This window comes from Calidris pugnax, unplaced genomic scaffold (assembly GCF_001431845.1).
Source record: "Calidris pugnax isolate Ruff unplaced genomic scaffold, ASM143184v1 scaffold25, whole genome shotgun sequence".
Taxonomy (NCBI): domain Eukaryota; kingdom Metazoa; phylum Chordata; class Aves; order Charadriiformes; family Scolopacidae; genus Calidris; species Calidris pugnax.
This window is the reverse complement of record NW_015090805.1, coordinates 15,563,501-15,707,679: the sequence shown is the minus strand read 5'-3', so window position 1 is coordinate 15,707,679 and position 144,179 is coordinate 15,563,501. Positions and strand designations below refer to the sequence as shown.

Below are 144,179 nucleotides of genomic sequence, written 5' to 3'. Positions count from 1 at the left end.
TTCCCTGCAGAATTACACAGCACAGGCCACCTGCCTGGGGGTCAAATCAAGGAGAGCATCTCAGCAGGCTTTCTGCCTTGCAGCAAAGGTTGATCATGCCAGAAACTTCTTCAGAAGCCACCTTCCTCCCTGTAGCTGTTTTTGGCTTTTGTGTCATTTGAAGGCTGGATCCATGGTGTGTACTCAGTGGTCCCTTTAAGTCAACATTCGATCTTCAGCACCCATGCTTAAATGAAGCTCAAATGTGCGTAATTTTTTCCCCACATCTTCTCCATGACTTATCAGGACCTGCTCATGGATAATCCCGCGTTCTGCACAGTGATGGCAGGCTTGTCTTGCATCTGAAAAAATTTGCAGGACTAATCCTAGTGAGCTTACCCTTTGGGAGGGATTGGGGGGGGTCATTCCTGGAGTGTCTGTTGTATCAGCATCTTTTACCTACCCTTGCAGAGCTCTTGTCCAGGGGAGTGAGACCTGTTTCCATTTTTCTCCCTTATCTGAGGGGGTGCGACACTCAGAAGTTGGTTTTTCAGGAGCAGAAGGGAAAGTTCAGTATTTCTGGACAAAATTGCTTGATTTTGCACAGATCATAATAAAGTATTAATTGGCCAATAGAGGGAGAGGCTTATTTGGCTGGGAGGTGAAAGCTATGGGTAACCCCTGCCCCATGGACTACCTCGTGGGGAATATGTAGGCATGGGTAGGAGCAGACACTGGGCAGCAGGTTGTTTTTTCCTGAAGTGACATGCTTTGGCCTCTTCCCTGTAACAGCAGGCGAGATGTCTGCTGCTGTGTTGAACATCCTCACCTGCGGGTGGGCAATGCAAGTTCAGACCCATACAGCTCCTGTGAAAAATCCCATTACTGTGATAAAGCTTCCCTGGATGTAGCTGAAGGAGGGTGAACGAGGTGCTGTGTTGACATGGGCTGCAAGAACTGAACATCTTCCAGTATGTGCTGGTTTGGATACCTGGGCTATGCTGGCTGTGCAGCGTCTACCGGCCTGTGGCAACCACACACCTGGCCCTTGACGCCCACCTGCAGCTGACTTGAGTGGAGGGTGGGCATGCAGCTAACTCCCTCTGAGGGTCTGGGCCAACTGCTTGTTTATCCTTACTACTGCATCTATTTACTCTGGTAGTAAGTTGTTTATAACATTTCAAAAGGTTTTAAGGGATTATTTTCCTTCACATGCCTGTTGTTTTCCCCCAGTGCTTTGATAGGTGGAGGTAAACATGTTTTTGTCTGCAAGTGGCTTGAGGGAGAGAGTTGTTCTTACAATGTAGGAACAGAGACTGGTTTTAAAACAGTCTTCCATCAGGTGTGAACCAGTGTCTGCAGGAAGGAACCTGCTACATGGGGGAGAATCGCTCAAACCATAGACCTGTGATGTGCTAAACACAGTTCAAGCATTTGGTGTGCATGGAATCAAATATCGTTTTCATCTGTAGGATGCTTTACGTCGGCTGTATACCTGCACTGGGAGAAAAGGGAACTGAATTTGAAAAAAAAAAAAGGAAGAAACCCCTGAATTTTTCTGCTGTTGTACCAAACAGGGCTTCCTTCTCCTAGGGTTTACTCAGTGAGTGTTTTCTGCACTCAGTCATTTTCAAGACAGTGCCTAAAACTGTAACCCAGGGTGTCGGTATGTGGTCAAATCAAGGCGTGATCCCAGCAACCCGGTGTGATTGAACTGTGTTTTCCCACTGTGAATGAGGAAAGGGGAGAGGGATTTGAGTAAAATCCTTAGGTGGAGCGTGTAGTCAATGTCTCCGTGCGAAGGGAGGCAATTTATTTAGATGCTAAAATCTGAAACCTTATTTTCAGTTTTTAATTTAGGTAAAAGTAGGTTCTTAGCCTTAGTGTAATCACATCATCAAAATTACAGAGAACTTCACTAATAGTTCCTTTCCATAATTAAAACATTGATCTTCTGCTGTATACGGTTGGGAAAGGGAAGGATTTCAGCAGTGCCCAGTCTTTCTCTGACAGACAGTTCAATGTCAGGCAGCTGGAAGAGAAGTATAACCTTCAATTTAGATGCAAAAGTTTCCATTTAAATGCCGGTGTAGAGATTTCTGGCTCCCGTTGAGTGGCTGACTGGCCATCTCCAGGCAGGTGTGCGCTGAATTCCTCATCAGCCAGGAACCCTCTCCCCAGCCGGAGGCAGCAGGAGCAGCTTGGGGCTGCTCGGGGGCTTCGGAGCCCCAGAGAGCTGAAGAGCTGAACCAGGAGGTGTGGGACAAGTGCGAGAAGCTTCCAGCAGATGTCTCTGCCATGCAGCGTTGCTTCCCTGGGCCGCTTTCCCTCTTCTGACAGATACCTGCAGATTCATATAGAACATATGAACTTTTTGCAGTCGTTATCCAAATTCTTGTAAAGGCATAAGTCATGAAAACGGCGCCTCGTTTTTCACTATGGTTTATTTAATTGCCTTAACATGGCAATTTCACTGAACCCTCATAAAATCATTCCGAGGTTAACAATGAAATTACTATTTCCCCTTTCATGAGTATAGTTGCAGTGATAACAGTGTAACGTAACCCCCTAGATGTCCAGGAAAAACATTCTGGAAGAGAAATGAGATTTTCACAGGTCTCTCTCCCACTTCTCTACTTGAATTTCGGTTGGTCTGCGTGCTGATACAGCTTGCTGTGGTGTCAAAGCTAAAGCAGAGGCCTTTTACTGAAGAGGCAAAGCAGGTTTGGCACTTACTGGTATGGTAACTGGGGGTTTCTTTTCCTGCTTCACCCAAGTGCCATCTTGGGTAGGTGTTGCAGGGCCAATGGCTGAACAGCAATGGTGAGACTGGCTGAATTCTCCTCAGCCACCAGCAGCCTGAGTTAGTGGCGCTGAATCATGTCTTGGCTTGGATTCGTGCTGATGTCTGGACCACATCATCCACCTTCTGCTCAGCTGGGGTGTCCTGTGTGGAAGGAGACAGAATGATACTGCAGTAACTCCGGGGGTGACAGGAAAACTGATTGCTTGTACAACCATTTGGTGACAGCGAGGTGCCGCAAAGTGCCACCTACAGCACAAGGAGGATGATGTGGCTGGGAGTCTCATCATCTGCATGAATCATGATAGTGATAATGATAATGAACAAGAGACCCAACAGTCTCCCAGGAGGCCATTTTCTCATTCACGTTGTTGCTGTGTATATGAAATCCATGCAGATGTCAGTCAGCCTTGTCAATTTTATCTATTAGGAATGACAACAAAAGGATAAACAGACGAATGCACTCAAATATAGCTGCCTTAACAGTGAGCTCCCACGGCAAAGGAGAAGAGATTTTGCAATATGTGTGGACAGAGAAGTCCTGCTTTTCTGTTTGTGGGGTACTGAGGCTAAAATCTCAGAATATATCTTTTACGATTGTTTTTTTCCTGAAGGTATCACCTAGAATGCACCAGCGGGTTTGTACACTGGATAAGAACTTTTGAGCCTTTAAAGTGAATCTTTCCACTGACACACAAGACCTATTTCAGTTATCCCTTTTAAATAGTGTTATGGTACTCTAGGAGCAGCTATGCCATACCTATTTTCATAGAAGGGCTAGTCCCTGACCCAAATTATTTCTAATCCAAGTATACAGGAGAATAATAGGTAAGAGAATGTATTATTCCTCTTTACACAGTGTGAAGCAGAGGAACACAGAAATTCAGTGACTCAACAACTGAAGAATAACCAACAAGCCTGGAGGCCAAATATGGTTTGAAGCAAGATGTTTCAAACACCATACCAGAGAGCTCACAACAATATCAGCCTTCTTCCGTTCTTTTAAGGAAAGGAATCTGTATTGAGGAGGGTCAGCAAAAATCTGAGGGGAGAGAAGTGCCCTCATTTATAATTGCTTTTTGGGCAAAGTGGTAGTGGCATTTCCTAACGATCTTTATAGCACATATCTGTCCTGCAGGAACCAGAGTTGTCATTATTGTGTGAATATGCAGCATACTTCAGTTCTCATGGATATGTGGTTCAAATGTGACTAAGATGTGAGCAAGCTTATCTAGCTATCTCGGGTTTATTTCTGAGTGCGGTAAGTGAAACCAATAGCACTTGACAGCATATCCCACAATGCTTCTTATACACTCTTGTCTGTCTGAAAGAGGGAGGGAAGAAGAAAGATCGAGCTCCCTCAGCCTAAGTCAAGGTCCTTAGTGTTGCTTCGTACCTTCCCAGAACCTCTGGTCAATTGGCATCCACTTCACATTAGTCTTTGCCTGTGCCAAGGCTTGCAATGTACCTGGAGGGCTCTTAAACCTATTTCTGACAATATTGATGGAATCATTCCGACATTAGTCCGATTACTCTTACAAGACAAGCAAAGATGTTAGCCACAGTATGTCTTCTTTTCTCAGCATCACTCCTCCATGCACTGTCATGCGAGTAGCAAGTGTCTTGTTTAGCCTGGAGAGAAGTTTGTTGGAAGATACTGTAAAGTTAGAGCCATTCTAGAAGAAGCATGCGCTGCTAGGGAAAATGATCCATCCACAGAAGCAGAAATGAGTCTTTCTGTGCAATCACAATAAAATAAAAGTCCCATACCAGCTTTCTCTCTCTTTGCTGAGTGATTGTGCTGTGTGTAGGTCTGCTGGACTGCATCAATACCTTCTTGCAGCCAGTAATTTGTTGCCATGCTTTGGCTCAGTCCTGCTGCTCAGCTATGCAAGTGCATGCTTTTGCCTATTTGAAAAATCAGCCACTGCATATGCACACACCAGCACAGTAGTAGACTTCACAAGATATGTGAAATCTGCGTGCCAGCATATTTGTGGGCACTGAGCCCTTAAGCTTCAGAATATTTTTACCGAATACAAAATACTGATAAAAATGCAACAGTATGTTTATGTTGTGGTTCTAAGAAACATTTCTGACTATGTGCAAACAGTCTTATCGGCAGGACTGCTTTTTTTTTGTTGTTCTGTTCTTAGCACGTAGCACAAAGGGGGCTGGGGCTGTCGGCATGCTGAGGTGCTCCCGCAGTACCAATAATTACAATTAAACAACAGTGTGAGGGAGGGATTTTGCAGTCTCAGAAAGATGTAATAGAAATATATTAATTTCTGCTGAATTGTTGGGACAGAGAATGCATCTCTTCATATGTTCTGGAGAAGCCCCAAATGTTCCCATCTTAGTATAGTAGCTCTTTCCTTGCTGTCAGTCAGTCCCAACGTGAGCAGAGCTGACAGATGTCGATTCTTTCGTATTTTCCCTTTCGTAAGGACCTTGGCAGCTTTAGCTGCAGGAGCCACAAACCTATTCCTTTTTTTTTTTCCCCTTACCTGTTTACTCCCACTGCAGCTGTCCTCTCTCTCACAAGGAGACGTAGATTCAGTTCGTATCATGCAACATCAATACCATAGCCTCACTTTGCTGGAAAGGATCCAAGGCACAATACAAGGTGCTACCTGTCCTCCTCTGTCTGCCGTAAGCTATGGTAACCATCTTCCATGCTTCCATTTCAGAAACAGTTAGGTATGGCAGAAGAACTGTAGCATAGATACAGATAAATAACGATGTGCAACTCTACAAGAATATAGTTAGGCAACTGCTACACATTTACAATACCTGCAGTATTTGTATATCAGCAAAATAAAAGAAAAACAAATGTTAAGAAAGGTGTTTGCAATTTCAGTGGTAAATAGTCCGAATTGAAAGATGTGTGCCTGCATTCTTGTTGCTATTACATTCATTTAGAGCAAAACGATAGCTGTATATCACGCTGTCTGTGGACACAGTAATATGCAGCTTTTTGAAGTTGGATTCCACACTCTGGCTGAACATAGGGAAAATATGGCATGTCTGAATAGTTCCAAAGGATATGTGATTGCGAGCCAAATAGTGAAACCTCTTTGGTAATTTGATTTCGTACAGTATATCTCCCATAAAATAACATTGTGTTGTCTGTTACCTGCAGTCACTGAGGGCTAGTAATTCACTGCCATTCCATTTCTTCATTCTGATTTCTGTGTATGGGTAAGAACACTATGGATAAGCCTGTTTCCGTGTGACTGGTTTATATATTTCAGTTTTGAATCGCGTGGGCCTAAAATCTGATCAGGACAAGCAAAGCCTATTTATTTTTTTCTGGAAAGTTCATTAGCCAAAAAGCTTCACTAGCTTAAACTTGTCCCTGGTTCTCAGAAGAACTCTTCATTTTTTTTTAGTGCAGATTGATAGATTTTAGCCCAAACGCGTGATAAACACTTTGGAGCAGAGCTCTTCCTGTAAAAGGCAGTCCTAAGAAAAATGTGGTTTAGTTTGCAGCCTACGATAATCGTAATGAGATAATTCATGGAGGGTCTGTCAGGAAAATCAGTTTAGCATCTCCATGCCATTTTTAAGCAACATATATTATCTATCTTTTTTTCCTTCTCTTCTGACAGAAGCATGACACTTTATCTATCCTGCACTAAAGAACAGCAAAAGAAATGGAGAAGAAAAAAAAAACCACCAGTTTTCTTTTTAAACACAAACATTTTCAGTGACTTGGGGGAAGTGATTGTTGCTGGGAAACTGATCCGGCTCTCCCCCCCTGCTGCTGCTGATCTCCATCCAGCTGGGTGCTTTGCAACCTTCCTTGCACCCGTGCTGTGTGGTGCTGCTGGCTTTTCCAGCTCGTGGAGCATCAGGAGAGCCCTGCACACGAACACAGTGAACCACGTGGCTCCCCCTCTGCGGGGAACGGACAGTCTCATAATGCCATCCAGTACCATAGTCTTCCTGGCTCCTTTTCAGCAGTGAACCAAAAAGTCCATTGCAAACCGATCTATGCAACAATATTTAGAGCTAAACAAAATTGAGAAAGTCAGGACTGGGAAGAAAACTGTAAATGATGATGAAAGAAAAAGGCCGCATTTGTTGGATGGTGTTTTAACCAGCCAAACTGTCTGATTCAGCCTGCTCTCACCACCATTCTGCCTTTCCACATCTGTTTTCCAGCTCTTATTTTTTTAATATAGAATAAATGTTCTGGCTGCCATTACATTTAGGTTGTTCTATGTGACTATAACATTCTGCTTTTCTATCTGAGCAGGCTCTGTTCCATCTGAATGGCAAAATGGATAGGGGATTGCAGTAGTTAGAGAAGGAAATGCCATAGTAGACTGGAGTCCATCATCCTGTAAGAGTATGATATAATACCGTGACAGAGGCCATATCAGGTATTAAAGTGATATAACACAGAAGTGTTTTACGCTATCTGAAATTATAATGAGAGAGAGCAGCCCAGGAGTGGATTTCCTATTGGTGCAATAGCTGGGTTACTGTAGGAGCCAGAGGTAATTCCCAGACTATTACAGGGAACAGACCACTGGGTTAGTTCACACAATTAAGTCTTCTCCAGCAGCATCTCTGCTGGGGGACTGTAACATCCTGAGCGACGTGCTCTTGCCCCACCGGCAGCGTGCTGTGATCCCATCGGCTCTCAGTAGCCAAGTGGGAAAGGGCTGATGCAGTCCTTAGTGCTTGAAACGAGGTCTGGCAACGCCGAGGGGAGTTTTACCCGTGATTTTGGAGCAAACTGATGCCAGGCTCTGCGCAGCCCCGGAGGGAAGGACGGGGCTTGGTGCCACGGTAGGTGGCACTCTGTCCTCAGTCAGCCCAGCCTCTGTCCCCGCACCCTTGCAGGAGGCACTGGGCAGCTGGAGGTGGTATATTTTTGCTTAGCCTCTAAAGGCAACTCTGATGTCTTGCTGGGAGGATGAAAAATCCCATGGCATGTTTGCAGAAGAAGGGATATAAGCCTTTGGTATTCTGGCTGGACCCAAAATTAAATGGATCTGTTCTACCTAATTTATCCTGCATATAATTGATGCAGCTGTAACTGATGCCTTACTTCTCCCAGACTGAAGCAGGCTTTGAAACAGCCTTTTAAATTTACATTCCCTCCCTCCTCCCTCCAAATGTCAGGTAAAAAAGCATTTAACAGTGCTTGGTAAATTTGTACTGCACAGTAATGCAGTTGTGGAACCTGGCACTGTAGAAATATCCTCTTTCATAAGTATTGTCTGTAGATTTTTTCATCAGACTAAGAAACCATGGAATAGAAATGCTTTTAGATTCTTGTGCTGCTGGGGATATAATTGTGAGGCAAGGATTATCTTTAATGTAGTGCTTTAAACTCTCACAACATTTTTTTCTCTCAAAATAACTTGTAACAAAAATACATTGCACCAGGTGTCCTGGTTTCATTTCTGCATGCTCTCTTCTCAAAGGTTTCACATAGCTCAGAAATGGAAAGTCAAACTACACAGCATGCATTTGCTGCTGCTGGGCATATGCACAGGGGTAGACTAATAAAAATACCACATTTCTTCTCAATACTGTGTACATTTCCAGTGCTGAGTAAATACTAAACACAATGGCTGAAAGATCCTGTTACTAAGGCAACCAATTCTGATGTTATCTTTAAATATATATACTTACTCCCTATGCTACTCAAAATAAAAAGTTCTTGTCAAGATTTGATGAACTGAATTCTTGATGAGATCTGCCTTATAAAAGTCTAAATGTTGTGGGTGCCTCAGATTGGACTTTTGAGTTGACAATAAGAGTAAGAAGAGAAGCTGATGGAAACGATAATGATTTTCAAGTTGCAGAGTATTGGCCAACTTGTACAAAATAGGTGTTAGGACAAAACTTGTCTAAGTCCTGTGTATGTATGCCGTAAGTGCCTTCATGGAATTCATATATGTAAATATTTCATAGCACCTCCTTCTGAGACAGCTCTTTTTGCTTGTTGCTGTTAGTACTTATTTCTGTATACGTATTTTCAGTACTAGAACATGTCATATACTATAGCAAGTAAGCATGCATAACTCAGTGCTGCTCCAAAAAAACTGAAGGTTATAGTTGAGGCACTACTTACGCAGTAGTTCTCATCCAGCTGTCTTGGCTGTGACTGACTGGTTTTTGCCATAAATGTTTATTTTGAGGACCACTCAGCTGTACTTCATACCCAATGAAAAAAGAAGTTTGCAGCTTTTTACAATTCACCATGCTTCCAGTGAAGGTAATAACAAGGTCTATATTCAAGATTTTAGGAAGGTTTTTTGGTTGGGTTTTTTTTTTTTAAGAATATTTAAGTAACTCCAGCTTGGTGCCCTATCCCAGCACCTTGGGACACTAAATGAAATCGTCTCTGAAGATGTTATTCAGCCCCACATATTCAATAGCAATGAGTATCTCTTAAGAGCCTATTATCGGCAGGTATAAAAGGGGTCATAGAATAAGCTTGAGAAACAGTGAAATGGTATTAGGTGAGATTTCCTCCTCCAACTGAAGTCTCTACCCTGGTCCATCTCTCACAGCCATAAGTACTGAGGCAACTTGCAAGTACTTTTTCCATTTTCTCTGTTATGCCTAAAAATTTCTTGTCCAGAATTGGGGAAATTCACTTGTGGGCACAAAGGTCTCTCACTGAGCTTTTTTTTTTTTTTTTTCTTTTTCTACTTTTTTTTTTCTTTTTCTTTTAACACTGAGAGAAGTGTCTGCTGCTTTTCTCAGCTCATGTAATAAGGCCAGGAGGTCCTTATCCATGTCCCTTAGTTAGGTTGCTCTCTCTCCATGGCTAGAGTCCAAGTATTTTCAGCTCTTTTTGACATCTCAGAAGTGACACCATTCTGTTCCCATTTTTAGAAAATACCAGTGATACACTGAGGCTGAGAAAAATCCTTGCTCCTAAATAAGATGTTCTGGAAGAAACTTTTTTTGTCTCATTTCTTTCCCAGCCATTTCAGAGGTTTCCCTCGTGTGGTCATAAAGGCAGTGCTTATAATTAGGAAAGCTGTGCGTTCCAAGCATGATTGATACAGTCCTTTTGCCAATTATCCCCCAACAGGGATAATAGTATTTTATTATCCTTAAATCCAAAGGTTAAATGCGTTTTAACCAAAGTGCCCAAACCTAATGCTTAACTGTGATGTAAATGAGGTCTAGCCCGTACAGTCTTTTTCCTGGCTCACCAGCAGATGCTCGAGGAACGTACCCTCCCCTTGGAGGCCTCCATCCATCTGGAGTTCCCAAGCCCCCCTTAGGCTGCACTTTTCCCTTTTCATCAACAATAAGCCTTTTGCTCTCACAACCTGCAGGGAATGTGGATTACACACGCATGGAAATGGGATTTTTAGTAACAAGTGGCCAAATGTTCAGACATCTCCTCTAAAGACATTTGTGCTTCTAGTGAAAAAAAGAGCCTGATCCCAATAAGGAATCTATTTCTAAATTAATAATAATTTTAAAAACCCTTCAAGTCTGAGATACATTAAAATACAAGGTGACATTTGAATTTGTACTGTGGGTCAGACTCTGATGCTCTAAGGCACATTGAGTACTGCTTTACTTGCAAGTAGTTCCATTAATTTCAGTGACCCAGTTACGGAGTAAAACACCACTCAGCAAGCTAAAAGATGTTAAAAATCTGCCCACAGTATTTGATGATAATTTGATTTCTGCACTGCCTCCCAGACCCAGTCACACCGTTCTGCTTTCACCACAGTGCAGCATCTCTTTCATAGATGCTGACATCTCTAGACGGCTGTCAGCCTTTGTGATGAAGAATATTAGAATAACATTGTAGCTGTGTCAATAAAGCAGATATGCATCCATTCATGAGGAGTATATTTTTTCAGTGATTCTTGTAAAATTCCTTGGATTTTTTTCGTTTAAGTTTGATATTTGGGTTTCTGTGGCTATGGTAACTTCGTGCATTTGCATATTGTAGGCTGTGCAGCCACATAACTGCATTGGAGATAATTGATTTTCTCCCCGAAGTAATTTGGTGCTCTTCACTTCAGAGATCATCCTTTGGATTATCGACTCCTTATTATTAGTCATTTGCAAAATTATTGCTATGGCTATGAGGTTCACAGACCTGTCAGACTTTTGGCTTCTTTTCCTCAGGGTTTGCTTCCTGACCAGGAAGGTTTTAATCCTTTTGTACTTGTGTAAAAAAAAAACCAAAGCACAAAAAAGCTAGCTAGATCTGCTGGCACCTTCTCCCATAAGGCTGACATTTCAAATCAGTTCTTTATCAACACATGCCTCTTTCTTGCCTCTACGATAGCCTCAAAAAATGTTACACAGAGCTTGGTCAGTGATGATAACCTCTGCAGAGCACTGACCTACAGTGAGGAGTGTTTCTAGATGACTACAGTGTATTAGCAAATAAGTAGTTTGTGCTTGCACTTGACTACACTGTCACCCTTTTCAATGTTTCACAGCTGGACTAACACTTTGTGTATGATAGCTCCACCCTTGATTTTTCTGTTTCAAATGATTTTAAAACTTCAGCATAAAACCTCTCTCTAGGCTAAACGTCTGCAATAATAAACTGCCTGCCTGCAATTAATTGTATTATTTAGTCCAAAATTTTCAAAATTATCCAAATAGCCTTTGAAAATTCAGAGTGGACTGAGTGTGTGAACCTCTTTGGTTTGGGTTGGACGTTCTTTTAATGACAAAAAGTGAAATTCATGTTTTAGAAAAATGTCACCAAATGTTTTGATACCAAAGCACAGTGGTTGCTTATGTAGATTTTCAAAGCATTTAGGACTTCACAGAAGTGGTAGTGATACTCTAAATATAAGGAAATGTTTGAGTTTCAGATACTGCTATTTCTCTGTTTAGACTCTATTTTCATAGCAAGACAGTGGCATTTATTAGGCTCTGTAGTGCTTCCATGAGCACCTGTGGTTCCCTGCTTGCATCTTTGATAATGTCTGGCTTGCAGTTAAGATAATCATTAACTAGGAAGGACCTCGGTTTAGATGTGCAGTTGTATCTGAACTAGGCTTAGGGGTGAAAATGATGGAGCTGTCACAGCAGCATCCATGTCTGTAGCGTGGTAGCTTCTACATTGTGTGTTCTTTTGGTTGTAAATCAAGCTCCGTGAGCTTCCTGCCAAGTTCATAATCTTGTGGGAAAAAGAATGCAGACTGGGACCCAAAAATGTATATACAGTTTTACTGACGTCCCAGTCATGGTTTCCATAGTGCTGGGGAAAGACTGATGTGGAGGCATTTTGGGACAAAACATGGGATAACAAAAAGAGCTGTGACTGCTGATAACATTTCTTTCCTTGTATAGTGTTAATTTCAGCAGTATTCATATACATGTACATGCATGTGCCTGTACACAATAGTGTTAATTTCAGCAGTATTCATATACATGTACATGCATGTGCCTGTACACAAACCTCTCATTTTCCCCTGAATTGATAGTTTTCTGTTTATTAGGAGCCCTTGTCTGCCCATGAGGGGCTCAGGAATGGAGGGGCTCCATTCACTGGAGAGGGATTCTGAGTTTCATTACTCTTAGCCTAGCCCTGACAGATGAGTCTCTAATCTCAGCCACGTATTTCTCTGGTAAGGTAGGTTCCACAATCTTCTCCGTAAACTTGTTCTGTTGCCTAACATTTCCAATAGTTATAACATTTGCCTAATATTAAACCTAAATTCCCCCATGCTGCATCTTAAACCCATTACTTCTTGTTCTGTCCTTGTTCTCTAATGAGAATAATTGGTCTATGTCCTCTCCATAACAGCCCTTTGCATATTTGCAGACAGTAATGCTTCCCCTCAGTCCTCTTTCCTCCAGACCGAGCAGGCCCTGCTCTCATAACCTTTTCTCAGAGGTCTTATTTACTAACTCTTTAATCATTTTTGTTGCTCTCATCTGAACTCTCTCCAATTTCTCTGTCTGTTTTAAAATGCGGTGCCCCAAAATGAATGCTGTTCTCCGAGCGAGGCCTAGCCGATGCTAAGTAGAGCAGAATAATTATCTTGCTTGTTTAACATGAGGTATTCCTTAGCGTGGCTCTCGCCTCGTCTGCCAGAGCTTGGTCCTCTGACCTCTCCATCCATTTGTTATCCTTTATAACCCCAGAGAAAACAGGAGGTTTCTAACGCAACGTTTTTTAGGGCAAAGACAAGTAAATTAAGTTCCAATGAATAATTATCCCCTTTTCCAAAGGAGAGACACTCCCCTCCCCATCTATGTACAACATGGAGGAGCACCCAGCAGCCGAGCTGTCAGGGCTTGAGCAGGCCCAGGAGGCTGAGGTCCCTCACCCCGCCGCAGAGCTGCTCCTTGCCACATGCCCTCCACAAGGCTGGAGCACCTCTCCTGTGAGGACAGGCTGAGAGATGGGTTGTTCAGCCTGGACAAGAGAAGGCTCTGGGGAGACTTTATAACCGTCTTCCAGTACTTGAAGGGGGCCTACAGGAGGGATGGGGAGGGACTCTATCAGGGAGTGTAGCGTCAGGACAAGGGGTAGTGATTTTAAACTAGAAGAGGGTAGATTGAGATTAGATATCAGTAAGAAATTTTTGACTCTGAGGGTGGTGAGACACTGGGACAGGAAGCGTTCAAGGCCAGGCTGGATGGAGCTTTGAGCAACCTGCTCTAGTGGGAGGTGTCCCTGCCCGTGGCAGGGGGGTTGGAACTCGATGATCTTTAAGGTTGCTTCCAACTTAAACTGTTCTGTGCTTCAATGATCCCCTTCCCTATGCCTGCCCAGGAGCTGCCATCTCCCATGCTGTCCTCTTGCTGTGCCCTGTGCGCCACTCATGGTGCCCCCCGCCATTGGGATCCTTTCCCCGTGTGCTGTTAATGGAGACCAGGGCTGCCGTGACCTGGGGCTGCCAGAGCCCCCAGCCCCTGGGAGGTTTTGCTTGGCGAGCAGCTTGGCTGTACTTCTCACGCAGGCGTGAAGCTGGCAGTTTCACCACTGTCTCCACACATCACCACACGGTTTGATGTTACCTCTTGGGCAAGACCAAGTGCTGAGCCCAGGATGGCTGCTGCAAGCCCACACTGCACAGCAGTGCCTGGGCAGCCCTGACGAGAGCATAGCATGGGGTGAGATGCACCCCACCCTTGTTACTGAGGATTCACCACTGCCCTTTCGGCTTTGTGACTCGGCCATTGGATTTCTCCAGTCCACTGCAGCTCTGGAGACTTGCACAGGGAGCCTCGCACAGATGGGGAGGACGGGTCTGGGGAGGGGGGGGTGGCTGCCACCGGCATGCTGGTGGCAGAAATAGCAGGATCAGAGGAGGAAGAGAACATTAATCTTTTTGGTCACACCCAGCAAGTGGAGGATGTATTTATCTTAATTCAGAAACGGTTGACAAGACAAGCATTTTTATTTTGTCTTGGTGCCCACGGTGCCCACACCATGAACGGCTTGCTTGAGCATCATTCAGGATACTTGTTTGGGCACTTGGTATGGAAGGTCTGAGGGGTGAGGCCCCCTTGCAAGGGCTCCCCGGCAGCATAGGAGCTGCTGGGGCAGTGTGGCCTTGCAGCTGGTGGCTCGCTGGCCATAGCAGGCAGGCAGGCACTGTTTCGAAGCTCCCTTGCTGATGGAAGCTGAGAGATTTTTTCCAAGTTCTGTGCCAGCTCACACCAGCGAGCACTGAGGTGCTGCTACCCTCAAAGATATGTGATTCAGGGAGAACATAGAGAAATACAGGATATCAATTGTAATAGTAGACTTCACAGTTTTGCATAGGAGCCTTTAGCAAAACTTGGGTCTTTTTATGTTACAATTTATGACCATAATACAGGGACAGTGATACTTTCCAAGGAATGCCATGTGAGATATTTAAAATGTCTGACAGGCTTTGGAGCTGAATCCAGAGCCCTTCTCTTTCAAACATCCCTTTTGACTTTGCAGAGTTTGGAGATGGCCCTGGAGACCCTCCGACTGAAGCGCTGCTGAAGGTGATTACTTCTTCCAGAGAGCAAGACAATACCTGCTGACACACTGTTTTGCCTGCAAAAGAATTAAAAACTCAGCGAATGAATTCTGCATAAATGTTTCAGTCTCAGACTTCGAGGGAGAATGCAAGTGGTAAAAATACACCCGCAGCCCAGGCTCCGTGATCAGCAAAGGCACTGGGCCAGAGCTTCAGCTTTGCTGAGTCCACATTTGTTGAAGCAGAGTGAGGAACTGGTTACGGCTTCCTAACTCCTTGCCTGGCTGCCAGCCCACAGCCAGGCTGGGGCAGCCAGGGAGCTGCTCTGGCACGGAGCATCTAGCGGCGTCTCCAAGGCCTTAGTCACAATGAATATGGATGGACAGTGTATAACCTGGGTGCATCCCCTGCACTCTCCTTTCTCTTTCTCGTCTCTGCTGCTGACATGCCCCTCGGAGCAAAGGTGGCAAGGGAGCAGCTGCGTGCTCTGAGGGAATGTTTCAGTGCTGGCGATCAGTCATGCATGCAGGTAGCACAGCTTTTCTCTTTTACCTCAGCACCTCTTAAGCGATGCAGAGAACGTGCCCACAATTTACGAGGCTTGTGCTGAATGCAGCCAGTGTCATTGACTGCTACATTTTTCCACATCGGTGCACCAGTATGCTGTTTAATAGACCTCTGGCATAATGTGCAATGGTACCCAGCTCTATACCTTAGAGCTAAAAATGAGGAGACGGGAAGAGATGAACAGTGTAGTTGTTTTTCATGCTGCACAAAGTGAAATTAAACAGGAAGTAAGTCACCTCCTGAAGAGACTAGGCACAAGAAGTTTTATCTTTCTCAGTTAAATTAAAAAGAATGATTAAATGCCAGATAGTTAAAACACAAATGGCAGATACTCCACAAGCACTTTTCTTGCTAAAAAAGTGACCATTAAGTTACCAACTGACTTTAAAACTACTGAGAAAGTGTAGTTGCAAATATCGCTACCGCTAATTTACCTTCTGGCAGGAGTGGAAGAAACCAGCTTTGGCTGGGCATATTCCTTCATACGGTATTAAAAGACTGTGGCTTGTAAAGAGCACCTGAACATGTGAGGACATGGTGTCTGAGTTGCTCCATGCTTGGCTGATAAACTTGCATGGGCCTCACAAAAGCTTCACATATTGAGCAAAGAACTGTGAAACCTAAACCCAGCTGGCTGCATAGTCTGCTGTCTCTTTTGGCCTTGCAGAGGTATGGGACACTGGATTCACATAAGCTGATTGAAGATGGGGGACACTGGAAGAAGGTCTCCTCAACCTCTTCTCAAATCCAGCATCTCTTTGGCATTTCTTGTTAGCCAGAGTCAATACACCTGCCAGAGGAAATCCTTTTCCCAGGGAATTTCTCTTGCTGTCCCAACACTAACCCTGTTCTGCCTCAGTTACAGCAGGTAAGCTAGATAGACCAAAATGGTCCCAGCAAAGCATTAGAGGGTTTTTAGCACAGCAAAATAGCATAGCAAATATCTCTATATCAGATCTTGTACTCAAGGAAAGATATTTTTTTTTGCCTTTCTGATATCATCCCTTTCACTTCTCACCAGCTACCACATTACTCATATTTAAAGGAAAAGTACAATTCATTTTAAAGAACATCCCACTCTGTATCAAATACTTTCCATTCATCTCAGCAAGTATTGGCAAGTTGTAAACTTAACTGCTAAGGGACAGTCCTACAGGGAGAGGGTCTCGTCCCATCTCTAAGCTCACTGATTCTGGAGTTCAGCAATTTTCTCTTTGTGAAGATTTGCCTTCTCCAAGAAATATGTGGAACTGACCTACTCACAAAACCTTCCCCCACAACCCATGTTTCTTCATAAAGAGGAAATAATTGCTGTATTACAGCAGAATAAAATTGTCTGCACAGAAACCTGGCATGGTATTACTACCCCGCATGGACGATTTCATGCAATCAAGCCTTAAGTTAGGATCTAACAGCTATGGGCCGTTCAGCTCCCCAGTCAGTGGGAAGTTTGGGAGAATTTCTTTGTAGGCTCTGGCTCTTTCAAACTCCCAGCATTGCCACAATTTATCTGACTCAGTGGAATAGCAGTTAAATAATAAAGGAAGGGGATTGTGAACTCATCTCTCTGGTGTCCCAGTATGGAGAGTGAAGCAGAAAAACGTTATTAACCAGATCAGCAGCATATAAACTCAGCTCTTTGTTCTTCCTTGCTTGTCTTTGGTTACTTCTCCAATTGATGTCTGAGGGCAATAGGGGAAAGAGAACACCACAGCCTAACATTTGCAGTTCATATCAAAAGCTAACCAAGCCAACTTAGCTTCTTTCTCCCCCACTCTTATAGTGACAGTGATAACTTTTACAGGATAGGATAGGAAGGGATCAAACAGCTGTTATTATACCTTGCTCCTTTGAAATATATACTTACAGTTGCCCATATCTACTTTGCTACTCAGCTCCTAACAACATGATAGGTTGTCTATAATCTTTTTTTAAAATAATCTTTAAAGTCTGAGTGGGACAGGAAGCCCCCGTATCTTTTAGAGAGCACCCCTAAAAGCAGATTCCTTCTAAATCCAGCTATTCCAGTTAATAGGACTTGGCACAGCCACTACATCTACTATCCCAGACCTTAAAAGATAATTTATAACAGAATTTTGAATGTTTCCTGGCTCAATGCATTTTTTAATATACTGGATCATTTGCATCAGTGTCTCTGTTCACCTTATATTTCATGAGTAAGTAAATTGTGGAAGGTTAACCTTTTCTATAAAAAATAGGACTTTATGTGGGAGTCAATACTGGCACAGTGTGTAGGAGAATTGTGTCTCAGCTCTATCAGTGAATGTTTTGTCTGGTCTTTTTTGCAATTCTGGTTTTACTTAGTCTTTCCTTCTTTCTCTCTTTCTTTCCTTCCTTCCTTCCTTCCTTCCTGCCTTCCTGCCTTCCTGCCTTCCTGCCTGCCTTCCTTCCTGCCTTCCTGCCTGCCTTCCTGCCTTCCTTCCTTCCCTCTTTTTCTCTCTCTTTTTTTTTTTCTCCTAAAGCTAAAAAAAATTCATAAACTAACTTTAGTATCAAATTCTTTAAATTGTCAAGTCATGCTCTGGCTAGCTTTTCCCCCTATATAGTGCTTTTCACCGTGGTGAACATTTATTTTTATGGCACGTCCCTTCTTGAGTAATTTATAGCGTTTAAAAGCTTAGATATCTTGTGGGCTTCTTGGTTCCTTGGCGCGTAAGTGGACTCTTGGCTCTGTAGCAGCGATTCCAGATCTAGCAGGCAGCAGCGTGTCACTTCAGTGCCTGATTGCTACCATACTCATCCAAGGACATAACTAGCAGTATGAAAGATTTCTCCAAAGACTGATGAACGCAATTAACTGAATTACTTCAACGGGGTGTAGATAGGATAGATTTAAAGTAGAACCTGTTACTGTGCCAGTGGCTGGATGAGGATCCTGCTGTGCCAGTCGAAGGGGAAGAAAATCCTTCTCTGCCAGTTCTCAGTGAAGAAGTTCTTGCTGTGACAGCAGATCTAGCTCACATGCTTGATTTAATGCCCTCAATTACCATATCTTTGTAATTATCGTCCATGTCTGATAAGTCTTGTGGAAACTATCAGGTCTTGAGTAGGGGATCTAGGAGTCTTGTAAGAATATAATGTCTTAAATTGATCTTTCTGTTTAATGTTTCATCACTCTGCTACCGATTGATCATTCTTTGAATAAAATGATAGCATAGCTGTATGCCAACACTTGTGATTCATTTTCACTTAGCTAATCAAAATGTTGTTTCACAAGACCCTGATGATGTTCAGGATGCCTTTTAAGAGGTATTACCTTACTCCAGGCTGGCTGACTCAGATGGTCTATTTCTTATAATGTTACCAGACCAAACCCCATGATTTATGAGGCATGCTTTCCTCTAGCAAATAGTTCTTATGGGGGTACAGAACTGTTTCATTGCAAACTTTTTCAACTACTGAGAAATCATAGTACATATTTTTTTTCAGTTGAAGGAACTGCAGCATCTCAGCCTATCCTGGATCAATAACTGCACATTTTCTCTTTTTACATGAAACAGGGATTAGCAGAAGATTTCTAGCCTGGTCCATACAGATCAACCATTCATTGTTAGCTAGCCAAGCCAAGCATCTGCTTTTGCTCTATCTCATGCTGAAACCATAATGCTAAGATTCAGACACTGACTTGTTCTTAGGAGGGCTTCTTTTAACAATGGGAACAAATAAAAAGAAAATTTTTTGTTTCTTTTTTAGTCATGGACTGTGTTCATATTCGTAGCCAGGGATGTGTCTCTTACTTTTTTATGAATACTAGTTGCTCTTTTTACTGATGTATTCCTAATAAATTAAAGAATGTAATGGAGTTTGATGTTTGCTTTAGTGATGAAGTGGTAAGTAAGGATCACTTTTAGGAAGACTTAAGCACTGAAGTAGGATGAAGCAGTGAGTCAGGATACTCTAATGTAGCTAAGAGACTATAGTTCTCAGACTATAATAGTAGGCAAGTGTTTCCTTAGGGACACAGGTAAATTTTACACAGAAAACTAAGCATTTTCATACAGTTTTATGTCCAGTATAATTATGTTTTTAATTTTTAGCATTTTTTTTAATATATTCCATGAAACTCAGTAGCAGTAGCATTGGGAAAATTGCAGTGTAGCACTGAACACTGTCTGCCTACAGCAAAGACGAAGTTCATAAAGGACACCGAAAGCACAAGGGCCCCTGTTAACCTTCTGTGAATGAAGGTTTGTTAGTACACTCCGAGAAAGCAATCTTTTTCCCCCTAGGTCTTTGTACAGTCTCATATGTTTTCTTTTCTAACAAGAGAAGACACCACTGTAGTCATTTTATAACTATCGTCAGCTTCAAAAAGACTGTAGAAGCATCTGATAGGGCCAGAATTGTGATTCATGATGTCAGCCACTGCCTTTCCTGTTATTTTTTAAGAAACGAGTTAAACAGCCTCCCAAACACTGACAGGTTGGATATAAGCCTGACTTATTGGTTAGTGTGGTCAGCGACTGGAGTGGCCACTGGATGATGTCCCGGAAAGTGGTCAATAATCCATATTGGTTTGGGGGTTTTGTGTTTGTTTTGTTTTGTTTGGGTTTTGGGGTTTTGGTTTGTTTGTTTGTTGTTAAATTAGTAATGTAATTACTAACAGCTGAGAAAACAAGCATTTCTCTGAGTCCAGTGATTCACCTGCATTTTCCTGAGTGTGATTACAAATATTATCATTTAAAGTGGTGTGCATATGCCTCTTTGACAGACCAATACGTCAGACTTCTAACCACTTGCCTTTACTTTCTACAACATTGATGGTCTTTTGAGTTAGTGATGCTTGTGCAATTCCAGATGAGAGCTCCCAGTGCTCACGTGGTACCATTTCTTCCTGATTAAGCAGAACAAGTGAGCACCTGATTGACTTTTACCATAAATGCTGACATTCTGCAGCCAAAGGGGAGAGGGGAAAAAAAATCTTTCATAGTGTTTAAAGCACACAGGCCATTTTCAGCAAGGATTTCCATTTCAAGAGATTTGTTAGTGTAGTCTTGGATTAGTGTATGCATTGAAAGCTTTACTTAGGAAGATTTTCATCCTTTGAGGCACACACATACCAAAGCTCTTTGTTGTTCCGTATCCATGATTATATGCTGAATAATGAATATTTTTAAAAACCTTATGCAGCCCCACTGTGACACCTCACCAATTTCGGCCAATCCCACTATCTCTTTTTTCTTCTTCTTCTTTTTTTTTTTTTTTTTTTTAGTTTGACAGGGCTTTTTGAATAAAGCCAGGGTGTTTATGTTAAGGCAACATCTATAAAAATAGCCCTTCTTGCATCCCATTAGTGGTGGAGGTTTGGTTTTTTTTTTTTTTTTTTTTTTGACATTTCCTAAGAGAAGACTTTTAGCAAAGACTTTTAGCAATCTAGAAGTTCTTCAGTGCCAGGCAACTGAATTGCTGAGATGCTGATTTTAAAAAAAAAAAAAAGGTATCTTATGCTGATTTTGTTTTAGAACAAGCTGACTAACTGCAATTGAGGTTAATTGACCTTTATAATGGATACACAGGACAGTACTAAAGCTGTATACATAAACTGCAAGTTTATTTGAAAGCAAATTGTGTTAATTGACATTCATTGTGCATCTTTCTGTTGTTTATTGCTAGTTGCTCATGTGAATAGTTTGTTGATATTATAGATAGGACAAACATTTGTTTCAGATAAATAGGATTTTCAGTTGAATAGGTTTTAATTAAATGATCCCCTGTACTCAATTTCAAAACTGTGAAGTACTGTACAGTATGTAGCTAATCCTGTTATCTCAGATCCTATACTGTTGAATCATGTCTCACACAAATTTGTTTATTTTTGGCAAATAACGTCTAAATTCTCTGCCAGTTGTGCAAGATTTAGGTCTTTTTCCAGAGTAAAACATGAAATTATGGTGCCTCAGAGACTGAGTTTATGTGTTGCAGTAAACACACATTCACTGCTATGTTAAAAGTGCAAGTCAGAGTACATACAGCTTCTCGCATACACAGGTCCCCTTCTGCTGAACGGGAAGCCATCTTCTTTCCTTTCGTAGACCTCACCTGTAGGGTCTGTCCTATGTAGCCATAGTCCTCATGCTTTTCACAACATACAATATTTTTGATCCCTTAACTAAGTTTTAGGTATGATGTCCACAGATTCAGTCCAAAGCAGTCAATTTTCCCGTATTTTTTTTCTCTGTTGAAGGGAAGCCATAGCTGACAAAGTCACTGGTCACTAATGGTCACTAACCACTTCCGCTAATGGTGGTTTTCCCTTCACTCTGAAAGCAAAATGAAAAAGCAACCCCTCTAAAGCTCCGGGTGGAAGCCTTTTCTAGGTTACAAAGCATGTTTTGCTTAACAAAGTTAAATGATCAAAGATTGCAAATGCATTTTGTCTAAAAATAAAGCAGAACTAAGAAGACAGGTAGATGTCCTGTAGGCATGTTCGTAACATTAATTGAGTGGTGCAGAGCTATCAGTTACACTAATAATCTTTTAGCTCCTTCTGATATTTCATCGCTGTCTTTAAATAGCCATGTAACTAGACAGAGAGGCAAGGAAGTAGAATAAGTATTTACTGTATATTTTTACCACAAAAGGTATTTAAAGAGAAATAACTGTTCTTCCAGTAAGTTGCATTTTATTTTAATATGCTGGTGTAAAGAATGATGCTAGTCATTCACCTCTTATGTTAGAGATGAGAACAAACTTAGGAGACAAAGTAGTTAGGTAATATATGGAGAGATTTCTTTGAAATCATGCAAGTTCTTCAGTTTTGCTGTATTCATTTTTCTCTAAAGCATATTTTCCCCACATGAGTGGCTTTCTCTTTCCATTTCTTTTTTATTTGCAGGCTCTAAAGTGTAAGGTTATTGCCGATAATATTTTAAGAAGTGCTTTCCCTGGAGGATGTTTTTTTGATAGCCAGCAAGGGACTGCTCTCAAATATGATGGTGAACATTTTAGAGAGATTTGTGATATAAGGTGTATCACAGGCGCAACATACAAGTACCTGTTTTGGTTTTTTTCCACAGGAACATAGCAAAAGGCTGGGGCCTGATTTTCAGCTCTGGCTGAGCTAACCAGCTCCTGGAGCAGTCACTGGGACCTGCACGGAGTACTGGCCATCCAAGCAAAGCAGGTCAGCAGTGTCCAGGTGAGAGTGCTTTGAAAACTGAGAGAGTAAAAACAGCAGAGGCTGTCAATGACAGCAGAGTATATACTGCTGTATTCAAACTTGATCCCAAGTCACTGAGTAACTCCTGATGCTTCTGTGTTAGTTTGCACTCAGGGTAGCTATGATTCACACAATTTGGCTCCTTCTGCAGGAAAGCTAAGGTTTGGGAATGATTCAGGTGGAAGTCCTCTCATGTCCTCCCTTGACTGGTACCGAAACAGTGTCAACCAGCTTCCCTGCAGTCTGTCAAAACTACCTGGTGGCCCCACACATTCTTGACCTGTCTCCATCTGCCATTGCTGAGTTGCACAACATGTCTACACCTTTGATGTTCCACCCTAAACACCCATGTATGGCACACAACAAGAGAGCCCTTCCATATGTGGAGAACACCTCCAGAATCCGTGACTGAGGAAGGGAGACAGGTATTCTGGAAAACCTGGGTTGCACAGCTTCTATAATGGGAAAGTAGTGGGACAGCAGCAAGGGTGCATCTAATCCTCACTCATTGTTAGCACAGAGGAGCCATGGAGAATCAAACTTTGAAATTTGAGATCCCTGAACACAGATCATTTGAGAAAGGCTGGGGTTTGCCACAGCCCCATGGCAGAGCACCAGTGAGTAGGGAGGAGTTAATGTGGTTGGTTGGCATAGGGAATGGGCCTTAAGAGGTGAGGACATCTGGGCTCTGTGCAGAGAACACGCGTTGTGGGACACTGGCCAGGTGCTTGTAGTGGCATTTCTTGGCCTTTCATAGACAGGAGGAAATAGAAGACTTGACACCACATTTGTTGATCTTCTAGTGAACAGAGAAGCCCTTCTTCTAGGGCCAGGTAAAATATACAGCTTTCCAGAATGACTGGCTGGTTGTCAGTCTGTGGCAAGGATGCTAGCTAATACTAGCCTTCTGGCCAGCCCTCAGGACTTCAGAGGCAGATAAGCAGCTGCAGGCTGATGGGTTGATCAGGTAAGCCAAACACTGTCTCATACAAATTGAATGCTTCTTCCACATTCTACCCGGAGTTGTAGAGAAAAACCTGCTAATTACCTACCAGGAACGAAAGATCAGGGATGCAAGTGAACACTTTGTGCAGGAGCTCTTAGACCAAAACAAGATGCTTACACCATCCTATGTAACATATTCTTGGAACTGACCAATGAGTGTCATTGCACAAAGCAGTAGTACAACATACATACCCAGCAGACATCAGTGTGATGCAAATATCATCTTCAGTGGCTAACGTAACCCAAAACCTCATCTTTGAGCTGGGAAAATAGGCAGAGGGTTTGCCATGCTGTTACTAGACATGATGGAACTACTTCCCTCAGACATGAAGGAAGACTCAGCCATCTATGATGACATGCGACTTGGTTGCAAAACTGCCATTGAGGCTGCCTTAGGACAGACACCACACTGCTAGTATGATTCAAGGCACTGAAAGTCTACAGCATGTCTTCCTTTGACTGTTGACACCACAGGTTTGTGTGTGTATGTATATGTGTATCTGTGGGCAGAAAGAACTAACCTTGACTAGATGAAACAGCTGATTTCCAGTGAAGGGGCAGGTTGTACTTATCCAGTGAACCTAGTGACATCTAGAAACTGGTCTGTCTGGTTTGCAGCACCTGAGGTATCCTTTTTTTCTTTCAATATTGCCTTGTGCTCTCTGCACCAGCCTTTTTTTTTCCAATGGCTCCACCAGTGTGTTGCAGAACCCCTGACGATGCCAGAAATTATTTTAATTGCCACTACCTGGGAGCAAGTGCTACGGTATAAAGGCCCCTTTGATATCACAGCTAGTGAGCTGTGGGCTTCCTCACATCGCAGGAGAGACTGGCCACTCAGTGGTAGGATTGATGAAGTATGGGATGGATAACTGGGCGGTCAGGTGGGTGGAAAATTGGCTGGACTGCTGGGCTCAGAGGGTTGTGCTGCAGCTGGCAGTCAGTAATTAGTTGAGTCCCTCAGAGGTCGATCTCCTCCAAAATTTCCACAGATATGCCCACGTTCTGCCGTATGCTTCATGTGCTCATTCACACCTCGGCAAAATGAATGCAAACCCCTTCCTTGCTGCTGTAGCCTCTGTGCTGATGCGTGTGTGCCCACTGACTTTCAGAAGTTTTGCTGCAAATCGTGGAGAGCAGGATGCTGACTCCTGGGGCCTGCAGGCCAGTCGGCGTGGAGCGCACGCAGCGCTGCCGTCTGGGCCTCTGCTACTCTCTCTGACGGTCGGGCAGCTCTCCTTTCATGTGATGGCGGCTGTGAACGGCAGTGAGACGGGGCTGAGCGTGAGGCAACACTGCCAAAAGGGGTGTTAACTTTGACCAGAGGTGGCTCTTCCCTGGGGGCGAGGATGCCCACCACCACCTGAATGTTTTCTGTGGGTCACCTAAGTTCTTTCTGGGTTACTGGCTTTCTGCGGCAGGCCAGCGGCAGCGCGTGGAGCCAGCAGCCAGCCCAGCCCCACAGCTCTGGGGGGAAGTCTGCTGCACCTGCACCGTGGCCTCTGCGGCAAGGGAAATACCCACCGGCTAGGGCTAGCTTCGTTAGCGTCAGCTCTATGACTGCTGGCTGGTTTTGCATCTTTTTGTATGCTTGGTAACTGCAGGGAGCAGTGGACTCCCAGTTATCTCTAACTAAGAGACTTACAAACCTTATAGTCCTCCTAAACTGTAGAGGAAGGTTAGTAAAAATGAAAAGGGACATGACACCATTGAGCAAGTGACGGAGAGCAACAAAATCTCTGCTGCTTGCTTCTCTTCCCTGTCTCTGGGACATTTTAAAGATTCCTCAAAAGTAGCTCAGTTCTCCACCAGACTTTCTCCAACAATTGCTTGAATTATCTTTTATTCGGATTATCCAGCACTAGAGCTGGTCAGAGGACTCTTTTTGCTATTACAAACAGTTTAGACCATGATCAGTGTGATTAACAAGACCACTGAGAGATGAAAGAAGGTTGGGTATGCTGCTTGTAGGAAACAAGCGATTTTTTTCTTTGTGGTATGAAATTTCCTCATTTGCCTTTTCTCAGAATAGCTTGAGAGAACAGAAATTTCTCAGTTTGAGATCTAATCTGCTCTGCCTTTGCAGGAAGTTACAAATGTCTTCAAAAAGCTTTCGGTTAACACATTTTTCTGAACAAGCCCTTTGGACAAAATCTTACCGATTATAAACAGGAGTAGTTAACCACAGCTCAAGCCCATAGTTACAACTAGTTAACTTACACATTTATCTTCTTGGCATCAACCTAAATTACTCAGGATTCGATTTCTGTAAAATAATAGCAGCTGTTGGGTGATCTGCTTTGTTGAAAGCCTTGCCTGCATCACTCTAACTACTTAGTGAGACCTATTTTCATTTGCAAACCTATGCAAATAAACATTTCTCAGAGTATTTGTATCACAGTACATCTCTGGTCTCTGTGGTTGTTAGTCCTTGACCCAGCTAATTGAGCTGTTTCTTGACAGTCATAATCATATTTAAACTAACCTCAACATTTTTTTACGGGTTCAGCAATTTCACAGATGTCTAGATAGAACCAACATGAAGACTAAACGCATCTGCCACAAAAGCCAAAACATAGGTCCGTCTTAGAGGAATTCAAGCTGACTTTAGTCCTTTAAAATGAGGAGATGATAGAAGCTAATCAAACTACACTATTTCAGAAAAAGTTATTAAAATCATATTAAATCAGTACTGTGTGTCATGGCACACTACTGGTTAGAAAACATTAAAACACCAATAAAGCTGCTTGATACAAGCTCTCATGTACTTCATCCCTTCAAGGGATTCTGCATCCCCAGCATGCCTGGCAATACAGGATCATTGCTGCTAAACAATGGCGATTGTTGCCAGCATAAAAGGCAAGTTAAAACCAGAAACAAATCTTCGCATCTCTCATTCTTGTTTATTTTTCTAGACAGGCTTTATTTTTTCCAAATCTTTGAAATCTAGTTAATGCCATTTTCTAAAACTGCCCTTTTTATGCTACCACCTTCAAAGCAGATCTGTGTATTAGGAGTCTGACAGCACTAGCCATTTGAGAAACCATGAAAACTACAGAAAGCATTTCCACTAGAAAAAAAAAAAAAAAAAGAGAAAAGGTTTCCATTTATTTATAGCTTCTTCAGAAATTCTCTTTTTGGGGTGGAACTTTCCGAGCTTCATCTCTTCAGAAGGTGATTTTCTTTTAAACTGTCAGCAATATGTGGAAACTTTTTAACATAAATGCAAAATGCCTTAAATTATGAAAATTGTGTGACTAATTGGTGAGCAAAAAGTTTCTCTGTTGATTTGATACACAGATTATTATGCATGATAAAAATGCTCAGTGGAGTTGCCATTTACTGTGTTAGTCGTACAACAGAGCAGTTTTTGAAATGTAACGACCACATTAAAAATCAAGTAGTTTTTAAAGGGCTCAAACACATGATTCTGTTTATTTTTGAAGGAAGTACTCTAAAAAAAGACACACAGTTAAAATGTGTATTCCAGTGCAAAATATACTGGAAATGACAATAAAATCTCATAGGAAAGACAACAGTGCACAATATTATCTTCCAAATTTCATATATAAACGAATACTCTATTAACAAACTTCACACCACGCACAAAAGGCAAGAGCTTCACAAAAATAATCATAAAAGCATAGCATTGATACTGATTTTTTTGGCTCCAAGCTTGGATTCTCTGTATAATGGTTGGGAAGAATGAGAGCAGGTGTGAAAATAACAATAAAGAAATTGCCATTCAGATGTCTATGTTCTCTAAAAGATAATGAATACAAAGAGCTCGATTCAGATTCACACTACAGTTCTTTCGTACTTCTAGGATAAAGTGTAGGAGATGAGAGTCTACGTTAGAACCCATTTTGGAGAAGAAGGGTATCAAATAGCTTTAATATTAATGAGAATTAGCGTGATACTTTTCAAAATAGGATGTGAATGTATCCACCTTTTTATTATGATGATATATCAGTGAAAATACGTTCTGTACAAATATCAGCAAAACACAACTAAAAACATAGACAGTGTCATTAATCTGTACCTTTTTAAAATAAATCTGTACAATATTTACATGTTGGACAGTTCCAGAAATGATTATGATTATCTACCACTACCTAAAACAATTCTCTATTATTACAGAAAATGCATTTGCTGTACAAATATTTATAAATACATATATAAAAACTTTTTCAGTGAAATGTCTGTGGTTTCATTGAAAAGAAAACTGTGAGATATTATTAGCTAACATTTAGTTACCAAGTGTTCACATATTAAACAGTCTAGAGCATTGTACATCAGACAGAAGTAGATTTTCGGTGTTGAGGATGTTTTGTGTTCTGCTTCTGTGCCATTATACTGGCAAATCTGATTGTCTTTTCTGAAAATCTGCAGAAAAGCAGCAGGGTTGAATCAGTTTGACTCGGTGATTGTTATTGACTGGACCATGTCAGACAGGGTTTCTGGGTCTACTTCTTCTTTACCATTATCTGAATTTTCTGATGAGATGTAACAGCCAGAATCTCTTGGGCAGTCATTTAACTGTGATTTGTCAAAACCATGGTGAGGGCTTAAGCTCCGCATCTCCTCACCACCCTCACTTTTCTGCTGTTGTTCAACTAGAAAGGACAGAAAAAGACAGAGAAAAATTGTCAAAATAAGTATCCTGAGAAATAGTTTGAGATAGAAACATGACTGATCTTGAAGAACTGTAGAAACAGAGTTGGTATATACACACGACGAGATCAGTATCTTTTGTCCATCAGAAGCAGAAACCTCAGCATCCAAGAACTAAAAATACAATTATATGAATATAACAACATCTAAGTTAACATTGAGGTTGGCTGTGATCCTGCAGTATGCTTCTCAGAGGTGACTGCTGGAGACTTTGGTCTCATCCTTCAGATTGATGTCCTTTAGGCTGTCCATAGGTGCAACAGTCACCACACGTGGTCACCATGTTCCACAGTAGATGTGGCAGCTTTTCCCCTCCCACACTCATGTATTCCAGAGCTTGCTTATGTAATTAATCATGTAGCCTTGTTTGTGACACATTGTGTTATAGAAGAAGTTGTGTCTTTTGAATGCACCATTTTACCTACTCTGTGGACTGTGTAGTGAGATATAATGTGCTGGTCTTCAGAAGTGCTCGGTTTTCTAAAGCACTGGACTTTTCAGTGGGAGTGGGTGGCTGATGGAAGCTTCCTAACCTTACCTTGATATCCAAAATGTTATTTTCCAAACCACAAAGGCCCCAGAAAAAGCTAAGATGCCTAACTCCTGCTGCATGGTTTTTGAAAACTGCTCCAAAACTAAGTAGAAGCAAATTATCTTGTAAATAGCTTGACCTTGTTTAGCTGCTGTATTCAAACTCAAAAATCTGCAACTCGGGGAGAGTATTGACAGACCTCTCAAAAAAGCTCAACAATCTCATGCTGTGCAGACAGGATGTACCTGTGTATCATGGATCTAATATAGCCTGTGGTTAAAGTTCATGTTTTCTGGCTGTGAAATACATGATGCTTACACAGAGTAAATTTCTTCAGAAAACAATCTGTAAAACATAAAATCTTCCCGTTTCATACTTTTCTTTATCACCCTCCATATTATTTTAATTCAAACTGTGGATTGATTTCCAAACAAAGTATAAACCTCACAGGAAACAGATGGGTTTACCCTAGATGTTAGCCCTTCAGAAAAATAGTACCTTTTTGCTTTTGCAAAGAAAGTTCCCTTACTTCACTTGACTTGTTACTCAATGGTTAAATAGTTAGCTTCAAATCTTTAGTCAGATTTCAGCTGTCTCAATTCAAGTACAGGCAGAATTGAAGTCCTGGTTCATGAAGAATTTTATTCTTCATCAAAATCTTAATCTAGTTTAGCTCCAGGGTAGAATACCAGAATTGTAAAATTTTCTCAAGGAAAATTCATACTAACATTTATTTCAGTTGTTGGTAATGATAAACTTTGGCAACATGGGAAAGATTTACAATTTGGATTATTATTTCTTTTAAAATCTTGTGTTGTATTGTATCACAAAGAATAAATTGGAAATTAAAAATTGAAAAGTTTCAATCTGAAAATATTGAAATGGAACAGCAGGAGGGTATGGACCTGTCTTCATTGGGCAAGATTTCAATTAGCTCATTTCACAAAACATTTTAATGTATTGAGAAACATTTCTTGGTCCTGGTAGAAGTCTTGTCAATTATTTTTGTCTGATTAATTTGGTTTAATATTTTCTAACTTTCAGTTGCCTAATTAAGTTAATAAACTAATATGATTTTGAAGAAAAGAATCCAACATCTCAACTTAGTCATTTTTGCATGAATAAGTTATAGGCATAAGCTTATGTTAAAACTAATTAAAAAAAAGATTTTTTTACTTTAAATTTACTTTAAATGCTCTCCAAGGAATAGAAGTCCTACCTTGTTCCCAAATAAATTTAATGGTTAATTGCACTTGTGTGAAAGAGTACACCTTTCATCAGATTTAATTGATAACTGTAACTGTTTGATCTCCTTCTCACCTTACAGAACATAGTTTCTCATGTCAAATGTTATCTCTCTTTGCAAGGAAAATATTTGATCACGTAGGGTCCAATTGATTTCTGATTTAAGTCAGGAAGGAATTACAAAAGGCATTACACCAGTGAAGGTATTACTGCTGCTATTAGTAGCAACAGAAGTAGTTTAACACAAATAACAGCAGATGCCCCAGTAAAGCCTTGTCTAAACTGTGTCATTAACTCCTCACACCCATCCCACCAGGGCCAGGACGACCCGGGTCTTGGTGGCTGTGGGCTGACAGCTGGGTGAAGTCCTCCTGCATGGCAGCGGGTAGGACTCCCCTGCCCTCCCCTGTAATCCCCTCATCAGCCTAATGCTGCTTGCTGGTACTTTTATCAGCTTCTGTAGCATCGTCTGCTGCCCTGGCAAGCAGTGACCTAGAAAGTGTTAATCCTGTTTACATTTTCAAGGTCAAAGAGGAACCTCCATCCACTTTGCTTGTTTTACAATGGAAAGAAGACCAAGTAACTAGTGGATTAAAAACAAAATACAGTTTCAGTCAGTTTATTAGTGCTCTGTAACTAGTTGTGATAGTCTGAGTAGTTCCTATGTGAAAAACAGATCCTAAATTCTTTTGTAGAGATGTCTTTCAGACAAAAAGACACAGACAAGCCTGGAACTAAGATTTTTTTAAAATCTGAACTTAGATCAGTTAGGGGAATAAGATATTTCTATTTAGAAAACATACAGAAATGTAAAAATTCTGTCTCCTCCCATAACAATAGAAGAATTTTTTATGTTAAAAACTGAAAAACACGTTCAGGTGTTTGGGACAGTGAAAATATTATAAGTTCTATTTTTTATTCTAAGCAGAGAAAGTTGAAGAAAACTCCCCTATATTTAAGAAGAAAAGACCGAAAGCAAACTTTGGCACTTTTTTTTTTTTTTAAAGCAGCCTTAAATATTATGCAATAATTACTAAACCACTTGCACAGGATACTGAGTATTATAAATATATGTAGCATACAACTTTAGATGTTGCTTCACCAGAAAAGAAACTGTGCTTTTGACTGCTACATTCAGTTTTACTTAATTCCTTCCTGTAACACGTATATGCTCAAGGTTCACGTTAGTAGAGGTTTGTTTACTGACAATCTTTTGGACATCAGAAGAAAGATACAATGCACAGGAAACAGCAATTGATAAAATTAAACTTCTGTTAGATGTTGTAGAATCATCAGAAATAACTATCTTATCAACAAATGGAAGTCCTATCATTTTTCTATAGTAAAGCAGTTTCATATAAGATAAATAGCTTTCAGTCGCTGTTGTCTATGATATGGCCAGAAGAGTCCAAGATATGCATCATCCTGACATATATATTCTAATACTACTTTAGATGGCAGGATTATATTCAGACTTCTGAAAAAACATGTGAGGCCTTTACCCTTGGTAACAGATGTGTGAGGCATAGTTATCTTCCTTGCTATTTAGATTTTTGAAATGAGTATTTGCTGTTCTATGACATAGATGTGCATGACATGCAGGGATAGATCTCTTTTTTTTCCTTCACCAGGATTTTTCCATTTATTAATGAGTTTAAAACCCTGATTAGGAAGGCACTTTAAGCTTAGGTTTAAGGCAATTCGGCTCAAGATTGTACTGAGGTCACCCTGATTCCCATACGGTTATGTCAGTTTAAACCAGATGAACGTCAGGAGGCTTGGATTTTGTCTTGGGAAAAAAAGGAAGGTCACCCAGAAGCAAGCCATACTTCATGAGTGTGGCACCTGAGAGTTTGCCTTCGTGAGTTCTGCCTAGAAGAACTGGGCTAGGAGCACAGTGCTTTAGGCTGAGTCACTGAGTGTGGTACATATGAAGGCCCTGTATGAACCTGTAGTGTCTGTACCAGTTAGACCACCTCATTGTTAAAACGAAATGAAAACTCATAAAGCATCAAACTCAGAAAGGATCATTTTGAAGCAGTAAATGGCAATACTTCTTGAACAAGAAGCAGAGAAACCTGGAGTGGGTCTGTATATGCATGCAATACTTTGGGGACTCAAAGGAATAAACCTTGTGGAGGTATTTACAAATATGCAACTTTAAAAAATTGCACTCACTGAAGTTAGTGGCATAGATTTTCAGGGAGGGATACTGAACCGATGTGAGGAGAGTATATGGTGAAAAGAGAAACAAAAAGGTTCTTTTTTTCTCTAAAATCTGGAAGCAAACAGATGTGCCTGAAAAAAAGGTGAAAAATACTAATATGCATGCAAGGATGAGCTTCCTTGGGAAATCTGGAAATATGTCCAGGTCAATGAGTTGCACCACAGTACAGAAGGGGAGATTGTCTTTGAGCACTATTTGACCTTGACATGATATTGTGTAATCCCATGTACTTAAAGGAACTGCCCAGTTTAAAATGGTACTCTTGATGCTAGGTCATCACATCAGGAATGCAACTGAGAACTGAAAGCTGTGTCCTCAGCAATCTACTATCTTGCTCTCCAAGTACAATAAATTAGGAACAAACCTTATCTGGCACTGGAAGTGGGATTTTGAGTATGATCTGAAACTTAAAAAGTAAACTAAGGAAGTGGGTTTGGAGAGATAAGCTTGACATATTATCCCCCGAATTGCACATATGCACCCTTTTTCTTTTCCATAAAATGAACTGTATGCGGAATAATGTAACCCACTGGACTTCAGGAATTAACCTCTTGATTTACATCATCTTAGTGAGAAGAGAATCAAGGCTGTTTTGCACACACAAAAACCTGTGTCCTGGGAAGCAGTCAAGAAAAAAGTTCCAAACTTCTTTTATTACGTTAGTCATTAACTATCCAACAACTGCTTCACTTTAAAAATAGCATCCTACAAAAGCACAGACATCCATCTCCTGTCTAGAAGCCATCTGGGAGAAGAATGGAGAGCTATTAAGAAATACTTGATGAAAAAGACCTTTTTTCTCCTCCCCAGCCATGAATTCATGGAAACGATTCATTTTGTCCCAAATATATAGGTCTGATCAACTTCCTAAAAATCTAAAAAGAGATCTGCAGGGAAAGAAGGTCATGAGCAGCTCACAAGACCTTGCAGTTCTAGGATAGCCTTGCTACCCGAAGTACTTGAAGACAGTGAATTTGGGCCTGGACTTCCAGGAAAGGTGGAAAGAAGACAGTGCAGTGCCAGGAAGCAAAATCTGCTTAAAATCCACTATGTGGTAGCATTTGCTAAATAAAACTTATGTTTTAATTCCTGGTATGAGATAAGCAAAGTTTATCCATTCAAATTCATTCATGTCTAAGTCAAATGTTAAATGAAAATATTTTCACTGCCAGAAATCCTACATTTTGGATGGCTTTAAGGAGCATATAATGCAGAAACTATTGCTGCAGGTCTTTTGGTTAGAAAACTCAATAACTGTTTATTCTGCAACATGAATTATATAGTCAGAAGTACGTGGCATGAAGAAATCACTTAGTATAACATACAATATATGTCAAGAAAAAGCCAAGGAAAGAAAAAGAAATTAAAAGCCCTGTAAAAACATCTGGACATTTCACAGTACCAGATATCGCATTACAGAAATATTAAATCTTGTTTTACTACTTTTATAGTAGACTCTAGTAAAATGAGGCTAAGTTCTAGCACGCTTGGCTGTTCTGAGTAATAGCAGAGTCACAGAAACTCAGAAACCCTGGCATTTCAACTCTGGACCATAACTGAGACTCCATCCATTAATCAAACACATGCTTCATGGAAGCACAAATGTAATGTAAAGACATGGAAATCTTCCAAGCTCTATGAGAAAGGCAGGCTTAGAACAGTAAATATGGTCTATGACCTTAATATATTTTTTCACAAAGCTTATAAAAACTGTGAACTTTTACCTGGAAGATTGCTGAACTTATATCTAGAATAGTCTTGGCCAGTAAACAGATTACCTTGTACTTGTGGGTAATTATGCTGCTCACTTTTTAGTCTCTAGTATCTTCCTTTTCAGAGCAAGTTGTTAAATTCTGTTCTGTCACTACCAGTCACGTGTCAGATGATATGAACCTCTGGCAACCAGATAAGGCAAGGATTTGATTCATGGTTCAGTCCTCATTCAATACAGTATCCCAAACCAGGAAAATTATTTATGTGTGGCTTACCTTAAAATATACATGAATCTTATGAAACTCAATTAGACTTAAATGAACGCTTATAGCTGGTATGGTATATAATGATGTCTTGGTTCTGGTCCCTGTAAGTATTCATAAATTCTGGGAATATTATTTTATTCAATACGAATAAATACCTATCTAAAGTGGATGGGAAGCAAATATTAATTTCAACTCTTGATCTGAGACTACAGCGTCATTATCGATTTTGAAGCATGGGCCACTTCATAAGATTTAATGTTATTATTTCCAGAACCATTACAAGAATTTAAACTATTAAACTACACACAGGTAACATCAGGGCCACTGTTTTGCCTGGAGAAGTGACTTAATCCTATGCTGCCAATTAGGAAGAACCCTATTTGAATAATTAAAGTAAATTTATTAATTTTCATTGTATGGCATAGGTGAGGACCTTCTTAAATTTGGTCCTTGCACAGGTGTATGCAGAATATTAAATGTTAAGACACCTTCAGAAAAAGAAAACCTTGGTGTCATCTTCTAAAAAGGTTAAGTGTCTAAGGCTGCTTACTATGCTTTTATTATATGAGGAACATAAATAGTAAACCATATCCTCACTGTTCTAGAATAGTTTGACATTCGTGTGGTCTGTTAAAAACCATATGTTTTGGTTTTGTTTCTCATACTGATGCAAAACTCTGCAAAATTACCATCTAACATTTTTCATTATTTTTTTTTGGTGTTAAATATTGATACAGAAAAACATACACAATAAAAGGCTCAGAAGGTGCAACAAGGTTATCAAGAAGTTCATGTAAGTATACGTTATCCTCAGTTTAAAGGCAAACTAGGAAGATGAATGTTTTTTCAGATTATTTCCAGCTAGATCCCTGCAATACGATTCTTGGAAAACATAACCCTTTTTTTCCTGGATTGACTCTTTCAATCACTTCTTCTTCATAGGCAGCCTTTCAATAGTCCTTTTGTAGCCTGTCATCTCACAAAGCTATAGACCAGAAAGAAGTAGTGATCCTGGTGGGCAAAGAAAACCCTTTAAATGTCTCACCAACATGTTTGCATGAATCTTACCTTTCCCTGGACACTGACTAAGAACAGCAAAGACTGCATGTACAAATATGGTCCCAAAAAAGCCCAAACAAATAGTCAAAAAAATAGGTCAGCAAAGGTACGAAGAGGGAGATTAAAGAGCATCTGCAGGGAAAGCTGAATGGAGGAGGCAGCAAAAGGCATTCTTAAAAACCCAGAGAGATTTATGTATTGATGCACATAAGGTATACATGTACATGCAGGTATATGTATGTGCTGAGTGAGAAATGGAAACCAACCTATCTATTGAGGACAGAAAAAGTGGACAGCTGACAAGAACTGATATGAAAATATCCCAGGAAGTCATTGCTTTTCCAGGTCTCCTTTTCTTTCTTTCAGATGCTTCTCAGTTGTGAGTGCACCTCTGATGAAAAGACTGCTCAGGATAGATGGGGAGTACACACAAATATTAATGAAGAGAAAAACATCTCCTGTTTTGGCTAATTAAGTGTCTAATTAAGTAGATGCTTAGCTGAAGTTTCCAGGAACTTGACATAAATTATTTAAAATTAGAAGTCAGGCTAGAACTATCGTGAAAATATCATTAGAACAGTATTTTCTGTTCTGTATCCTGGTTTTTCACTCCCAGTGAAAAGAAGAAGTGAAGAAAACATAATAGTGAGCAATAGCTGTACATATATACACATCATATGATCAGCTTTCAGAAGCTCACTGGAAGCAAGTGTGAGATTCATTTTGAGAGAAGAAAGCAAATCAGCTATTAGATTTTTGTTGGTTGGTTTTGGGCAGGTTTTTTGTGGGTTTGTTTGTTTGGTTGGTTTGTTTTGTTTGTTTTTGTTTTTTAACAAAATCTTCCTACAAATGAAACTGATTTGGTTAAGGATTTAAGTGTGGGATTAAGTGAGTGAAGGAAAAACTGTATTCTTCTGCAGAACATCTTTTTTAAAAATAGAGAAAATTCCTTAGCAATTTGAAATAAGCTCTATTTTGGTTAAGATACTACTGCAGAATTTGGGAGATTCTATTTTCTGCTCTTGCACAGACCTTGTGACTTTTAGGAAGTCACTTACCCTCTCTGGGGGTTGGTTCCCCAACCATAAACAGAGTTAATCTTAAGCAATAGTTGTTACAAATCTCTAGGTTAGGACCAGTAATGGGAAAATTTAAATCATTCATGTGTTACTAGTATAGTAATCATGTACATATCTAGAGGAATTGTACGGTTTGCTGTCTGAACAAATAAGAAAACCATCTGACTCCATGTTTCATATTTAATAGAAAAAGTGATTTAATAGATTAGTGGGAGAATGACTATTTCTTTAAATGTGTTTCTTCAATTAAAACTTGCACATGACTCTTAATGAAGCTTAAACACTTACTTTCATAATCCTGTAAGTTTTCAATTGCTGATAACAATCTTGCCCTGTCTTCTGGGTTTGAAATATTTAATTCAATCAGGTGGCTCTCCTGTAGATCCTTTAAGTCCTCTAGAGTTTCATAGCCATTTAACAAGAGGGTTGAGGCATATTCCTACAAAAAGAAACAAGAAAATCCTCTCATGTAAACAAGCATTATGTTTAAAAGAGGAATAGGCACAATTTCTCTCATACTTTTTTGTCAGGTTGAAATGGACTCCATGCTCCAAGTCTGATCAACCTGCCTTTGGCATCAAACCACAGTTGGAGAGCAAGAGAGGACAGAGGCAGAGATGTCTTGGGGTTCTCTTGACTGTCCCGGTACCTGTGGCTGAGTTGTCTAACAAAGTACAGCAGCAAATTGGACCAGGACAGAACTCTGCCAGGAATGAATGAATCTGCGGAGCTTCCAGACTTTTGTGGGTCACCCCATAGAGTAACTCCCATGCTGGGTCCAGGAGGGCTTCTGAGGTAGGGTATGCTCTGCCTGTACTCAGAAGGAGTCCTTGAATATTGGAGAGTGAGAAGCTGGGGGAGCCCTCAACTGTGCTGTGTCACACACGGTCCCCCCTGAGCTGTGTGTTGACACTGTATGAAAACCTGTGTGTACTCCAGGGAGAGGAGTGTTTGCATCAGCACAAAAGCAATAACTGTTATTAAAAATGTGGCCTGTAAATCATGACCTAATTATGCTTTGACACTCAGTGAAGAACTAGGGTTGCACAGAGGGAGAGAGGAAAAATATGAGCGTAGTGCAAAACAACTACTGCTCCCTAAAGATCACAAGAAATTAAAACCCCAAATTTTAAATGTTTTCACTGAGGTCAGACTGCAGTCCTGTCCCTGAGGTGTCCACAGTCACACACCTCCTACTCTTAGGCACACAATCGCAGTCAGGTTACGGTGGCTTGACAGGTCACCATCGTGCCTCTTTGCATAGAGTTTCTTAGCCTAACCAAATGATGTGGTAAAACGCAGCTCTATAAACCACTCACATCAGATAAAAGACAGACACGAAGTTTCTTTGCTGACTTCAACACTGCTGAAATCTGCCTTTCTGCGTCTGCCTGTAAATTACATCAAAACCTGGGCGCACAGAAATGAAAATTCAAAATACAGCTGGGAAATGCATTGGCTGACCTGCAGGTGGACACAATCCAGGAGCTCTTGCAATGTTTTAGGCTTGGTCCTTTTGCTTCCTCTGTGTGGCTTTATCTTTCTGGGTGCAGCTTCCTCTTCCAAGATAATATCCACGTAAATGAACTTGAAGTTTCCTACTTTGTTGTTCAACATGCCTGTCCATATGCCCATGGGGGTTTTACAGATGATATCTATAATGTCTCCTTTCTAGAACAATAAAAAAACAAGGACACCACTGCTTACACATCTGATTTGTATATGTAGCTTTTCCTCTATGGAACAAAACCAACATAAGCAACACTTTTCACCTTTTTTGTGATCTCCTTGGTCCCTGAAAGGGGATAGGGTTGCATCAGCAATCAACTTTTGCCATGAATAGTGGGCATAGCTTTGGCAAAAAGCAAAGGAACACTGTGAGGTTATTTTCCAAATATGTGCCAAACTATTTACACAGTAATCTTATTATCCAGCGTCTCAAGGATCTTCAAAATCTGATTGCTGACCTATGTGAAAGGTGGACTCTTCCCCATTTTAGAGTAAAGAACACTGCCTACATTTCTCAAAGGCGATAAAGAACATCTAACTCCCTTCATATCTTCCTGTCAGTCCTTCCCAAAGGACTGACAGATTTTCCCACTATTATTAACACAACTGACTGAGAAAATATTGGAAGGTGCCTTAGCAAGCAGACCTAAAGGCTTCAGCTCTCCACACTTGTGTATGCAATTGCAACTGTGAGTGCAAAAAAGAATGACAACACAGCAACTTCAAGAGACGCTTTTTGGCAAAGGTGTTCACAGCCACACTGTGGGAACCAGGGTCTCAGCTCAGCAAAACAGTCACTCTGAGTAATTCTCGTAGTCCTTGTAAGTCACACGACTTGCTCCCATGACCTCAAAATTGACTCCTGTCTTCTGGGCAGGTCCCCCAGAACTTACAAACATGTTGAAAGTCTTTAAAGTGTTGTCCAGTAAGTCCCTGTGTACAGGCTTCATTTGACATTCTGTTACAAACTTAAAAATCAAACTCATTTTGTTAAAATATCTGTTAACAAGTCCAAGAATTTCAAATCTTTTCTGGTCTGGTCAAGAAACTGGAAGTAAGTAAAGCAGTCACCCTAGTTTTGGTACAAACCCAAGTATGAAATCCCCTGTGTTCCAGTGACCTGGTTTTGTTAGCATATGGAGCTCAGAGCTATAAGCATGTTTGAAATAGAAACTAAACAAACACTTGTTTAAAGGTCTATAAGCACACATATTATTTTACACACTCGGGGAGGCTCAGGAACTTCAGATGTGGATGCAGATCAGGATTAGGCAGTGGCTCTAAGCCAAGCTGCAGACACACTTTGAATTCAGATTCAGGGTACTGAAATTTTGTGAGATAAGTTTAGGGGATTTCAACCCCAAATATTAGTTTGTGATTCTAAAATACACCAGCCAGTGACAAAAAAAGGAAGCTATTTGAGCCAGCAGACATTTGCCACTTCCTCACCAGCTAAACAGAAATAAATGCCCTAGGTATAGGTGGAAGTGGAGGGCAAGGAGCAAAGACTGCAAGTGCTGGCAGAGCAACGGCTGGAGTACATATAGGCCAGAGAGGAGGAGGGGGAGACTGCAGCAAGACACAGATGAGGATTTTGACAAGAAGAAGAGGCTGTGAAGGAAAAGAAAAGATGCTGAAGTGTGAATATAATCTGGATATGAAAGTGTTTACAACGAAGGAGAAGAAACATACAAGAGTAGTCTGAAGGATGATATTGAATGTAATCTGTGTGTGGAAGGAGAAGAAAAGAGCTGGGCTTTTTTAGCAATGTTAACTGGGTCCATCTCTGGAGCTCCTTTTTCTCACTTAGACAGCCTGGACACCCCTGCCATGTTGTCAGGGCCAGAGATTCATGGTTCAGAGATATGCTTAAAGGAAGGCTTAATGGAAACATGAACTGTTTCATTAAAGACAGTGGGTGCCACTGAGCTTATGATATATCCTAGTTGTGACTGAAAAAGCTGGGGAGGCAAGTTCACATCCCATGAGACTCAAGTTTTTCTTACTCCAGACCTAGTACATGGGAAGTAAAACGTATTTTACTGAGGAAAGCTGTGGTATCCAGTTAGATACCAAGATGAGATACCTATCTATGTCTTAAAAAGCCTTTAGCAGAAGTTGGCTTTGCAGCATTTTCTGAACTAAGTTCTTATAGAAGCATTGCAAAATGAGACTGGTCTTGCTTCCAGAGTGTTGTGTATGCTTAACAGTTAAAAATGCATTAGTAAACATATTCTTTACATGTAAGAAATGTCCCCCTGTCATTCTCACTGGAAAAGAGGAAATCCTGGTGGTTGTCGTACCTTGATTTTCAGAGAGTCAGTGTCATAAGGACTTGGTGTGAAGTCGGTGTGAACTTTGGCTCGGCCACAGAAGGGCCCACTGTAAGGGACTTCGTCATCAAACCGGAGGCTATCCCTGTTGCTTGTTCCATCTGAGCAGCTGGTCACCCCACCTTAAAGAGAGTCAAGTTGAGAGAATTCCTACACCAAATGCCCAAACATGCACTTCTGCACAGCAGCCAAGAGAGAAGCATTCAAAAGTACAGAATTAAAGAGTGTACTCTGTGTGGTTTTGACACATTCCAGGAAAAATACGTTTAATAAAAAGCATACTGTGAGAGACTGAGGAAAGTAGGTAGGAGATCTTTCATTAACATCTTCCCTACAGTAATCTTTTTCTGGTGATGATGCTAATAGACTACACATTTTGCTCACAGACTTTTTGAAATATCACCTCTGCAGATTAATAAAATGTACTCTAAAAGTGCAATTTAGGGAATTAATTCTGCTGAACTTCTCCTGTTTATTCAGAGAAATGAAAACAAGTACTGTAGAAGTTATTTTATTTCATTACAGAGCTAGCTGAAACATCAAAGGAACCTGCATTGCAGAGGGATATTTTAATCTTATCAACATTTCTGCCTGTCATTTTATCCAAGTTGAGCAATAAAATATCGGCAGAGTAATTCAAGCAAATTTGAGCAAGCTCTGCAATATCCCATCCAAATATGTTTTTAGATAAGAGCAGCAGTGTGTTGGAAGTAAACTCCCATATACAATTTTCACAAATCACATCATAGAAAATGATCATAAAAATGGTTTTGTTTGAGGTGATTGCTTAAGTGCATAGCTCCATCTCAGGGCCAGATTAACTACTAACTGCAAATGATCTGGACTGCTTCTCGACTCCCCACTTAGGGCTCACGTGGTGCCCATGGTGATGGCACAGCAACGTCACCATGGACAGCTGTGGCCGGCTGCCCAGCAAATGTCCACAGCACAGCAACAGATGGAGAGGTGGAGGCAAACTCCACTTCTCATCAGAGATTCACCTGCTCTCTGACTGAGACTACCCTGTTGGGGGGAGGGTTTTCAGTGGTTTTGTGGAGAAGCAGATCATGTCTCTCTGCATCATGACCTGAAGGCACCAGGTCAGGCCCCCATCACCCATCATCTCAGGGAGACCTTGCACTTTGTCTCCCTCGCATCTACAGGGCAATGTATGAACTCACAATTGCTACCCCCCAGAGAGGATGCTTGCGTGGCTGTACCCAGTGAATGCAGCCCTATGGGTGCCAGCATGATAGCAGTGATAAGCCCCCAAAATATTTATGGCATATATACCAGCAACATCCCCTATAATCCATGTGATTATTTTACTTCAGTTAATATTTCCACTCTTATCAACACTCAGCTTATTTTTGGTGAGAGGTATATCTACCTGAGCTGCCACCCATTTAATCAAATTACACTTTTGTCTTCCAGACTGAAGAGCTCTCTGCTATAACATTTTTGATCACCAGCTCTGATACATCAGACTTAAACAAAAACAATATTGATCGAGTGACTGAATAAGAAGTATGGATATCTGGTACTTACTAGATGAGCTCTGGCCACTATTCAGGCTGTAGAGACTTTCCATAGAGTCACTGGCTTTTAGGGAGACCTTCTCAGTGTGTGTACCACCACCAGGATCACTGTCATCTTTTCCTTCTTCATTCTTTAACACAAAAATCAGATGTTAACCACCAAGACAAATATCTATGTTTTTTTTCTTTTTTCTTTTAAATCATCATTGAAGATTAACTCATCATTACACTTGACTAAGAGCCGCTCCATGAGAGAAAGCATTTTAGAAGTTGATGCCTGGTACTAAGGATGCCCAGCACCACCCCTAAGACTTTATGATCTTAGATAAATCCCCTGCCCTACTTGGATAAATCTCCTCACTGCCCCACTCACTCCATTCCACTCCTGCTCAAGCAGCTAAAGCAATTCTCCATCTCAGAAGACTGCAATATACCACAACCACAGCATCCACAAAGGCTTGTAACGGGAAATTCACAGGAAGACAGATAACGGTGTTTTTTCTTATTGTCCCAGAGGAGGAAATATAAAGTTTAATTCTGAAAGCACATGGTGAAGTGCTAGCTGACACAGCTGTGTTTTGCACTGAATGTCTGAAAATCGTGGGCACTTGATGGCAGGCTGGCACCCCAGCAAGAACTTTCAGGAGACAGCTTGCACACATGTACGGCATCGGTGTGCTCCGTCACCATGCTCACCACATTGCCCAACCTACACATTGGCATCAAAATCCAGTGCATTTCAGAATTAACAGAGGCATGTTTCTCTCACAAAATCTAATGGTGTATGAAATTGGCCCCTTGAGTTTATAACGTTAAATCACACCTGAGGAATCACAGAGTATTCAAAAGAGTAAGCTCCATATTTCAGTCACAGATAAGTGAGGGACGACGTAACAACTAAATGAAATAATGATGAGATTTCAAAGGAAGGAATTTCTTCAGCAGCTTTCACCATGTTGTCAATGTGTGTGGTATCCTGATGCAACTGAAACATCGTGAAGTACTTAGGATGTTATGTTATATTTTGGGAAATATTAATTATTCATCAGTTGGCTGATGAAACCAAGCAAAGATGTCAGTGCATGTATGAAATAGAGACCCATACAGGTACATGTAAGGCGTAGCATTGAAGTGGAATACTATATAGTTTTAACAAGGACAGTGCTTGTTAGAGCGGTCAGCAGCATAACCCGTGGATTAATCAGTGGGCTGGCATTGATTGCCATCTTCTCCTGCAGGAATGAAGATCATGCTACATGTGTGTCCAACCAGATAATTAATTGAATTTCTGCCATGTGAATTGTTGCTGTAAATGTGCAGAAGGTAAATGCCGTAATTCTGATTTGTTTCTTATAAGAATTACAGATTACAACCTCTTGAATTTTAGCAAACAATGCAAACTAAACTAATGAAATAGGAATCCTTGTCTTTGACCTCCAAAATTTGTCTAAACGTATTCTGTGAAACACTATTTTCTACTTATGAAGTTTCTTATTTATTTTCCCTTCTTATTTGATATTGTCACATGTGTGAGATAGGATGCTTAAATATGACAAGTCCTTTTTCCTGGTGTTTTTTAAAATTTGGAACTCACTGACACAACATATTGAGAAAACAGAGTTTGCAGAGCCTGAAAACTTATATGTTTTTTATGTGTAATAAAGATAGGTTCACTAAGATTAGATACGGTAAAAGCAGATAAGGCATATGAGTTGTCATGCTCTAGGATGCTGGCTGACCTCTACAAAATTGACTTTGGAAATAATTCAGGTATTGAAAGTTAAGTTCTTCTAATGAAGCATTTTTTACAGGTTGAGTGTCAGCCTGCCAACGGGGTTTGTCTGATACTCCCTCTGGTCCACATCAGGAGATTTTTTTGGGGTGCTTATACAAATGCTCCTTGATGAAAAAGCAAAATTAAATGATGTTTTAAATATAGGATTAAATGTAGGATTAAATCCTATGTTTATCTTCAGCCCTTACCGTGTGATACTGTAGAGAAAGGGTACATATCAAAAGCTGCTTTAATTCAGTATGTGTTACCATGGTTTTATGGATTGTCATAACTGAAGACAATTAAAACATGAACAGGAAAAATACACATAAAATTTTTACTTCACACACACATCGAACATGAGATTCTTAAGCTGTATTTACCATCTCCTCAGAGAGTGCCTTGATGTACTTTTTCCCCATCTTTTTCTTCATGGTAAGGGAAATGGCTCTCATCTTCTTACCCAAACTTCCTCCATTATTTGCTGCTTTGGTTTGTACTGCTTCTCCAACGTCGCTTATAGTCTCCAGCTCAGATACCTGATTTGAAATAAAAAAGTGAGCAACAATTCACCATGAGAATGAAATTCAGTGTAGTGGAATAGGAATTACAGGAAAATATTAAGGACAGCAATGCTGTTAGAATAACAAAAGTCTGTCATAGCCATTTTCCTGGGAAATCGTGTACCTAAACAGATTTGCAGCACACTACTGTATGTATGAATGGCAGAAAGGAAATATATTTTATACTATAAAATGTTCTTTCCCATTGTTTATTGTCCTTAATCCAAATAGGAATTGAGGGGATTTTTGCAGAGGTCTTGAAAAAGAAAATGGCATATCTGTGGGTTGCATACACATGCTGGTTACTTTGGGCACACACTAACATGAAGTGCACTTCTGTCTTTTTCAAAAATTGTTTCCAATCTTCACATCAAAGTACCAAAGTTTAGGTGTCATTCTCTTGTTCATTTTGGCAAGGAATCAATCCCCCAGATAGATCCAGGTATGCAAGCAAAGTTCTCGCCCGTGTAAAATTTACACAATAGTTTCCCAATGTTTTTGCATATCTGTTGTGGGAAAGTGACCTGAAGAAAGTAAGACTTTGTGTTATACAGACCTCAGCTGAATCATCTGTCTTTGATACCGAGTGATGCCTGAAACGGTCAAAGCTTCCAAAGCTGCTTGTGCGCTGTAAAAAAACAGAGAAGACAAACTTTGACTCACTGGTGGTGTTTTGTTCCGTTATTAAGGCTTAAATACAACTGTCAAGTCACCTGTTAAAAATTCCTCCCAGATCAGTGGACCATGAACTGCTACATACAGCTGGAAACAAACTAGGAGGTGACTATAGGGGAAAAAATCATGACCGTACAGCCAGAAGCAGAAAAATGAATAAGAGAAACAATACTGCTTCAAACACTATGGATATGATTCTGAGTTCTTCTACACCAGTTTCACATTACTTATACACAGAGTTACTTCTAGGTAAGATTGCTATCTATGAGATAAGGAAAAAAGGTTCTTCCATAAATACTATACAAGCTATAGAGTCAGTGTAAACTGTGGCAATTTATACAGTTTACTTTCACAGCTGAAGACACTGTTTAAGGTTCTTTAGCAACAGGAATCAGCAAGGACCACAGAGCATTATGAATACATTTTGTCCAAAGTCCATACATTGCAGAGGGAGTAAGTAACAGAATAATTAGGCAGGCCTCGTGTTTTACTTTCCAATCCTCCAATTAAAAAAATCTTATTTTTAAGAATAAATAGGTAAAAAATTTCCCTGTGCCACAGTTTTGCTTAATGTAAGAAAGGCTGCATCACCTCAGCTGTGCATTAAGAGACCGTGAACGGATTGCTTCTACTCGCTTCTAATGTTCACCCCTTGTCATGTGGCTAAGTGACATGGGAAGGAGGGAGGTGGCACAGCAGATTTTTGCGAGAGAGGTCACACAGAAATACCAGCCAGACATACCCAGGCAGAGTGGTCTGATGCTGCATTGCTCGTGGTGGCAAACTGCATAAAATTGGCATTGAAGACAAGTCAGAAGCCCCTTTAAGTGTGGCCCTAATAACAGCCAGAATTTGGACACTTATCCACTCTACAGTGTCTAATTGTTATATATTCACTAAATCCAGAACAGCTTCTTATTTTAAAATTTTTAACTCTTCCATACTAATTGAAAGTCTTTTAATGCAGTACCAGAGTTCTTGAGTAGGGTTTACTATTAAGTACTATGCAATACCATCTCAGGATATTTCTGTGTATTCAAAATCCCCACTGGAGGAAAAAACCACTGGACTAAACAGCAAGCCACAAAAAAAAAAAAAAAAAAGGACAAATGTCCTGAATGATTTAGTAGGTGATTTCAGACTATCTGGCTACAGGTTTTCCTGTATTTATTCATCCACTTACCTTACCCTCATGATTTCAGCCAAACCAGTTCCTTACTTCATTGATTTCTTCCCCCATCCCTAGCCACAATGCCATCTTTTCATCTCCCCCCGGGTTTCTAAAGCACCCATCATGTCCCCTGCCCATGGCATCTCCAGCTATCTCCATCTCCATCCAGGGATGCCACAAGCATTAAAAGGCGTGCGAGCTCCTGGCTTTGCTCTACCATTACAGCTTTCCAATCTTCTCTGCCAGGTAAGAGTTCTCAAGAGATCGCCTCAGAGGCAATTGGGGTAGACCATCCTTTGGGCAACAAAAGAGGGGAAGAAAAGGACTGGTTTAATAGCTGATCCCATTGCCTGCCTTCGTATTGCCAATACGCTTAATGGCAGCGTGAACTTGCTTCCGTAGAAGCTGAGGAGAAATCTCTCAGTGATGGTAAGAGGAACAGAATTGCCTAAACACTGAGCGCTGCAGGGAACACCACCTTTGCTGTCCCAATCCTCCAGTTCCCCACGCCGGTGGCAGGGTTAGTAATGCTGCAGGAGTGCTGTCCTCTGGAAAACTGGAAAACCAAATACCTGTTTGATCTGAGACCGAAGTAATGATTTCAGCTTCTGGCAAATTTCTGAGTGCTGATACATCTCCATAGCTGTTCTGCCCACAGCTACCAAGCTGCTATCTGCTGCTCAGTCTCCTTACCCTCTCCTCTCCTGGCAGCGGTCAGTCCTCTGTGGGACTCATCAGTAACAGCGTCAGGCTCCTGATGCCACACAGGGTGACAAGGTGGCATCCAGGCTTCTCCACCGCGATCTTAAGGAAGGAGTTCATAAAAATGATACCTGCTACCTGGAGCACACATACCTCCCCTGGATGTTTCAGTACAGGAAGGACCTCATTTTAGTCTCTCCCTGCTCATAAATCAAAGGGTTGCTATCCATTTTAGCTCCTTTATCTCTTACATGCAGTCACTTTTAAACTAAAAAGAGTTTGTGGGTGGAGGTGGTGAGGGGAGAAGGGGAAGGGGGTGGACTATGACAAAGAAAAGCTACAGGAAACCATGTGAAAATACTTTGTCTTAAAGTCTCCATTTGAGAAGAAGAAAATCAGCATCTCCTGGAATACAACTGAAAATCAAAGCTCCTTACTATTTCATTTCTGTGTTTTCCGACACTTATTTAACCAGCTCCCCTCCTCCAAAAAAAAATTAAAAATATATGAACGTAGCAATGGGAGACTCTTGAGCACAGCCCGGTGTAAGAGGAAAGTGCACCCATATTTTGGGTCCATGTTCTAAGCACTGCAGCCTAAGAGAAAAAGAGATAGCATAATTTCTTTTCACTACATTTCTGGGCACATCTAACCTGAAAAATATTTCTAGCCAAAGGTTATCTGAAGAAGCTGACCCAGATTTGTGAATATTTTTGGACATGTAAAATGACATTTACTATCCACTGAGGGGAAAAAAAAAAGAAAAGAAAAAATCACACAGCTCTCCTCTTAATTGTTTGTAATCTCTGAGAAAATCTCTGTTGGCTAAACATTGTGGTTTATTTGTTTGTTTTTACCCTGTGAAACTGAAAAGGACAATTTGGATTGTACACTTTAATTTTATCTAAATTCCCGTAAAGAACTTTGCTATTAAGTAGATGAACAATATCCTGTGACAAGGGGTTAGCTCAATAGTATGATATAAAAACACAGCCCCAATGATTATGGTTCTATTAGACAGGATTAACACCTTTCACTGGCTTGTCAACCCAGCCAAATGTGCCCTGCAGCATGGAGCAGGAGGGATAGAAAGAGGGAGGCTGGGATTCACAGCAATATTGGGAAAGTATAAAATAGTCTCACACAGCGATCTCTAAACATACACTGACCTTTCTGTTGCATTCAATCACTTCAAGATGTCTAGTAGGAATAACTGTATATTAAAGTGCAGATGTGCTGCAAATACTTTAAAAGGAACAAGAGGAAAAACATTGTTTATAGTTGGTCTTACCTACAAACAGCTTGAGCACAGGGAAATCAGTTATTCTTTTTTGACCCTTGAAACAACCTTATATCCTACATGTGCAGAAGCCTTGGGCTATTTTGTAGTGTACTTCAATGTTGCTTCATCCCTATTAAATATTAATAAGGGTTACAGGATGATTTCCACTATTCTAGATAATGGTCTTGTTGCACTGGAGAGCACTAAATAGGGCTGCTTCAGCAATTCTCTATACTAACTTTTTCCATTAAGTAATCAATAGCTACCACCTTTTAAAAATGTATTCAACCCCATTATACTGATAACGAAAAGCAGATTTAGGAGCTCTGGGCTGCAAAGGGAACGGGACTATTACTTTCAGTAGTGTCAGTCACTACATTAGTGTCAGGGAACACCTACTTTGTGAAGATATGGACAGGTCTTATTTCCAGGTGAAGGGAAGCTTTTAAAGTAAATGCAAAGCTACTAGGAGAAAATATGCTATTGACTTTTGATACCAGGATTCAGCTTCCTGATAAAGTTAAGTGATTTTTCTGGCTGGATTCATGCAAGAGCTACCAATGGATACGTTAAACAAATAGGAATTTGCTCAGTAAAATCTAATGGACACAAGGGTAGGGGAGAAACATGTGGTTTTTCCCCACACAAGGACCAATCAAATAATTTCTACAAATCAATGCATTAATTTTCATCCCTTCCCCTTAGTTATACCAAATTAGCATAACAGAAAATATCAAAGATATTTTTCAGCATTTTAAATCCTTCTTCCATTTTTTTCTGTATCTTCAATTCCCTTAAATCCAGGAACTTTAAATAATAATTTTAAAGGCGTAAGTGCTATGTAATTGCTGTTTATTTTAATTTGGACAGTCTGCAGTTGGTGATCTGTTTTGTCTGTAAATATCATTTTCCCCCCAAAATAGTATGGTATACAAATAGAAAAGCAACAAGAAGAGAATCTGCAATCCGTATCTTTCTGTTATAAAACATCCTTCCCTTGTAGGGCATGTCATAGGAAAAGTCAGTTAGTTCTTATGATAAACTAGTCAGAGCTTCTTCGTGTCTAAAGACAACCTTTGAGCCAGAACTGACGGCAGTTATCTTGCTAAATAATCATTACGGGTGATATTATCTCATATTTTCCTTTGGACAATTCACACTGCTGAGAGATCTGGTTCCCCGCTGTGAGAAATTCTGGCCCATTATGTTTTGCTTCGAGTCCTATTCAAAATAGCTTTTAAGTCCAGCATGACGCAACGGCTTTGTGCTGACCCTCTCACACAAGTACATCTCTCCAAATTCCTCTGTGCATTTTCATTTTTAGCTTCCATTCATCCTTAGACTACCCAGACCATGTAAGCTGTATAGGGGCAAATGCAGTCCCCGAAAGTAACAAAAAAGGAGCTCAGCGTGTTGCCCAATTTCCTCGCTTGCCACAGACACTTGTATTCTTCCCTCGCTGCCTGGAAGAAGCCACAGCAGCTCCCAAGAGGACAGTCTGTGCTTGCTGCTTTGATCCATGTAGATAAGTGGAGCCCAAGATTTGATTCATTTCTTCTGTTCTCTGATGCTCCTAGTCCTTTCAGAGGGAGGAGACTACTCTGAGAATGAAATTAAGAGTTACCAAAGTAGGGATGAATATTGCCACCCTACTAGCTTATCTTCATGCATAGATAATCAAAGAAATGGTCTCCTACTTTCCCAGAAGACAAGGTAGCAATTTTTAGCTTTTTGGATGCTTAGTGAAAAAAAAAACAACAAAACAAACCACCAACAAAAAACGGATGCTTAGTGAAAAAAAAAACAACAAAACGAACCACCAACAAAAAAACCCTCACTTCTGTATAAAGAATGAGAATTTGTTTATAAGATTCAGTAACTCACCAAAGAAGACAACGTGACCTCCCTAGCTCAGGGTATTTTTCCTATTTACACATTAGTTACACATATAGAACTTCTGACCACTAACAAAGCTATTAATATAACTTTATAGCCCACACGAAACATGGCCTAAACCTTGTACTTCGCCAGTCAAAAGCAATAAAAAAGATACAGCTTGTTCTTGCTAACTCAAATAGGGCAATCTACCGAAATGGCATTTTTAACTGGCTTAAAAATGACTCTATAAAAGGCTGGTTGTTATCGTGGTCTGGTATTCAGTAACTGCATGGAGGTGGGGAGAGAGGGGAGCAAAGTGGCCTTTGAACAAAAGTGCTACCGTGAAGAATCAGAGCACACTAATTTTAATGGAGGAAAATGACTGGAAAACAAAAACTGTGAGAAATAATGAGTTAATCATACTTAACACTCCTCCAGGTCAACAAACTTTGCTCTCCAAAGTAAACACTGAGCGGCTGTTTTATCAGTACCACTATCTGGTACCAGCCTCGACTCCCAAGCCTGAACCGATGCTGACATACAGGACGTAGCTCCCGATAACCCAGTCCGCACGTCAGAGTTTCCACTAGAAACTCAGATCTTGAGTGTTTTCAAAGGGCAACTCACGCAAGGCAGGCACTGAGGCAGCTGAGAGCAAGGGGGAAGCTACTGTTCATGAAGTTAAATGAGGGCAAGGTGGTTTGCAAGGTCTGTAAGTCTTCCTCAGGAAGAGGCAAGCCACGCAGGAAGCCTGAGCAAAAAGGCAATTTCATCTGGCAAAAAATATGCTGTGTTGATTAAACAGGTTTATGAAGAACTGAATAAGGAAGAAATTTAAGAAACATTGACTTCAACACCAAGAAAGTTTCTTAAAACTGTGTGTGGCAAAATGTGCAAGGGGGGAGGGATCTGACTCCTTTTCCTTTAAATGCCCGTTAACCCTGAATTTTGAGCACCATCGTTCCTGCCCAGTTGCTGCAGAGCACTCTCAGCTCCCGGTGAGAAAAGTCACTCCAAGTGCTCTTCTAGCAGTCTGTCCAATTCTGGGAGTATGCACACAGGTATTTGCAATAATTATGTAATTAAGACTTTATTATTTATATGACATTTAATTAAAAGTGACTTTCAGTGGCACACAAAACCATGAAAAGAAAATGGCTTTAAAAGAAGGTTAAGGATGTGTGACAAACTCAGAGGAGCTATGAAAGTGACAGTTAAGGACTTGGCATGATGTGCACTTCTACCTCTCTGCTATCCTTTTTTACCCTTCATTTACACACGGGCAGAAACATTGAGGGACAAGCCTGGAAATCCACCCTCCACAGGAGCGTGACTGCAGTAAAGGGGAGCGCTGTCTGAGTAAAGACTGGTTAAACACCACGCAGGCTTTGATCTTTAATCCCTTAAATACCAACATCTCCTGAAACTTTCTCCTCTCTGAACCAGAGATGAATTGTCATATTTTAAAAATGAATCAACTTGCTTCGGTTTAAGTCCTATCCCTGCTTACTTACACAGCACCATTTCATTAATGCCGTGTGTGATCTAGGTCCTGACCTTGCAGCAGGGTTTGGCTGGATTTCTCGTGTGAGAGAAACTGCTCACGTGTGGGTGTTTGCAGAACAGGCTTTAAGTGAAGATGAAAATAAGGATGCCCAAAGATGAGCCAAGAAGCATGCAGCCCCAAAGGGCTCAGTTTTAAAGGCAGCCCCGTGCCTGTCCCGCACACACGGAGCAGGGTGGCTGGTGTGGTGTCCTCAAGCAGGGGGATCTCCTGCATGCGACTCCCGCCAATGCCCCCACGCCAGAGCAGAGGTGGTGATAAGGAGCCTACTGCCCTGTTATGCTATACATAGACCATGCACAGAACAGTGCTGGGAGACACAGCACGTCCAAGGGCTTTGCTGTTCCTTTCAGCAAGCCTGGGAAGCAGCTACAGCTGCCGACTGCAGCACGCTCGCCTGCCAGCCCTGCAGCAGCGCAGCGGGGGGTAGGCAGAGAGGACTCCTGCCTGGTGCGAGGGTGTTTTGATCAGAGCCTCTCTGGCTCAGCAGCCATACAAGATCCTTTACAGGGGATATTTCAATGGCAGAGAGCCTCCTTGCGTATCTTACTCTTCACTCATGCGTGACGTGGGAGCTGGTCCTGCTCCCAGGGAGTCACCGCCAATGAAAGGCAGCTTCTGCGTTCCTTGCTAGGGAGAAGTGCCTTTCCAGTGGAAGGTGTTCCTTCAAATAACCTTCCAGAGGGAAACAATATTAAAAAAACCCTCTAAGTCACAGTTAAATCTGACTGTCCCAAAAGGTCATTTGGCTTTTTGAAGAGTAAGCAAACTTCAGAAAACCCTTATATGAGTTTTACTGCCGTCCTGCAGTCTTAACCTTGACAACAGGTAATGACCAACAATAAGCTAATTCTAAGAAACTTAGGGGGGAGGGGAGGAGAAAGAGAGTTAGTTTTTATTACTTTTAAATGAGTGTTTGATACATCATGTTGGTTCCCCTGATTAATGTTCACAGCAAACTCAGCCATTGGAGTTGTAATGTTTCTGCAAGCTTCCCTACAGCAAAGCTTAGCCATTAATTCAGTGGCATATGTCAGCTCAGCAGAGCAAGGTCACTCTTCTCTTTCAAGGGGAACCTTTTTAGAAATAATAAAACTGACAGAAAGTTCTTTTTTGCATGCTTTATGTCACCTGAGGTTGAGTGCTGCAGTTAATATCACAGAGCTTATAAACATTCCCATCTTCAGCAGTCTCCAACCCCACTGGGCTCTTGGAACCTCAACTTTTTTTTTTTTTAAAGTAATATAGTGACAGCTTTATGTGGGGCAGATATACAGTATGCAATCCTAAATGAGTAAAAAATGAGTAAAAAATGAACAAATCTTTTCTTAGGGTTTTTAGAGCAGAAATTTTGGAAGGCACTAAGAGACTGCAGATACTGCAGTATGCATTTAGGGTGTTAGTGCTTAGAGAAAAGATGTAGGATTAGGGAGTTTGTCTCCATGGATGCTTGCACCTTTGGCTGAAAGGGAGGAAATTTTAAAATGCTACTGATCTACCTTGTTTTCATTTCACTATTATCTGGTACTATATGCTGGAAATCTGTACAGGCATGTGGTGTAAAGAGAACACAAAAGTAATTGATCTATTTATGGAATAATTTTGAACTTGTAAGTAATTAAGGATGTGTTAGTCATCTGTTATGATAACTAATTGCGACTGGAACTTATTTATCGGGATACAAATATTACAGAACATGATAAACAAACTAACTAGCTGAAGAATAAGATCCAAACAATAGGAGAGTTTTTTCCCCCTCATTATCTCCCTTCAGACATCCTGACTGCACTTGATTAATGAATCCATAGTGAGATTAGCTGAAATTGCTTTAATGGAGATGCACTACAGTAGAGAAGCAAAATTCAGTGCAGTATCTATCATCAGTCACTGTGAATTTTAGTGTTTCATGAAATCTATATGTCTCAAAATTCAGTGCAGTATCTATCATCAGTCAGTTAGTGTTTCATGAAATCTATATGTCCATTTATTTACATTATTTTTATCTTAGAAAACAACAACAACAACAACAAAGACTATACTCGTTACACTGGGTTAACTTTTGACTCCTTTAAAATGATGACCAGTGGCACTCTCTTTTTTCGCCTTTTACTGTGCCTTGCCAGAAGGCTGTGTTCCAGTGTTGGCTTATTGCCATCAGTGGGACAAAGTTATCCTTATTTTCCAGCTGAAGAAAGCACACATGGAACTTCATTGCAGACTTGCAGGTGTCGGTCTCTTTTCTCAAGTCACAGGCGACAGGACAAGAGTAAATGGCCTCAAGTTGCGCCAGGGGAGGTTCAGGCTGGATATTAGGAAAAATTTTTTCACCGAAAGGGTTATCAGCCATTGGAATGGGCTGCCCAGGGAGGTGGTTGAGGCACCATCCCTGGAGGTGTTCAAAAGACAGGTTGATGTAGTGCTGGGAGGTATGGTTTAGTGATGATGCTCCTTGTTTGTTGTGCGGGTGTCTATTTTTGTCAGTTAGGTTGACGGTTGGACAAGATGATCTTTAAGGTCCCTTCCAACCTAGAAGATTCTGTGATTATGTGAACATATGCCTGGGAATCAAAAAGATGCTCCTCAAAATTTTGAACTCATAAAGTAAATTCAATAAACTTTTGGTTTTCAACCAGTATGGAAAGTTGAAGAAGGTTTACAGCTGAGGGTTTCCTAGTGAGTTGGCACTGCATAAGAATACTTCTTAGTGCAGAAGTTATGATATGTCAAATTCTGGATTTTCTTAGTATCATAATTCTACCTCTGCAATCCAGGAAAAAAATTTAGTAATCTATTGACAAGATAGCATCCTGGTTCTGTGTAGGTCGATCTTACAACAGACAGGAACAGAATTGTAGAATCATAGAATAAGTACAACCAGCAGCTCACTGCGAGTACTGGGTACGGCAAATGGTACTAGTCTGGTATGAGCACATCGATTCCCCTCTCTCTATTCAGCTATCTCTGTGGCATGGGGTTATTGCTATCACAGCTCAATGGAAAACTACAGTTTTATCTCATAAAAACCAAGCGTACTGGATGTATGAAGTGTGTTTTCATTCTTACACACAACAAAATTGAGACTAAGCTTTTCACCCCTCCACTGCTTCAACAACCTCCATGAAAACCACACATAGTTGGGAGACACTCACCAATGAGATGATGCTACTGTGGCACAGACAGCAGTGAGGGCTTTGAGGTGTTATGTGAAACCCAAATTTGAGGTCAATCCTACTCAAATCGCGAAGAAGATAGTGCCACCTATGAGATTTGAAGCTTGCACGAACGAGTAGGATCATATCTGCTTTTCCCATTCCCTCAGATACTAACCAAACTCTATTTTACCCATCTAGACACAACTACCAAGAGGCCAATCAAATGAATATAAGCTCCATTATAGAGACAGGAAGGAAATAATGAAAACAGCCTGGTAGACAATATCAGAAGAGCCTTGTCCTGTACTTATGACTAGAGCTGACTGCCTGCTCTACGATCATCAGTCATTTCATGCAACCTCTACACAGACTCTGAGCTGCTCATCCATCAGTGAACCATGTCCCCTTTCAGCTCTGAGAAGCAGTTTTTGAACTTAACATCTGGCCTTAAAAGGGAGGCAGACAGACAAATGTATAGGAGAAAACCAGCACAACTGCAGCGAGTGAAAGCAATTCATGACTGGTAAAGCTCAGCATCCTCTTTGCACAAGTGAAGGCAGCAGAGAGTCAAACTGCATGAGCTCATTCAGCTGTCTCAGCCACTTTGTCATCTCATCTTCACACATCTGCTTTTGGCCGTGCTGTTGCTAAGTGAAGACGATTTCTTTATCTCATGGCTGCAGGCTGTTAGTGACAAAGCTCCATCTCTATCTCAAACATAATGGCAGAGGGAAGACATGAAACTGCACCATAGCTTTTCCATGCTTTATGGTTGAACAGCACTCCTATACTGCTTCTCTTCTCCCTGAAGAGAAATCCTGCAGAAAAACCTAAACCCAAGTACTCAAATATTGCAGTAGCCCCATATCTACCTTGCCTTGCAACTTACCTGAAAGAACAGCAAAACTACCACACCTTCTGAATGAGGTCAGCATGACCAAACAGAGGAATTACAACTTCCTATGGTTCCCAAGGAAGTAAGCATTCAGCATCCTATGGAAGTCAAGGACAGGAGCGTGAGGTTACTCGGTTGCTCTTGTGAAGACTATAAAAGAGATGGAGGCATAAAAGGGTAGGAAAGAGACTAAAAGTCCATCCAGGAGACATAATGGTGCAAAATATTAGGTGGATCTTTTTCCTGGAGAAAGCTTCTTGTCATCGTCAATGCTGGGTGCTGGTAGAGATGACAGTTTACTGTTGACATTCAGCTTATCAGAAAGATGCCAGTAGATGTTATCACTGGCAACTAAGCAGCCTGAAGGCTGTGTACAGGTAAAGTCATTATCCAGATTTCTGTGTGTCCATGGAATAAACCAAAGAAGCATGGGGGGAAAAGTGGCAGTATGGTGTATAATATGTATAGTCAAAGAAGCAGCTTCCCTGAAGTAGTTACAAATCTCCAGACTTTTCCCTAAGCTGGAATTTCAGTCTCAAGTTTGGGAAGAACGAAAAACGCTAAGAACATGCTCTTGGGTGTACTGTTAAGTGGAATAAGATATAAAAAGCTAGAAAAGTGAGAGCAAGCATTTATGCGGGAACGATTTCACTTGGGGGGAAAAAGTAGGTAACTATTCATCTTCCTGAGGAATATCAACACACGTGCACACAGGTGCCTTCATCTGGTGTACGAAACAAGATTTTCCATTAAGATGGTTTAAAGGACATATGACTTGATAAATATTTAGAGCATATATAATCTGTATCCTGGTGCCAAGCAACAGAATGTCTAGAGCAAAAACACTGATGTTGCTAATTTGTGGAAGAGAGTGTAATCATTTCTAAGATCTGAAGTAACTCTGCTGTCTCAGTTGCAAGCTTTCAGAAGATAAAGGTTAAAAGATATTGTGATTATAGAGGCCCAGGAGACTTATTATTTTCCTTCTCTGTGGTGGGTATTGCTAGAGGTTTCTGCCCACATCTCAAGAAGTTCAGTCTTCTAGCTAAGGTGTTTGTAGCAACCCACAAAGTGCCTATACCACCTGGCCAACTAGGGCCTTATAATTACTTCAGTCTGAGTTTAGCTATGACACAGATTACTAGAAGAGTATTGAAACCTACCAAAAACTGTAGCCCGCATCCTCTGTCTGTCCTGCCTGTACACAGTTACTGTTTTTTTCAGCAATGACAGATATCCTGGCCAATGTTTAATTTGGGGTATTTTGCATTTCCTAGAAACACAATATTGAAGTAAGTCAACTGCTCTATAAGGCTAATTAAAGAATTAGAGGGCAACTTATGCTGATTTATGTCACCTGGGTAGCTGTGCTACAGTATTTGTCAGAGACTACGATTATAGCTGATGTAGTTCTAAAAATGGCCACGGAAGGTGGTTCAGACATCTTGAAATGCTCTTGCTTGCGTAGGAAAACAAAGAACCAAACTGGGTTTGTTACTCTAAGCAAAATTAATATGAATGTGAAAATATTCCCTTAAGGAAAATCGCTCTCACTTGTTTTAAAATATTCTGCTATTTAGGACTTAAGCCTGGTTAATGAAGGAAAGCCAAGACAGGGAAGAAATAAGAAGTGACCTGAATTTTGCACAAAGTTGGTCAAAATTTAAAAGATGTTGTAATCAAGGGAACACACAAAAGAGGTCAGGACTGGAACAGGCCACACACGTAGTTTTTCCCTTTGGCACACAAGTTGTGTGAGCCCTCCATGAGCCTATGTGTTGATCTGGACACCAAAATGTGGAGTCTGGACATCCTTCTGTCAAGGGGCATGGGAGAGACATATGTTCTTTCCCCACAAAGACCCTGGACCCTTACTTTCTGGTGAGAAAATAAAGTTCCTCAAATATTAAGACCTTACTAGAAGAGATATGCTAACATATATGTTAAGACAAAAACTACTTTCTGAAACAGCTCTTGGAAAAAAAATAAGAAATCCTGATGATCAAAAGCAAAATGATGATATAAATGAAGAAAAAATAGGAGAGGTAAGAGGAGCAGTAATGATTGTTAAGCCTTCCACTCACACAAAAAAAATAACCCAAGGTTAACTCTAACCTTGTTCTAGTTTTTTATGAAGCCTGAGGGAGACAGGAAACACCTTCGGAAGTGTCACCTGCAATCCCTTTTTTACCCATCTACACACACATGGTTATTACAACTATCACTTTTTCTTTCTCTGAACCTTCCTTGATAAAGGCCCACAGGTATTTCCACTATAAACCAGGTTCTTAAAACTACTTCCCAGATGTTGTCATCCGTTTTTGCTTATTTAACAGAGTTCAAATGGATTTTGACAAACAGTCTTTCTTAAGAGACAATGCAGTAAAAGACCTTTAATGACAGAACTATGTGTCATCTTTGCCTATAAGCAAAAATTTGCACAGTGGGCAGTACGGTGAAAACAGCTTATCATCAACTCATCACCCCTCATCATCGTTAGAATGAAATGCAAATGGAAACGAACATCACTTCAGTCATGGTTGTGAAAATTAGCAACTGTGACATTAGCAGTGGCTCATTTATTATGCACTCAAAATTTCAGGGAGAAAGAAAAGAATATAAAATTTGCTATTTTCAGAAATCTACTAGTCTTTACCTTTGAAATAAAATTAAAGCCTTCAGCTTTCCCCACTCAGGGATAAATCCTAGTTAATATTCATTAACACTGAGCAATCTCTTCACTGTAGATCTTGTCCTCCAGAAGATCTAATTATGTCTTGAATTATTTTTGGTATTTAGGTTTGCTGTACCTATTTTCTATTTTCTTTTATTTAACAAGTATTCCCCATTGGAAAGTCACAAGCCTCAGTATAAGAAAAAAGCATCACCAAAAAACTTGCTTACAACATTTGTCTGCTCTACAGGCTCCAAACACTTAGGCAAGCAATAAACTTTACTCAGATGACAAATCCCATTGAAATCAATGGGATCTCAGCTAATTTATTCATTTAAGTGTTTTCAGAATCAAGATCAGGCTTTCTGTGAAGAATATATAAAAAGGGGAAATCCTGGCCTCGAGTCTATGGCAAAAAAGGGCATTGATTTCCATGGAGGCAGGGTTTCATTTAAAGCTTATAAAAAGTAAAATTATGGGTATGGAATAGAGCTAGGGAACAAAGTTTCACATTAAAATATTTCCTCGCATTGCATTTGCCACTATTTTCTCATAACCCTGAAAATAAATAATAGTTTATCACCTAAGTAACCGAATATTGATTTAATTAGAATCTTGGACATATTTTTCCCTAAACAAAATGTACAGGCGTTGACCCTGAATTGTCTTATATACCAGAAGTAATCTGAGTTCCAAGCACCAAGAGCACTTGGAAGCAGAATAAGGAAACAAAAACGTCTCAAACCTTTAGCATAAACATAGATCAACTGTCATGTAAAATAATGACACAAGACTTTCTTCAGTCAAGCCAGAAAAAATGGCACAAAGTCATCTTTGCTTCAGCTTGAAGTAAAGCCAAGAATCATCAGGCAGGTCTCAAGTTTGCTACTGTGTCTGTAGGAATTTGAAAGAAAGAGAGAAAGAAATAGGCTCTATCTAGCACGTTACATCCTGTGAAGTGGGCAAGACAACGTGGGAATGTTTTACAGATTATTTGCACCTTCCATTGACATTTGCAGCTGGTCAAATGTGTAAAACAGTGCAAAGTGAAATGTAGAATAGCTGTAAAAGGCTTTAGTGGTTTTTTTAGTTCTGTTGTGCCAGGGTATGGTGCTACCTGAAGTATATGAAATAGAGAGTAGGTCCTGCATTCCTGTATAATATCTTGGAATTTTTTTGGGGGGTCATCTTTCTAAACTTGTCTCATGCCACTCCCCAGATCCTCTGGCATCTGTAACATCACCATCTTAAGTCAACTGCTCTCCTCCTCCCCAGCTCTCTAAGGGGGGGTGGAACAGACTGCACAAACTCATACCTGAAAAAGCTAGTAAAAGCATCCTTCCCCTCGCTTGCTACAGTACTTTCCTGCTCTGCAACTAAAACTCCAGCTAATGCAGGAAACACCTGCTCTCCTTACAGTGAGCTGCTGGAGCTGGGCTGACTCCAGCCATCAGTATGACCACAAACCTCAGGGCTAGGTGCAAGACCTTGTTTGTTTGACCTCACTTGGCCACAAATAATATCGCAGCTCAGGGACAGCTACACCGTATGAACCAAGCCACGTCTTGTCTGACAGAAAATAAAGGGGGCAGGTGAGGGCTGAAAGGAAGCGCTGAGAGCGAGCTGCCTCGTGGTGGATGCCTGCAGGGGAGATGCACAGGCTCTGTTGTGATAGAAAGTCATTTAAGGTCCTGGATAGACAGGTTAGATTAGAGAGGCTTGAAATAGAGAGCTTAGCCCTTCAATTGGTTGAATTTCTTCAATATTAAGCAAGATATTTTAAAGGCTTAGGACTTTTCCTTTACAGTTTACTACCTGGGTCGTCAGCTGATGTACAAGGTCCCAATATACAGTTCCACAGCAGTACGTGTAGCTACAATGGTAAATACTGGCAAAGGATCAGAATCCTTCCAGTGTATCTTTTGAAAACATTTCTCATATTGTCTCCCTATTTTCTCTTGAATCACACCAGGTGTAGATGTTTTGTTGGGTTTTTTTTGCCTAGCAATAAATGCTTATTTATTTAGTTTACATACAAAGCATACAGCAGTTATATGCATATCCATGAATATGCAAAAGCAGCCAGATAGGCAAATAAGTTATTAGCATGACTGCAGCACTACAGAAAACCACAGTGTAAGTAAGCAAACTGCAACACTAGTATTTCATGGCAATGGACAAGTATCAACCCTTTCATATCAGAGACTGAGATGCTACTTTTTGTCTATGTAGCACCTAATGCATCTGTAGATGTCTCTTAAGCACCACAGTAATCATCTCAGTGGCCAGTCCGGCCCAAATCACGACACCAATAAAGTAATGCATTGCACATGGAGAACCAGCAGTTAGACACTGAAAATCTCTATTAGTCCTGCACTGGTCACTGACTTGCCCACCACAACTAGAGGCTTTATGCAGGGACAGCAAATTGCCCTGAGAAGGGTTTTAACACCAGCCTTGAACGGTATTCCTTTGTTTTTATCAAAAGGCATAACAGGATGCCTATATTTTTTACGTTAGTAATAAAAGCAAAAGGCTTAAAAAGAGGATCCTTGTGAAACACTTGAATTAATACACAGAATTTTATCCAATTGTGATACAGACAACTTGCTACTATGAGTAAGATCCAGTTACCTAAAAAGATCTTTTTGATGTCCTCTTTGCAGGCCTAAGGTAGCAAACTTGATTTTCACTTAAGACTCCAGACCCCCATGGCTTTCCCATGGCTCTCCCATGGCTCTTGTGTCAGCCCCATATGGAGATAGTGGGACATCTAAGCCACCTAAAGGCAAGGTGAAGTAGCCCAAGACAACCACTGTGGCAACGGCATCCTGCCCTACGCATATGAGGAGGTACCAAACGTTGTCTATGCAGAACAGGGGCAGCCAGGAAGCGATCTAGGGAAGTCACTTGTGAAATCCTGTAACTTCTGTCGGGAGGTAAGGACCTGTGCCCCATGTTACAAAATCCTTTATTAAGCAACTTCAGTATTTGCGTTGCTTCCGCGGGGCAGATTTCGAAACATGCTACAACAAGCTAAGATTTCTATGCCATGTGAAGTGGGACTGTCCCCTCCCATGTCCTTTTTGTGAATAGCACATTCAGCGAAAACATTCTTGTCATGGAAAGTTCCCACAATTCTGTGCAAAAGAGGGACTACCATAGGTGAAGTGTTTCAAAGCACGCCACTGAGGCAGAAAGACATCCTGAGCCACTTTACCAAGACCTTTCCATTTTTGTAAACATTTACAGTAAGACAAAGTCAGCACAGCAAAGTCAGCAGGTTTGACTCTCAGTCAAGTGGTTGGACTCTTTTTATCCGTGCTTTACACATACTGCGAATCAGATCCATGACCATGCTATATATGTATATTTTTTTGAGAAGCCAGGATAGCAGCATTTTAATAATGTGGAGTGCATTCATGAATGAATAATTAACTGGGGGGGAGGAGGAAATAATATCAGACCGTTTGTTAAGGAATGACTTATTCTGTAAGAAGAGAGCGACCAAAACTGGCTTTTCAAAATGTTTAACAAGCAGGAAAACAAAGCCCATCCACAGTTTCTTGTGGTCATTTCTTGCTTAACCTATAGTGTTATTAGATATTAATTATACTTCTTCCCGCCTTTAAAAAACAGTATGATGATTGAACAGAAAAAAATACATATCAACCAGTGATATACTTAAAAAAACATTAAAGTCTGTGAGAAAAAGGATTTAAAGTTGTTTCAAATCCATGGGAAAAAAAAATTAATTTAACTTAATTAATTTTAAAAAATAATTTAACATTTAATTAAATATTAACAAGTCACAGTCCAAAATTGCAAGTACAATACACAAAAGCCAATGTGTAAAACCAGAAGTAATTCCTGCTGGAATAGTGTCTGCAATAATATTTTAGGACCCAGCAGTCACAAAATGAAGTGTATTCCCAAACAATGAGAAGATGGGTCTGTAAACTAGGAGACATTGAGTTACTGAGAGCAGAGATATACTGAAAGGCTTTTCTAATCTCTTAGTTAAATTTTCAGCACTGGCAAATTGAAATTGAAATGGATACTGAATCGCTCAGGTCTAGTCTAGCCATTTCTCTTCAGACTTACAATCCACTTGCGAGGGTCATTTTGCACCCACTCCAGGGACAGAAAACAAATTTCTAGCATAGGACACATCCTTAAACATCTTGCAAAACTCTCACTTTCTTTCTTGCAATTCCAGATTGTGGAAAGTGTCCAGTATAGCATACCATTTTATTCAGGATATTTCTTTCAGGCTGAAAGTATAATCATTCCCAGAAAAGTGAAGATGACAAACACGGATTGCCAAGTACCCTCTCCTCCTTTGGTTATGATGAAGCAAAAGCAAATTTATTAAACTGAAGAACCAACTTAATAGCTTTTCTAATTTTTCAGATTCTCACACTCTTTTGTGGGACATCATCAGTTTATCATAGATCAAAAGGAGAGAGGGGATTTTTGTGAGCCTCTCTGTTAAAAGACTGATTTGGAGCATATAACAACAGAAAAAGTCAAGTAGCAGAATTCTTTAGCAAAGCTATAGCAGCTTGACAGTGATGATTCCTTGAATTGCATCATTACTTTTATAAAATGAGTATATACAAATAGATTCCTGAGATTATAACACTGAGGCACTTGTTAGCACATCAGGAAATCCTGAAGCTAGGATTTAAAAGGAAAACCTCTTTTAAAAGGTTTTTTAGAATTCCTGTTATTATTCATTGACAATAAAAATTAAACATTCTTACCTTCGGCTTTTGACTTTTCTCCTTATCAGACACATTAGATGGTTTTCTCTTCAACATTTTTAATTCAGGTTTATTCAACTGATGTGCAACTGCTACTAGCTTGTAACCAAACTAAGTCCAACAAAGTGTACTAGACAGGAATACACCACTTACGCATTTCCTTATTCTACCAGGATGTGACTTCACGCTGCTGCTTTGCGGCATGGGTGAGTGAGCTGAAATCTTCATGTGGGCAGAGAGGGAGGAAGGAGAGAAGGAAGGAAGTGACAGGGAAAAGAATGAGAGAGGTGCACTAAGGAGATGAGTTGAAAATGACCACAGGGTTTGGAGTGAGAAATGCTTTAAAATTTATCTGCGTCACCATCAGTCCTCACTAAGACTTTGGAAAACCTCAAGAAAATCATCCTGCTTTCCTCTCTCATTTTTCCCCATTGTGGCACTGACTGTACCCTTCATATCAACTTCTGCTGGGACTCAATGTGAAGAAAATAAGCTGCTATTCAGAGGACCAAGGGATATTATTGCCCAGCAGATTTGCACTGCACTGTGGTACATGGTCTAGCTAGTCCCTAACACCTCATTTTCTCTCTTAGCTCTACAGCAATGCAATAAAAGCAAAGAGATTAAAAGTCACTGTTTAGTAGAGAGGGGAAGTTTTCCAAAGCCATCTTTTTCTTTTGCATGATGGAATAAATTTTTGTGATTCATCACAGAATTTGAACACCCTGAAATAGCACTTTTCAGATCTCCATTGTCCTTGATTTGGTGACAAAGTCACAAGGAGAAGAAGCAAGACTAACAGAAGGCTTACAACAAAGAGACAGAGGAGAATGACAAAAGTCCTTTATAGTCCCTTTAAAAACAACCCAGAGGCTAAATGAAAGTGGAGGTATTAAGATAGCTTTGTATTTCTCCTTCATTTTGCTTGATATTATTTGCCAAAGTCAAACAAACAAAAGTCTTGAGTATCCTAAATAAAACTGATTTGTTGTGAATCATAGGCCACATAGCTTGAAACTATAAAAATTCCCAACTTTTTGCTGGAAGATGGAGACAAATTCTCAATTTTAAGCCCCCAACTTTTAGGCTACTCATAGAGCTTCAGCTAAATCTTAATTTAAAAATACTACAACCAAAACCCAGACGTTTTTCTAGGTAAGTTGCAAGAAAAAGGTTCAAGAGTAAGTGTCCAAAAAAAAAAACAACAAACAACTTGTAAAAATTAGTTAGTTTGTTTTTTTTCAAAATATTGATAACATTTTTAAAGTTATTTTTTTTTCTAGCAAATCTATTCTAAGCAACTTTACTCCTAAATTTTGCATAGATAAAAGCTCTTTTAAAAAGCAAGTCACTGTGGAGGTCTCTTGTACCAAATAAAAATTCAGAAATCCTTGTGAATCCAAATACTCAGTGCACACCCCTTTCTTTCTCTATGTCATCCTTTTAATATTAGATTTGGTTGAATTTTAATTTCAAGTAAAGCTAAAACAAGAAACCATCCAAACTGAAAACGAAAAGAACCGATGGCTGAAAACCAATGAGAAATGCACAGGTCTCATTTCTTAGAATTGCCTTCCGCCTTTCGCAGTCCCGTAAATGCTTCTGACCTTTTGAAGCATGCATGAGGAGATAAGCAGATAGGCTCTTCGCTGAATTGCTCTCTTCTTCCTCTGTCATGAATACTCCAGGGAGGGATAATACACTGCTCATCAGATGAATTCCCATTTCAGTTTGTTATTTGGGCTTCTATTTAAATGTTTAAGAAAAGTTTTGGAGGCCTTCTTGGACTGTGATCAACAGACAACTGAATGGACTGAGACTGACTGGTGAAAGAATAACTATTAGATGCTAATGGTATAATGAGGTTTTCCTTTCCTGACCTTCTAGGAACTGGGTGGGTAAGAAGGGGAGGAGGAACTGGAGTTAACGTGCTGAAATTCTGACAAATATAATGCAAGATTGTTTTCCAGGTTATTGGATTGCAGCTGAGTATGTGTTGAACCTCAACCCATTAACCAGGATGTTTCACTTCACATTTTAGTCTGAACTACACTAATTTAGAACAGAGTTAAATTTATTAGTGTTATTATTAATAATAACATATCAATCGGTATTCAGAATAATTGTTACTATTAAGAATCAGTAATTAATAAATAATAATAATAACAACAAACTCTGCTAAATATGCTTCCTTCCTATGTTTGATAACAACACCTAAAAACTCTGTTTAAATTTCTAACCATAACGAGGTTCTACCCTGGCTATTTAATCAACCTTAGTAATTCAGTAGGGCCATATGTTGTTATAAAAGCTGTGTGTATGTTTTATAGTAATTAAACCTGATTGTTTACACATAAGTACATTGCAGTATATTGTTTTTCTTTTTAATCTGATCCAAATATAAGTATTAAATCAGACTCTGCTAATCATTAGACTGTGATTTCCTGTCTCAGCCCCCTGCTAAAATCTTCGTGATTAGTAAAATGGGAACTCATCTGAAGAGTAATATATGAGCTTCCTTCCTGTAGAATATTTATTGTTAAACAGGAAGAAAGAGGCCATTTCAAGAGATATAGTACCCACCCATATCTATTTCCTTTCCTCATCCACATATCAGAAAAATTATAGCAGCTTGAAAGCTGACCTGATTATGTTCTTGCCCTTGGAAGGTTGACCCACACCAGTTTTAAAAAGTAACAAAGTGAAGAAAATGAAACATACCTAACATTAAGTTAGTTTAATTTAGTTAATCAATACATTTCAAAGGGGCCACTTTTGAATTAAAAATTAATAATAAGCTCAGCACTTATATCCTCTGTATTTGAGGCTAATTTTTCAAGGGGGAATGAATATCTATGTAAAATTAAAATAAAAATTCACATATTTAGTTTTCTATTGGACACAACTGCAGGTAACATTCCATTTCCTTGCTGGTCTTTGAACCTGATCCAAACCGTAGTGAAATCAATAAGAGTTTTTCAGGTGAATTTTATGGGGCTTGGATCAGAAATACCTAGGCAATGTCACTCTTCTCTCTGGAAAGTCCTATGGGGAAAAAAAGGCTATCTACTTAAAAATAATTAAGATGACCCCATGAGAATTATTCCTACTGTCATTATATTTATAAAAGGCAACATACATTATAACATTATTATCATTGCTCAGTTCTAATGAATGGACCATGATGAATGTTCCTGGATATTCGAGTGCTTTATGTGCCTCCCTCCCACATGATATCAAGAGCCACCCCAGTGCCATATCCCTTCAGTGGCTCCATCCAGATACCTTGCCCTGAAAGTAGAGATTACTTCCAGTCTAAACTGCAAGTGTAAACTTATTCCTTCAATATTTGATTATTCTAATACAAAAATGTAGAGTTCAAAGTAGATTGAATGGTTCAGCATACTGGTCACCCATGAAAAAGGAAATTAAATGAGATTTTTTTCATGTTAGCAACTCGTTTTTCATTGTCTGACAGACAAATCTGGTCTGAGTTTAACCGGAAACTCAGAGATACCTTGGGGCTGTACATTGCTTTCCTTAGTACTAAGCAATCCTAGACCACGTTAGTCTGTTTATTTTAATTAAAATAAGACTTGTGCTATGTACAAGAAAGGAATCATGCCTTCAGCCTCTGCTTTAATGGCCATGCCTCTCCCTGTACAATCTAGCTCCCTTAGATACTGCAGAAATCTCAGAATAGCAAGTGGAGCTGAGTGAATAATTTGCAGTGAATAATTTACTTAACAATTTTAATCTTTATTTCCTCAAGGAATGTTCACGAGCAGGACACAATTTCCTCATATGTATTAATTATGGGCCAGAACATAGCTAGATACTTCCCTCTCCTGGTCTGATCTGAGCAAGGGCCAGCCACAGTCACTGAAACTCCTCAACAGAGCTCTCTCCATAAACTACCACAGCAAAGACTCTATGGAAACTAAAAGGAACTATGTAAAAAAGTGAAGTTAAGCCTACCCTACCCTACCAACAACCCGTGGAAGAAACCAGATGTCGCAGGCTGGGCTGTATTTATTATTATTTTAACTAAACACTCACTTTTAATTTTAATTCCAAAGATTAAGGCTGTGATTTTCCATTGGGATGCTGGGAAATGGAGCTGGATGCTTAAGGTCCTGTTTTTGAAACTCTGGCACTCACTGCAAACTCATCGCTGCGAACATCGAGAACTTGGTACTGAAAATTGGTCCAAAATGCTTAGGGGCTTCATGAAACAGGGTGTGTAATTTCCTGTTGAATACGCTCCTGTGTGCTTTTCATCAGGAATGAAAAATAAAGAACCCACAGAAACTTGAAGTCTTCGAGAGACAAGGCAGGATTAAAGAGTATTTTAAGCTTACACCCTTGATTCGGCAGGGAGTTAACACTGTATCAAGAGGACTCCTATCCTGTATATAGTACACTTCTTATGAAGCCCACAGAAAATGACTATTCAGTAAAGCTAATAACTAAACATCTAAAGTTAGCTTCAAAAACTTGATCTTTGCTAAATAATTTACGTTGGAGAGATTTTTAATGCCATACATACACTGAAACAGCATGAGGGAACAACAACAGAGTGGAGTCTAAGCTTGTTTAAGCAACTTTCAGGGTGAAGAGCAGCAGGAGTACCCTCACCATGGCAAATCCCAGGAATTGTGAATTTAGCCTCACTCAGACTACAGGGCTTTCTTCTCTTCCTGGAAAAATATTTTTGTGATTCTTCCTTCTCTTATGATAATCCTTTGCCACTAAGGTCAATGGAGTCACAAAGAAATATGGCAGGGACAGGCCATAGAGCATCACTACCAGAGCTTCTACTGAATTTAAGGATGTGTCTTGTACAAAAAGCGGTTGCTACTCTATGAGTAAGAAGAAGTGTCTCATTGCCAAGCCCTCAGACTGTGTCCTTGGCATGCTCCCAACACTGCCTGGCCTATAGGGAAAATGAAGTACCAAGAACTTATCTCAAACTTTGATCCCAACACATTCTCTTGCATTAGCAGTAGATGAACAGATCAGTCATACCTACACTATGTCAGGTTAGCACTAAAGCTAATAAAAATCTATACTATTGTGACAGAAGGATTCTCAAGGAGATCGGCTTTCACCTATTGAACAAATCCTTTTCTTATTACCTTGAAGACTAAGAGCCAAAGTTGTGTCTATATCTTCTAGGTATTCCTGTTGAGAAAATTCAAAGTCAGCAAGGTTGGTGTCTTGTAAAACACAGCCACAGCCTTATCCTGCATCCATGTAATAATTTCCAACAGAAATATGTGCGTCACTGGTGGTTTTCCTCTACAATTTATTGTAAGCAGAATACACTTTACCGTCTATGACGAATAACAGAAAGTAACTGGCAGGGCGATGCTGCTGTGGGTTCAGGCAGATAAGTGAACAGCACACTTTCTTGGAGTGAAAGCTAAAATGTAGCTCAAAACTACATCACAGTGTTCATGCCTGGAACATCTCAATGGATTCTGTTAGTGAACAGTGCAATTACTAATCAGCTACAAGGGCACTTTATGCCATGTAATTTGCAGGTTTATATGACTGTTGTTTTGTAGTTATCCAGCAGAAGCTTAGCCTCCCACAAATGCATTTACAGATAAAGAGTGACAGTTGCCTTGCACATCTATTCAGAAAACCTAAATATGAGATTTTCAATAAAGAGAACTGATACAAAAATGAATTCAGGCTCTCTGTTTTAATCTCATACACAAAACATGACATACTTCATTTGGCATTTAGAAGACCAGCTTAATGCACAAGCGCTGGCAGTGCAGCAGGGGATTTTTTCAAGGTATGTACATTATGTCTGCCTGCCTATCTCTGATTAGAATCAAGATCAACAAAAGTAAATTCTGATTAACTCTAATGCGCAGCCTGCTGTCAGGAAACTCTTTGTAGTTTGAGCCGTCTTTTACCAGTAAACATCTCCTGCTGAATTTCTTCACCGATGTCAGAGTGTCAAGTCGCTGTGCCATCCACAGCGTTAGGACTGCTGTGCAAATGCTAACATGAAAAGGAATAAAGTGCAGCACACTGCATATTCACTTCAGGGCTTCGATTTCATTTTGATTCTAGAGAAAAGTCCTGCTCTCCCTTTCTCTTTGAACATGGTTTTGAGTGGATGAAAATCAAAATTTGGAAAGGACAGAGAGGGACAAACTGGCTTTATTTGCAATTGGTTTTAAAACTTTCTTTCTGCCCATCTAACTGATATGATACTTGATTGATAGCTAACAGAAACACAAAAAATGATTCATCATCAAGAACAGATGATTAGCTTCAATCTCACATTTGATTTTCTTTTCTTAAAACACTCTGTGCCAGAGCTGTGGGCTTATCTGTTGCAACACTTGATTCAGGTGCTAATAATAATGGCAATACCTTCAAAATCAAGCAGGATGTGGGTCAGGCTAGCGGCATCTGTAGGCCTGCCAAATCACACATACAGGGAATAAGACTTCAGTGGTTAATGTGTTCTCATGGTCACTTCCAGGCTGAACCTTGCTGCAGGAAGGACTGGTACCTGCTCTGTACATATGTCTGGCAGGTGTAGGGGGTTACCCCAATCCATCAGCTACATGCTCCAGTGCAGGGGTGGCTGAGGGTGGGAAAGCTGCAGCCACACTGAGCTCCCCCATAAAGAAGAGGAAGCACTTTTCCTGCTGGATTTCGGCACCAAGTCCCTCACCCAGGACGACTGGCTGGGTGACTGCTGCATTCTGTGCTGGTCATGGTTAGTGTTCTCCTTGCCTCACTCGGGGCTCCCTAGGACACTTCAGGTGGGGGCTGAAAGCTCACATCTGAGTAAGGTACTGCAGGTCAGCTGGGCCTCACTGCCAGCATGGCAACCCGCTCTTAGCCCATCGCCAAGATAAAATAAAGCACGGTCACATGAATTTATTTCATTAAGGATTTAAGACAACATGCTTTATCTCAAACTGTGGGCTAAAAGCACTCACAGGGACAGACAGGGTACTCAGTAGGTATAAGGTAATTACTTACGTGTCAGTAACTTGTCTCTGGGGAGAGAATGGAAAGGGAAGGCCGTCTCCGAAACCGTGCTTTGCCTTGTCACAAACACCCCAATTTTATTCAGGATTCTCTCCACCAATTTTCATTGTATTATCAAACTCCTTCCCCCCTCACTTCCCTGCAAAGTATATGAGCTTTAGACTCACTCTTTTCATACCACTTCTCTGGAGAATCTTTTTTTACCTCTTACTTATTTGAACCTTTTTACTTCCTTCACATATATTATCTTGTCTGCTTTCTGTCTCCTTTACATTGTTGCTGCCATGGAAAACAGAGGTTGATGAAAAGGCAACACCCTCCAACAGCTCCACAATCTTCTAAAAGTTCTACTGAGGTACAGACAGCAAAGTGGAGAGGAGTCTCACTCCAGGAGCAGCAAAACTCTGAAAGTTAGATATAGGCCTGATAGTTTACAGCAAGCAATTTTATAATACATGTAAAAAATTTTGAAGTGAAATGTTAATATTATGCTCCTCTAGTTTGCGAGGTGAAAGTTCACAAAAACCTTTGAAACATCCTTGAAAGCTGAGGGAAGGGAGAATTAATGCTATCTGTGGTACCTGAATCTCACCCCTATGTATGTATGTTTTTTGATGTAGTTTTAATGATGCAGCTTTAATATTTGCCACATTTTCTCTACTGAATGTCTTTCTCATTCAACGCAAAGGATGAATCAGAAGGGAGATGTCAGAGCCTGCAAATAAACTGTTTGAACTACTGTTTTTTGGTGCACAAGTTCGTATGTGTGTTCTTGCTCCTGCAAAAACTGTCTGATGTGTGAAATACATACCATCCCCATTTTGCAAATGAAGCCTGAGGCAGATAAATTAGGTGATTTGTCTAATATCACACAGGAGGTCTGTAGAAGTGCAGGGAATTCAATCTGCATTGTCTACATCCTTAATCACTGGATCATGATTCACAGAGTTAAGGAAGCTGTGCTGTTACGAAGAACTGGAAAAAGGATTTATCGTGTCATTATAGTTCAGTGAAACGCTAAGAAATTGTGTTAAAACTTACTTGCTTTGCAGTTGATTATTGACTGCACATAATCCTCAGCTTTTGACCCTGTAGTTAGACATGCAGAAAAATTGAGTGAATATAGCTGCAACTGAAGTTTTGGAAGTTTAACTTCAAGGCTTTCAGACTAAAAAACCTGAGTAATATCCTACCTATTTTAAAATGGCCACCAGAATTAACTGATTTTGCCCTTTTGCACCTGTACACATCTTTCTGTAGCATATGAGCTGTTATCTGTATTTATTTGAGAGCAAAGTATGGCAGGTAACATACTAGTCCCCTGTCGTAACTGAGGCCACATGTATTGCTGTATTGCCATGCTGAATAATTTTGGGGGGAGTTATGTGGAAGCAAGGATGATCTGTGAGGAAGGAAATCTAGTCATTTAAACACCTACACAATCCAGAACTAAATATAGAAGTCCTCAAAATATATGCAAATTTTCTGTCTCATGATCTGAAACTATCTGATCTCTTGATTTTCCGACTTCCCACGCACTGTTTGTTGTCACTCTTATCTATCTGTATGCTATCTAACATAAGTTGTAAGTAGAAGTGAATGAGAAGTTTCATGTCATTTAAGCTAATTAATTTGGTCCTTTCACAAAAAATATTCAGCCAGATTTCTTCAAATGGATTGGAGCGTAAGCACCTCCAGCAAGAATTATGTTATGTTCAAGTTTCCAGTTTCCTTTACTTATGTATTAGGAAATGTGAACTTCTTCAATCAATTAAAAGTCTACAGAAAGTCAGTTCAGAAAATTCATTGCCATAGCTGAATTCCCTTCAAAAGAAAAGAGAATACTCAGATACAAATCATTGTCCAGTTCTTTCCAAAAAGCCCTGGTCTTTGTCTTCTAATGTTCATACAACTGAGAGTATTTAAATAGCAGAAATAGAGGTGTGTCCACTGTGTGTCTATTGTCTCACTTCCAGTCTTATTTTTAAGGCCCTATTCTTCTTCATTTTATCCACAATTACTTTTTTCAATACTGGATGAAACCCCAGTATTCAAATTAAATTTTCAGTTTCTAAAAACAAGTTTGAAATCATGCAAGACATACACTGCTTTTGGAGAGTGTCACAACAGAAGTACTTCTTTTACTGGACTTTGAAAAACATTCAATATAGTAATGCTGCAGTCCTGGAAATCTTAATGCCTTTCTGGCAGTGAAAATCCTCACTCTTATATTTATGCTGTTACAGAGCACTGATATCATGTAACTTTTCCTACATTTCTATGTGAGGCAGATGAAAACAGAACTAATTTCTTCTGATTTATGGAAGACTTATTTCACAAATAGGCTTTACAGGAACACTTTAAAGCATACAAAAAAGACTTACCAAAGAGAATAACTAGCTCAATCTACAGTCAGAAAACATGCAAACAAACATAATCAGCTCCGGAGGCAGCTCAGAACCTCCAGAAAATGAATGTTCCCCAAAAGAAAAGGCATTGAATTAACTAGAGAAGAAGACAAGGAATATTAGGCATTGTTGTATGCACTGCTACCTGCCACCTTGTAACTTAAGGTCAGTAAGTATCCTTGAGTCATCTTAGGTTGTGGCTTCTTTACTGAAGCCTTAGCCTCAAAATCCTTATCGAATTAGTCATGTGGGTAACACTTTAATTTCAGCTTCATCAGGGACACTGAAGAAATGTGAAGCTAAGCTTTCTTTTTCTCCTGAATAAAGATGAGCACACATAAAAGGCATACTGAGCTAATGCAAGCACAGTGAAGATTAAACATTTTGACTACAAATGGGAAACTTGTCACCAATTCAACAAGCACAAGATCAGGCCAAAGTTTAGGTTTCAAAAGTGAATCTATGCAGAAGTAAAACTGCATTACTTTGTGGAAGGAGATAAATTGCACTTAAAAAGTTGCATTCTTGGACAGACAGACCACAAGACACCTGACGGCTTCATTGGTCAAAACCTTCCTGCCAGCATCAGGAGCTAATGCATTAGCACAAGACAGGATCAAAACACAGCCTATATTAGCTGATTCATTTGGCAGGAGCACTGCTTAAGCAAAGTAATGTATGTCTTTTTCTTTTTTTTTTTTCTTTGCCTAGTGTATGGAAAGAAATGATAGCATTTAAAATATCTGGACAGCAAATCCGCAGAAGGATAACATTATCACAGTGTAGGTAGACAGACAACACAATCTATTTCTTTCGTTATGCAAAAGTGCATCATTTTTGGCAATTCTAAAGGATGTTAACAGGAAGTCAGGAAGTCAGCCTTTCATCAGACATTTTCTTATCAACAACTGCGCTTAGTTTAATTATATTTTGACTATTAATCATGTTTCATGAAGCAGGTAGCATTCCCTTTTTTCTGTTAAGAATTCATATGCTATTTGCAAAGAATACGTATATGAAATGCACAATTTTCTCTGTTCTTTCAACAATTATATTCCCCTCATACTACACTCATGACAGTAATCCAAAATAACCCTTCATTTTTCTCTCTAGCTGTAGCTCTGCAGTACCTAACAGCTATGTCAGAAGCAAATTCATTAAATCTGCTGAGGTGAATTAAAATGTTCTTCTGGAGTTATTTGTAACCATATTAAAATATTGCGGTATTTTAAAATACCTTTTAGTTCAAATAAATTCTCTTAAATATCATTCTGCCTTATATATGCTAGCAAGTACTAGCAATCCAACTTTACAGAACAGTCCAACAATGTTTGGATGGAAAAGTTTGGCATTGTTAAGCTTTTTAGTAGAGTTAGGTATACATGCCTCTAAGATTAATGTAAAATGTAACAAAATTCTTTATATAGTTATGAAAATTCCAGTAAGGTATTAAAAATATAAAATAAGACAAGGGTTACCATAGCGAAGAGCAGCAGCATCAGATTTTTCACGTTTTCTAAAACCTACTTTGAGACTGCATGGTCAAAGTCACCATAGAGAAAAACATTACATTTCTAAATTTTTCACATTACTATTCAGGAAGTAGAACAAATCACTGTAGGATGCAGAATCGCAGTGGCAGGTATTTGCTATCAGCACAGTGCAATGTTGCAGCTATAGTGATGGTGGACACCCTCCCAGGCTCCTCTCTTCCAAGCACAAAGTGCTTGGAGAGGTGAAGCCCTGTGCTTCAAGAGGTAATCTTCTCTCACTTTTTGTATTTAACTGAAGCAATAGTGTTTCTTAAATACAGCTACTGTGACAGGAGACAAAGACTCTAAAGACATTGAAGCACAAGGAAAATGAAAGCTCTGAAGTTCACTAGCATTTGTATATTTTTGGCTGAGTCCATATTTTGCTTGTTATTTCCAGGAAAAGCAAACACTGAAAATTCAGTCATGGATCTTGACTTTTCTCCAGTTTTAAAATTCATTCAAATTTCACCAATATTTGACAACAACAGACATATAAATATATCTCAATTCCCACCCTCTCACAAGGCTTACATTTCAAAATAAGATTTCACAAGGTTCTAGGACAGGGTTTGAACTGGCAAATGGTGAGTTCCTTTGAAATTAGCCATATGCCACATTTAGCTGTAGCATTGTTGGCTTTTGTCTATCAGTTTGTGCATCTTCATAGACTCTGCAGTCTGGAGAGCATGGTGGGGGGAGATGTTTCTGCTATCTCTTGACCCTACAAGAGAGGTGCTGAATACACAAGGTGAAGGGCTGAGGTGGTGGACTGATGGGGAGAGCAGGGTAACAGGTGAAATTAGCTAGAATGTTATAAAAAGCAACAGGAAACCTGTCTGAGGGCTTGTAAATGATACGATAAGATGCAAGAGAAGCAGCTGTGGACAGTTTCATATCTTAGAAGACAAATCCTGTTTTCATGTCTCAACTACAGCTTATCTACCACCTGAACATCCATTTCACTGCTTTGTTTACTGCCACGCTTTCCATTGCTCTTCATCTCTTCCTTGGGCAAAGCCTTCGGGCCTCAGCTTGGGTACAGCTGAGCAGGACTTCCTAACACCAGCAGAAAATAGATTTATACTTGGTGAGGGACTGGCTTACTACCTTGTAACTGAAATAAGTAGTAAGAGCTACAGCTTTTAAAAGGACCACTTATTACTGACACTGAAGCAGCCAGAGTGACTGAGCAGTTGAAAGTTAGTGTCTCAGAAAAGCAATTCCAGGCATTCTTTTTAGTGCTATATTTGTGCCAAATTAGGATTCAAAATGTAATAGAGAAAACTCTTCTAAGGCATATTCAGGTGTTTCTCAACAGAAAGACATTTGATGAAGAAATTAAAAAATGCAGAAAATAGTCAAATTGCTTTAGAAAACCGAGCAGTCATAAAGTCCATTAAAGCCCATAGCATTCTAATGCGCAGGAGAAACTGCTGGCTGAAATAACATAGAAATCTTCCTGCAGCCATTCTCTAGCTTGTGCAAATGGTCAAATGCAGCTTTCAACTTCGAAGCACATTTTACTTGAGAGGAGCACTATCTGTCCTGTTTGTTCATTATTGGCTGTCTATACTCTTCCTCCTCTCTCCACTAACCCTGGGAGCAATGATCAGTCACAAGAGATCCAATAACCTGTGTAAAACTCGAGGCAATATACTGCACCTCTTTGAGAACCAAGATGTTCAGGAGCAGCAGAGGCAGTAGAGGTGCAGGGTAAGAGAAATCACAGCAAGCAAGCAAAGCTGTGATGGGGCAAGCAGGAACCAGAACCTGCTAAGTATAATCTATCAGGAAATTTAGGACTAGAAAATGTTCAAAAATACAGCTTAGAAGTGCAAAATTAGACATGTCTACTAAGGGTCAAAGGGAGATGCTGAGAAATGGCTTGACTGGCAAGAAAGCACGTCAGACCAGGAGGAAAGCAGAAAACTATAGGGTCACTGAAATAGCAGAGAACCATGGCGATAACAGCAGGACTAGCGTAGTGATGATAAGACCATAACACATGGAGAGAACGAACACAGGCGTTGGCATAAAGTCACTTGCCATTTCCCCAAACGTACTGTTTGTTCCACCACAATGTAATGCATTCATATTGGATAGAAACCAATTGTGAAGGTGTCTACTCTCCTCTTAGCCTGAAAATGGAGAGAAAAGGTATCTTGCTCTGCAGCACCCTTAGATTTTTTCTTTCTTGTCACCAAAATCCCAAGTCTTCTCTAGTCTTGGGAAATGACTCTTGTCTTTTCATTCTCACTGACTATCAAACACAGGTTGCAACAGATAAATATTCTTATAGTACCAATGCCTAAGTCTTTCTTCTTTAAACCTAACCATGCTTTTAAGATACTGCCAAGAAGAGAAACCCACTTCCAGTAGTTGTCTACTGATTTATCTCCAATGTTGTCTTCTCTCCTTTTCCTGTAAAGGATGCCTGTGTTATCCTACAAACACAGCTTTCATATTACACAGTTATTGGGAGAGTGGATGGGTCAGCCAGTGAAGTAGCATGTTAAAGTATTGAGGGAGAGGAGAAAGGTACTTACCAGCTTTTCTCCCTCTGTCTCAGGCTATCCAAGACAGTCTGGTAACCCTTTTGTAAAGAGGACCCCTCAGTTGTGACCCCACTATACGCTTGTACTTTCCAGTCTTCTGAGTCTAGATTTTCCATGCCTCACATGAGGTTGTGAAAGTTTTGTGCAATTGCACAGACTGAGAAAAAGCAACAGAAGGATGAAATGGTTTGTGTAAAAGTCATATGGACATAGCACTTCTAAGTATACTGCTTTGTCAGGGTAGTGAAGATCTTAGCATACGAATAGCAGAAGGGCAGCTTCTAGTAATTACAATTAAAAAAAAAGAAGAAGAAAAATATTCTGATACAGATAACTGAACTGTTTTCTGCAGGGCTAAGCTTGAGGAATAAAAAGAAGTATAAAAACCAATAACCTTTCACATTAAGGTCAAGTGGTTGTTAAAGTGGTGTCTGGACAATCTTTTCTTCCATCCTTTGCCTGATTTTTTAAACTGATTCATAACGTTACAAACACCAGCCTGGATCAGTTATTTCTCTCCCCAATATACTTTGTGGTAATATGAAATTATGCAGCATAGTGGTTTCTTTATCCAGGCATACATTTTTCTTTTTTTGCTGAAGTATTCAGTATTTTCTTAAATATATTCTTGTACTTTCTAAGGAAGAACTATTTACAAATTACATCTCCTGAGGAAGAATATCACTAACAATAATTTCAAATGGCAATCTTGACACACCAAAAAAAGCAATGTTCTATGTTGCCCCTAGCAAAATTTTGACCAGCCACTAATTATATTGTAAACAGCTGAACAATGCAGAAAAAAATGACCTATGTCTAAGTTAACTTCGCACAAAGTTGCTAATGGTGGCACCATGGCTATAAAATGGTAACGCAGCACACTTAGTTCTGCATTTAATTAAAGGACAGAAATACAGACTTCTAAAATGTTTTCATAATACACGAAGGTGGGCAGGATGGGTGATACTTGAGTTGTTTCCAATGTCCCTGTGCTGGAGGCGGTCAGATAACACAGGTGGTTATTGTGCTCTTAACTGGGGCAGGATGAAGAAAGAGTAGCTGGAGGAGTCTGGTGAGCCTGCTGAAGATGGATGTGACTTTTTCAACCTGTTTTCACAGTTCTTATTTTGGTGACCATCTTGGATAATCTCTGTCAGCCTTTTTATTGGTTTAGGTGAAACAAACAATGGCAACATGAAGCACCATAAGGGAGGCTGTCTAAGTGTGCTGGTTTTGTCTGGGATAGAGTTCCTTTTCTTCATAGAAGCTATCATGAGGCTATGTTTTGGATCTGTGCTGAAAACAGCATTGGTAGTACAAGGGTGTTAGCTATTGCTGAGCACTCAAGGCTTTTTCTCCTTCTCATACCACCTTGGGGTGCACAAGAAGCTGGGAGGGGACAGCTGACCCCAGCTGGGGGGGTGAACTGGGACAACTGACCCCAAGTGACCAAAAGGATATTCCATGCGTGGCTGTGTGGTGCTTAGTTGTTGACTGGGGTTAAACCACAACAGGAGGAAGAAAGGAAGAGGAAGAAAGGAGTCAAGGGAAGAAACTGGAGGAAGGGAATTAGGATCACTCATATTTTGTCTCTCTAAAGAGCAATCTATCACAAAGAGATCCAGGTCTTTTTCCTTATACTTTACCCATAGAATCAGAAAGAGTATTATAGAATATATTTGGTTTACTCTAAGTAGTAAATCAACATCAGAAAGTACATCTGCATCATCCCCAGTGTCTGATCCCCTCATAGCAAAACCACCAGTGTTGGCTCGTTTGATTCTTAAAAAGCAAAACTGAAAATCCAGTCTTTGTAATCTTCAATTGAGCCAGTTGGTAGAATGCAAATGCAAAGAATGAGACGTCTTGCCATTGCCTGTAATCTAAATCTAAAGACACTAAGCCCACAGAGATACATTAAAGTCAGGGAGCCCATCAGGAAAGCAGATGGCAAAACAAACAATAATGCAGGAAAAAAAGCACTAAGCCTCTTGCTGGCACTTAATAGTAACATGGGTAGGACAAATCTCACCAGGGTGGAGAACGTTAACAGCCTGTCTGTGGCAAAATGAAATAAAATTATTTGAATTGACACTTATGCTCTCATAAATCTGACCGACACATCCATTATTACTATTTTGCCCTGGGACTTCAGCCTTAACTTGGAATACTGAAAGTTGCTTTCTTTAGGAGCAGGCATATGATGGCGCCTAGCATCCCTGACACAATTTGGTTCCTACAGAGTGTCTTATTTACTGGCAAACATGAGGATTCATCTGACAGAGCACAGTCTTTGTTCACAGTTTCCAACCAATTTCTGTCAATGCTCTGCTCTGAAGGTCTGTCTACAGAGGCTCTTCCTGGGAGCTTGCAGTGCTGAGACTATCCAAGGTTCACTGCTGCACCTTTTTCAGCTTTTTTTAGGGGTATTTCGCTTCCCTCTCTTTTGATTACAGTTCCATCAACCACAGCGTTAGACTTTCTCTTTTCTATGTCAAGTACCAGGAAAATCTTCTGGGCTACATTCAGCTAGATAAATCCCATGTTTCAGTTAGTGCCTGTTGTTATGTCAGCTACTGTGTCATTGAAAATAAAATTAATTACTACCTCTATGTATTCAGAAATATGGTTGCTATATTGATCCACACACCTAGTGTGTGTACCTTTCCTAATGATATAGGAGCACGTGTTAGAGAAAATGCTGTTTTCAGCAGGAGACTCACTGATCTAAGGTTGTGGTTGCTCAGGTGTCCATCTGAACACTCAGCTGGCAGGTTTCAGCAGGTATCCTGCCTCCTGTGGTTTAGATGCACTTTCCCGGGAGCTAGCCCTATTGCACGGTGCAAACCAGCTCTGTCCCTGGAGCACTGCAGAAGGAATGGGTGTAAAGCAAGACCTTCCCTGATATATTTCAGTCAGCCAGTCACCCTCCATGTGCTTACCACTATGTGGAGTGCCAGAGGTCTTGCTGTGCCCAGTGAGGAGAGGGAGAAAAGCTTCATTGCAATGTCCACATTTTTTGTATCTCAACAACTAACATTTTTCTTGATTTTGTTTTTCTAGTTTAAAATAGCCCTTTAGAAAAAGGCAGCAATTAAAATAGAAAAGCCTCCTCTAGAGAGCTATCCAGAAAGATAATTTCAGGCTGATTTCTCCGCTCCCTTGTATCTGGCCCTAAAAACTTCTTGCTGCCACAAAAGTAAGTGCAAAAATAGGCTCCCCCAGCTGGCAGAAGATCCAAGAAGGCAGAAACATCAATACCTCTTCAACCTCTGACATTTGTCTAAATAACTAATGTCCTGTACTAGTATTGCAGTGACCTCTAGGGGTCTGATCCAAGCCCACTGGCTTCATTGGCCCTACCTGATTTACCCCAGACTTCCAGAAAGTTTTCTAAGCCTGGAAGGATGAGTATTTAATGTACACATGAAAAAATCAGTGTGTCTGATGAGAAACAGAATAGCCTAAAGCCTCCCATCTCAATGCTGCTGATGTCTGCATGGTTAAAAATGAACTACCTAGGGCTATATGAACCCTTGGTGTTAGCCTGAACAATGCATTCGCATCCATTTACCTGAAAACTAAATTTGGTTTATTTCATTTCATAACCACATAGAAGATGACAAGATCTCTTTAATGCTGAATCAGAGCAAAAAGTTTCCACTTTTTATGCATATCAGCACAAAATAAACCACTTCCACTTACCCAGGAGTACTGTAGATCCATATCAGTTAGGGAATATGTAAGATGTGGCTGATGAGAAGAGCAAGTACAGTTTTCCCATTCTTCTATTTTTGAAATCAAGAAGTCACAAGGACAGAGCTGATTATTAGGAAATGGCTTCCAGTCACTCCACAAATGAAATTCGGTTTCCGAATGGATTGAAATAGTCCCGAAGTTATTAAGTCTGGAGGTGTATGAGCGGCCCAGAGATGCAGAAATAAAATCTGCCCTAGTCTCAGTTTCTTCTTTTCTCCTCACATTGTCTTTCCAGGTCTTCTTTTCCTGAGGTTTTGTCAGTTTCATGCAAGAAGTTAGCGCTTCTTCATCCTCTTCAGAGAGATAAGCATCTTCTAATGTATCTTTAAAAATGCAAATACTTCTGTTATGTTGCAATTCATAGACAAAATGGCACATTTTTTTCTTAAATCCTGCCTGTTGCATGCTATATAATGAAAAAGCCAAGGACTCCATAAAAAATAAGTAATAATGATAATTAGAGAGATGGAAAGCATTTTGTACTGGGTCAGACACCTGAGTCAAAAGCAAGCTTTATATTTTTCTTATTCCCTCAGAAGCCTGGAAAATTGTATTGGTTCTGCATCGAACACAAAAATTTGCTAATTAAATGTCATATTGCCGCATAGTTGCAGAGAGCTGAGTTTAGCTGAAATATTGGAAAATTTCAGAAAACTTTCCCGGATAATTCTTCTCCCACCCGTTCCCAGTGTGTATGTTGTAGTTACAAAGAAGTTACTGAAATCTAAATTTCCTCATATGTTTCAGCTCAAGTAGTGATTTGGCTGGAGCAGTAGCTCATCAGATAGTTCAAACTAATTTTACTAGTATTGGTTTAAAAATAATCATGTACTCAAATGCATCGTAAAACAAATGCATGCACTCTTAAATTAACGTTGGCAAAACAACTTCAGATTAAGAACTGCTGCACAGTTAGATCAGTGTTCTAAGGAGACTTGAGAAAATAACCTGAGCCCAGCACTGGTTTAGAATTCCCATGTCTTATGGCCCTAGGCAATCAGGTATGATGAGAGGCTGATGATACCACAGACCTTCTTGTGCTCCCAGCTGCTACTGACTCATGGATTAGCACTGAAAGTTATCTTTGCATTTCTGAGTTTTGCTTTTCTGATCTGAAATGTGATACAAAACTAGGAACTACTCTAAAAACAAATTGTCCCCAGCACGGAGGCCCCACTGTTATACAATTCTATTTAGCTAAAATCCCCACTTGCAAGATATACTGTTACAAAACTCCAGCTAGTGTGACAGGAAACAGGTTTTCACACTATGAGGAAGTCAGCACTAAAGTGGTATCACAGTAACATCTCAGTTGGGGTTTGAAAATCGTGGGTGGTGAATGACAGACCGGGACAGGATTGTTTACAGTTATGTTCAATACAGTGTCATTTGCCAACTGTTGGAAAGAATGCTGATATGATGTTGTACTTACTGAGGGGGAGCAAAACATGTTTGACTTCCTCCAAGCTTTGTGTACTTGTTTTTTTGGTTCGGACGAATTTCTGCAATCGTTTTAATGTTCCCATGGACTCCGCTTTATCATCTGGTTCTGTACCCTGGCAAGAAAAACAAAACCAATAAATATATTCAAACCCTACAAATAAAAAATAAGGGTAATATAGTGCTTATTTGGGGAATGACAAAGTCTCAGATTCAAAGAATTAATCATCTCTACAATGCTTTAAAAGTTAGGCAGTTCCTCGCTTGGGACCAATGGATCCAAAAAGGAAAAAGGTAAGACACAAGAGACGTAAAACTTCGATCAGTGTTCATATTGCTGTTTACATATTACTCTTCTTTAATACCCCAGTATTACTTAAATCCAGATTAGTTCCAGAAAACATTCTAATATATGCATCCATTACATTACCCAGAAGCATTTTAGATATGCATAGAAATCCCAGATATGGCAAACTACTGCATTTAAATGTGTATGGGAGTGTGTTCTGAAACACTGAAATCTTCCTTTATTCAAGGCCTTATTTCCTTTCCTAGATTAAATGACAATAACATAAATGAAAATTCGAATCTGCTATTTTACATTACAACAATGTCCTGCTGGAGAAACTCAAGGTTTGGGTACTACAGGCTCCTAAAGCAGGAACTTTGTGTACATGCAGCCATCTCACATGCTTTCACGTATGTTAAATCAGCTGTAATCTAGAAAATCAGGCCAGAAACACTTGAGTTCACTTCCAGACTGAACTTCTCTGTGAGTTTCAGAGAGGAATTTCATACTTTGACAGCAAATAACCTCTTTTCCATAGTTATATGCTGTGTTTCACATGGGATATCTGCTTTTCATTAGAAACCAACACAAGTAAATATATCAGAAATGAGTAAAACCGTAATTCATTGAAGGCTACTTTTTGGAACAATACTGTCTGGCTTCTATGGATGTTCACCTACTTACACCAATAATTAATTTGGCCTATTGCGGCAATGCATCTTTGGTGATATTACAAGTGATTAAGTGCTGGTGCTGATTTTATCAGAAGGTAGAAATGCAGAGACCTTTATTGCACTCTCCCCAACAATTAGGTCACACATAATAGATCCTTTCTACCTCCTCATATGCATAATCCTTCAAGACAAAGTCATCAGGGAGTTTGCTAGCACAGTCTAATGTATAGTGTGCAGGCTGCTTAGTGATGGGTCTCAAGAGATTCTGAACTCCTCAGCTTTCATTTGGGTTGCAGGCTTTTTGCAATTTTAGCATGAAGCCCCAGCATTCACATATTACATGTTACATATATCCCCTGCAGCAATGTTAAGGGAGAGTTTAAAAAAAAAAAAGACCACCGTTCACTTGACAGATACCTGCTTATAAAGATGGCTGTGCTTCAAGTGCCAAAAGTTCAGATATTTTTCTATGAAGACATGAGGTTCTGTAAGCAGAAACAGAAGTCCAAGACTTCTATGCCCAGGCAAAGGACATTTTCATGTGTATTTGGTTAGTTTTGTGTCACTAGACATTTGTGTTGAAATTATAGCAAGTTTCAGCAGAGAGTTCATGAAAGCTAAGCGAGAATAGGTGAGATGCTCCCCTGTATATTCAGGTGTTTGATTTCAAACCTTGAAAGTGTTTGTACCTAATGATTTGCACCACCAGTTTGCTTTTGTCCAATTATAAATTTGCACGGGGGTTTAATATCCTACAGAATCTGGTACATTCTCCTCATGTTAGACCAATGGACTAACAGAATATTAGAAATTGTCTTGAACCAAGCATGACCTAGTGAAATAACCATATACACACATGGGTAAAATTACACACTAACAAACCTGAAACTATTTTATTCTTTCAGGCACTGTTCTGATGAAGTGTTCTTATCTATGTAAAACCTTATTATTATTAGCTTATCTCTAGATATCAGCCATGTCTCATGGCTGATAAAAATTAGCATGACTCCATTCATGGTGATGGAATTATGCTGACAGGACCTTAGGACTCCTCCTCTTGCTAAACACAGTGAGTAATGCAGAAGCTTCCATCATGGACAGCATTTGGCTGTTGACTCCCTTTTTCTTAGCAACATGCTACATTCCTTGAAGACTGCAGACTATCCTGGGAACTGGGATTCAACGAGAGAAACACTCTCTGGGAAGCCAGAGAGTTGAATGTAAACATCTTTTCATGCCTCCAGTGTCTTTTGTAAATTACAGATACATTAGCATTTTATTTTCGATTTGAAGCGAATTTCACAGCTATCCCTGTAAGCTGCGTTTTTCTCTCAAAGTGCCACAAACTGAATTCACAGCAGGTAAATTTAAGATGAAAGATGCTTTCCAGAAGTTCAACTGATGAACTTCAGCTACTTTTGGATGTCCAACAGAGAGGATCTGAACATAGATCCCCCATAATGCATATATTGTGGAGATCAGCTCATCAACACTGACTGTTCTGCTGTGCTGATACTCACATATTACTCTGTGCTAGTTACTAATAGAGACAAAACCCAGGTGCTTTCAATTTCAGCCATTTGAAGAATTAATTATTGTATTTTGCAGACTAACAAAAACTAGTATTTTGAAGTTTAAAACCCTTTATGTCTTCTTGAGGATCTTCACTGTAGGATAAGTTCTCAGCAGATCCATCTTAGTTTAGGGCCCTTTTACAGCTTGTATCTGAGTAGCCATCATCGACTGTAGGCCAAATCCAAGCATCCTTAGATTAGTCATGTTCTGATTTGTATTTCAAGCCCTCTCTCCCCTCTTCCAAATTCAAGATAGCAGGACTGCAGTTTTAGCTTAGCTAAAGAGAAAAATTGAGGTGTAATTTTTCAACCTCTCATTGTGAGATGTCTTTGCAAAAATAAATCATGGTGGGTTTAAAATGCTAATGTTGCTCTAATGTAAGATCTCTTATAGTAATAATCATTTGCTCACTTATAAGTAACGATACAAAAGCAACATGATGACTCTGAGTTATGATCTGGGGTTTCCATCATGGAGACATCAAGATAAACGGAAGATAATCTATTCAGATAATTATATTAATGGCAAACCCTAATCTTCTTTACCTAAAAGCAGTCATTTGGTAGAGTCTATTGTTAGTGAAATGTCATAAGTGCTTAAATAATACAGTAACCCTCTTTTACAGAGAAAAAAGCTCATGCAGTATAAGTTGGTGTTGGGACAGCTTTTAAATTTACAGTATTTTATTTTGGTTTACCTAAGCGCTCAAGTCCAGAAGTTTAGCTGCCTATCCAGAGGTAAAACATTCTTTGGTGGAGAAACCAGACAGACTGTCAGGTGAACTGACCATCCTGGTGTCACAGTTTAAGTGTATTGTCCTGGCAACCCTCAGCCACAGCTTAGTGAAAGCATGCATAAAAGTGAGAAAACCCATTATATGTCATGGTCTGGTTTCAGGCAATTTTCTTCTTGCTGTTTGTGTTATCTGGAATCTGGACAGTTGCCACTGTCCAAGATATGAGAGAAGGAAGAGCAGTAACAGAAAGTGCAGGGCTACTGGCTGGACCAGTAATGTAAACTAATTTGGAGTATGCTACTTTCCAGTATCGTCCTTCTCTGTGGAGTTCCAAAAGGAACTCTGGGGGAATACCGAAGGCCAGTGCACAGAGCAGTACATCTCCACACATAAACATAAAAAGCTGTTAACTTAAAACACACTTAAAGCCTTTTAAATTCCACCCCCCACCCCCATGTTCTGGGATCACTTGAATATTGTAGCTGTACTCGTGTTTTGCCCAAACTATCAGCAAAGCTATCCGTAAGGAGAGAATTCCATCATGAAGAAGAACACTATTTATTTCCCTGCTTACCAGGTTTTAGTCATGAAAAATCATGTCACACCACAAATAAATATGAATTATGAAAAAAAATAAGGCTTAGTTGCAAATAATTTGCATGAAGTGTGCATGAATGCTTATGGACAAAAGATATATATGTTTTAAAAATGCACTTATAAAAATGTATTGCAGAAAAAGAAACCTAAATTGTGTCTGATAAACTGTTTCCACTTTATCCTAAGATATTCTAAATATGTTAGAAATCTTTGCTTACTGAGGTGTTATGAGGATTAACCTGATGACAGGAATACAGCAATTCAGAAGCTAAGTGGAAAACACTGTTGGTCAGATTCCAGGAATCTCAGTCTTATTGAGCATTCTTTTTTCTGGGTGTAACTGCATTAGTTTCAATAAAAGTACTTGCACAGCATGTCACTGCTCAGCATAAAGAATTTAGTCATGGAAGTGTCTAATCTCTGTGATTTTTCCTCAACGGTTTGCCTTTCCCAAAGAACTGCAATGATTTAATCATAATTACCTATACACTTAAATTCAGAGTACAGTGTAACAGTGAAAAGACAAAAATTACTGCATGTTTACTGTGTCAATGGTGCTATCATTATAGTATCATAGAAATTTTTTGAAAGTTTCAGTAATACCCTTGCTGCACATACTGAATATTAAAATAGTACATGATGACAGAGAACTTTATGCTCTATTTATACAAAGAGTTAGTTCTGTAAAATGCACTGAATTTGGACAAATTTTATGTTAAAAATAGTTTAAGAAAACCAGTTAAGCCACGGTCTACCAATCTATAGACATACACTGTACAGACTTCTTTCATGTGCTTCTGCCATACATATCTGACCTTTAAATATTCTCATTATTTTAGTCTGGTACTCCAGCTACTCAAAAACGACTGCATAGACAAACTAAGCAGGCTAGGATTATGGGCAGATTTTCTCCTGGGGACCACAGAGCAGTAATAAGATATTTTATAAAAGATAAAGAAATATTATGATCAGTAGCAGAGCAATAATAAGGTATTCTATAAAAGATAAAGAGATATCACTATTAGTAACATGGATATTGATAAAGATCTTCCAACTTTTGGGGAAGCAACATACAGTAAAGGAAATCCTACTAAGACAGCATGTTCTTCCAGGCTGCTAGCTGCTGATGAAAAGCAAATGGCAACTCACCATTTCACTGCTACCAGCCACACTTGAATTGTGAACTCGTGGTGGAATCCACTGCTCATAGTTTATCACCTAATTAGTAAGAAAGATAAAATTAAAAAAATCCGACATCAATAAGATGAATAAACATAGCTAGTATCATGTTATTGAATACAGACTGAGGGCTCAGCAGTCTTTCAACCCAGTACCGTATGCATATAAAAGCAATGGCTGACATACACCAGCTGACACCCATTGAAATCAGTTTGATACTGCACTGTCTTAATTTCCTTAGTTATCTGGGACTCAGTAACATCTTGAGGACAACATAGTCTATGTGGTGCAGCGGCAGAGCCATGCATTATCTCATGGGATGCTTCGGTCTCATCCTATATCTTGGCCCTCTTTTCCCAATTAGCAGGAAAACCACAGAAGACTTCCCTCAGCAGTGGCCCCCCACAGCTGAAGAGCAAGTGTCACTGATGCATTTCTTAAAAGGGTCTTTTTCAGCTCGTCTCATTTTGCCTGCAATGTTGAATCCCAATGGTGTGAGTTTGAATTGGATTAACAATGCAGAGAAAATGGGAGGATCCTGAGAACTAAGCAAAGACAAGACTATATATACTTTCATCATCCGCCTATAATCCATTTCTTGGTCACAATGTCCTCATGATAGGAACGCCGTGAGAATACACTTTCCCTGGGGCACTGATGCAGTCCCTAGTGGGCAAGCCTGACAGTGCTTATAGCTTATCAGTGAAAGTAGTGAACACTAGCCTTTTTTCTTCATGAATATGAATGACACTTTGAAGGCTGAATGCAACCTAAGAATTTACGTGAGAAATGAGGCATGAAACATTTCTGAAAATGTATTAGCCCAAAGACTGTATTACTTCATATTTTATGTCCTTCCCAATATGTTACAAAGGGTTTGAGCCATCAAGGGAGCCCTGCTAGTCATGAACAAACAAGAACAAAGATATGATAAATAAATGCAGAAAGTAAAGCTATTTTTTATGGTAAGGTACAATTATAACAGTGTTGTGTTCCTCAACAACAACAATGCTGTGTTCCTCAACTGGTACTTCGGTTTCAAGCCCCTGTTTTCCAGGGCTTACAGAATGAATGGAATGAAATCACTATCTATTTAGGGAATAGAGAGGAATCAAAGTTTTTGTGAAGCACTCAGGGAAGCTTATTTGCTTTCTTTTTTTTTCTTTTTTTTTCTTTTCTTTTGTTTTGTTTTAGAGGGGAAAACCCCTAAAATGTTCATCTATTCTTTTTATTCTTGCTTGTAAATTTGGGTCTTCCATGTCTCATAGAATCACAGACTCACGCAGACTAGTTGAGGAAGGAAAGCATCTCTGGAGATTGTCTAGTCTAAATCCCAGCTCAGAGCAGGTCCACCAGAGCAAGTTGCGTAGGTCCATGTCCTGACAGGTTTTGAGTATCTCCAAAGATGGAGTTTACACAGCCTCTCTGGGAAGCCTCTTTCAGTGTTTGACATCTCCTTACAGTAGAAAAGTGGTTTCTTTATGTTAAATGACATTTTCTGTATTTCAGTTTGTGCCTCTTGTCCTGTCCCTGGGCTCCACTGAGAAGAGTCTAGCTCTGTTGTGTTTACCCCCAGCCTGAGATGTTTGTACACATGTACCAGATCCCCCTGAGCCTTCTTTGCTCCAGGCTGAACAATCCCAGCTCTCTCAGCCTCTTCTCATATGACAGATACTCCAGTCCCTTAACGATCTTCATGCCCCTTCATTGGATTTATTTTAGTATTTTCCCTGTTTGCCTTGTACTGGAGACACAATAACTGAACCCAGCATGCATAGGTGGTGGGTCAGCTCGCCACTACTGAGCAGAGGGGAAGGATGATCTCCCTTGTCCTGCCAGCAATGCTTTGCCTAGTGAAGCCCAAGAGGATGTTGGCCTTCTTTGCTCCAAGGTCACATTGTCACAAGGTCACAAGCTTGGTCTTCACCAGGACTCCCAGGACCTTTTCTGCTAAGATGCTTTTCAGACAACTGGTTCCCAGCCTGTATTGGCAGAAGTGATTATTTCTCCCTGGGTTCAGGACTTCACACTTCCCTTTATTGGACTTCATGAGGTTCCTGTTTTCCCATTTCTCCAGTCTGTTGAAGGCCTTCTGATAGCCAAGCACTACTCTCTGGTGCATCAGGCACTCCTCTCAGTTTTACAGCAACTGCAAATTTCCTGAAGGTGCATTCAGTCCCATTGACCAGGTGATTAAGGAAGATGATAAACAGTAACGGACTCAGGATCAACCCCTGGGGTAGACCACTAGGGACTCGTCTGCTGCAGAACTTTAAGCCATTAATCACATTCCTTTGAGCCCAGCAGCTCAATCTGTTTTCAATCCATTTCACCATCCACTTTTCTAGTCCCTATTTCATTAGTTTGTCCATGAGGATGTTATGGGGAACAGTGTTGAAAGCCTTAGTAATGTCAAAATGAAAAACATCCACCACTTTCCCCTCTTCCAGTCACTTCCTTGTATAAGGTCCCCAGGCTGGTCAGGCATGATTACCATTTCATAAATTCATGCTGACTACCTCCACCTTATTTTCTTTCATATGTTTGGGAGTAGTTTCTAGGATTACTTGCTCCATCACATTCCTAGGGATTTAGGTGGCTGGCCTGCAGTTCCCTGGATCTTCTTTACAGCCCTCCTGAAGATAGGAGTGACATCCAAAACACTGGAGTGACATCACACCACTTTTCTGAGATCCTAATGACACCACAGGCTTGCAACTGCAGGCAGACCTCTACTTCCTCCTGGTTTGTTCCCCATGCCATGAGTATGAGCATACAGGCACTTCATAAGGGCACTCATTTGTGCTGATTTTGCAGAAAAAGTGTGAGAGCTTCCCCCATAATGCTCTACTGTCAGCATTCCCATATTTGTATGCATAATGCAGTACAGCAAATGGAAACAGATAATCAGACTATTTTGGAAGCTTAAAAGGCCTTTATATCAATGTTATCTTGATTATAATGAAGGTAATAATTGCTAAAACTCAAAATAATGTCATAAAAATGAAAATTTTATAAAGCAAGTTCAATGGGTCTTAAGTTGGCACCAAAGATTGGAGGTATCCGAGTCTCTACAACTCATTAGTCACATGTCCCAAAAAAGCATCTTCAAAAACTTAGAGAAGTCAAAAATAGAACTGTGCTTTTAAAATGGGGCAAATGGTTCATAGGGAGATGATTTAAGGCATTTTAAGGAAACGTACTATAAAGCAAACATAAGCTTTGGAACCTATTATTTCTTTTCTTCCCCTTTTGGCTCCATATTCTATAATGTCTGCGGAATGGTCTCTAGGATCTTAACACGAGTCAGCCCAGAGGGTGCCGTGGCAGGATAGGGGCAGAGCCAGAGATCCCTCACGCTAAGGGAAGAACTGCTGTGGGAAATCAAAGAATAATCTGTCTTCTTAATACTTAGAAAGTGAAAAGAGAACAGACAAAGAATGAGAGACACAAAAGAGAAAGCTTCCTCCCCACCTATGTTTTGGCAGCAGAGAGAGAAGGCAATCATGGGAACAAACTAACAGTACAGAGACACATAAAACCCTGAGGGAAAGCAGGAGAAACCTGGAACACAGTGGCTTTAAAGTCACCAATACGGTCGTCTGTCCCCTGATACACAGATCGTTTGACTTGTCTCCTTTTTAAGCCAGATCATGTTTCTGTCCTACACTGTAGCTGAGCACTGCCTAAAGTCTAGATCTTCAGAGCTCTCTGTCTTATCTCAGATGCCTTCAGGGTGATGCTGTACAGTTTTTTCTTTCTTTTAACCTAAACATCCAAAGGAGACTCCTGACATTGTATAAAAACAGCAGAGGAAACTCAGTTTGGAGCCTTTTATAAAGTTTAATACTTGCCTTGAATGCAACATTCTGTAAAGGAAAATTTACAAGATTTTCAGCTTTTAAATATTTTATTGTACTAATTCCTCATTTAGACACATACACACATATACAGGTGTGTGTTAGACACTTTTAATCAGATTCCCAAACTGGGTAAAGTGTTGTGTCATGTGAGATGAGCAGATTTCAAGCTGATTTGCAACAGATATGAATTGCCCCTTTAAGTAAAATATTATCAGGGCAAACATTGGACTGGAAGTGAAATGGTATATGTTTATAGAAATTCAGCAAACACACCTGGCATGTGGTTTCTTCTATCTTCTTTCCTTGCAGAAAATGTATTCCATCACCAATAATATTATCTTCTGTGAATTATGACCAAAAAAAAAAAAGAAAACATGCTTTAAATGTCGTTTTAAGCATTCAGAAGAATATCATTTGAATTGCACTTGATGTTTTAAACTGTCATTTTGACTCTCTGAAGTTAATCTGATATTATTTAAGCATGCCTTTTATTTCAAACTGCTTTGAAGTAAGACTACAGAACAAATTGGCAAACTGACTCTCATAAAGAAAACTCATTCATGCTTACTTCTTCATATATACTTAGTTCTCAGAGTTTAGTAACCCAAATCCCACTAAGAGCTTCCTCTTGCCCTGTTAATTTATAGCAGAAGAGTATAGACCATTCACATTAAAAAAAATGAAGGCCCTGGGCAAAAAAGATCTTTGCAATTTAGATCTGTTTGCTTAGATTAGATTAGAAATAACTTTCAAAGGATGAATGTCCTCCCATTTCTTTCAAGATATTAATGTTTTACATGGGAAGAGTATTTACCTTCATTACAACAATAAGCAATAATACATCAAACAAGTCTTTGAAAAGTTTACTTTTACTAAGTCTACTTTGAAAGATCTACTCTTACTCCCACTCTTAAGGCAAAGCATCCACTATTATACTACTGTAGAAAGGCCCTAGTGACTAGAATCCATCAACAAAGATATCAGAGGTACTCAGCTATTTTGCAGGAGAAAAAAAAAAAAAAAAAAAAAAAGAAATATTATCTACTAACCACAGGCCAAAGTGCTATCCTATTTTTCCAAAGTTACTAGAAACTAGTAGAAGTGTGTTGCTTTTTTTTTTTCAGGAACCCTAACTTGGCCTCCTTATTACTGCTGAGGAATAGCTTACAACATCAGAAATTCTCCTGTTTGCAAAAGGACAGTTATCAACATAGAGATTCACAACGGCTAACTGTAGGCAGGTGAGACTGACGACATTTTTTGTCTACAGTCAACAGAAAAAGAAAGATTAATTCAGTGAATAATTCCAAGTGAATGAGATTCTTCAGCTATCAAACGAAAAAAACTGTTTGAACATGACCACAAAAATTTACATTCAAAGAGGAAGATCCCAATCTTCAAAATGTCTATGCTTATGTTGGAATTACATGAGACCACAATGTGTGTAAAGCTAGCAAAAAAAACCCCCTGAACTCATGTGAATGAAACAATTTAAGGCCTCCAAGTTAGCACATAAATTTTCATATGTTATTTTTCAAGCAAATTCTGAATCAAGAGACTTTTTTAGGGTTCTTATTTTTCCTAAAAGAAAATAATCTGCAATCAAAAATTGCAACACAGTAACAAATAATATTCTTTACAATTTTGCAACTTGGATGTTGTTAAATCTCGGAAATTACTATGTGGACATCAGGCAAAAAAGAGCAACACACTTTTCATATCCTAGTTCTGCCTTGAAACCATAGGTGAGCTGCATAGAAAACACCATCAAACAGTTTCCTTTATTTGCCATGTGCGTCAACAGGAAGAGGAAAAATGAGTCACAGAAAATTTTTTTGCACGTGTTTGCCTTTGGAGGCTTCTGTAAGAACTTTTATGATTATAGGACAGCGTCTTTCTCCTACGGACTTAATGGTTAAAATAAAACAAAAAGCTTCTCCGAAAAATATGTTACATTTCAAAATCTAACATGACTGACCAGATTTTAAGGTGTCTCAAGCACCTGTGGATCTCCTTGAAGTCACTGAGGGCCAGGTGTCTGACAATCTAGTTGTTTATTTAAGTATAGAGCTTCTTCTAGAAGCAGCATAACTCATGTCAAACAGTGCTTATGCAACTGTTTAACATAACTGGGTTGTTTCTGGTCCTCAGGCTAATTTTTTTTCATCTCCTGCAGGCATCTCAGCACACCATGCCCCTGTGCTCTGTAAGCTTACTCTAAAACTTAAGTCCTGCAGCGTTTGGTCCTGTATCCACAAGTCCTGTTACAGCCTCGTCCAAAATAGTATTGCTTGGTAGCTGTCTGCAGCTGAATCACAGAGAACTGTGGGGCAACATATAACGACCTTAGCTTGAAAGACTACTTACAGTGACGCCTTTTTAAGGTAATTCTGGTCAAAACCAAATAAACAACAGCATGTTATTAAAGCAGAGCTTAGTGGTCGCCCCAACCATGATCTCTTTTGCTAGCCGTAATAACGTCCATCCACAGTAATTTTGTTTAAATCACATCTCCAATCCATTGAAGTATGGAATAGGGTATATGGGTAAAAAAACCCCAAACAAACATGCAAAAGATATAAGTAAGCTGCAATGTTCTTTTCTTCCTAGTCTAGGGATGGGTACCAGTGACTTTACTGTGGAGTATTACTATTACTATTAGGAGCAGTGGAGAATTATGTCCACTGACTCTGAGAGTGTCAGCTCTTTTCTGTTTTCCTCTGTAATACAGAGGAAAAATCACAGAAGCCTGCTGATTGTGATTTGTATATTCTACTTTTTCAACAATGTTACATTTACACTGGCAAATCTAGTGCCGACAATTTGGGTTTGGGCTTGTGAGCAAAAGCAGGTGTTCCCACTATTGTGTCTGTGGGATATATATGTTTTTACTGCCTTATCAGTCTGGAAAACTGATTTTCGTAGAGGTTATACACACAGCAGCACTAAGGACCTAATCCAAAGGCTACCAGCATCAGTGGATGTGTTTTTATTGTCTTCAGTGAGATTTGGATCGGGTCTGTGAATACAGCTCTGAGGTAAGCAGAGAAGTCTATGCTGGGCACTACACATGGTTTATTATATACCTAACAGAAATTCATATTATGCAATAGACTTGCAGACCTTGAGGGATTATCTCTGTTAAGAGAAAGGTTTGATCAATAGTGACAAACTATCTTGATCAATAGCAATACACTGTAAATCTCCTTGCAATGATTTTCACTACTGTGAGAAGGGGACTTCCCTTCAAACCATTTTACTGCGGTAGGGGAAAGGGAGATTTTTATTTAGCTGCCAGCTTTGCTTCCTGTTCCCTCTGGGCCCCTTCCCTTCAATTACAAAATTTGTCAGCTTCTAAAATGTGGACTGCTTCTTTTGCATGCTTTGGATATTTAAAGGGGTAAAAAAAGTCTTGAGTAGAAAAGACTCTGGAGCAAGGTCAAAAACTTTTGTTTTCTTATTCAGCATTTTTGCACCTCCAAACTGACAACCTCTAGAATAGTTTGAGGAATCATTCCAAAATGGTTTTGGTTAAAAATAAGACTTGTCTGGAGAGAAGTGCTTCATTTTTCTTTCACCTATCATTACAACCTTCTCCCTTGCAAGCCAATGAGACACACTGAAAGTCCCTTTCTGGTTCTGGTTCCAAGAAACCCAATTTTCCACACACGGGCGAATGCAATAGCTATTGCAATTTCAGATCTTTTTGCCAAGTATTTAAGAGTCTATCTTCAAGTGGTGAAGTGAATGAAATCCAGAGGGAAAGCTGCTTCCCCGTCCTGTGCTTTCTTTGGCATATCCAGGTAACAGTGGAATCTCCTAACAGTGGATGATATCTAGACCATTTGTACAAGAGATATTAAAAGTTAAACAATGGCCATCTTCCCTCTCTGATGGCTTAAGTAGAAAACAAAACACACATCCACTTAATTCTCACTTATCTTGGTTTCTGTTTCTGCTGAATCTTGTCTGGTTTAGTCTGATTAGGTAACTACAATGCATCTACCTTGACTTTGAAATGTACAAATACAAATTCCATTCCTGGAAGCAACATGAGGCAGATTTTCAAAGCATTTTGATTATTAAAAGTCCAGTTCATGTTTAAATAGACAAAGTGACTGCCTACTTGTTATTTCTCATAGTTATCTTAATGAATGTATACCGATCAGCTCTTAAACAGTGTCATTAGCAATTTCTTGCATGTATTAGGTGTAAAGTTGCTTCAACAAAGGTAGCCAAAAGAGTTTTAGAAAGAGAATTGGACAAAAAGTTGCCTATAAAATTTTACCAACTTTCTGTTGCATGTGTCACGGGTTTTTTTCTGGAAAAGTTACTGTTTCCCTGTTGGATAGCTGGAGCAGTGTAAAGCATACAGGGAACATGAATTCCTACTATAGGCTCATATGACAGTTGGCAAGCCCTATAAAACAGGACTACGGCAATTTATTGTAATGGAATTCTTCTTAGGTCTGTGGACTGCAGACTTTATTGCTCAGAGAGTATTCTTAGCTTCCCAGTTTTAAGGTAAGCTTCATTTTAACTATTTTTCCCCTCCCCCACTTAGGGACAAGAAAAATCTCAAAAGGACTTGACAAATTATTTAGCTAGATTATTGGTGAAAAATGAGAAATTTTCCTAGGTGCCCTTTAAAATACTTTGTGGAAAATGCAAAATCAGCTGAAATATGTTTAGCAATTACCTTCAAGCTGACAGTGCCTTCTGATGTACGAATCATTCTCCAGCTTCCTGGAACCCTGCCAGAGTGTGCCATTCACATTTTTCCTGTCTAAAGTAAAAGAGAGCAGTCACCTGAATTCATAGAAAACCTGTGAAATAACAGGAAAGTCTATAAAAATAGCATCAGAATGCAAATCAAACAAGCTTGCAGAACACTGTAGTGTCTGCTCAAACACAGAAATGAATTGATGATTTCACAATATAGGAAATTTGATGGATGGATGGATGTTATTTATTGTAGGCAGACTTCAAGTTTTATCATCTTTTGGTGCCGCCTAATATCTCATTTAACACTGTTAAAACACGTTCAGAATGTTTTTTATCTTAACCCTGGTTTTAAGACCTAGGAGCCCACAGAACATCTGTGCCTTTATTTTGCTTCCAGGAATTGTATAAATATTATTTAATTTTACAGTTAACAAGCTAGTGTGTTAGCAAGAAGCAGCATCAAAGACGCCCACATCTATGTCACACATGCTCCAAGGCTAGTACTGTCTCAGCTTGAATGGGAGAAACTAGGTTGGCTTTGAGAACAAGATGGCTATTCTTCTGTTTTCTCTGTGAACTTCAAAGCTGTTATGCTTCACAGAATATTGATAACTATTAAGTTTTTGTGCTTTCTGGTTTTGGTTTGTTGGTTTTTTTAATGTTAGGTTTCACTCTATGTCAGACAATTTTCTTTATGAAAGCACATGTCGATTCTGTCAAATACTGGGAATTCATTACAGCCTGAATGCTGCAGACCAAGTGATACTGTTCTGTGTGAAAGTCTTCCCAGTGTGGGGCTACGCAATGAAGTCTTAACATAGGGGAACTTTCAGCTATCTGAGACACATTGTTATGAAATAATGCTGCATTGCTACTGGCATATATAATAACCTTTTTACTCAGTAAGGTCTAGATACAACAAGTATACCCAAACTCTAGAAAATAAATAATACAATGTTAACAGGAAGCTCTCAGTGAAAATAAATAAATAAATAAACAAACAGTAATTTTTACTTTTTAAGAAAAATATTATTATTTCCTACAAGGGATTTACAAAACAGAACTCATTGAATCACAAGTGTGGATTATAATATGCAGTGTCAGGATAGGTTTAAAAAAAACACCTGAATTTCTGTGGTGAACTTGTTTGTGAAAGCTGAAGCACAGTAGTTTAATGTAGGAATGAACAGGGATTAGAATTTGATTAGATCAGAGATATTTTAAATTTTTATTTATATGATTACAAGAAACACTGCTGAGTATTTCTCATGCCTGAATGCTGCAGACCAAGTGATACTGTTCTGTGTGAAAGTCTTCCCAGTGTGGGGCTACGCAATGAAGTCTTAACATAGGGGAACTTTCAGCTATCTGAGACACATTGTTATGAAATAATGCTGCATTGCTACTGGCATATATAATAACCTTTTTACTCAGTAAGGTCTAGATACAACAAGTATACCCAAACTCTAGAAAATAAATAATACAATGTTAACAGGAAGCTCTCAGTGAAAATAAATAAATAAATAAACAAACAGTAATTTTTACTTTTTAAGAAAAATATTATTATTTCCTACAAGGGATTTACAAAACAGAACTCATTGAATCACAAGTGTGGATTATAATATGCAGTGTCAGGATAGGTTTAAAAAAAACACCTGAATTTCTGTGGTGAACTTGTTTGTGAAAGCTGAAGCACAGTAGTTTAATGTAGGAATGAACAGGGATTAGAATTTGATTAGATCAGAGATATTTTAAATTTTTATTTATATGATTACAAGAAACACTGCTGAGTATTTCTCATGCTGTCCCATAAAAGGCTCTTTAAATCTCAGTTAGGTTTCAATGTTTAACTAGTTTGTTTTCTATATGTACCTACAAATGTGTCTGTGAAGGGAGGGAGGGAATATATTGGTAGCTTAACTGTATTTTTTCCTTTGCTTTGCATTTGCTCCAACAGCTGTAAAGCAAATCAGACCCTTAATTAAAGCTGGTTCTCTGAGCGTATATAGTGAATGATTTAAGCAGTTACTAACCAAATGCTTCATTTTCAGACATGGACTTCTGGATGGATCTAAAAGAATTAAAAGAATTTACCGTTAGTTGAAAGTCAGAATGAAAAACGAAAGCACATTTAATCAAATATGGATATTTTCAACCTAATTCTTCAAAGCAGGGCATAGGGATTTATCTGTGCAATTCCCACCAACTTTAATTGGAGTTACTTGGCTTTCCTCATTCACGCAATCATCTACTCCCACATGCCACACAAAGCTCTGAAGGCTTCTGAGTTTTCTTGAAAATTATGTTATTCAAGATTCTTTTTGGAATTAAGAATTCATGACTGAATCAGGGAACCTATCAGGAACAAAATAAGAGATACTTTTCTTTAGACATTATCTGAAATGCCCTACAACTTTTTGAAATTAATGTCTGAAGTTTGGCAACATAATAACGGCTTGAGCCAAAAAGCTACATATGAACATACCATCCACACAACTTTGAGTGATATTTTATGGCCCAAATGAACCTTGAGCTTTTTGAACATTTATATCAAGGAATAGTCCTAACTCATGCTTCCATCTATGATTGGTGTTTTATAAATGATGACTTAATATACTAACTTAACTGAAGAAAAATAAATTTTTGAACTAACACAGATTTACCCAGTGAATTAATTTGTTTCACTTTATCCATAAAAAGCCCAATGGGTAGTAATTTACAAGTGCCTTATCAGTGGAGTTATCATGTAGTGATGGCTGGACACTCACAATGAAATAATTTTCATTGCAAAATCTTTTCATGTTGAGAGAAATTATTTTCATCTGGCTTACTCAATTTTTATATTTAGTCAAATGATCTGGACAACCCTTCTAATTTCACATAATTCATTTAGAATAGGATTAGTTTTAGAATAGAATAGTTTTGTTTGCATTGTAAGATTTGATTCTGTAGTTACAGACTGCTATTTAGGCAGCTAGGTGATTGCATCATATTTGGTAGAGCTTGGTAGGATAAATTTCAGTAAGGTCTACACAGTAGTTTGGCTTACTTAAAAGTGTTAAAGAACAATGAGAAAACCATGAATAATAGACTTATGTCCATACTTTAGTTAATGCAATTTTGGGAACATTTTCACAAGGCCCTGACTGGTCACAGATAACTGAGATCTCACAGCTCTGTGTTTTCAGTTGATAAGGTACTAGTGCTTTTATCAGATGACCAAAATAGATTCAAACTGTTATTTAAGACAAAGGAGTGCTTGATTTTCTTTGAAATCTTTATCTATTTTGGCATTTCTCAGTAATAGGCATAGATAACATTGATCTTCTGAATTTAGTGGAACCCCGCCTAAAAATGAGAAAAAATAATAATAAAAAAAAAATGTGCCAGGGATTTTCATGTCTGTCACAGCCAGACAGATTAAGATCTGTCTCTATCATTCCATTAGGCAGGATTTCAGATTTCATCTGAAGGAGACTACTTCAGTAATGCAATAGCCTTCAACTTGAAGCCAAAAAAGAATTTTCAAAATAATTTCCTCTGCTTACTAATATATATTAATCATTAGCCCAAACAATAACATTGTGCCTTAATGAATGGATGCACAGCATGCTCCTATGTTTATCAATATACTTGATAAAGTACAGTCTGACCTGCTTTATCTGAATCATTTTGCAAACTAATTTTTTACTTGGATTAAAAACACAAACAACAAACTCTTCAGGAGATTATCAGGTCAATGGTACAAACATACTACAAAATAGGTTACCACTTCAATCTTTCAGAAAAGCAGACATATGGTTAAACCAAGCTCAGATTAACTGCATTTGATTTTAGATGTGCTGGTTCTGATATTTTGGAAGAAATCTTTATGTGTATGAAAAAATCATGGCAAAAGAGCTTTAGTAATACATTACAAGCTTGTTGCTTGCTTTCCAACTGCAACATTAATACATGTGCTCTATGAGAATTAAAGAAACATTGTAAGTATTAATAAAACAACAAGAATGAAAGGTACAGACAAATATAGTGATGCTGTGTAGACCTCAAACTGGTTCTCAACTTACTTTCTTTTTTTGGTCACTGTGTTCTCAAAGTCAGGAAATTCCTTTTAAAAAGATAGAGAAAAAAAGTCTATGAAAATCAAAAAATGTTTAATCCAAACAATATTTTCCTTACTGGAAAGACACTGAATGAGGTACTTTTGATGCATGTTTTTAATATCCACTAATGTTTCCAGACTTTCTTTTTCCAACAGCTCAAACTGTGGACACAGTGCAGCACAGAATATATGTAGTTATGTGTCCTGATTTTAGGACGCTTCAATATTCATGGCTCCCAAGAAGTTGCCAACCATAATACCCCTGAAAAACCAGACAACAAGAATATTACCCCCAGAATGAATATCATATTTCTTCTATAGTATTATCCTTTTAAATTTTACAAGGATTAAAACCCCACATGTTACAATGGGATGTGGTTTTCTGAGGTACACGAAAGGATGCAGACTCTGCAATCCCATTACATGCAGATGAATGTGGAAAAGAGCAGGAAACTTTGCAAGTAAAATTGAAAATTGTACAAGTTGGCCTGGCAAAGCTCTGAGGGGCACCAAATCAGAATCAAGCACTGGCCTGGAGGCAAGGTCACACAGCCCCCAGGGCCCAGATGATATGTACCCTGACAAGATGTGGGAAGAGAAGAGTTATGTGGGTGCTGAAAGAGTGAAGAAAAGGATGCTTCACTCTGCAAGTGATGCCGAAACATCTCACTGCATTTTTGCTGTCGCAGTTACCCTGGGACTTGAAGTTAATTTTAACTTCAAGAAAACCTGAGGATGTCTTGCTAGGACAGAACAGATCTCTGATCCCTATACTATTTTGATATCTCCTGAGACAGAATATCAAAGCACTGTATCACTTTCATATCTATTTCTTCCAGCCTGGAAAGCAGAAATGAAACCGGGATAAAAATGTCCATGATGAATGCCACTTCAATCTGCTGTGCAACAAGAGACATTAAAAAAATATATAACCATTCATTATTTTATAAATATGAAAACTTCAGTGTATGGACCTATTTCTCATATTCTTATGTTTAATTTATTTCCTTCATGTAATACTATCTACATCTACATAGCTCTGACCACAGTAATTTAAATATGTCATCCAGGTTGCATGATGAAAAGCCAAAATATGTACTACATAAAGCAATGTAAGTGCATATTTGAGCATTTTATATTTTTCCCCCCATCTTGGTAAAGCCCATTATAGATTTTTTATTTAAGCTTCTTCAGGAGAGTGCATTAAGAAAAAGCTGGTTTACTGCACTGAGGTTATTTTAGCTGTGCAGGAGGTCCTATTAGCACCTGAACATTTGTGAATGTTAATAATTGTATACAGTTTCCACAGAATTTTTTTTTCCATGTGTAGATTTGTTCACAGATGCTGTGTGCAGATCAAAATTGGAAACAGAATTTATCATCTACTTTGAAATACTGCAAGCAATGTAAGATAAATTTCTTGCTAAAAAAAATAATCAACATTTTAATCTTGGGACAAATCTTTTCACTAGCTCTAAAGAAATGAGTAGATGAGGTGCACAGGCACACAGAGAAGTTGAAAAAAGTTGGAAAAGTGATTTTAAGGATCTTTTAAAAGGTTAACGTCAACATCTCATTTAAAAATTCAAATAGTTTATTTCAAAGAGGCTTGTTACAGGAAGCATTATGCATGGAGGTCAGAGATCAAAGAATATTGTAAGTTAGAATCTGTATATGATCCCAGGAAAAAAATGTACACAGAGCCTTTCAGTGTGGCCATATACTTTGAAAAACTATTAATTCATATCTTCACATGCCAAACACCTGGTTCAAAACATGAAACATAGAATTGTAATTTGAATCTTTTGCTCTGTGATTTGAAGTCAATGCTTCTGCATCAGTTTCTTAAAATCCAGCAAAAGATACATTATGGCATTACATCACATATTGAGGTGATACTGATGTGAGTTCACTGGATATCACGGGACACAGTACCACAATGAAATATGACAGTGGGTTTAAAAGGCCATTTAAAAATGGAACCTTTTATTTGATACCCTTCTTTCTGCTATGTCTGAATCAGCTGGCTAAATTGGGGTACAAGAATAAATGACTCTTGTTTGTACTGATTTTTTTTTAAGTATCTCCAGTATTTGACTGCACTTAAAATCCTATGTAACTTTAACCTGAAACTAGGAGTCAAACAGTTTTAAAAACATGTTTTATCTTAGAATGTAAATTAAGTTTAGCCTAGACTCTACCCTCCACGTTCTCTGCAAAGCATAATTACCTTGTTTATGGGAACAATTCTTTCCTTCCTTCCTTCCTTATCCCAAATATGAATGATCTATTTCCTAAAAACAAACTGCACATTTGGAAATTCAGCATTATGCAATGCTTAATAAATTACTTTCCTCCCTGCTTTTATCGAGTAACTCTGAATTAAAGAATTGAACAAATCCCTCTGGTGTTTACAAGCTGGCTGAGAAAGCCAGAGCTCCTGCATCTGTTAAGACTTGCAAAGAGGGAAATGATCATTTCAGATAACTAGCCCTCTTCTTTCCCTCACTGGAATTAAATGTCAATTATAACACTGCAGATTAAAGCAGGTACCATGACTGACTGTAATTTTCCTGGCAAGGACTTAGAAAGACTGATAAATAATTCGGCCCTTTTCTGATATACAGGGTAGTTGATCATATCACAGTCAACAGTTGAAAAATATGTGGATCTCATGACATTTGGTGATTCCAATCTGACAGAAAATATATGAAAATAGTTGTAATACTGAAGACTTTTTATTGAGAAGCTTAAGATGGCTCATGAGGTAGAAGTCTGTAACACCAAGCTACAAAAGGTAGAAATTCAGTTTCCCAGTTAATAACGTAGTTGAGGCAAAGAGCACCTATATGATTCGTTACTGTTGGCTACCAACTGTTTCTAAGGAAGATCTGATTCAACTTTACTATGTATAAGGTTCAAAATCAACTCCAAAAACCTATTTTTGTTCTTTCTGCCTGAGAACGTTACTGAAGCTGAGCAATAACCAAAGTAACCAAAAACTTAACAGGTCAATTCCTTGGGTGGATTAAAATCAAGAGGTAAGCATGTGTAACAGGCACAAGACAGCACCATATGAACTCAGAGTGGGAACATATCAGGTAAAACATTTTGTGTACTAAACAGGTGTTCTAGGTTATATGAAGGAAAAGAACAGTGTACATGAAAGAGAGATTATTCTTCATCCAGGAAGTGTTATTTGGGCAGATATTTGTCCAGGACCAAAAATAATCATGGTTCAAAAAGGTGCCCAAAGAGTATGTTCACTGAATTATGTTCTGCACAGCTTCAGTGAGCACAGAACCCTGTATTTCCCATGACTCCAGAAGAGTGTCACAGCCCAACTATGATTAGGACAAATCACAACAGACAAGATAGCTGTAAAAAAATAACTACCTTGCTGCAATATAAGGAAAAATTTCCTCTAGCAATAGCCCCCCTTTAAGTTGAGGAGAGCAGACCTTGAACGCCTTCCCTGTTGATTTCCAAAGTTGTATAGAAAAAAGGAGGGGCAAAGCCTCCTAAGAAGTAAATGCCAGGCTGCTCCAACCTGAGGAGATTTAACAGCTCTGTGGAATCTGCATGGCCATGGTTCAGCCAAGCATTTAAATGTACACTCAAGCCCATATCTACTTAGCAGTGCACTTAAGTGTATGCATTACTGAATAATGATAGATGGCTGAATCAGGGCCTGAGGGAGCCAATAATGTCCTGAATTTATCATGCTGTGGGGGCCACCCTGCAGCCTGGAACCAAGTGACGGAATTAAAAATGGGAGAGAAGTACAAATGGGCTCAGTTAATAAGCTTAACGGCTTCATCCAAGGTGTAGGTCTAATAATTCACATGCTAGAAATAGCAGATAAGATTACACATAGTCCTTTGGCCTTAGCGGCATTTTTCCATAGGTCTTACTGCTGACACGTCATCACTAATCTTGTTTTCCATTTCTAGAGAGTATTTTATAAATAATCATGTTGATTCTACAGCCAGCACAGTGACACAGCATCCAGCCGTTATTTTTAGTTTAGTGCTGAGCTGAATATTATCTCAAAACAGAACAAAATAGAACCCATAGCCAGTCTTAGGAAGCTTCTTGTTAATATCTAGTGAGCCAACAGTTTGCTTACCCATTTACCATTACTTTCACTGACAATTGAATTTAAATTTAGTGATGAATATGTGTGCCCTCACTAAAGTATCCTCTTTAGGAAGACAGAAATGTATGATAAGAGTTAGAAGAAACAAAAGTGCTAGATTTTTCTATTCATTGTTGTACATGTATCTTTGTGAACTATGCAGTGCCATCCCACAAAACCAGCAGCCAGCAGTGTGAAAAGATGTTTTGCTACAACGTGTTCAAATTAACTATGGGGTTCTAATCTTACACTAGTAGCAAACCTGCTTCTCTAGGCCGTCTCAATGAAAATAAAGTTCTGTACTGAATAGGCTGATTACTTTTGTTTAGCTCAAAAATTTATGAAGCCTAACTCGATATGATGAAGAGTCTGAGGTAATGCTGTCAAATCAGAAAACAGAAGAAAACAAGAAAAAAACAAGGGACAAAAAGCCTGAGGTAAACTATCACTGCACTTTTAATTCTTAATCTCACACATTGTGAAAACCTGGTGCAGAACACAGTGCTAGGGATGTGGCTCTATCATATGTTGAGAAGATAAAGGATAATTTTCAGTAGTTATCTATTGCAAAGTATATTAGGAGGTGATATGTTGCATGCTGGACACAAACTGGAACACAAATTTTCTTTCACTTTTTGTTTTACTTTGTCTACTTTTACTTTGTTCTGTTCATAGTAGATAAATGTCTGTTGGACAAAGAAATACTAGCGTAGTTGTCATTAACTCTCCAGTTGGTTTGCAGTCACAACAAAAGGCTGTGTGACTGGGAAAAAGACTGAACAGATGTAGGAGCTGAACTACGATGTCCACCTTTGTTACTAGAATGACATGTTTCAACACAGCTGCATAACACAGCCCTAGTCAAATAGCTAGAGCTTCACACAACTGAAATACCGCAAGCATGCTAGGGTCAGGTTACAGCCATATCTCACTACCGTGATTAAACACACTTGGCTGGAACAGAGTGGAGGTGGCTCATTTTTATAGTAACAAGGTCACAACCTGGTAATGGGGAGAACATGTCACACAGGAGAACATCTCCCATCTACTACAGTAAAATTATATTGCAGGCACATGTCACAGCCCAGGCTCATAGATCTGTGGTGATGCTATGAGGAATCATCTTGAGATCTCTGTGCTGCTATGCTCTCAAAACCAGGACCATTATATAAAGCACCAAGGTGATTATCTAGAAGACAGAGACATGGCAGAGTGAGGTGGTTGCAGCAGAAGGGTCTGAACAGAACAAGTTATTTCCATTCCTCTAGGAATTCAATAGCTGCATGCCACAATTCCCAGCCATGCTCCTATCCCACTCTATCCAGCACTCTCTCCATGCAGGTCCTGTGCACAAATTTGCTTTGTGATATTGCAACACCATAGGCCCAGCATTCTCATAGGTACACACTACCTAATCCGGAGTGTGTACAGGTAAAGCCTGGCATAATTTCTGAAGGGAGGACAGTCTTTCTTCTTTGAATAATGAACTTCCTGTTTTCTCTTTATTCCTACACCAGACTGCATCATATGTTGTTATAGATAGAAATAGTAATTACAAATGAAGGAGCATTGTAAAGAGAGAACAGAGATTATGAAATTTAAAAAATTATGAAATTCAATATATTCTGTTAAAGTATATGTCAAAGTCTCAATGATATATTATACCAATAACATATCAATAATAAAGGATTAAGTAGAGTAACATTATTTAGGAAAAAAACCCACAAAAAACCACAGAAGACAACCTCCTTTACATGTTTACCTAATGAAATCTTGTAAAATGTAAAGGTTATTCCAGATGCTGTTGGTTAAAAAATGCATACAACTCACAATTTAGAAAAGCAATTTCTTTTGTTAAAAAAAAAAAGGACAAAGACACCAATAGTATAGCCTGTAGAGACAAACTCTAACAATACCTGTACTCAGCATTTTCATATGCTATTACTTGCAAAGAGAAATTCCCTCGTACACCAAAGCTGCACTAATCTCACTTTGCTGCTAGCTGTATAGAAATTCATGACCTGTTTTTCGAGCGTGCTTGTTAAGACTGGACAGAAATCAGGTCATTGGCTACAGGGATGAGATTTGAACAGTGGCTATAAAGAGCCTAAATAGTTCAAACTCGTAGTTAAGCAGCTGGACACGTGTGCCCGCAGAAAAAGCAATAGTTTTTTGTAAAATAAATTGCATACTTTGCAATTAAATTTTACTTACCAAAGACATAGACCTATCAGGTGGTCCACAGTTTACATGCATGCTCACTGGACTGCTAGCCCGGCTGTCAATAGTAGTTGCATCCTTGGGTTCTTGATGTTCTGGGACAGGCTCATACAAGCTGTCCATTGAGCCCTCCTAAAATATATTTAAACACTTGTTAACACATTAAAATAAGAGTAATTTAAAAAGCAAATAGTTTCTGTGGTTTACAAAATAGAAAGGGTGTCTTTCCTTCCCTAACTTTGAAATCCTTTAGTTACTCCTTTCTCTAAAAAAGCATATAGGAATTGATTATATTCAGTTTCTAAATGCTGAAGTTCACAGCATCATGGCTTAGATTACATAGACTGGCAGGGTTAAAGCTGAGGGTACAGCAAAAATTAAAATTACCTGCTCAGAATGAGTAAAATCAGGTGTATATCTCCACCTGAAAACTACATGAAAATTCCTGTGAAAACTATGAAAGCTATAAACCGTGAAAAGTTCTATATAAACTATAAAAATCTTTTATAATTAGTACTTCTTCTTCATGGGAAAAAGTTGATTTGATGCAGAAAGGTAACTCTACTCCTCAGGAATAAATGACAAAAATGCTGCCAGACCCCAGAATTTGAGAATCATGATCTAGGCCCCCAAGATACTGAGAATGGATAGAATTAAAAATAAATTCCATTTGCATTCAAATTTTTGAACTCCGTGTTATACAGAATATAAACATTTTAACAGACACTAAGATTTTCACATTTATCTCATAACTCTGAGAGACAGGACTACATATACACCCCACCATTCCATAATTCAAGAGTTAAATGAAAGCAGATGGTAAAACTAAAGACACTCTAACTAATGATCCTAGATTTTAGATGTTGCCACTTTGATCTACACTGAATATTTTCCCAATGAATTTTGATTACTGCTTTTAATGCATTAATTAAGGAACAAATCAAATTTATAGCAGTGTGACTTACAGCAGAGCAACACCATTGAAATTAACATGGTATATTACTATTTAAAAGCATTTGTTCATCTAGTATAGAAGATAAACACAGATGTATATTTGAAGTTATATTGTTAACATGTAAAGTTTTACAGGCAGTATTATTGACTGGTGAAACAGCAGTTCAAAGGCGTGACTAATTTCCGCAACTACAATGTTTATCTATGCATCTTTATTTGTTTCCGTCTACTAGAGTCTTGATAAGCCAAGATAAGGGTTGTGGGAGAAATATTACAAGCTGAATCTCTTTAAAATACTCAAGTTATATACTGGAATTTATTCTAGGAGCTAATGAAGCTTCACGGGAGTGGCCCGTGGTTTAGGAAACACAACACACGGGGTTTGTGCTCTTAACAGCCACCCGAGCCTGGGTTTTGGCTCACAGCTAGTGCATTTATTCATAACAATATTATTTTCTGTTCCTGTAACTAAGTTGCCATGTAGCAACAATGTTTCAGGCTCCAGGCCTGAAGTTGTGGATTGAGTGTTTCTAGACAAAAACCATGAGTTACAGACTTCCAGTATTCTACAATGTAAAATGTAACCACGTACTTCTCCCTCAGTAGGGAATAATACAGGACTTTGGTGAACAGAGTATTTAATTAAGAGATGGAAGCATAAAAGGGAGCTTGCATGAAAGAGAGGGCATGAGGGAGAGAAAAACAGGGAAAAGAGAGGGCAAGATAGAAGGAGGAGAGGATGAGGATAACAAAATAGAGAAAAAGAAGGCAGAAAGAGAGAAAGAAAAGTGTGTAAAGGAGAAAAGGGAGGGAAAGAGCAAGAATAAGAGAGGGAAAAGAGATGGGGAGAGAGAAGAAGAGGGAAGAGACTGAGAGAGAAAGAGAGAATACTTAAGGGGGAGCACGTGAGAATGAGCATTCATGAATGGGAGAGAGGGACAGTGTGAGAAAGCTCAAATGAGAAAAAGCTCATGTGAGAAAGATGAAGGGTGCAAGAAACATCAGATGTGTATGGAAAAGCAAGCATGTGGAGAAAGAGCAGGTGCACACTAGAAAGTGAGGGCATGAGGAATAGGAAGCACAAGAAAAAGAGTGAGGGCAAGAGAAAGAGGATGCATGAAGTGGAGCACTTGAGAAAGCACAAGCACACATGAGAAATAACACAAGAAAAAGTGAGTGCACAACAAAGAGCATGCACACAGAAGAGAAAGTGGTTGAAGAGAAAGAAAGATACAAGATAAGAAGGGAGAAAGAGTGAATGCATGAGGGTGAGAGAAACCATGAGAGAAAGTGAAGGAGGGTGGAGAGGACAAGAAAGAGAACACGAGAAAGCTATCAAATGAGAAAGAGAAAGCTCACCTGAGGAAGAGTGAGCATAAAGGCACAGGAAAGGGTGTGAGTGCATGAGGAAACATGTGAGTGTGTGAGACAGACAGTAAGTGCATGAGAAACAGTGTATATGAGAAAAAGCCAAGGAATGAGAAAAAATGATGGCGCAAAAAAGAGAGAGGGCACCAAAAAGAGCTAGGGCGTGGAAAGGGGCAAGGGTGAGAAAAAGGGAGGGCACTCAAGAAAGAGGACGCACAGAAAGAGCATGAGCATGGCCAGAAATTGAGCAAAAGAGTAAAGGCATGAGAAAGAGGGGGTGCATACATGCATGCAAGAGTGTGTGAGAAAGACCACAAAAGAAAGAGGGAAATAATGCGTCAGAAAGAGAATGTGTGGAAAGGTGCAAGAAAAAGATGGCAGGAGGAAGAAAGTGAGCACGAGGGTGTGGGAGTGAGTGCACGGTTTCAAGAAAGGTCACAACATCAAAAGGAAGAGTGCAAGGTTGTGAGAAAGAAAGTGAACCTGTGACAAAGAGACTGGGCATGAGAAAGAGTGTGTCAATGTCCAGAAAGAGCAACTGTGCAAGGAAAAGTTCTCATGAATGAGAAAAGAGTGTGAGCATGACAGAAAGAGAGGGAAAGAGAAGGTGAGAAAGAAGGAGCAAGAAAGCAAGAAAGAGCAAAAGCTAAATAAAACAAGAAACAGGGAAAGAGAAAGAGGGAAGGTGAGATCAAGAGAGAAAGTGCTAAAGAACAGGGGAGGGAAAGAGTGCACGAGAAAGATCAAATGAGAAAGAAAGCCCAAGTGAGAAACAGTGAGTGTGAGGGCACAGGAATGGGTGGGCACAAGAAAGAAAGGCACAAGGGTGGGATAAGCACATCAGCATGTAAGAGCATGGTTGCATTATAGACAGCAAGCATGTACTAGGAAGAATGAGGATGTGAGAAAGAGGGAGGGCACAAAAGAAGCAAGGCCACAAGAAAGGGGAACACTCCAGAGAGGGAATGCACAAGAAATAAAGAGGAAGACAGTACAAAAAGGAAAGAGAAAGGGCACGGGACAGGGTGTAGAGAGATGGAGTGAGAAAGCAAGCATGAGCATGTGAAAAGGATAGAGCACAAGGTTGTGAGAAAGGACATGAGGGCACAAAAAGTGAGTGTGAGAAAAATCAAGGGCATGAGAAAAGGAAAAGACATGAGAAAAAATGTCTGCATGCAAGAAAGAGTGAGCATGTGAGAAAGAAATTGCACATGAGAGAGAGAATGAGAAAGCAAATGCAAGTGAAAGAGAGAGAGAGCACACATCAGAGGGAATGCTTACCAAAAAAAGACAACACTCCTGTGTGAAAGAGCAAGCGTGAGGGTACAGGAAAGGGTGGGAGCGAGAAAGGGTAGGGTTGAGGGCAAGAGAGCATGAGGACACAAGAAAGCAAACACACAGGGGAGAGCAAGAACACAAGAAAGGCAAGAGTGTGAGAAAGGAAGTGCACAAAAAAAAGTGAAAGCATGCATAAGAAAGAGTGCAGGAAAGTGCACGTGAAAGACAAGAAATAGAGTTCAAGAAAGAAGGAGGAAGAAAGAGAATATGCGAAAGAGAGAGTGTGCTGGGAAAGGTGGCATGTGAAAGAAAAAGAATGAAGCAAGCATAAGGGTGTGAGAAAACCAGAATGCAAGGGTGCAAGACAGTGTGAGGTCACAAGAAAGGGCACAATGGTGTTTCAAAGGGCACAACACACTAGCACAAGAAAGGATGTGATGGCCTGAGGAAAGGAGCAGGCACAAGAAAGTTAGTGTTTATGGGAAATAGAGTGCCCATGAGAAAAGAATAGAGGAAACAGAGAGTGGAAAGTGAGAGAGAGGGAATGGAAGAGTGAGAGGGATCATAAGAGATCATGAGACAGCTTAGAAAGGGGGAGAGAGATCATGTGAATAGTGCAGTGAGGGTGCGTGTGAGAAAGAGATGGCACGTGAAAGAGAGATTGTGCAAGAAGAAGAAAGTGTGTACAAGAAAGTGCGTGCGCAGGCATGAGAAACAGAGTGAGGTTGTGAGAAAGGGGATGAGATCATAACAATGGGGAAGACAGTGCAAGGGCAGGTGCAAGGCCATGAAACAGGTGTTTTTCTCCCAGAGAAAGGGAGCAAGCATGAGAAAGAGCAGAACCACTTGTGAGAAAGAGTGTGCCTGTGAGAAACGACCAGTGTGTGCAAGGTAAAAAGGGACTGCTTGTGAGAAAGACAGCTCTCAAGAAAGAGAAAGAATGCAAGACAGTGAGCAAAAAGGCTCAATGAGTGATCATGAAGTCTCAAGAAAGGTAGCAAGAGCATGAGAAAGGGCTTGAAAGTGCAACAAAGAGAGTGAGGTTGTTGGAAGAGGAGTAAGTGGGTGAAAGAGCAGGACCATGTACAAGAAAGACTGGGCATAATAAGAGGTGGATGTAGGGGCACAGAAAAGAGAGCTAACATGTGAGAAAGACAAGTGTGCAAGAAAGATTTTGAGTGTATGAAAGAGATGGCAAGAAGGAGATAGTATCTGAAAGAGACCAAGAATGAAGAAGAACAGGAGGAAAAGGAAGAAAAAGGGAGAAACAGAAGACAATGGGGGCAGATAAAGCTCAAAAAGCTTTATCAGTGTCTCTCAAAAAGAGATTGAGAGAGAGATCAGACCAGAAACCAAGATTCAGAGTATGTCAGAAGGAGAGAAAACATACATGAGAAAATGAGTGTGAGTGTATGAGGAAGAAAAAGGATGAGATTGAGAAAAAGGGTGTGAGGCAGTGGGGGGTTATCAGAAAAGGAGTAAGGACATGAGAAAAAGAACAAGTGGATAGAAAGGAGGCAAGCACAAGAAAGATCGCTATCAACTTAGAGAAAGAGCAAGTGCATCTACCTATTCTACGATTCTATGTGAGAGAAAGAGAGCTAGATAGAGGGGGAAAGAGACAGAGAGAGAGATAAAGGGCTGCCAAGAATGAAAGCTGTCAAGAAAGAAGATAAAGCTTGCATGAGAAAGAGTGGTCATGAGAAAGGATGGGTGTGAGGGCAGAAGAAAAAGAGCCAACACAGAAGAAACAAGGGAAAGCAAGCATGCAAGAAAGAGCGAGGTGGTTATAACAGAGAAGGGCACAAAAAAGAATAAGGACACAAGAAAGAGAGGTAAAGAGTGAGCACATTAAAGAGTGACAGAGAGGGAGAGACAAAGGGGGGACAAAAAAAGAGAAGATAACATGAGTAGAGAGACAGAAAGAAATATATGAAGAAAAAATGAGGTGGGAGGAAGAGGAAGAGAAAGAAGACATAAGAGAGAAAGAGGGGAAAGAGCACAGCAAACAATGAAGGAGTGTGAATGAGAGAAATAGGGATTGTGAGGGAGACAGAACACATTAACAAGACAGTGTGTTTAGGGGACAGAGGTGTGTGAAAAAGTGAGCACAACATCATAAGAATGAAAGAACAAGGTCGCAAAAAAGGGTGCAAGGTCATGAAAAAGAGGGTAACATTACGGGAATGAAGGCATGACCATGAGAAAGTGTACAAGGACATGAAAAGCGATGCATTGGTGCAAGAAAGACTGAGAGAATAAGAGAGCGAGTGAGCAAGGAAAAGCATGATCATGCTCTCAAGGTCTCTCAAGAAAAAGGGAGTGTGCATGCAAGAAGAGGGAGAGTGTGGAAGGAAGAGAGAATGTGTGCATGAAAGAGTGAGTGCAAGGGCATGAGAAAAAGTGAGAGTGAGGTTGCAAGAAAGGGCATGAAGGCACAAGATAGGGTGTGAGGAAAAGCATGGGTATCAGAAAGAGAGCGACCAGCAAGAAAGAATATGATCACTTGGAAGAGAAAGCAAGGCTGCATATAGAAAAAAGATAAAGAGGGACAGAGGGAGAAATGGAGAGAGTGGGATAGCATGCAAGAAGGAGAGAGGAGAAGGAGCAAGAAACAGGGAAAGTACAGGAAACAGAGAGATGGCACAAGAAAGTGCATTCGAGAAAGCTAGTGTGAGTGGGTAAGAAAGACTGAGATGAACTTGCAAGAAAGGATACAATGGCTTGTATGAGAAATAGTGTGGCCAGCAGGACTAGGGAAGTGATCATCCCCCTGTACTCAGCACTGGTGAGGCCACACCTCAAATACTGTGTCAGTTTTGGGCCCCTGACAAGAAAGACACTGAGGTGTTAGAGCGTGTCCAGAGAAGAGCAACGAAGCTGGTGAGGGGTCTAGAGCACAAGTGTTAGGAAGACCAGTTGGTGGAACTGGGGTTGTTTAGTCTGGAGAAAGTAGGGCTGAGGGGAGATCTTATTGGTCTCTACAGCTACCTGAAAGGAGGTTGTAGTGAGGTGGCTGTCAACCTCTTTTTATAAATAACAAATGATAGGATGAGAGGAAACAACTTCAAGTTATGCCAGGGGAGGTTTAGATTGGATGTTAGGAAAAATCTCTTCCCCAAAAGGGTTATCAAGCATTAGAACAGGCTGCCCAGGGAAGTGGTGTTGTCACCTTCCCTGGAGGTATTTAAAAGATGTGTAGATATAGTGTTGAGGGATATTGTTTAGTGGTAACTTGGCAGTGCTAGGTTAACGGTTGAACTCAATAAGTAAGCAAGGAACAGAGAGAGTGAGAGCACATGTGAGAAAGAGATGGAAAGAGTAAGAGAGAGGCACGATGAAAGAAATATTGTGTACCTGAGAAACCAAGCATGAGGTTGTGAGAAAGACTGAGTGTGAGATTGCAAGAAAGGATGTGAAGTTGTTAGGGTGAGACATTGTGAGAAAGGACATGGGGTTGCAAGAAAAGTTAGTGTTGTGAGAAAGGACGTGAAGCTGCAAGAAAGGGTATGAAGATATGAGAAAAGAAGCAGGCATAAGAGGGTGTGCATAAGAGAGAGAAAGGGAAAGAGGGATTAAAAGTGAGTGAGAAAGAAAGCACTTGAGAAAGGAAGAGAGAGCATATGAATAAAGAGAGTGTGCTGGAAAAACATTGCACACAGAGAGAGGTGGCATGAGAAATTGCATGCAACAGCATGAGAAAGCACAAGAGCCAGATCACAGGAAAAGACATGAAATTGCAAGAAATGGCATGGGTGCATGTGAAAAGGCATAAGAAAGGGACTACATGTGAGAAAGGGAGCAGGTGCAAGAAAGAGTGACTGAGAAAGAGCAGGCACATGAAAGTGATTGTGTGTGGAGAGCAAAAACAAGAAAGAGACAAAGAACAAAGGAGGGGAGAGAGAGCTTTCAAGAAAGAAAGTATTCAAGGAGGGGACAGAAAGAGATCATGTGTGGGAAAAAGAGAGATGCCACAAAAGAAGTGAGAGAGCACAAGAAAAAACTCATGCAAAAATCCAAGCATGTATCTGTGAGAAAAAGTACAGGGTCACAAGAAAGGGCATGAAGTTGTGAGGAGAGCAAGGACACAAGACATGAGGCAGGTGCGCCAGCATGTAAGAAAGAGTGAGTATGTTCATGACAGAAAGGACAATTAAAAGAGGGATAGGAGGAGGAAAAGAAGGAGGAGAGAGGGAAGGATAGAGGGAGGAAAGGGAAGAGAAAGGGAAAGACTATGTGAATAAGAGTGTGCAGCAAAGACAGACATGGCAGGAGAAAAAGAAAGCATGTGAAACAAAGTGGGGGTGTGATAAAGAGTGAGAACAAAGTCACAAGAAAAGGTGTAAAGTAACAAGGAAGAGGTGTGAAAAAGCACATAAGGGCATAAGAATGGTGCAAGAAGGGGAGTCACAGAGTGAGGTCATAAGAAGGAGGAGTGGGCATTAGAAAGATTGCAACTGTGTCCAAGCAAGCATGGAGGAGAGTAAGTTCATGTAAAAGAATGAGAATGAGATAGAGGGTGAGAGAGTGGGCATGCAAGGGAGAGAGGGATAAAGCACGTGTGAAAAAGAACATGTGTGAGAGTTCTAGAAACATTGGGCAGGAGAAAGGGTGTGGGAGCATGAACGCGTGAGCATTTGCAAGAGAGTACGTGTGTGCAACAACGCAGTGAGAAACGGAGAGAAAGAATGATAGAAAGTGAGAGTGCAAGAGAAAGAGAGGTATTGACAAGGGTCATGAGAAACAGCATGTGAGAAAGAGAACACCAACAAAAAGCATGAGAATGAGGGAGTCTGAACAATACAAAGAGTGAGTGCAAGAGCTCAAGAAAGGATGGGCTCAAGGAAGGGCAAAGGAACAAGAAAGAGCAAGGGCTCATGAGAGGGTGGGCTTAAGTAAGAGCAGGCAAGAGAAAGAATGAGCACACGTGAGAGAGAGGGAGGGAGGGTGCTACAGAGAATGGCCAAGACAGCAAGTGCAAGAAAAGAAGCATGCACAAGAAAGTGCAAAAGAGTGAGAAAGAGAGCACCCAACAAAGAGAAAGTGAGCCTCGCTTTACAAAAGAGTTTTCTTTGCTGACTGGTTTTATACTTTGTAGGAGTTTCTTTCCCTTGTAAGAGGTAAATATTGAAAGAAATAACTTTCCTTCAGGGCAACCCAAAGTATTTAACTGAAATTGAAATTTTCTTGCTTTCTTTTTTAAATTTCTTTTTAAGTTAGCTCTACTTTTATAACAAAAAATGCAATGTCAGTAAAGGTTTCCATGTCACATGTCAACTCTTTTAGTAGTCCTGAGCACACTAAATATCACAGAGCAATATGAGACAGCAGAAGAAAGCAATAACATCATTCTGGAGCAATTAGTACATTTCCTTTCTCCTGCATGGGATGAGAAAGTCTTTCGAAGCCCTTTGCATCAGGATTTTTATGGGAGAAAAGATCCTAGTTCAGATCTAGAAGAAAATAATTGTCTGTAGCTCTTTGCTTTGCATGATATTATTATCATGGCATGCAGAGACTAGATTGATCATAAGGCAGAGAGAGGTGCTTTTAGTAATGCAGTCAGGTCATTCTCCCGCTCAATGTTTAAATATGAACTCCTGTGTATGATAAAAAAGTAGCTAACATGAACAAGGAGTATATGAAAATGGGAAGCACTACAAAGCACAACCACTCAGATCTTTTCTACTCAGACTACACTTTAGAAGATGATCTTCCACATTCAGGTAATCCTTCTTTGTTAAAACAGATATTTTTAAGTCAAGTGCATTTCTAAGTAACATCATGTCCTAATAGCCATAGCAGCATTAGCATCTTTTTTTATTTACTCTATGGTTTCTTTAACATATGGAGGCTCCATCTAAGTAATAATGTATCTATTACATCACTTTTATGAATACTTACTTTCTCTGCATCTTGCACCACAGAAACATGTGCCAAGGGCTGTTTCAGTTTATAACATTAGATGTAATATATTTTACATGGTGCTTTCAGCACATCTTTAAACCAACTATTGAAATACAATAGAACTAGTTCAATTCAAGTGACAAGTGACAATCGCTAAGACGATTAGACTTTAACTCAATACTTAACTTTATGTTTTATTAGCAAAAGTGGTGGTTAGCAAGCCACCATATGGAAGAAAAGTGGACAAATGAAAAGGGTCTTGTTTGGCTTAAACTCAAGAATGTTGCTTAACTTGAATAACTGATCTGAGTAACCCTGTGATTAGGAGTGTAATATCCTTTCTCTGCTGACCTCCTCACACAGGTCTCTGATAACAAGATGTCAGCACCTCTTAAGTATCTGAAATTCTTCCCTGTCTTCATTAGTTCCATTACTAATGCCACTGTTTACTGCCAAAGAAGGTAGGACCTAGTCTTTAAGTATTGCCTTGTGTAAGGAAGTCTTTCATGCCCTTCACATCCACTTTCTTACAGAAACTTTACTGAAATTCACTTTTTCTTTCAAACAGAAATGCATCTGGCTGCATTTTTCTTAGTAAATGAAATGATGGACCAGAGAGAACCAGGTACTGGAACATGATCATCTGCACTGGTGCTCCCTGCCCACACTTGTCTTATGTCAATTAACAGACATCCAAATGACTCCTTGGCACAGTTGCTTAGAACACCATCAAACCTGTACTTGACAGGCAGATTGCATGCAACTACCTTGTTTTGGAGAATTTGCTAGAACACAGGGGCTTGTGTGCTGAGGAGGCTCAATGCCTGGACACATTCCTGGACATGTGTACTTTTTTAATTGTAGCCTCTGTAGAAAAATATGTGAAAAGCGTGTTATTTGTGTACAACCATGGTCAAATAATGCCCCACCTAAGGACACACTTCTGCTGCTTCCATGAATAAATTTTACCAAACCAGTAAAAGTATAGCCTGTCAGAAAACAGAATAACTCAGGACAGGATTAACTGGTAGTGTTCTGGGTGAATTGGTGTTAACCCCAGTGTGTCTATCTTGGACACTGAAGAATTGATTCAGGAAAACAACGTAACAAAAAATTCTACCTTAACTAAAGGACGTGACAATTCAATATCTTTTCTTTCTCAGATTCATAGGATGCTGTAATTTTTTCAGCAAAACATCAAAATAGATGGTTTGTCAATATAATTTCTTGCAATTCATACAGAGCAGTGCTTAGTTGGGGCACCTCTCCGTATATTGTCCATAATACAAATAACATTGTTCTGATTTAATTGTCTGACATGCTAACCACCATAAAATGGAAAAGACACTGCAAATTCAGAGTCTAAGGTTGACCTTTTAACATGATATGTCTACAAAAGAAGCAATATTTATGCTTCTGATCATTTTTTAAATGGAAAAGGGACACAAGGTTTTGAAGGCAAATCTAATTTGTCTGTAAATCCCTTGAGACCAAGGCAATAAGTCTGATGCAAAATTAATCTCAGTTGAGAAACCAAATAATTCTGAAGTCAACTCAGGACACAATGTACTGCTGGGGAAACACCCTACGCTGGAGCACTCATACTAGGAGATCAAAGACTCCCAGGTGGCACCAGATTGGAGTGATTTCCGTCTCCCTCCCTGGGAAGGAGGAGTCCAGTCCAGGCTCCAAAGCCCTTGCAACCATCTTGTGACCCTTGAGTGTCTTCAGCCTCCATGTCACCACTTGCTATATTGACCCATAACACTGTGTCTCTCATGCTAAAACTATGTCTCAGTTTTATGGGCAGGTATGAAAGCAAACCCACAGAGAGTCGAATCCAACAACATAAACTGATGTTCCTTAAACTAGCATAGTAACTGTACCACTTTGGATCAGCCAGAAAGTCTGGTTCTACTCTATTTAAAAAAAAATAATATTCTTTTCATTCCCTCAGGTTCTTGCTTACTTCAACCACTATACTCTGTAGGGTAGGAAACTATTTACTGAGCTACAAACCAGTGTATTTTACAAATATATGCATATGTGTACACACATACACACAGTCACACATTCGGTGCAGGCTGAAGTCTTGTCAGTCAGTCTATGTGAGGAAAATACCTCCATGAAAATACTGGCTTTTTTGAAAGCTCTTTTTGTTCTGTCTGCAGCCAGTCTGAACTTCTCTTCCACAGTTTCAGGTTTAGCAGTTACTCCACATGTTCACTTGACATAAATCAGCAGTCATTTCTATCCATCAGTGCCTATTTGCGTCTACTAAGGAACTGTCTCCTCTAGTGTCTTTAAAAGATGTCTTTAAAGCCTAATTATTTTTTTGCTGTGCATTATTTCTAACTTGCTTTTCCTGAAGAGAAAAATACTCTCATATTTATATTTCAACCACTTTATTACCAGCCTTTTCAGAGTCACAGGCTGACAGATAAAAGTAGCTAGTGTACATACTTGGGTCACCAGCTCATTTCCAAGCTAGACAATCTGATTATAGAAAGCAACTGCACTGTGTCACATGCATAGGGAGGGCTGCAAAGGGCTGTAAGTTTTATGAAATTCCTTAGTGACCTATGAATTATCTTTAGATCTTGATAGGTTGTGAGATGTTTTGCCAGGTGCTCAAAAGATTACCACAGCGGCTCTCATGGAAAGCTTGTAAAGAACGGAGGTTATCTTCTTAGCAGCAATCTTTAAACAGAACTAATTATTTCATTACAGAAACTATCATGGCACTAGCTTTCACTTGTCTGAACTGTCCATTATTGCTGCAGTCATTATCTCTCTTGTAGAAACTTCAGTTGCTACATACCCGGTTTATGAGAGAAGCTGCAACCTGACCTACTCTCACCCACACAACCCACCCTAAATGCCGATTTCTCAACTGCTACAAAGCTCAACATCTTTTTAGAAAGTGAACTATATAGAAAGCAAGAAGCTGCCCCAGTGGAACAATGAAATATTGCTACAACAGGTCTGTCCCAAAGAACTACAGAAATGAGTATTTTTAAGCTGTTACTGATTGTATCACAAAGCCATTGTTAACTTTGAACAAATACACAGGTATTCACATTAAACTATGATCAAAAGTGTCATTGAATTCCCAGGGAATTATGAGTGACTCATCACAGAATCCTAAAAAAGCACTGCATTTTACTTTAAGTACTCCTAAACAGCTTTTAATCCTTATGATCTGGAGAACACCAGTACTCTGCACTAAGATAGCATTAGCATTTAGGAACAACAGTTTACACAAAGCAGTTCCCCTATTTGAATTTGTGTCAATGCAGTTTGAATATTGATTTTTATTGTTCTTTCTAAGGATATGGGGAAGATGCACTAAACATCTGGACAAAAGATGAAAAATGGGCAAGCAGATCTACTGTGCGGTGTAAATACAGAAAAGAAACTCATCTAATTACCACTACTAATACTGAGCATTGGTATTGACAGATGGTTAAGCTTTGAAAACAGAAACAGTTTCCGTGGATTTCCTATCCTGATTCACCTGTTCTTTCTGACCAGTTGTCTTGGGGTAAGGAAAGAGAGGGGGGAAAAAAAGAGAAAGTGAAAAAAAAAAAAAGAAAAAGAAAAAGAAAAGAGTCTTAAATTAACTCCTCTGTCTGTGAGTAAATATTGCCATATGACTGGATTAGCCCTGATGCCTATGAATTCCTGCTTGGCTAATAAAAAACTAATGCTTTGAATGTTCTAGCAGTTCTCCCAAACGACATAAAAAGGAGACACTACTATCTAAAAAAAAAAAAAAAGTGTAAAGCAAATTATAGCATACATATATTTAGGAATTTTAACATACATATGAGACACTATACTGTGTTGGGGTCAACGCCTCATATTTAAGTCTGCCTGTTTTTGTAATAGTCACAGATAGTGCACAGTACATTTATTATATGTTTTTTGTTTCATCTTATTTTTACTGAATCATATTTTGCTATGTATATTTTTTCTACATAAACTTTCATCTCTGCTAGAAATACTATCGTTGCACAACCCTTGAACAGTTTCTGATATAACACCTTGATTTTTTTTTCCATCCATATACACCCACAAGTTCAGTTTATCAACTCAGAAACCCACTAAATAAAAACACATGTGTGTACACTTACCAGAGAAAAACAGAAAAGATTCATGTTGATATTGAGATCCACTCCAGCACCCCAAAATTCTGCTCCACAAACTCCCGCCGCACAATGCAGCTCCTCCTTGCTCTCCCAGCTGTTTGTACATTTCCCCCTGGAGATTACCGCAAGATAAAATCCCTGCAATAATCCACTGGATTCAGAGCCCATTATCAAATGAGACAGGCTTCCCCAGGCCAGTACAAACTGTTTTCTGAATTAAAGAACAATGTTTACCAACAAAACAAAAGCATGGTCTGAATGATTATGAGGGACTCGGGAAATGCTCTCTTGCAGGCTGTTGTTTCCATTTAGTTTATCATCTAATACAAATAAAACTCTTTCTGCCTGAGACCACTGGAACATACAGCTAGCTCCAAGGCAAATCTTCTCAGCATGCTCGGATTACCAAAAGACACACAGAAATTCTTGGAAAATACTGATTTTCTATACAGATTAATTAATTTACAAAATTCAGTATTTTGTTACTATTGACTACATTTTGAATGGAAGCATCTTAGGAACCTTGGAAAAGAAATCTGCGTGCCACGATCAAATTATTTAACAAAAAAAACAACACAAACAACCCCCCAAACCCTCACACTCTGGGTCTGTACACTAAAGAATAACTACCAAACCGGTGTCTGACAAGTTGACTGCTTGATGACGTACATCAGGACTAAACCAATTCTGCTCTAAAACCATGGCACACCTAGAAATTAAAAAATTGGGAGTATTCAAAGCTGATCCATGTGTTATAATGAAAGGTATTATAGTCTATGTGGGCAGGCAGAGGAGGGATAAGTAATTGTAAAGAAGAACAGTAGCCTATGTCACTAACTGGTATAAATCAGCCAAACAGCATCACCTGTAGTGGAGCTCAACTACAGTCTATGGAAGAAATAACGATGAAAGCACTGTGAGTCTCAAATTGTTTCAGATTATGAAATAGCTGAAATTAGACTGGTTTTAGAATAATGTTACCTCCCAACTCACAATTAATTTCCCATAGCTCTTATGTGAATGCTATGATATTTGGTTACATGAACAAGCAGCAGTTGGTAATAAAAAAATAAGCTGAAATTCACTACAAATGGAGAAATAGTGTCATTTTGTGAGCAGATCTTGGTTTACTTTCTTTGGGCCCTCAGCTTCATATTTGGAGATGTCAAACATTTCTTTCATTACTCATTCTTCTGACTACAGTTTATTCTAGTAATTTTGTAGTTTGATCCTGCACCACAGTGAATTTGAAACTTCCATATTTTGGCAGGATAAATACATTTTAACATAAATTGGTTTCTACCCTGAAAAAAACCCAAATGAGGCTCACACAAAGGCACACTGACAAACACCAGAGGAGAGATAAGATTCAAGATTTTAAGAGGAGAAGATCTTTAGTTCACACTTTTCCTATTTACTGTGTATCATATAAAAGGCTTTTTAAAAGGCTTTTCCCAGGCATCCTTTCCAGTTTTCATTTCAGGTTGATTTCACATATTAGAAAAGTAGGGTTGGCTATGAAGAGCTTCTTGAAAACTGTTATAGATAAGAAGCCAATTAAAGAGAGGCTTCTCATTTACTTCTCTTACAAACTTGAGGAACACTGACAGATTTTGTCAATTACCACCTAGTGACACTTTCCTAATGTGATTATACAAAAATAGACATCTGAGAGGCCTAGCTTGCCACAGATGGGCTTGCATTTACTTTGTAGCTCACTTGCTAGTTTCCTTGTGAGGGGGCAAGTTCTCGTCCTTCTTGTTCCTCAGGTTCTCCAGCTGGAAAAACTGAAATAACACAAACCCCATGTGCAAAGTACTATGGAAGTAATGATTAGAAATGCCCCATTCCAGTGATTGGAATGAGAATTACTTTTTTTCCTTTCTTTTTTAATGCCTATTTACAGTAATAGCTATCTAAAAAACTCCAGAAAGACTGAGGAGCTAGTAAAATGACAAGATATAATAAAGAACCAACACCTAAATAATTCAAGGGGAATGTTTTTTTCATTCAGACTGACTTAATCTCTTGATTTGGGATTGTGTCTTTTGAGGGGGTTTTGCCATGCAGATTTTCTCAGAAAACTTTAGAACGAAGTTTCATAATTTTGTATGTGTCATGGTTTAACCCTTCCCTCCCTTCAGTCTTCTTCCCCCACCTTTACATACTGAGCATGATGTCACATGGCGTGGAATATTCCTTTGGTCAGTTGGGGTCAGCTGTCTCGACTATGTCCCCTCTTTAACTTCTTCACTCCCAGCCTATTCACTGGTGTTGTAGTACAGGGAGCAGAAAAAGCCTTGACTGGTTAGCAACAACTAAACATCAGTGCACCATCAACATCACTTTCATCCCAAATCCAAAACATATCACTGTGCCAGCTGCTAGTAAGTTAACTCCATCCCAGCTGAAACCACGAGAATACCACAGATCCTTAAGGTAAGGGTAGCTAAGAAAGCACAGATCTTACACTAAGTTACTCACTTTTCATTTTGCTTATATTAGTAGACATACAGAAAAGAGAATAATTTGATGGAAAAAACATATTAAACAGCAACCTGTATCTACACTTACAGGTATACACATATAGAGCAAGCAACTACGTAGGAAGGCAAATATGCAGGGCTGTATAAGACAACCTTTTTTGAAGAGAGCTAAATGCTCATCTGGAAACTTTCTAGGGCATTGGGCCAACTCTTGTTTCAGTTGTTCTTGGTTCACTATTTGGACAGGTGCAATTCATCACATCAAGCTTGAAATCCGATGAGCTAAACACATTCCATTGAAGTAAAATGTGAAAGGCAGGTTTTTCACAAATACATAGCTGGAAACTGAAACTGGGAATCATATCAGTTTAGACTCTGTGGATGTGCCTCCTCAGTGCATGCCCCAGATGGCTTGTCTGACTTCCTTCATTCTCCAAAACGCAGAATTCCAACATTCGATTGCTCTCATTTCATATCCTGGTGCATTCATCCTTTTTTTTCCAGCTGTGGTGGCTCTCAGCACATATCTATACTGAAAGCATCATGGTGACATCATTGGGTGAAAGTTATTCAAGTCAGGTTTAAAATATTCAGTTCAAATGTCCTGCTTGAGAAACAGAGAAATTTAACCCACTCTGATTTCTATTCTGTTGGGCTAATAGCTTTACTAAAAGCAACCTTCACTGAAGACTTCAAGTGGGAAGTGCTGCTGCAGATACTTTAGTTGCAAGCCATTGAGACCCTAAGACTAAAGACTGCAATTTTTGTATTACATGTTTTCGAGTAGAGTGTTAAGACTTCTCTTATAAAAAGGTAATATTTTAGATCTCTACTAATTCACTGATATAGCCATCTGTAAAGGTCAAGCTTTTTGATAGGCTTAAACCCATCAGGTTCCAATCCTAGGCTAATAAATTACCAACTGTGAGGAAACACCTACTATAATAATTAAATTAAGATGCAACAGCTTGTGATCAGTTGATCAGGATGAAAAATAGAAATAAAATACTTAGCAAGAATTCTTAATGCCACTTGATATCACAGCTATCTGTGTAAAGAATTTAAACTTTGAAAATAATTTTAAAAACTGTAACTAAGTAGAACAAATTTGAAGGTAACATCAGTGTTGTGACATTTATGCACATTTTCTCTGGTATAAATAGGAGCAATTTGCAGCAACAGCATCGTACCAGAACAGCAAACCCACAGCATAACAACGGCAGAAATCAGTTTTACCAAACAGGAAACACTTGAACCTTCACTTCCTAGCTCTAATCTTGCATTTATGTTAGTATCCAATTTTCTTTCTTCACTGCTTCATGATTTCTACATCCTTGCACTTCAAACACATTTAAAAAGAAAAAAATGCCCACAAATTGAGGCTTTAATATACTGAGGTTTCTATTCCTGCTCAATGAAAAGACTTCATAGCTGAGATCTCTAGGCATCCTTGGCTTTTTCAGGAAACTGGATTTCAGCTGTGTATTCACAGTAAGTGGCAACCCATAATCTAGCCTGGCATACAAGCAGTTATTGTTGAGCCATGATTCAGGTACTCATGATTCCACCTTGGCTCCAGGCTCCCAGCTGTATGCTAGCCATTCTACTGGTGCAGCTTCATCTGTCACTGGAAGAACTCACCAACAGAGCTGTGCAACTCCCAGATTTTTCTTGTTTGCTGGGCAAAGGAGAAATAATGTATTAGTAGTTGTTAACCTGGACACATTTCAGTAAATCTGGAAATAATACTTACTCCTTTTTTCTTTTCCCTTCCTTTTTTCCTCCCACAGCATAGCTATCTTTGATGAAAACGTGCATCTACTACTACTCTGATCATCACCTATTTGTCATCTGAGTATCTTTGTACAGACTTAAAACTAAGAGCAACAACTGTCTGATATAGTATGAGTGTTAAATATATAACTAATCAAATGTTAAGTGGTCATATTTCTCTATTCACTCCATACAAAAGACTAAATTATTACTTTATCATGAGCTCAAGGTAACCATACTGTGTTGCTACCGTGCTCCAAACGCTTTTCTGGTGGAACCTGGGAAATTCAGAAATTCAGTCAGTTACAGGCTTCTTCTTGGCTCTCTCACTTCTTTCGAAAGAGACTGTGTGTCTACTTTCAGCAAGTGTCAATTCAATACACCACATATTCTCTAACATATGAAGGCAACCATGTAGGTGGCACAGTGCATAAAACCCCTGCCTCATTTCACCTCCTTCTGCTCACTTAAAATAAGCAGATGAATCATAGAATTATGGTTGGAAGAGACCTTTATGATCATCAAGTCCAACTGCTAACTTAGCACTGCCAAGTTACCACTAAACCACGTCCCTCAGTACTACATGTCTTTTAAATACCTTCAGGGATGGTGACTCAATTGCTCCCCTGGGCAGTCTGTTCCAATGCTTGATAACCCTTTTGGGGAAGAAATTTTTCCTAATATCAAATCTAAACCTCCCCTGGCACAACTGGAGCTTGTTTCCTCTTGTTCTAGTGCCTGTTATCTGGGAGAAGAAACCAACACCCATCTTGCTACAACCTCCTTCCAGGTAGCTGTAGAGAGCAATAAGGTCTCCCTTCAGCCTCCTTTTCTCCAGACTAAATCCCAGTTCCCTCAACTGTTCCTCATAACACTTGTGCTCTAGATCCCTCACCAGCTTTGTTGCTCTTCTCTGGACACACTCCAGCACCTCAATGTCTTTCTTGTAGCGAGGGGCCCAAAACTGAACACAGTATTTGAGGTGAGGCCTCACCAGTGCCGAGTACAGGGGGATGATCCCTTCCCTAGTCCTGCTGGACTCACTATTTCTGATACAAGCTAGGATGTTATTGGCTTTCTTGGCCACCTGGGATCACAGCTGGCTCGTACACCCTCACATCCTTTTCTGGCAGGCAGCTCTCCAGCCACTCTTCCCAAATCCTTTAGTGCTGCATGGGGTTGTTGTGACCCAAGTGCAGGATCTAGCACTTGGACTTGTTGAACCTCATACCATTGGCCTTGGCCCATTGATTCAGCCTGTCCAGATCGCTCTGTAGAACTTCCTACCCTCAAACAGATCAACACTCCTGCCCAGCTTGATGTCGTCCGCAAATTTACTGAGGGTGTACTCGATCCCTTCATCCAGATAGTTGATAAAGATATTAAACAGAACAGACCCCAATACTGAGCCCTAGGGAACACCACTTGTGACCAGCTACCAGCTGAATTTAGCTTCATTCACAATTCTTTGGGCTTGGCCCTCCAGTCAGTTTTTCATCCAGTGAAGTGCATGCCCATCCAAGCCAGGAGTCAGTTTCTGTAGGAGAATGCTGTGGGAACTGGTGCCAAAAGCTTTACTAAAGTCCTTTAGTAAAGGTAGACAACATCCACAACTTTTGTGTCATCCACTAAGTGGGTCACCTTGTCATAGAAGGAGATCAGGTTAGTCAAGCAGGACCTGCCTTTCATAAACCCATGACAGAGCAATTCTGTGCAGAACATTTTCCTTGTTGATGCACAACCCATGACCTATATGAGTCCTATATGAGAACCCACCATTTGAACCTAGGAAACTGCTATTATAAAACAAGTTTAACATTGTCTATCATGAACACCCCCTGATGATACTTCAAATGGTAGAAAGTTCCATTTCAGACCACAAATACAATAGCGTCTCTAAAACAGAGCTACTAACATTTGATATTCCTGAATCAAATGTTCCAATCACTGGCTCTAAATTACATCTACTTAATAGTTTGGAAAGGACCCATGAAGTACTAACTAAAAATCTGATTCTTTAAACGTTATTGATTTTTTTTTTCTTTTAGAATCTCCTTCAATTTAGAGACAGCTTCTTAATTTCCTCCTTTTACATTCAGTAGCTAATTAAAAATTGGTAAGGAAAAGGCTTCACAACCCCCCTCACCTCTACCGAAGTGCAGTATTCCTCTCCTCCTTTGAAAAGACAATTTTACAGATGCAACGATCAATTCAGCACAGCAGCTTTTACACCTTTGCAACAAGGATTTGCAACAGAGTTTAGCTCAGTTAAAGATTATTTTAAGTTCACTCAGCATAAATAGCCATAACATTTACTTCAGCCATGAAAATCAAGCAAATAATGACACAAAGAGCCAATATTCTATAACTCAAAATCAAATAAGCAAGTATGCTTTCACAGTTTCCAGAATCCCAGGGAAGGGTCTGTGCCTATTAAAGTCACTGGTAAAATTCCCATCAAATTCAATGCAATCAGAATTTCATGCACCTTCTCCTGCTGTTTAATCACAACATCAAAAAAACCACATGGTGTTTCCTATGCAATTCCTTGTAACATACAGCCATGCCTTGAAGATACCATTCCTTCTAGAATAAATAGTCACATTGTTCTTTCCCTTGTCCCAGAAGATTTACATTTTTTTCAGAGCAGTTATATTTTAATCAAAGGAAAAACTGCATCTCTGCTCTAGAGAGGAGATGTGTATTTCTTAAATGGGAATGCCAAATCCTCTGCTCTATAATTTTACTGAAACTCAATGAATTTGACCCACACATTCTTTATTGCTATCTAGCACTATACTGCAATTTAGAGTGAAAACTGCTAACTTCTATCATCAGGCCAATTTATGTATTATCAGACAAACCTGATGTCTACAGTGAATTATGGGTATAGGAGTCATTATCTTCTAGGAGCACCTTGAAAACGAGATGTCTAATCTCAATAATGTAAGTTTCCTGGTTAAATAAATCCCCTGCGCTTAGTAATTCTATGCATTTATAGAAGAGATGTCACCCCCACACACACCTACTTAGACTTTAAAAAACATTTTACAGCCTCAAGGGGATTTGAATCCTCACTAAACAGAATTGATTTCTGTACTTACTACTTAGTATTCTTAATCACACAGTTCATGCATTTTTGTTATGTAATGGATTGGGAAATTCAAAGAACCAGCCTGTTTTGCAAACATTTGGCTTCCCATCACCCTACTTGCCTTTTACTTTGATGGCTTTTTTTTTAATATCAAGATGACAGTCTTATTAAGCACACCCTGCTTGAAACAGCTCCAAACAATCAACATTGCCCTCTAAGTTCATAGCCACCCAGGCCTTGCGTGAGCATTTAAGAACAGCACTTTGAAAGGCCAGCAGAGGTTTTCCAATTCACTCTGCAAGAAAGATTGCCTCTCCACATTTGCCTATAAGAATTCAGGTTCTTCCTTGAGATCGTGATCCAAAGATAAATGAAGCCAAAAAGAATCCATCTATCGATCTGGGCACTTATGGCAACTTCATTCAGAGTTCCTCTACCAATTTACACACTAAGTTGGATACAGCCTGAGGATAGTTTCTCTAACCTAACTTGCACCCACTGCCTGCGGCCACAGGTACCCACTCGTGTTCCCACGCACCACCTTCCCTCCAGGAGATATCCACAGATGGCTGCTGACAGTCCCAAGCTCCAAGTGAAAGACGAAGAGCCAGCTGGCTCACACAGCCCACAGCACCTAGATGAGCAGCCTCTGAGCAGAATGTACTATTTTGTCCATGCCACCATCTTATCTGCAGTTTTCTGGGCTGAAGCTGGTTTCCAGCCCACTAATTCAGACTTGCATCTGCCTGCGTTTGTAGACACAATACCAGATTAAAAATATTGTTCTGACCTTCAGGAGTCTATACTAAGACTCTTGGGTCCTGTCTCAGCTCTCACTCTCATACAAATCAGAAGTAATTCCCTGGAAGACAGTGAAGTCACAGTAGCATCTAGAAGAGAAAAACTAAAGCCTAACAATTTAATTGGTGAGTTTCTGGCTTATGGTCTAATTTTCTTATCAGGTGTGTGCTAGTCTCACCTCTCTGGAAATCAAGATTAGGAACTCATATGTTCTCTATTCATTTGTTATACATTGCTCAGTACTTTAGCTGATCTAGATATGTACCTGCTGCCAGTAGCTTGCTCTTTTCTAAATCATTCCAAATAAATTCTGTACTAGCACCGTATTTTGACTGTGCTAATTCTAAGTTAAACTCAGTAGCTTTTCAAAACCAACTTCCTGATAAAAAGCAATTCTTTTATACAGACAGAGAAGACCAGCAATCCATGTCAGCTATACATTAAAAGCTATACAGTTGCTGTTGCGCCAGATAAAGCTTTTCTCTAACACTCTGCAATTTAGGTTTCAATCTGTACTTAGTAAAATACAGTGATAAAACCTAATGCCGTAGGCTAGTTCTGAAGTGTGAGTACTAACACATCCAGAAGTACAAAATTTTCTTAAAATACAAAGATCTAAACACTTTAGGACTGCAAATGTAGCCATGGAATAAACTACATAAAATAGTTCATGTCGCGACAATAAATCCATGCTGCTGCACAGAACACTTCTTCCCGCCACCTTACTGTTTTGCATAGCTTAACAGATCCATGTTGTTTGGACAGACTCTTTATATTAGTTGGAAATACCTCTGGACAGACCCTTAGTCGTTAGACATTATCAAAGCTTCATATTTTTCATCTAAATTCTGCCATCTCATCCAGTGTCGCCAAGCAGTTACAGCCATGTAGCTAATTTCTGCAACAGTGCTATTTTTCAGAGGCAAGGATACATCAACTAAGGCAGTGGCAATCTGAGCTGTTTACATCCCTGTGCACGTGATTTGCAGAGCCTCCAGCTCGGAGTGTCCTCATTTTTGACTATCCATGACCCTGATATACTGTCTTACTGCCTCTCCATGTGTTATAGCACTTTCCTTCACTTCTACAAACATACCATGCCATGTGAGAGACGAACTGTATTTGCCTCTTAGCGCCCCTTTATAAAAAAGTGGCAGTCCTCATGTCCTGTGGCAGCTCACGCCTTTATGTACCTGCAAAATATTCCCTGTCTTTACCCACTATTGCAGAAATTACTGGCTTTTATTAAGGTAATTAAATATGCAGAAGAGGCTGATGTTAAGGGGAAAAAGCCTGTATACTGCTGTCAGAACATGTTGCAGTAGCAACACATAGGATATCAGTGTGTTCTGAAGTACTTGGGGAAAACAAAATTTAAATTTGATTATCTCATGCCAGTAAAAAATTGCATCAGCTACACGCTGTCTGCACCGGGCGCATTAAACCCAGGCTTATACGGTGGGAACAGTAGATGCCATCTGCAGCCCTAGAATAACCTTGGCAGCATACCAGCGCATATTCATTTCTGTGGAGAACACCCTTGCTTGCTGTAGCTGAGTCCTCATGGTACTTCAGACTGCCAAATTGTCTCAGAGCTAGTAACTGGATATTATCACTCATTTAAATCCATCCTAGTTAAACAAGATGCTTGGAGTCGCCAGTTCCTGAAACTTTATTAAAGGTTGAGTAGGTAACCTTTCTCGCCTCCCCCACCCTTGTTTAGCAGAACATGGTTACCTCAGGCAACTCAGCAAAAGTCTATGATGAATAACTTGAAAACTGGAACATACATGAAGGAAACAGAGGAGAAAAAGACCTGTTGAGGAAATTTTAATGTTGTTCTGCTTTAGGTAGAGCAGGATCTTTCAGCAGGAGAATTAGTATCATCTTAATGAATTATAGACATATTGAGAGGGGAGATGGAGGGAAAACACATCACTATTTCAGTATTTGCAGAACTTCTACCTGGATAGCTTAATTTTTTTTTAACTTATGAGAAAAAAGAACAATCAAGACAGTTGTTGAAGAAGACTGGCATCCAGAGATGTGCAAAAAGGCTACAGACAACAGACAGTTACAGATCAAAGACTTGTACATCAAAGTGACCCATCCCCCTGCAGCTCCCCCTGCTCTTATTTCACTCAAATTCTTCAAAGTAGTATTCAATGGAATAGATGACTTTTTTCATCCTGCATAACCATGGAACAGACAAGATTTACCCTAACTCTATTGAAACCAGATGTGGTACAACAACCTGTTACCTTAATGACTCACAAAAGAAAACACTGCTGTGTGCAGAAAGTGATGGTCACCGATAATCTCCAAATGTCCGTCAGGAGTAGCTTAGTGAATCACACACATATTGGTCTAGTGCTACAAACCCCGAGAAGCAATTTTAGCCAGTATAGTGCATAAGTAGGACTTCAAAGATGGCTCTTCTAGGCATACATTTCTACCTTCACTGTAGGCACTCACATGGTACTATTATTACCACATTTAAAACTTAACAGTCTTTAGTACAGCTATCCTTTAAACATCCCTACAACAGGGAATGTGGCACTATTTCCATGTCATCATACAGTTGAGCCTATTGTTTATATCACTAAAAACCATAATCATATACATGTCATCCAGTGTTCACTGATGGTGATGTCTGAATCCAAAAAACTGATTTTCTAATCTGTAGTTTAAGTTACTTCCTCACTCTTAAGGTGCTTAAAGATACTTAGAAATGTAATTTTTCTGCAAAGAAATCCAGATACAAGATTGAGCAGCTAGACAGCTACCCTACATTTAAGTTAAATCAGGATTTATAATTTATACATTCAGGTACCTATATTACCTCTGTAATTAATCCGACTGCTTTCCTCAGAGCAAACTTACCCAAAGGACCTTTGTAGAGAACAGGGGTAAAGAAGCAGACAGGACTTGCCCCTCCTGCTGTCTCTTACCTGTCAGCCCACCAACCACAGCCCAGCAGTCGCAGCATCTTTTCTCACTGTGGGGCTTAGGGTTCACATTTTCTTTTGGGTTTCTGTTCTCCTCTTCTATGGGATTTCTCCAACCAAGTGAGAGACTTTCTTCTTCTCCAGAACCTTGAATTATCTATTCTACTTTATACAGACTAATTATATACCAGTTGAGCTAAGGAGGGTGGGAGGGTGGGGGGATGTGTGTGTGCACATTTGCACATGACTGGCCTGCTTGCTGGAGCAGTCACTTGACAGGGGATACAACTGGATTCCCCAGTCCCAGGCCAATAAACATCAAATATTAATTTAGTTCACTGGAGCAGAAATTAAAATGGTTGTAGCAAGTAAAATAAAATATTTTGGAGGACTGGGTCAGGCAAGAAGTCTGCAGAAGACAGAAATCTGAACCACTCTCCAGAGTTGTATCCCCTGTCAAGTGGGATGTATCTTTTCACTCTGTCAGCTCCCTCTGCTCAGTGCTTACCTCCTTCCTCCAGTCTCTGGAAACTTACAGGACAGAAACTGTTAGGGTGAGGAAGGAACCATTTCATAAAGGCAGTGGGAAAGCCAAATGCAATGAGCTGATAACTAGTAGCTTGCTGCTGTGTGCAGCATTAACCACAGGAAAGTCAGACAATTTTGTCAACAGCACCTTGCTGTAAAAACCCAGTTGGATTGAAATCCAACAGGGAATCTTATGTAAGAGAAAATGATGATACTATGTGAAAATTGAATAGGAGAGGATAAATGTTTATGCATTTGTCCTAACCCAGAACTGGAAACTCTTACTGCTAGCACTACAAGTGGTGCTAGCCACAGCCATAGCTTTCCTGGAAGTCAGTTTACACTTACTTAAAGAAGACATAGTCTTACTTAAAGACTTGTTATTTATCTCATATACAGCAACTGAGGCATAATATATTATTAAGGGATTAGAGAGTCAAAAAGAAAAAACACAATGGGAGAGGTGGAATTATTTTTCTGAAGGTGACTAGTAACAATTTCATTCACTGTTGGAGATGGAGTAACTCATCTGTTCTTGCCCAAACATCTCAGTATACTGAACAGTATGGGTATGAGTATGTCTGCTCATGTGGTCTTAAGTACTCCAGAGATGTTTTCCCATTTTCAGAAGGTATTCTACACTTGCATGTTACCTGTTGATTTTATATTAATCCTAGTAGCAGAAGATTAGCTAGAGTCCAGCCTACAAAAGCCAGTGGGAGCAAAGGTAAATAGGAAAAAAATCTCAGAGATGAGAAATTGACCTGTAGGAACTGTTTGCAGTGGACACTGAGACAAAAATACCACATAACAAAAAGATTCAGTGCAGTTGTCTATGAGAGAGGTCCAGGCTTTCACGTAGAAGTCCTACTGAATTTGACAGAGAAATTTTATGGAAAATTTTAAAATCAACTTACCACTTTCAGGATGAAATGTATACTCTTGAGGCAGAGAAGTACGTGTGTATATAAATACTGGATTCTGTAAAAGGTTTTAAAATAATGTCTAGAAAACCTGCAAGTATAGACCTACTGCCCTCTTTCTTATTAAAATCCGTGTTATAGCAATGGGTTTATTTACAAACTAAACAAAAACTCTGTGATGTCATCTGTTTTACAGAAAATCACAGTAAACTTGCCACTTGAACATTATAAATTTGTATTTGCCGAAACTCTGAAATAATTGAAAAACTAATGCAGTCACAAAACTCTGCTAAATCTAAGTGCACAGCTTAAACAGAAGTGTCTAGAAAAAGTACCAAAACATACAAGTGAAAACAAACATGAGGGGGATATAATTATAAGGGATAACAAGACTTTGGTTGTAATCTCTTGCATACATTGGTATTATCAGCTGAATCTTTGGATAGGCCTGATCCAAAGTCTGCTAAATGTTAATGAGGGTATTTCTTTTGATTTTAATAGGTTCTGAACTTAATCCTAAAACATTTTGGGTTTGTGATGTGAAGCACAGTGTATGAACACAACCCTCATATGACAAGAAGTACCACAAATAGAGTCTCATTATTCTTTATTTGTAATGCAGCAAAAATAGCCTTTTTAGAAGTAAAGACTCAGGAAAATAAATTTTTCAGCAGTGCATTTTGTGATTCCATGCACTTAGATTTTGGCTTAGATGAACTATGATCAATATTTCCAGGTGAAGCAATTAATTTCCTCTGTTTGGCATGTGAATAAAACTCTTGCAATGCAACTTTGACTTTCATTTTAGTTGCAGTCTGTTATTGCTAATGAAAAAAAGATATTTCCTAGCTTTTCTAATGTATCAGCTAGATAAATTGTTAACACTTAAGAACTCCCCAGGCAGTAATGAATGACACAGTTTTCTGTGTTATCCCTGATAAAGTTTAGGATATGGAAAGCAGTTTAATCCTCTTTCTATACTCTTCCATCTGTGCTTTAGAGCTACCATAGTAAATTACTACATACTGAAGCACTGCTTCAGATGCAATTTCATATTTTCAAGGCTGAGATAATTTTACTCCACAGTGTATTTTTTAATCTTTGTAAAAAAAAGCAAAATGTTTAAGGAAGCCAGGTCAGATAACACGGTTGAATTTAAGAGATGGATGGTAGTTTTCACTGAAGTAGACCTTTCATAAAGGTTGCTTGGAATACAGAGTTAAGCCAAACTAATCACTTTGTTTACACAAAATCTGCAATGAAATGTGTTAACATTTAAGTCAATTGTAATCTTTTGTCAATTATAAGACACTCTTTATGCAGGAATAGTTGCTGACAAATATGGCTTGAGACACTTTTTCTTGTACCTTAAATGTCTTTGATTCTGCTTTCATATTGCAGGATGAATTTACTTGGTACAATTTTACCATTAACCCATTCAGTCATGCTTAGGGTTCATTTCTTTCTCTGTGAGGGAAGCTTAAGTTTTGTGTTGGATTTCTCCACATTTTATCAGATGTGCATTTTGCTGCTGTCTAATCATTATGGATAAAGGGTCCAATTTAGTATCTATTGGAGTAAATTGACTGGCTCAGTTCAGACACTGAGTGTAAGCAGCTGCTCCAACAGTAGAAGTGAATACAGAGAGAGAGTGAGACCGATTTAATAAAGTTCTCCATCTTGCATTTTTCTGCATCCACAAAAAAACCTACATTCAATAACACCACAGAAACCCAGTCAGTCCAGGGTCTTGCTCAGGTCACCATATGGTTGTGGAACAGCTGGTTAATGTTAAACCTTCACAAAATTGAGATTATACTTACAGGAAGCAGCAGATACTTTGAAGAATCTGCAGCCACAGCTCGGCATTTAAGACAGACAGCAGCAAATCATCAAAACACCCTCCCAGAGAAAAAGCTCCTCTGTAACCCTTTGTTACTTTGAATTTCAAAACGACATCTTCCTACCTATTTTATGTCCAGGGACTAACCTGGAGAACACAGCCCATCCCACCTGCTGACCTAAACACAGCTAAACAAATGTCTGTCACCTCACAACCAGATTACAGCAATCCAGCACTTTCTCTGAGACTTGACAATTGTTCTAAGACCACTGAATTGTCAAACCCGAGTTGAATCTCCTGAATTGGGGGTGGAGAAAAAGGGTCTGTGAAATTTTGGGGGAAGAGGGGCAGGTAATCCAGCTCTGCAGAGGTTACCCTGCTGGCATTGAAACAGAGCTGTTTCATGCTTCATATGCCAAAAAGAAACTCCTCCTGCTCGTTTCATTTTCTCTGGGTCTTCATTGCCACACACCCACTGCTGGGATTGCTAAGGAAGAGGCCCCATCTTCACTGCTTTACCCACACACATCTGCTCCTCCCGTGTGGGGTGGGGTGGGCGGTGAGCGAAGAGCGTCTCAGTCGGTAAACCTGGATTTGTGCTCACCAGTGGGCGAAGTGACCCATAGAGTTTGAGACAGCTTGGTAGCGATCAATACTTAGCCATCGTGGCTAAATTGTAGTTGTGTATTGTAAGAATAGTGTAGTGGTGCAGCTATGCTGCTGTGAAGATGGAAGTTTCAGAAAGCTCTTGAAAAAATAGAAATACCTGAATATAAGGTGCTTGTGTGGTTTAAGTTTGCCCCTTTGGGTACCTAGTATGATGTTATCAATATTGACAGTAATCCAAGGGATCATGTAGGAGAAGCAGGGAGAGGCTCTAAACCCTGCCTTCATGGGGGAAGGAAACCTCACTTCAAAGCTTATGCCTCAAGAGGCAGGAGAATGACCTACCTTGAGCCTGAGAAGGTCAGAGAACAGGGGGAATTTCTGGTCACAGCCTGCTTTCCTCCTCATCCCTGTGCTATCACCTTCCCTGGGATCCTGGGTGGCAGCCCAAAGGACAGCTCCCCAGAGACAGCATTTTTCTCCCCGCACACCCCCAATGAATCTGAAGAACAGGAGGGGGAAATAAAAGAAAAAAAGAAAGAAAAAAAGGAGAGGAGGAGGACCTGGCTACTCTTCTGCAGTCTAACCTGAACATCGTTTCATAAAATTAAACAACAGATGCTTCTCAAGGACATCACACACTGTAGAGGCCTCCTTGAAGTAGGGGAACTGCTAAAGCCTTCCAGCTAAGGTTGACAGATTTTCTGATAACAGAAAATGAAGCAGTCTAAAAATATGCTCTTCCAGCTACCCCTACAATCAGTTGCAGGTAGATCATAACATGTTTCATAAATGCCAAAGCAAGCTATCCTGACATCATTAGTCCTTTAGTTAAGGCACTGATAGAAGAAGAGTGAATTATTTATGAATATTCAAAGTGCTATTAGGACAAACAAAGCACATAAACAGATTAATATGAACACTCTTAATAACCTGATCCAAAGATAATTAATGGTTTCCAGTTTTTTTAGTTTTTGTGGCTATGATACTACTTGACTACATGTTGTTTATTATACTGCTATATGCAATAACAATTTAGAAGTGTACAAAGAGAAAGCAAGCAGGTTTTGAAATGGCTAGCTAAAACTTAGCTAGTTTTTATAACTTGTCAATAAAAGAATGGAAATACTATACTTCGTATAGTAGAAATCAAGTTTGGACCTTGGATACAAATGTAGAGCAAGACACATATTCTTAATGGAATAAGAAAATTAGTTAGACTTTTAGTGGATTTGTGTGTAAGGTTGGAAATCTTCATAAGCAAGGTAACTGAGGTATTTTGGAACTGAGCATTCATATAAACTGCTAATGAAGTAATGCTAGAATTTCTGACATGCAAAGTTACTGCTTGAATAAAACTATGACTCTGCAAACATCATAATATAGGAGAGATGTAAATAAAATACCAAATATATCCAAAATATTAAATATTCAAAGTATATTGTGGAGCACCAAGCCAATGGAAGTAAACTGCGTAATTTAGGCATATAGTCACAGAAGGTTCAGTCACAGAAGGATCTGTTTATCTTTGTCAAGTCTTGTGAAATCACAGAAACCCTGACAGGGATGTAGGGGTCTGCTTAATACTAAAGAATATTAACAATAAACAGTGTTTAACTTAAATGTCACTATGTCTACCCTGCAAAGGTACCATATTTCCTACTAATCTTTTAATAACATTCATGGAACAGTTTAGAAGGCATTCAATAGTCATCAGACAGATTTACCTGGCCTACCATTATCTGACAATCAACATCTCTTCACTGGAGCTTGGGATACAGACAATCAGAGTCTCATTGTGAAACCAGAATGTATGACAAGCTGGGAGAATGTTTAACAATAGAGTAAAATGACAAGTAAGGAGGTTTTGATAAAACTATGAAAAGAATTCTTTGTTCTTTTTTTAAAGGAAAATTTGTGCTTCCTCTCAAAATGCTTTCCAGGAAACCCTTATTTCCTAATCATTTCTAATCATAAGTTATTATGAAGGGCACCAGTCATTTTTTTTCTCCTTCTGACAAGAAAAAAAAAAGCAATTAAATGACACAGATGTCACTTGTTCTCATGAGTATGTCCAACTATGCCAAAATAGTATTACCTGTAAAAGACAGTAAGTTGCATTTTAAAATATTAGTGTAACCAGCCAGGGACAGATTGCATTTGGGCTCATAAAGAACAAGAGTAGCAAGAAGGAAGGGGAGGGTGGGGGTGTTAGAAGAAACAGGAGCACAGGAGGATCCAAGAGAGCTCCATGCATTCCCTGCCTTGGGTTCACTTGCAGACACAAGACCTAGTCTGTTTTTTGCAGCTTTGTAGAAATGTCAAGAGTGTTGAAAGCAGCATCCATCATTTCACCAAAGGGGACAGGGACTTGACCCTATTCACTCACGCGTTGGCCCACAGAGCTGGCTGCGTATGTACGCTGTATATGTATATGCACTCTATTAAGAAGAGTCTGTCAGAGGCTACCAGAGGGCTTTCAGGAGAACTGTGTAATGTTCTCTGAGTGACTCCCTCTGTTCTTTGGAGATGAGGTGTCAAAGGAGTAGCTAGAGCAGACAGGCCCAAGAACCCTTGAACACCTTCATGTTGGTTAATGCGGTGCTTTCCACATAGTGTGCATAGCCAGTCTGTACACGGAGTTAAATAATTGTGGCTGATCAATGGCAGCCTTAATTAAACTTTTGCCGGGCAAATTTAGTTAATCGTTCAAAACACATTTGTGAGATTCTGCAAAATGAACAGCTTACCCTCCACCTTTGCGAAATTACTGTTAATCATGCACTAATGTCTGCATCATCCTATTTAAACCTTCCCCCTGTGGTTTTAGACTTCTTTCTGCTTGCTAATCCACCACAGGGGAGTGATATGTAAACATGCAAATACATTTTCATAGGCTTTGCCTATTTGTGGTGGTAGGTTCTATCAAGCCATATTTATAGCCTCACCAAGAATTATTTATAATTCATTCGTCTCACATTCAATTGAATTAATTTAAAGGTATAATTCAATTTAACAAACATGCAGCTCAGTGTACTGAGCAGTGAGACATACTGCAGCTGTTTCAGGCATGCTGCACTTCACCCCATCTTTCTGTTTTCAGCCAGCCTCCTGGCTCAGTGGTATTCTTGTATATCAAACCAAGTACTACACCAGAACAACAATGGACCATAACAAGACAACAGCTTTTAAACCCCCAAGCTGTGTAACTATTACTTAGCTATCCCAAATTTCTCTAAATTTTCCTTCTCCGTGAAGAGTGTGTCCTTTACTTTCTATTATAAAATCCTGTTGATATGAACTACTGCACTCTTGCTCCTGACTCTGCTGAAGTCCATTATAGACAACCTTTTCCTGTGATTTACGCCTCATTATAAAAATCAAATTTCTTGGTTGTCAAAAGTAAATTGACTGCAGCATGCTGAAGGAACTAACTCCCTGACATACAGAGCCATCACACTAGTCTAAGGGTGTAACTTCAAACGTGATGGAAGGATATCCTATAAAGATAGAGCTCTCTTAGAAAGAAAATGAAAACCCGATTATCAGGTTGAGTGAAAAAGTGCTAACTGTCTCTCTCCCAACTTTAACCTTAACCACCAGGATGGGCCGAGACTTGGCCCACACTCAGAAACTATCACCTAGATAAAAAAGCTGTCAGGAGAGAAATTGTTCTGTAGGACACCACTCCTCTTGCCAGCCCTTTTGCAGCCCCACTGCAGCTGGAGATCTAGACACTGTCTCTCTCCTAACACTAAACCTAATCTTTACTGCACTTTTAACCATAACCCTAAAATATGTTGTGCTCTGAACCACAGCCTGGGATCCCAGGCCACAATTAAGATGAAAAAGTTATTACAGAAGAAATCTTTTTGTAGCCTACCCCTTCCCTTGGCAGCCCTTATGCAGCCTCACTCCACCCAGAGGCCCAAGATTTGTTCCTCTCCTAACCCTGTGCTAAATTATAATGCTAATCCTACTGGTGCATGTGGACTAAGCTTCAGCTAAGGATGAACAGTGGCAATTTAGAAAAGAAACTTTTTGGCAACCTATCCCTTTCCTAAGTGACACCTCTGCAGCCATATACTCCAATGGGGGAGTATAGGCTTTGTCTCTCTCCTAACTCTAACCCTAACTCTAAAGTGAAGGATGAGCTAAGCCTTAACCCAGAATACCAGCTATGGCCCAGATTTCTCAAGTGAGAAATATTTAGCAGCCTAATCCTACCCTCAGTGTTCTCTTTGCAGCCACATTCCAATGAAAGTTCAATGTTTTGTGACTCTCCTAACCCTAAACCAAAAGCTAGCCAGCATCATGGTGCTCAACCACCACTGGCCTTGGTAGCTCCTTTCCAGCCACTTTGAAGCAGGAGAACAAGATTCCGCCTCTCTGTATATATATATATACACAAATATATACTGTATGGGCCATACACTTAAAATAAAACAAAGGATCCCGAATTATGTTTTTCCTTAAAAAATATAGATGTATAATAAATTTTATGCGCAATTTTTGCATTAAAATTAATGACAGTAACTACATGAAGACATATAGTCTTTCCTACACACATACAGAAATATTACAGACTCTAGCTCTCAGCACATTTCCTCAGATTTTCTTAATTTTCCTCAGCTATTTTACAATCTTTTTAAAAAATTAATTTATTCTATTCTATTTTATTTTATTATTTTCTTTGTATTATCAGTTCTAAAACATTATTTTCTTCTATTTACTTTGAGGGCATGTAAAGTAACTGTTTGAATGCACCATTACTATTAGAGGTCCATAGGTTACCCCATATATCCTGGACCCTTTGTTTCCAGAGGATCAAAATTACGCCAGCCTCTGCAGAGAATGGCACTGAAGGCATCATATAAGTGAGCTGTGTTTCTGATTGACTTTGACTTCCCCGTGCACATGACCGAGAAGCTATTGTCAGTAAGGTTAGCAACAGACAGCTTTGGGGCTGAAGCAGGAACAAGGTATGAACTCCCACATCTAGCTCTGCAGAGAAACACATATCTCATCAAAAGACCACAGTTAAATTAACTTTGCTTAATATTTTAAACGATATATCCTTATGCTGCATATATTAAATACTAGTAGATGATATATAGAAGTTTAGAATTTATTTTTTTTTACTACCTTTCTGTATGTAGGAAATCTTAACATATTTACATAACCCACATCATTCTCCTTTATCCTTTACTTCTTTTCTCTCTGTTCATGCACATATAGGTGAAGTCCCTTGCTAGTTTTAGCTTCATTCTCTTCTGTTATTCTTTGTTGTTACTAATCTACCTTAAAACTTGGAAAAAAGCATGTACTACAGTTACTGCTTTGTGTGTCCCATACCAACAGAGCAAACTACATCATCAAAACAAAAAAGCTGAATATGTCAAACGCATTGCATGAACAAACTGAAAAAGAAGAAAGCATTTTCTCTACATTTCTCTGTTTTGATACTTCCAGACTCATTTATCACAATAGAGGGGGCCATATTTATACTCTGATAGGTGATTCTTGAGTTGGCATGCCCCTTCAAGCTTTAAAGGCTCCTTAACACAGATTCCGACTTTAGTAAAACCTGAAATTAACAAATATACCAGGCTTTGGACCAAAATGGTTTATTGGTGGTCCACCCGCAACCTGCCCCCTCCCCCCCATCATATCTGAAGAATGTCATGGCCTTACAATGGCACACTTTTTGAACCTTTTCCAATTTCAGATATTTCCTTTCTCTTTTAATACCTCATTGCTTTTGCATCAATTACAGCCTGACCTAAAGCCACACTGGCAGTGAATGTGATATATAGTAGAATCCATTTAAATGAATTTCTGATGAAAGAATAAAACTGTTAAAAGAATAAATTTACTGCACAGATTTATACAAATCCTGTATATGCACTGAAATCCTCTTAAAGGAAAAACTGATGGAAGATTAAAATGTTAAATGAATTAAAACTCAGCATCCTAGTGAAATATAATGATTATTTGACCTATTAAATGAATAGCTCCACTGACCATATAATGGTAAGTATTCAAATATATGTCAATTTTAAATATGTAGTGAAAAAATGTAAAGCAAACAGTGATCAATGGGAATATCTATTAAGACAATAAACTTACAGAAGAGAAATGAAATGTTCTTGAAAGGTCTTTGTTCACCCAGGCATGAAGCTAGCAAGTCCTTCATTTCACTTGATAAAAGAGACTTTTAATGATTATTAAAAGTTATTAATTGCACAGCATAAATGTAATTTTTGCTTTGCTCAATTTCAGCATATTAAAATGTCTGAGATAGCTATACTTTTTCCGTCCAGCTGGACTCCACCTGTGGCAAATTTTTAGGGATCTGTTTTAAAAAAGATATTGATCAACATCTGCCATTAGGGCTGTCTGTATTTCATTTTATGGAAAGTATCTTTTAAAACAGTGCCAAATTTTTCATCACCAGTGAAACATACAAAAATATAAATGTTGAAAACACTGTGACATTTATTTAGATTTTGTAATTTTAACATATAGTCAAGAACATAGCATATAGAAATATTTCCAATAAATACTACATATATGTGTTCCAATGCTAAAATAAAAATTAAGCATTCTGGCTTTCCCCATCCAAAACACAATTTTGTTAACACTAAAACCCTGTGAAGTGATCCCATTTTGAAAAAAAATGTGTACTTTGTTTATATATCTTGGGTTTGGCCAGCTCTTTAAGTAACTGTTTTCAGGTTTAAATCCCAGATTAAACCACTGAAAAGGTGCACTCTAAATCCCCTGGCAATGAGTTGAAAATTATTTTATACATCAGCTTCCTACCTGAGAAGAGTTGAGTTCATATGCAGTTTAGGTCATAGGTGAAATGAGTTTGTCAGTCACAATCTAATCTGCAATGAATTTATATCTTGATCACAAAATTACTGTACTACCCAATTTAATATTGCCTGAAGGTACTGTTCATTAAAGATGGAGACCCAACAATGGATATTAGAGGCTGAAGTGCATTTTCAGTGTACAAAGAACTGTAAATCCCTAGATAGTTCTGTTTTGGTAGCAAGATGCTACGCATGGAAACGGTGTCCTTCCTCCTGTCAGGTCTTCATGCTTGCACCACTTTGTGTTTATATGATCTTATAAATATCCAAAATTTCATACCAAGACATAGTATAAAACTTGAGTCACAGCCTTCTCTGCAGAAAACCCTTCATAAAAACTCAAGGGATTTTTTTAGTGACTACTTATGCAACTGTGATTATCCTTTTGTCATTTAGCTCAAAGTCTATATTTTTGAAGCATGTATGGATAAAGCAAAACCTTTATTGGAGGGGTCTGGCTGGCAGTGAAGTGTGCTGAAAACTACAACTTCCCTATACTGAGGGAACAAAAAGTATGTGTGAACTGTAGGCCACCAGAAGAATGCACATGTAATGATACAAAAGTAGCAGTCCTTTCTTACAAAAGAAGATGACTTCTTTCTGTACCCCTCCTGAAAGCAAAACCAGATGGATATGAAAGGCCAGGAGGGATTTTTAGGCCTTTAGATGAAGTTAACTTCAAGTCCTTTGAGTTTCCCTGTAACTTTCCCATGAGCTTCAGAAAAATTTGGGCGAAGGAAAATTTGACTGCCGAACTGGTGAAATGCAAGGAAAATGTGTCTTGGGAAAATGTGTCGAAACCTTTCAAGGGATAAATTCTCCTTGAATTTCCCTTGTTACAAGTGTGATATCCCCCTTGTCTTCCACTCACACTGAGATCTGGGACTACAGAGAAATTTCTAATTTACCAAAACTCCATCCACCATTATGATTTTGTAATAAATACACAATAATAGCCATAAAAAGAAAGCTGGAAATAACAATGCAAACACAACAGTTGTCCCTAAAATCGTGTTCTACTATACCTTAGAGAGAGAAAATATACGCTGAAAATACAAATAGCTGATAATACGGAGACACAGAAGATTAACTCCAGAAATACAAACATATTGGGTCAAGGCTTTGCAAATTAGAAATTTGATGAAGTGATGATCATATTTGAACTTCGATGCTCATGTTAAGATAGTCAGTGAGATTACCTTGTTGAGAAATGAAATCTAGTTGAGAGCTGGGAAATAAACAGCTCCTGTTGACAAGCTGCTAGAGATGCCAACCACTGAAAAGAACAGCAGATGGCTGCATAAGAAACAGGGGGTATCCAAAACCAGTAAGGAGTCAGCAAGACTGGAGAGAAGCTGCATGAGAAATATGGTTACAGAACCCTGTTTTGGTAATGGTTTACTGGGCCCTACAGAAAGCACTTTTTCTTAATGATATAGTGACAAACTAGATGAAGTGTGGAGCGCATTCCAAGAAGCCCTTCAAGGGGCAAGCTCCAAGCAAGGATAGAGAGGATGCTGCATGTACATGCAAGAATTAAATACATTTTGAGATATATGTAAGTGTTAATAGCTCTATGGGACAGCAGAAAAATGTTAATGTGAGGGAGGTCTTGATTTTCTGTTGCCTCACATAAATAACAGATTGCATAATGCAATATTCACAGTAAATTCTTTGGCCACACTCCAGAGAAACCCACATTTCCATCCTCATCTCCTGGGAGTCCTCTTATGAAAGACTCCTCCTTTTTTAACAGTTCATCCCCCATCCTTTTCTATTAGTATGAAAAAGGAGAATCAGCTCACCACAGCTGATTATTTGTCTGATTGAACACTCAGATCAGGTAGCTGCAGCCTCTCCTCTAACCCCTTCTTTGCCAAACTCCTCTCTTAAATCCTTGCTTGTCACAGTGGTGAAAATGACTGAATCAACACAAAAAAGTCTTAAACATGTTTTGCCTTCAGGAAAAGAAAGAACTGAATCAGGATTTGAATCTATGAATGATGTTTAAGTGGGTTAATCTGATTTAATCCAAGAAAATCAGACTCAAACCATGCTCATTGAGAGGACTTTAATTTTGTTTTGTGTTTTTTAAACAACCTAGGAAACATCTGACCTCCCTACCAATAATTTCTCTGTACTATTTATAAGTACTTTGAAGGTACTGATTACAATGCTGAATGTCAATAGGATTCTGTCTACTATTAATGTTATTACTATTGCTGTAGTACTTAAAGCAACAATTATGGAACAAAGCCTCACTGGGCTATAGGCTATGCAGATCCAGAGTAAAAGACAGTTGCTGTCATAAGAATAATATGAGAGACATTAATAGTTAACATGGGTCTACACAAGGAAAAACGTCACTGGTCAGCCTGACAGAGGGGAGGGAGTTGGATCACCAATGCCTTCATTCACAAAGAGAATTTTAAGGAAGATTTGAAGCACGATAAAATAATGAACATGATAACTTTTTCAGATATTTATTGGGATCATTGCCCAAGAATGAGGGTTATCATGAGAAAGTTTTGATACGTTTAATGCTTGATATGAATGTAATTGATTCGTCAAGAAGAATGAACAGTCCTGGGCACTTCTGAGAGAAAAGGTTTTAGTAAGTTCAGTGGGAGAGGTCTGGTGGGGCAAGAGGGGAAGAAAAGTGAGGATATAACTGGAAAATTAGATCTTCAGAGTTCTAAATAGCCCTTTCAATTAAACAGAAATGAAAAGGAGAAAGAAAAGGGTGCATATGAAATTTATAGTAAGATAGGAAAAACTGAAGTATGACTGCACTGTGAAGAGAGAAGCTCAAGAATAGTAAGATAAAGGATAAGCTAAAGGAGGGGAAAATACACAAATACAAGGCAGATTGAGAACAAAAGAGGATGGTATTGGGACAACTAGATGTGATTAGAGAGAAAGTGTGACTCAGGTGCGAGCTCCTGAGTCTCCAGAGGAGATAACAACACTTGCCGAACCATTACAAAGACTGTAAGGCAATCTGGGATGGTGCAGGGTGTGTTCTTTTCATGGGAGAAAGGCATATACAGTTTTCACTGGAATAAATTGCTGTCAACATGTGCAG

General features: G+C 39.4%; 1 protein-coding gene across 2 annotated transcripts; it reads right to left on the bottom strand.

The window, feature by feature from the left end:
- Positions 1–26,865: 26,865 nt before the first annotated feature.
- Positions 26,866–99,199, bottom strand: SAMSN1 (SAM domain, SH3 domain and nuclear localization signals 1). Of its 2 annotated transcripts, XM_014938294.1 has the most exons (13): positions 99,161–99,199; positions 97,127–97,164; positions 90,642–90,709; positions 86,476–86,544; positions 81,448–81,571; positions 79,962–80,338; positions 44,530–44,601; positions 43,794–43,949; positions 41,647–41,767; positions 40,069–40,220; positions 37,721–37,927; positions 36,545–36,695; positions 26,866–28,077 (listed from the first exon to the last, which is right to left on the bottom strand). In XM_014938294.1, exons 2-13 carry the CDS (start codon positions 97,146–97,148, stop codon positions 27,872–27,874), a joined length of 1,725 nt encoding a protein of 574 aa, XP_014793780.1. In that variant the 5' UTR covers positions 97,149–97,164; positions 99,161–99,199; the 3' UTR covers positions 26,866–27,871. The 2 variants fall into 2 exon arrangements, with proteins under 2 accessions (XP_014793780.1, XP_014793782.1); XM_014938296.1 differs by lacking the exons at positions 79,962–80,338; positions 81,448–81,571; positions 86,476–86,544; ... (1 more) ...; positions 97,127–97,164; positions 99,161–99,199 and adding an exon at positions 62,733–62,913.
- Between the last annotated feature and the right edge of the window lie 44,980 nt (positions 99,200–144,179).

Excerpts from the sequence above, each read along its gene's own strand:
- SAMSN1 (XM_014938294.1), bottom strand. The coding sequence starts at position 97,148 with ATGTCTGAAAATGAAGCATTTG. Across the intron at positions 44,602-79,961 it reads TGGATCTACAGTACTCCTGG|CGCACAAGCAGCTTTGGAAG; the intron begins GTAAGTGGAAGT and ends GTTTTTTTACAG. Across the intron at positions 41,768-43,793 it reads AGGCACTCTCTGAGGAGATG|AATGAAGAAGGAAAAGATGA; the intron begins GTAAATACAGCT and ends TTTGTGTTAAAG.